Source organism: Salmo trutta, chromosome 14 (genome assembly GCF_901001165.1).
Source record: "Salmo trutta chromosome 14, fSalTru1.1, whole genome shotgun sequence".
Taxonomy (NCBI): domain Eukaryota; kingdom Metazoa; phylum Chordata; class Actinopteri; order Salmoniformes; family Salmonidae; genus Salmo; species Salmo trutta.
The window spans coordinates 20,968,595-21,084,073 of record NC_042970.1 but is presented as its reverse complement, the minus strand read 5'-3'; the positions used below and the strand labels follow the sequence as shown (position 1 = coordinate 21,084,073).

Genomic DNA, 115,479 nt, shown 5'->3' with positions numbered 1-115,479 from the left:
GGGAAGTGAGCTGCAATGGTATCAAACTAAACACCTTCTTTGCCCGCTTAGAGGAAAATACAGTGCCACTGACGCGGCCTGCTACCAAGGACTGTGGGCTCTCCTTCTCGGTGGCCAACGTGAGTAAGACATTTAAACATGTTAACTCTCGCAAGGCTGCCGACCCAGACACATCCCTAGCGCGTCCTCAGGGCATGCGCAGACCAGCTGGCTGGTTTGTTTACAGACATATTCTATCTCTCCCTATCCCAGTCTGCTGTCCCCACATGCTTCAAGATGGCCACCATTGTTCCTGTACCCAATAATGCAAAGGTAACTGAACTTAATGATTATCGCCCCGTAGCACTCACCTGTCATCATAAAGTGCTTTGAGAGACTAGTCAAGGATCATATCACCTCCGCCTTACCTGTCACCCTAGACCCACTTCAATGCAATCGCCATCACACTGCCCTATCCTATCTGGACAAGAGGAATACCTATGTAAGAATGCTGTTCATTGACTATAGCTCAGCATTCAACACCATAGAACCCTCCAAGTTTATCATTAAGGAGGCTGAAAAAATGTTGCTTGTCACCCAAAACCCTCACAAACTTTTACAGATGCACAATTGAGAGCATCATGTCGGGCTGTATCACCGCCTGGTACTGCAACTGCACCACCCACAACCACCAACCACAGGGCTCTCCAGAGGGTGGTGCATACTACCTGCCCTCCAGGACATCTACAGCACGCGATGTCACAGGAAAGCCAAAATATCATCAAGGACAACAACCACCTGAGCCACTGCCTGTTCACCCCGTTACCATCCAGAAGGTGAGGTCAGTACAGGTGCATCAAAGCTGGGACCGAGAGACTGAAAAACAGCTTCTTTCTCAAGGCCATCAGACTGTTAAACAGCCATCACTAACACGGAGAGGCTGCTGCCTACATAGACTTGAAATCATTGGCCACATTAATAAATGGATCACTAGTCACTTTAATAATGCCACTTAAATGTTTACATATCTTGCATTACTCATCTCATACATATACTGTATTTTATACCATCTATTGCATCTTGCCTATGCTGCTCTGTCATTGCCCATCCATATATTTATATATTCTTATTCCATTCCTTTACTTAGATTTGTGTGCATTAAGTAGTTGTGGAATTGTTAGATATTGCTGCACTGTCGGAACTAGAAGCACAAGCATTTCGCTACACTCGCAATAACATCTGCTAACCATGTGTGTGACCAATAACATTTTATTTGACATCTTTCACCCCAACTGCCATAATAAATGGTCAAACAGTTTCAGAACATACTTTATTTATTTACAGAATGTAAACAAACAAGACATTAAATACAACAGTTGATTTAGTCACTTCTCTATACAGGGAGGAATGATTCCATTACAGTAGATTGTAGTAGGAAAATAGTTTGTGAAAATCAAATGACATTTCCTGCTCTCAGATGAGTGAATAAGGTGTAGAACGCTCAAACCTGACACACAAAGACTTGTTCGCTGTAGTTTATAATTTTCAACCAGCTACATTAACATTTTGGAATTATGTGGCAGACACATTGAAAAATGTAACAGCCTTAGATGTAGTGGTATATTCTGTTACCTCAAACACTAGTCCTGTGTTTTCCATAAACATGGTTTATTTCTCAGTGACAACATGCGTATAACACAAATATGAATTCAGGACAAATGGCAGCATTATGATGAACACGAAACCCAAGGGAGGAAAGATAGGCTTTTCCATTTCGGAATGTTTATCTTTAAACCATATCTTAATTCAACAGGCAGTATATTGAACATTATCTCTGCAATAAACTGTATGCAACATTCTGGTATAAATAAATTAACATACATAATTGTAAAAAAAGAAAGACATTTGTGTTAACACTCATCTGAAGCCATGTTCCATTCTTGTCCGTTCACATTGAGTTTGGGCATCTGGATGATCATTGACCAAACTGTCAAGTACCAAAACTTATTATGCACTCCCAATAAATGTTTATTAATATTACAGATAATAATAGATACACTTTCTGATAAACTTTCTATGCATCTTACTCACACACCTACTCCTCAAATTTGGCCATAAAGCTGCTTCTCTATGAGCTTGCAAAGGGAGTGTAATGTACTGCCTGTTGCTGACAGTGATTGCGAGAACAGGTGGTGCCCTCTGGTGGTTACTTGTCCCACAGTACATTGGACATTAATCTCCTGGAAATACAGTAAGTATACTTGAGATGGATAAGGATGATTGTAGATTTTTGGGAAAGATGAAATTCCGGTCATTAACAAAAAAAGAGCCTTTGGATTACTCCAGAGCAGCAGCTTGAAAATATAAAGTGTCGATAGTTTTATGTTACAGGTCCAAGTGCAATAACTCAAAGGTTGGGGCAAGGGCTCAGTGTTAGGAAAGGCTGACAGTGACATTGTCCTTGCTTTTCTCCACGTTAGAGTCTTTGTCTGTGGGGGCGGATGTCGTTCCTCTGGGAGAGGTTTGACCACTTGACTGTCCTGAGGCTTTGTTTGGGCCGTCTGCCGTGGATCCCGACTCAGGCTCTTGCTGTGAGGCTGTCGCTACAAAAGGACAACAGAAATATATAACTATACAATTGTAAGACAATTGATACCTGTAGTCAGATGGATTCAATATTCTTTAACTAATATCAATTCAGCTTTGAATATGGCTGGTGCGTGTGCGTTACCAGATTGTGTGCAGGACTTCATGTGTTCTGGCCAGTGGGCTTGCTGGCAGGGATAGTCACAGTAGCTGGTGTTCCAGCAGCAGTAGAATATGGCCTCCTTCTTGCAGTTGGCACACCACTGCTTCTTCTTGGTCTCATCTACCGCCTGTTGTTTCTCCACCTCCATCTGCTTCTTCACCTCCGCCATCAGTCGCTCCCTCTCCTGCTCCAGACTTTGCCTCATCTCCGCCATGGTTAACTCTGCACATGCACACACATCAGACAATAACATAACCTTTTCTGTAGAATAATGTGATTACTTCTCCTTAGTCAATGACATTCATTGTTATACTGACAGACAGTCCTTGACCCAGATTTGCCAAGGTCATCTGCAGTTTAAGCTAGAGTAATGCAAAGGTCTTTACCTAGATTGTGCTTCATTTCTGACAGCTCCTGTTGATGAAGCCACTGCAGTTTTTCTATTTCAATTCTCAATCGTCTAATCTGTGTGGGAGAGACAAGGATATACACTCAGACTCCCCAGTCATACAGCTAACTATTATAGGCATGGTTGTATTCAGTCCCTTTGAGGGTGACCAGCAGATACCTACCTCTGCTAATGTGTTCCCTGAAGTGTTTTTGGAAAGGTCTGTATACAGCTCAGTCACAGTCCCTTTGATTGTATCCATTATCTGAGGGAAAAAGGAGACCTGAAGCAAAAACTTTCTGGAAGTAAGCTTTATGCAATCTCTTTGAATGTAGACCCATCACACTCTTGAGTACCCAAGAAGCCAATGACTAATCATTCCTTAAATAAAAGACAGATAAAAGAAAATACATATTTAATCTATCTGCCATATGTAAAATTGTCCCCCAAAAGTGTGCATGCTTCAATAAGCCTTGCTCCAAGCACCAAACCATAATACTGATAGTGTAGTGTACAGCCTTCAGCTTGCTTACTCTGGCCATCGATCCAAGCCTCGCATACTTACTTTATTAGTGTACTTCGCAATGTCAGCTGCTACGTCTGCTGATGCGGTGGAGATCTTGAAGTCCCCTGCCATGGAGGATGGGGTGGAGGGGCCACTACCTAATCCAGGGGCTGCCATCATGGCCACATAGGGTGGGGTACTGGTCACCAGGGTAACAGACGACGTGGACGTACTAAGTGGAGGGTCTTTCTGCTGGACAGCTAGAGTAAACAACAAGAACCAAGACTAAATCAGTGACAGGGTTTAGACCCTTTCTTCTTTAATGTTGCTGCCCCTGTCATCGCCAAGCATATCTCTGACCATTTTAACCTGTCTCCCTCTCTGGGGAGGTTCCCGTTGCTTGGAAGGCAGCCACGGGTCGTCCTTTATTTAAAAAGGGGAGATCAAGCTGATCCTAACTGTTATAGGCCTATTTCTATTTTGCCCTGTTCATCAAAAACTTATCAACTGACTGGCTTTCTTGATGTCTACAGTATTCTCCTGGTATGCAATCTGGTTTCTGCTCAGGTTATGGAAGTGTCACTGCAACCTTAAAGGTCCTCAATGATGTCACCATTGCCCTTGATTCCAGTGTTGTGCTGCTATTTCTATTGACTTGCCCAAAGCTTTTGATACGGTAGACCATTCCATTCTTGTGGGTCTGGTTTGCTAACTACCTCAGAGTGCAGTGTATAAAGTCAGAAAATCTGCTGTCTCAGGCATAGCCTGTCACCAAGGGAGTAACCCAAGGCTCAATCCTAGGCCCCACGCTCTTCTCAATTTACATCAACAACATAGCTCAGGCAGTAGGAAGCTCTCTCATCCATTTATATGCAGATGATAGTCTTATACTAAGCTGGCCCCTCCACAGATTTAGTGTTAAACGCACTACAACAAAGCTTTATTAGTGTCCAACAACTTTCTATTTCTTTAATAACCTTGTTCTGAATACCTCCAAAACAAAGGTCATGTGATTTGGTAAGAAGAATGCCCCTCTCCCCATAGGTGTGATTACTACCTCTGAGGGTTTAGAGCTTGAGGTAGTCACCTCATACAAGTACTTGGGGAGTATGGCTAGACGGTGCACTGTCCTTCTCTCAACACATATCAAAGCTGCAGGCTAAAGTTAAATCTAGACTTGGTTTCCTCTATCGTAATGGCTCCTCTTTCACCCCAACTGCCAAACTACCCTGATTCAGATGACCATCCTACATTACGGAGACGTAATTTATAGATCGGCAGGGTGCTCTCGAGCGGCTAGATGTTCTTTACCATTTGGCCATCAGATTTGCCACCAATGTTCCTTATAGGACACATCACTGCACTCTATACTCCTCTGTAAACTGGTCATCTCTGTATACCCGTCGCAAGACCCACTGGTTGATGCTTATTTATAAAATCCTCTTAGGCCTCACTCCCTCCTATCTTAGATATCTACTGCAGACCTCATCCTCCACACTTCAGCAAGCAGGCCTTTCTAATCGACCTGGCCCGGGTATCCTGGAAGGATATTGACCTCATCCCTTCAGTAGAGGATGCCTGGTTATTAAAAAACGCCTTCCTCACCATCTTAAATAAGCATGCTCCATTCAAGAAATTTAGAACCAGGAACAGATATAGCCCTTGGTTCTCTCCAGACCTGACTGCCCTTAACCAACACAAAAACATCCTGTGGCGTTCTGCATTAGCATCGAATAGCCCCCGTGATATGCAACTTTTCAGGGAAGTTAGAAACCAATATACACAGGCTGGTAGAAAAGCCAAGGCTAGGTTTTTCAAGCAGAAATTTACTTCCTGCAACACAAACTCAAAAAAGTTCTGGGACACTAAAGTCCTTGGAGAATAAGAGCACCTCCTCCCAGCTGCCCACTGCACTGAGGATAGGAAACTCTGTCACCACCGATAAATCCACTGTAATTGAGAATCTTAATAAGCATTTTTCTACGGCTGGCCATGCTTTCCACCTGGCTACCCCTACCCCGGTCAACAGCACTGCACCCCCCACAGCAATTCGCTCAAGCCTTCCCCATTTCTCCTTCTCCCAAATCCAGTCAGCTGATGTTCTGAAAGAGCTGCAAAATCTGGACCCCTACAAATCAGCTGGGCTAGACAATCTGGACCCTTTCTTTCTAAAATTATCTGCCGAAATTGTTGCAACCCCTATTACTAGCCTGTTCAACCTCTCGTGTCGTCTGAGATTGCCAAAGATTGGAAAGCAGCTGCGGTCATCCCCCTCTTCAAAGGGAGAGACACTAGACCCAAACTGCTACAGACCTATATCTATCCTACCTTGCCTTTCTAAAGTCTTCGAAAGCCAAGTCAACAAACAGATTACCGACCATTTCGAATCCCACCACACCTTCTCCGCTATGCAATCTGGTTTCAGAGCTGATCATGGGTGCACCTCAGCCACGCTCAAGGTCCCAAACGATCTCTTAACCGCCATCGATAAGAAACAATACTGTGCAGCCGTATTCATTGACCTGGCCAAGGCTTTCGACTCTCAATCACCACATCCTCATCGGCAGACTCAATAGCCTTGGTTTCTCAAGTGATTGCCTCGCCTGGTTCACCAACTACTTCTCTGATAGAGTTCAATGTGTCAAATCGGAGTGCCTGTGGTCCGGGTCTCTAGCAGTCTATGGGGGTGCCACAGGGTTCAATTCTTGGGCCGACCCTTTTCTCTAAATACATCAATGATGTCGCTCTTGCTGCTGGCGAGTCTCTGATCCACCTCTACGCAGATGATACCATTCTGTATACTTCTGGCCCTTCTTTGGACACTGTTTACTACCCTCCAGACGAGCTTCAATGCCATACAATTCTCATTCCGTGGCCTCCAACTGCTCTTAAATACTAGTAGAACTAAATGCATGCTCTTCAACTGATCGCTGCCTGCACCTGCCCGCCCGTCCAGCATCACTACTCTGGACGGTTCTGACTTAGAATATGTGGACAACTACAAATACCTGGGTGTCTGGTTAGACTGTAAACTCTCTTTCCAGACTCACATCAAACATCTCCAATCCAAAGTTAAATCTAGAATTGGCTTCCTATTTCGCAACAAAGCATCCTTCACTCATACTGCCAAACATACCCTCGTAAAACTGACCATTCTACCGATCCTCGACTTCGGCGATGTCATTTACAAAATAGCCTCCAATACCCTACTCAATAAATTGGATGCAGCCTATCACAGTGCCATCCGTTTTGTCACCAAAGCCCCATATACTACCCACCACTGCGACCTGTACGCTCTCGTTGGCTGGCCCTCGCTTCATACTCGTCACCAAACCCACTGGCTCCAGGTCATCTACAAGACCATGCTACGTAAAGTTCCCCCTTATCTCAGCTCGCTGGTCACCATAGCAGCACCCACCTGTAGCACGTGCTCCAGCAGGTATATCTCTCTGGTCACCCCCAAAGCCAATTCCTCCTTCCAGTTCTCTGCTGCCAATGACTTGAACGAACTACAAAAATCTCTAAAACTGGAAACGCTTATCTCCCTCACTAGCTTTAAGCACCAGCTGTCAGAGCAGCTCACAGATTACTGCACCTGTACATAGCCCTTCTATAATTTAGCCCAAACAACTACCTCTTCCCCTACTGTATTTATTTATTTTGCTCCTTTGCACCCCATTATTTCTATTTCTACTTTGCACTTTCTTCCACTGCAAATCTACTATTCCAGTGTTTTACCTGCTATATTGTATTTATTTTGCCACCATGGCCTTTTTTGCCTTTACCTCCCTTATCTCACCTCATCTGCTCACTTTGTATATAGACTTATTTTTCTACTATATTATTGACTGTATGTTTGTGTAACTCTGTGTTGTTGTATGTGTCAAACTGCTTTGCTTTATCTTGGCCAGGTCACAATTGTAAATGAGAACTTGTTCTCAACTTGCCTACCTGGTTAAATAAAAGGTGAAATAAATAAATAAAACATACAACACCCATTCTGCCAGTCACATGCTGGCAGAAAGGTCCCCAAAGCACACACATTCCTGGGTCGCTCGTCTTTTCAGTTTGCTGCAGCTAGAGACTGGAACGAGCGGCAACAAACACTCAAACTGGACAGTTTTATCGCAATCTCTTCATTCAAAGACCCTATCATGGACACTCTGACTGTTGTGGCTGCTTTGCGTGATGTATTGTTGTCTCTACCTTCTTGCCCTTTGTGCTGTTGTCTGTTCCCAATAATGTTTGTACCATGTTGTGCTGCTGCCATGTTGTGTTGCTACCATGTTGTTGGCATGTTCTGTTGCCATGTGTTGCTGCCGTGCTATGGTGTTGTCTTAGTTCTCTCTTTATGTGGTGTTGTGTTGTCTCTCTTGTTGTGTTGTCTCTCTTGTCGTGATGTGTTTTGTCCTATATTTTATTTATTTTAAATTCAAAAAAAAAAATCCCAGCCTCCGTCCCCGCAGGAGGTCTTTTGCCTTTTGGTAGGCAGTCATTGGAAATAGGAGTTTGTTCTTAAATGACTTGCCTAGTTAAAAGGTTAAATAAATTTAAAAAAATCACAGCAATGTTTTTTAGGCCTGCAGTTGAACCTCAGTTTTTTTGCTGTGTCCATTTTCTCTGTAGTGTGCTAATTTAATTTTCAACTAATACTGTGGTGTACCTTTGACAGATTGCCTGGTCTGGTACCGCATGCTTTGGGAAGGTTGCTGTGGCAATGAAGATGTTGCAGATGCTGGCGTTTGCGGCATTGTCTGTGGCTGGCCTGGTGATGCTGCCTGCAGCTGAGGCGTATCTGGCTGCTGATTCTGTTGCTGCCGCTGCACCTTCTGCATGTGCCACTTCTGGGAGGAAGTCTGGAACTTGTTGGTGGGGTTCCACACCACCGCCCGCTGCACCACCGGGACAGTCTCCCTGGGCAGCAGAGGGCGCTGTTTCTTCACTGCTGTGGTGGCAGAGGAGGATGTGATGGGGGCCATCGGTAGTGTGGCATTGGGGAGTGTGGTGGGGTCGATGGTGGTGGAAGAAGCAGTAGTGAAGGACACCATGTTTAGAGGGATGGCTAGTGGAGAATGTGATGAATCTTTTATACTGGGGGTTAAGAAATGGGCTGTGTTGTTTTGAGATGGAGTAAGGGAACTTGACAGGGCTTTACCTACAATGGAAAGAAAATATTAATAACAGCATCTGTTTTGGTTAAACTTTTTTCTTGCTTTCATATTTTATCACCTAGTGATAGAGAACAGGAGGACTCTCACCCTCTGTCTTATTGGCTGGTGGATTTTTGGTGGCGCGTGAATCTTTCCTACTCTTCTTCCTGTCTCTGCCCCTCTGGTCCTCCCCCAGGTCAATCACCAGCTCCCTCTCAGAGTCGGAGTCGTCCACCACAGATGGCTGCCTCGCCTCCTGCTTCACCTGGGGCTTCTCTCTGGATGCCGGGGACACTGGGGCTGCTTTTGCTTCCTCTGGGGGCTCTTTGTCCGAGTGTACACCCTGCTTCTCTTTAGATGAGGATTCAGAGAGGGTAGATGGTGCCCCCGCATCCTCAATGGTTACCGTGGCAGTTGCTGGCCCCTTTGTTTTGACCTCATTTAGGCTGGGGGGCAGGGGGTCTTTGGATCCCCTCTTGGAAGGGTCCTTCTCGCCCTTGTCATTGGCCTTTGTGTGTTTGCCTGCCTTAGGTTTCTGTTCCTCGTCGCTGGCGTCACTGTCACTCGAATCTGATTTATCAGAGTCCTCTGAGTCGCTGTGTTCTACTCCCTTATACACATCCTCAGATATCTCATCTATACCTGTACACAGCAGAGGGGAAATTGTGGTAAATGTATAACGTCAAAGGCTCTTTTGGTTGTTTTCATACAAATGAACAAACTGAAAACAAAGTAGCTGACTGGTGCTGCTATCTTCATAAGTGGTGCTTTACTAGCGGTGTGGCGAGTTCACTCACCTAGCTGGGCCTTGCAGCTCTCAATGGTTTTGTCCAGGTTGAGCTGGAAGCGGCTCCTGATCTGTCTCTTGGGCGAGGTGAGGACTGGTGGGGCCCCCTGCTGTTGCTGCTGTACAGTCTCACTCAACTCCTTTAGGTCCATCTCGGCTTTGCTACGGTCTGACAGGCCAGCACACAAGATCACAAACAATGTTATTGATTGGTTGAAATCCACTCCAATCACTAGACCAAGTAGGAATGTCTCTACATATGGTTAAGGTTTATGGATATGGTTTTGCTGTCATGAAGCCTTTCCTAGGTGTGCTAAATAGGTGAGCTTTGAAGATGATTGTGGTGTGACTGAGGGCAGGTGTGTGGCAGCTCACCCAGGTTGAGGTTAAGGATGCTCCCTGTGAGAGTTGCTTTCTCCTGCTTGGGGACTAGAGCAGGACACTGGGAGTGGAACGGTTTAGGGCTGTTATTGGCACCAGAGGCAGGACCAGGTCGAGTGGAAGCAGGTGATGCTGTGGAGAGTGCGCAGACATATCTATCAATGTCATGCTCTTCTTAGGATCTTAATTTAAGTGGTAGGTATTAAAAAAATAACTTATGACAATTGTACGTTGAAGAAATCAACATGCCCTGTGTTTACAGTTCTTGATTTATACCGAAAACCAGAGTCTAGGTCACTGTTACAGTATATTTCATATTCCCCTAGGACTCCAGACTGTCAGAGAGGCAGTGTGCAGTACCTACCTGTGCAGTCCATGGACTCCTCCCCAGCACTGTAGTGGCTGACTGGGGCTCTAGCCGGGCCCTTGTCTGGTGTATCCTGCTCTCCATCAGAGCCTGTGTGAGCAGAGGAGTTGGTGCTCATGGGCGAGCGGGGCATATCTGTCAGGGAGATCCTCCGGCCTGTACTCCCTCCAACTCCACCCATGCCCCCGTCAGACAGCATGCTCCTGGCCAAGGGCATCTTGGGAGATGCAGTCATGTCAAAGTTGAACTTGATCTTCTCCTGCTTCTCGGGCCGGACCGAGCCGGACGAGGGGTTGGCAGGATCCAGCAGCATTTGGTACTGGTTGTCAGGGGTGTAAGGTGTCCGGAAGGGGGCATAGTTGAACACTCCAAACTTCTTCCTCATGTTCTCTACGTAGACCTCCATCTCCTGCATGGCACTGTTGAAGATGCTCTTAGTCTTCTTCACAGAAAAGGGAATCTCCCTGGACATGAGGTAGCAGTTGTTTAAGGGGACCCATGCCCTGGAAGGTGAAGAATAATAATACAACGCAACAGCTGAATAGACACAGAGGATAGAGACAGAGAGCTGTGAAATACCAAATGTACTGATTAGTATAAGTGACATAGTTAAGTACCAAAAGTACCTGTCGTGCTGCCCGAAGAAACGAGCATCCACCTGCCCGTCTTTGTCCCGCAGTGCTTTGGCAGGCCAGAATGGAAACCCCTTCAGTTTGGCCCACACCAGAGGGTGAGGATTACTCTGAGCAAAGTAAACAGGAAGACTAGTTATCATACTGAGACCATTATGCAGACCACATTCAGTATACAGAAGGTACTACAAATCAAATGTATGACTCGTTTAGCACAAGCTTTGAACTCACACATGGCTCACAGAACCAGTTGTCTCTCTTTTGGCAAGCTGACAGATAGCACTCCGGACAGACCTCAATCTCATTCATCTGAAAGAGAAGAATCATTGTACGTGTAAGAAGAATCTTTTCTGAAGGCCTGAAAGAATCTTTGACCGCATACCCATGCTTACCTCATGTTCACAGATTTTCACTATGACTTTAGCTGTGGCAGTGAGCTTATGATTGCCTAAAATAAAGAAGGTCACAGTGAGTAATCATTACAAACCAGTTATTGATAACCAGTAAAAATCCATTGCAATCAAAACAGGGACACAGACCTCCATTATAAATTATGCAGTTGTGTAAAATCCATTTCACATCTGCCAAGAAAGCTTCAGTGCAGCCATACATTTTCTTTTTTGTATTCTGGAAAAATAAAATAGAAAAGGTCAGTGATCAACCACTGAGGTTTGGGATTGTAGTTCTAACCCCAAAGAAAGAAGAACAGTACATTTTCTAACCTTCTCCAATGTACCGAGATCCATGGCGTGAAATATATACTCTGCATAGTCCGGATGCTGTTCCAGAGATACAGGCTTCTGGAAGGGTTCCGTCTGGAGAAGAGACACAGTGAATTAACCTTCATATTCCAATTCCAAATAGGTCACACTTAGACCAAATCCTAACTTGAGACACACTCATAGCCAAAACTTTAATGTAAATATATAATTGCAATTAATTCAAGATTTAGGTTAAGATTTCAATTGCATCTCAATTTAGGATTAAGCCTCCACTGCATGACCTCCACCACCACAACCCATACAAACACTCTACCACCCCAGGACAGACAACAGCAACTAAAAACAGACACAAAAACACTCCAAACAGGAGGAAAATAACGGGGGAAATATGATTAGGTCTTTTTTTTTGTGTTTGATTACCCAATTAAAAGCCTTTCTCTGCGTGGCGCCTGCATGGGGGGAGTGAGATGACGAGCGTGGTTGGTCCTGAAAAAGAGTAAGAGGGGCAACTGTATCCTCACCACAACACCGCTTTCCAAACTGGACCCTTGGTTCAATGGTTCCTTTGTAGAGGAGAGGACTGGCTAAAAACAGGCTTGGGTGGTTTAGTGTTGTTAGAACACCCTTACTTATGGCTTACCATTTTGTAACCAGAACACCAAAGGATACTTCAGACTTTTGAGTATAGTAACTAAGTTCACAGTGTATTGGGGAAGGGACAATGGACCTCATCACTGATGGAGCACAAAATCAGGAGAAAGCATTGAGCAGTCTTAAAATCAGACCATATAAACAAGCACACAACTATTCTATTGTGTTTGTGTGAGAGTTCTGTTCACTCACATTGGAATTACACTGAGTGTACAAAACATTAGGAACACCTTCCTAATATTGAGTTGCATGCCTCTTTGCCCTCAGAACAGCCTCAATTCATCGGGGCATGGCCTACAAGGTGTCAAGTGTTACACAGGGATGCTGGCCCATGTTGACTTCAATGCTTCCCACAGTTGTGTCAAGTTGGCTGGATGTCCTTTGGGTGGTGGACAATTTTTTATAAACACGGGAATGTGTTGAGCGTGAAAAATCCAGGAGAGCTGCAGTTCATGTCACACTCAAACCGGTGTGCCTGGCACCTACTACCATACCCTGTTCAAAAGCACTTCAATATTTTGTCTTGGCCATTTACCCTCTGAATGGCACACATACAAAATACATGTGTCAGTTGTCTCAAGGCTTAAAAATCCTTCTTTAACCCGTCTCCTCCCCTTCATTTACTCTGAAGTGGATATTATTTAACAGGTGACATCAATAAGGGATCATAACTTTCACCTGGATTTACCTGCTCAGTCTGTCATTGAAAGAGCAGATGTTCCTAAAGTTTTGTACACTCAGTGTATATGAATTTTACTAACGCTGCTCTCTCTATTCTTCAACAGTTCAATATCTACTGTCAAAACAATTAGTCAATAACAACAGTTAGAAAAGGTAGAAATAAGTAGTTCTTCCATGACAATGTGGTGAGGGTAAAAGCAGAAGCACAAGCCTTTGGAATATGTGCCCCACATACAGTTGATTTAGCATGTTACTGTGACTGATCAGTCAGTTGGAGGAGGAGGTCAGTGCACTTACACCTGGCTGTTTCATCTTCTGGAGTGAAAACTTTAGCAGGTAAGACAGCTGGTCTATTGTTAGCATCGTCATTGCTTTACTCTGAGTCTCTATGCACTCTGCAACTGTTATTTTCTGAAAGAAAAGAGAGATCTTTTGTTAGCTTCAAATGTATATTCCCATTTCAAAGGATATTCCCAGTATCAAGCTTCATTTTACTACCTTGACCACATCTTATACCAACATGGTCAGAATTTCTTGTAACTCCAAGATTTTTCTCAACTCTGTAAATTCCATAAAATAGGGATGTCTGTCATCATGGTCCGGCCTCAACCCCCAGCCTCCCATGCATTTTAAAGTTCTAAAGTTGTCTTCCTGGTAGACAACTGGTTTTTGGTCCCACCCACAAGCGAGTACCTCACATTCAGGGCAGAACCAGTCACCCTCGGGCTCTGCGGGTAGTTTGAGGCACTTGGCGTGGTACACCCTCGGGCAGAGCTCACAGCAGAGCACCTGGCCCTCGCGGTGGCACAGCCAGCAGTAGAAGTCATTTCTGCCGTCCTGCGGCACAACATCAACAGGGTCTGTGGTGAGTGCTGGCTGCTTCACATAGTAAAAGGGACCATGTCTTAGTTCTGACTGAAATGCAGGCAAGAGAAAGAGAACGTTTGGGGTTTCAAAATCAGGTGTGAGATTACATGAGCAGCATAGCAGACATGAAAAAAACAATTACAAATGTTTTTCAAAAACGACAATCTACATAGTAACTGTCCAAAATAGACCACTTAGAACCAACCCTGTGTTGCGACATAAGGCATTAAAACATTGATTAATTGACCGTTCCTGGTATCAGACTGGAAGAGAATCATTACTGTAGATTATATTACAAATCCACTTTCAAAGGTCAAGACAGTGAAAAGGATCAGTTTGAGAAACTAGCATGGCTTACTGATTGGATCTCATAAGCAGTCTGTGTTTTTGGGCCACACCGATTACTTTTTTTGCATTGATACAAGCTTTGATCCATGGCTTTTAAGCCCAGGTTGCTATTGTAATTTACCATTTATAAAGATAAAAGTGCTAATCATTAATAGTCTCAGTGTGAGTGAGCAACAGCCGAAGCATCACCAATCACTTGATTTCAGTAGGCAAAATTTGTAAAACAAGCATATAAACACATTAATGAAACAATTATTTAGATAAATCTTATTACATAGTATTAGGTCATATAGGCTTAATGTAACACTATAAGAAAATATAAACCTCAAACATAAAATAGTCCCATGGCATACCAAAAGACAACTGGAACAGAAAATGTTATACACAGGTTTTAGTAGGATATATTTCAGTGTAACAGAAACCCATCAGCCTCTGAAAGCACAACAGTGTGAGCACAGAGAAGCAGGGAGGGGGAGGTCGCACCTGGTCTTTACTGCTGCTGACCGCTCCTGGCTTCTTCTTCTTTTTGACCGGACTGGGGGAGGTCTCAGCCGGGGAGTGACCATTAGACGAGTGAGGGGGGCTGGGCACCTTGCGTTTCTGGGCCGCCCGCTCCACTGTCCCAGGGTCTGAAACTGCAGGGAGGGGGTTAAATGTCAGGCAAGCCAACATGACAGATGTATTATTTCCCAGAAGAAAGTGTATGTACTGGCCATAGAACAGTAAATGTTCATTGTTTTCATACAGTACAGAAGATAAAAACCGGTTACCATAGTGATAAGACATGACAGCGATATGAACAGAAGCAGCACATTAGCCTCCATCTTGTACCGTGTGTGATTCAGCTCTGTACCACACATACATACAGTAGCCTACACTCAACATGGGAGCAATAAAATAAAGCCTTTCACCACCACCACATACTGCCTGCAGGCATAGGCATAAATAGGTGGAAGTACAGCTCAGCTTTCAGTGTTTCTCACCTTTGGATCGTGTAGAGATCTCCATCCCCTCTACTGCATCCGACTCAGTCTTCACCTCCTCCTCAGCCAAACTGGCAGAGAAAGAGAGATGCACTATTAAAGCCCTGTTATGACAATACCTACAGAAAGACTCCCAACATAGATCAATTCATCTAATTCCTTTTTACAGTTTGACTCTGTTTACACCAGACATTGCTTCATCTACAGTATGTTCAGTTTGCACGTGGTTTCGCAACACCATCTACTAAGTAACAATCATAAATTACACTGTATAAAAGCATCTGCTGAAATATGTGTGTGTAAATGTAAAACCAAAGTCTCACAAATTTTATTTGTGTGGATCTAGTATCATTTTCAGAGGAAAGACAATCCCGTCTGGCTGTAAAGGTCTGCTTCAACACTGACTCACTCTCTCGGTCTCACTACAAATGGGGTTATTCTTAGAGTGAGAGTCCATTTGGCCCGGAGGCAAACTCTGTCTAAACCAATCCTGACTGGACACAGACTGTTCGCTTTGGTGCAGAGGTATCATAAATCTACAGGCTATGGCCAGCAAGAGTCCCTCTCTTATTGGGAGAAGGAACATGTCTAGTAAAGCAGTGTTCTAATGTTCAGAGTTCCAGAGTGTGAAACTGACAGAATGTGATTAGGTTGAAGGTCAACAATCATCTGTCAGTGCCTCAGAACAATGTCTCAGGGATTAGATTTGCTTTTCTGGAGCCATGCATTTCATAACATGGGGTTGAATCCTATCTACACATGAACTCAAACCCATAAACCATGCATTGATGTCAAAAGTGGATTTCTCAAATGGACAACTTACACACATCTACTGGAATTGACTGGGCATGGATGTTATGTAACTATTATTAACTAACAGCTAAATGCGTTCTAGTTTCAAACTCAACATGGGGTGGTTCCATATGATTTCAATTACTTTCTGATTGCACCTCTTTTGATTTGAACAAAACCTTCCATACATGTTTTCCCATGGTAGAAAGGGACTTTTTGAACCTGAATACTAAAACATTCAGGAGCTAGAGGTGCTCAAAGTTGACCCATTTTGCATACCCCATTCTACCATGAGACATCCGTGTCTTCCCTAAAAAAGATAAACGGTTGAGTTTGATATAATTTGAAGGCTTACAAACAGGGTTGTGAAACTATTTTATGATTGCATTTTTTTTAAAATGTTTTAAATAACTCATTTTTTCAGCTTTAGCATCAATTACCCAAAAACAAACATATGTGGACACCCCTTCAAATTAGTGGATTTGGCTATTTCAGCGAAACACACTGCTGACACATGTATAAAATCGAGCACAACGCCATGCGATCTCCATAGACAAACATTGTCAGTAGAATGGCCCGTACAGAAGTGACTTTCAACGTGGCACCGTCATAGGTTGCCACCTGTCCAACAAGTCAGTTTGTCAAATTTCTGCCCTAGTCAACTATAAGTGCTGTTACTGTGAAGTGGAAACGTCTAGGAGCAACAACAACTCAGCCGCGAAGTGGTAGGCCACACATGCTCACAGAACAGGACCGCCGTAAAAAACGTCTGTCCTCGGTACTGAGCAACACTTACTACCGAGTTCCAAATTGCCTCTAGAAGCATCAGCATAAGAACTGTTCGTCGGGAGCTTTATGAAATGGGTTTCCATGGCTGAGCAGCCGCACACAAGCCTAAGATCCCCGTGGGCAATGCCAAGCGTCGGCTGGAGTGGTGTAAAGTTCGCCGCCATTGGACTGGAGCAGTGGAAATACGTTCTCTGGAGTGATGAATCATGCTTCACCATCTGGCAGTCCGACGGACAACTCTGGGTTTGGCAGATGCCAGGAGAACGCTACCTGCCCGAATGCATAGTGCCAACTTTAAAGTTTGCTGGAGGAGGAATAATGGTCTGGGGCTGTTTTTCATGGTTCGGGCTAGGCCCCTTAGTTCCAGTGAAGGGAAATCTTAATGCTACAGAATACAATGACATTGTTGACGATTCTGTGCATCCAACTTCTTGGCAACAGTTTGGGGAAGGACCTTTCCTGTTTCAGCATGACAATTCCCGTGCACAAAGCGAGGTCCATACAGAAATGGTTTGTCGAGAATGGTGTGGAAGAACTTGACTGACCTGCAAAGACCACCTAAACCCCATCAAACACCTTTGGGATGAATTGGAACACTGACAGCGAGCCAGGCCTAAACGCCCAACATCAGTGCCCGACCTCACTAATGCTTGTGGCTAAATAGAAGCAAGTCCACACAGCAATGTTCCAACATCTAATGGAAAGCCTTCCCAGAAGAGTGGAGGCTGTTATAGCAGCAAAGGGGGGACCAACTCCATATTAATGGCCATGATTTTGGAATGAGATGTTTGTCCACATACACTACATGACCAAAAGTATGTTGTAGCTTAGACCCTATTTTACATCATCTGAGGTGTTTGTGTTGTGAGATAATAGAATAGACATTTCCATTCAAGTTGACATTCGACAATGGGTGGACCAGAGGCCATCTTTCTGGTAGTGATTGGAAGTTAAAATTTAAATTCCATTTAAATGTCAGTGGCGAACCACCTAGATTGTAGGGGTCTGAAGGGATAGATCCACTTTTTCTAAGATTGAAATAAACACTCACCCTGCATTCAAGAAAATGCCATGTCTCAACCAATGGCGGGCATAACAAACACTTCAGATGATGTAAAATAGGGTTTAAAAATGTGAGGTTATGCCTTTTTAGATAAATTATGTTAAAGCTTAAAAAAAAACAATAATTTCAAGAAATCATAGAATAGATTGACAAACCTGTTGGTAATCTAAAAATGATATTAAACTCAACTGTTCGCATCACCCATGAATCCTGAGCCCACAACCATTGGGCCCCAATACCTACTGAGACAGGTCAAGGCTGAACTGAGGCCAGGGGCAATGGAGAACCATCAGCTCTAAAACTGCATGGTGACTACAATGCCATAGTCGTTTCCCTCTAAAATGGGACTACCCCAGTCTCATGCGTTTTATATCCCTCAAGTCAAGAGAGAAGCAACTCAAACATTACTGTTTCATTGTCTTGAACAAACACAGCCCCAGCCCTATGAACACATCATTTAAATGCACACTTCCTTGAATTTAAAAAGGTACTTTCTTGTGGGAAAGCCACTGCTTCATAAGAAAACTGTCAAACAGGTTTTACGCAGTATCAGCGCAACATGACCATCCTTGTTTTTTCAGACACCAATGTGTCGATCCCCTTGTTTCAGACATTTTTTTCCGCCACGGCACAAGCCACTGTCTCACAGCTCAGATGGGTTCCATTTCACCAGCTTTTTATTTAGCTCTTGGAGAGAGCAGCATAATTAGAATGTGAAAGTGTGGGATACAAAGACAGCAGCTCCCTGTTAGAGAAGCAAATGTAGTCCCTTTTCCACCATTTCTTTATCACCTCTGTCTCCCTCTTCTCCATCTTGGGGGCAGAAAATGACAGAGACAGAGCACTGGCTTTACTGGCCTCCACCTCTGATAAAGGCTTTCAGCACAGACAGAGTCTGCCTCAGCAACATCCCCTCCTCCTCCGGTCAGATACGCAGAGCAAGAGACAGTGAAAACACACTTAACCAATGCCTACAACACCCTTGTAGTTAAAACATTTCCGAAAATACATTATTTTCATTAATATAGTGATATAATCCCTCCCACGCCCTCTCTGACAGAACACCCATGCTTCAATGTAGGAAATTGACAGCATACCTTTTTTTCTCTTTACGCACAGAATACAGATTCTTCAGCCTTTTTTAATTGTTATTCTTTCTTATTTAAATTTTTTTGAGGCCGGTGGGGGATGAGACAAAGATTGGTGCAGAATTTTCCAGAAGGGCCTTGCTCTCCCTGCTGCTCTCTCTGCGATTGTCAATCTTTAACCTCAGCTGTGGACTGCCGATTGGTTTGAGCGCCACACGGAGGTGCCTGATTGGGCGCCTGGCTCAGAGTGCCACACAGGCTCTCTTCTCCCCTATCTCCTCAGACACAGTGCTGCAATGCAGAGAGGATTTCTCCTCACTATCACAAAACCCCTGGAACCAAGTCCCTCACTCCCTCAAAGCCCATATAGTCCTCACTGGTTGTGTGCATTTTCTAAAACATGGCGGATGCAGTTACACAGGCAGAAAGGGAGCGTATCAGATTCCCTCCCATCTCACTCCACAGCTATGAGGCAGTGTGTGTGGCATCCATTTTGAAGACATTCCCTTATTGCCTGCCTGCTGAGAACACTGCACACACGACGCTCCAGTCGAGACGAGCTGCTGTAGAGATCATACACAGCTTACCAGTAGACCGGCTCACAGGAATGCAGGAAGGGCCTTACATTGAGCACAAAGACAGGGCTGAAAATGTCACAGGCCTCAAAATCAAAATGGACGGCTGTGGTTAAGACTGGAGAACATGCTGCCAACACCCTTTTCTTCCCAGTCCAACACTTTCCTACTGGCTTTTCCTCTGGACCTTTACAATGTGTCTCTACTTGTAACCAACAGTGGTACTGCTATTACTTATTTTATTCTGCCAGTACCACTTTGAACCATCATTTCTATTTGTAGTTAAATAAATACTAATGTTGCCATTAAAAAGATTATGATAGACAAAAACAATGATGGTTTAACATGGAGAACAAATCTGAATGACATGAAGGCTGTTAGAAAAGGTCAGACAACACAGGTGTGGTGAATAAAAGCAAAAGTGGCAGCATGAATTGGTTTTCTTGTTTGGACCATTATTACAAAGCCCAGTTGGTGGTGGCTCTAGAAAACCCTTCTCTCCGTAGGGTTTTCTGCAGTTAGCGTCGCCCACTGCTGGCCATGTGAACTACAATTCTGAACTACAATTCATCGCTTGCTAAGCGGTTTCCGAAACATACGGCCCTTATCTTTCATATCAGCGATAAAGAATCTTTCAAATAAAAAAGATACACTTACTGTAACGCTAGCAGATTTTCACTGATCCATACACTGTGTGCCTCCAGTTGACTAACTACACTTCCTCCCCAGTTATGCTTACACACAGGTGCACGGTAGATAACTATTTAGCACAGGTGGTCACCTTTGTTTTCTGTCGGTCTTCCTTAAACAAGCGCTGTAACACGGCGTTATGGCCGTGTGGGAATACTTATAAAAGGTGTGTATTCATTTAACCTTTTGTGTTTAGAAAAGTACTTCTCGCTGATATGAAATATAAGTTTATGTTTCCAAAACAACTTAAACCTGACGCTTGCTGTAAAAGTTTTTTAACAAAAGTCCCCCAAGAAGAAGATACATTGATCAATGGGCGCTAAAGGTAGCTAGCGTCTATCAATGGGTTAAGTCGGTGGCAGCACCTCAAATCCTCACGCCAGACAGAAATGAAGAGATTATGGGCATTACCAAAGACCATTCACAAAAAGGCACTGGATGAAAAGGTTTGCTCTCCATTCAATTCATTAAGAAGATCCATTGTACGGTAAAAAGTCATGGGTTTGACTCCGTGAATTAGAGGCAATTGGCATTACATGCCAGAAATTCAGGAATAATATGATAGTTTGCATGGTTGTTGACAAAACATCTGCCGACATACAGCATTGGTCTATGTGTGTGAATTATATGAGTTCTCCTACAAAATTAAATATTCTTATATCCTTCTTGGGATGATATTTTTCTGGCCGAGGCTGTCTAAAACAGCCCTGCTTCCCTTCGTCAGGCTTCACATGATATCACCCAGAGTGCCTAGAGCCAAGGCACAGAAAGGGGAAGCTCTCTGAAATGGCTGCCACTCCACAGCAAAGAGAAAGCAGTGAACTGAAAAAGACCATTAGGCAGATTTTCTCACAAGATACTAAACCTTTGAGGAATATAATCTAACATTCAGAGAGATTTTAGTTTGGCTAGTTGTTCAATATAAAAATCCTGTTCAATAATTAAACATGCTAAAAGAAGAATGCAAGAACTACCTGTAGGTATAAACAGTAGTCTGGAAAAACAGACTGTACAGCCATGAGAATATGCCTTTTTAATAGTTGCCCTTGTCTGTCCTCAATAAAGATTGCTTTCCTGCTTAAAAGGGCATACGATTAAAAGCAGTGCCCTGCTCTAATACCACTGAGGCCTAAATCATTCTTGCTGTGCTGTCATTGCTGAGCTGTCTCTTTACCATCTGTTAAATCCACTGGGATCCCATCTTGAATGTTACAGCTCTCACCTCCCCACACCTTCCATTTTGAATGTACAGGCCTGTGACACAGTCATAAACCCTTACAACCTGACAGCCAAGCCAAACGGATCAATCCTGTTCCTTATTCCAACAGGGATATATTCCTCTTGCCATGCTATAGTCTGTAAAAAGGTAGTAAAAAAGGCTGACCCGTATGTGATCAGAGACATAACCAGCAGAGGCAGCCTGCTGTGCTGTACTCTGCTCTCCTGCCAGGCTCCACTACTGTGCTGTGGGGACTCTTCCCCCCTCTCTCCCTGAGACAAACCTATATTCCCAAGGCACAGAACATACACAGTAGCTGGTAGCTTATTAAAGTGAAATAATGAAAAGCAAGCTTACCTCTGTGGATGCATGGCTAAAAAACTCAGTGTTTTATGTCAATGCTTATTAAAACATGGAGGACAGCCCTCTGTCCTCACCCTGCTCAGAGCACAGCCACGGCTCTCCAGGCTGGCCGATCGGCTGCTAGGATAGATACCAAGCTGTGAGTGGCCTGCTCTCACTGGCAGGATGTAAGGCTGCAGCTGATTGGCTGGGGCATTTCCTGACTGCTAATCTTTTGTTCCGCACAGTCAGGCAGGAGAAGCGCTGTGGACAGAGGGAGAAACAAGGCCCAAATCACAAAATAAACCATTTCACAGCACAGAACATCCAATAAAACCACATGGTGCTGTAATCCATGCTTGACCCGTCTATATTACAAGGACATTTGGTTGTATTTCACAAAATACAGCAACAGGAGCACGAATACTGGACAGGCCCAAGGCCACGTTTCAGAAAAGGCCTGTTTCATAGATCCCACCCTTCAGTTCAAATCCTACGCAGTGAAAAAGTGTTGCACAAATACATGAGAGCAAACAAACAGTGAGAGACAGTCAGCGAGGTCGATCTGCAAAGTTTCCCCCTCTTGTAACTGAGATGAACTTGTCCAAAAGCCAACTGAACATCAACACATTACATAACAGTGCAAACAGAGAAAAAAATGTAGATGACTTACTATTTTGAAGACAGAAGTTAACACCAAGTTCTTCTGAGCCATAAAATTCTAATGTGGTCACATAAAAATATACTTTTTATGAACAGATAAGTGATGATTTTATCTAATCAAATAAATACATAATTGCAGGAACTTTTTATGTGATGCTCTGGGTATTTAACCAATTATGTTTCTTTGGCAAGTCTGACTAATCAGGGTTTCAAACCTGTACAGTAGGCCAATACTCCAATGTTATTACCCCACTAACACAATACTATAATTGTGATTTGTCTGCTTTCCTAAGGGACATTTTCTTTAAAGAAACAGACTAAACTGTGGCCTATTTTTTTTCTCTTTACCTTTATTTAACAAGGCAAGTCAGTTAAGAACAAATTCTTATTTACAATGACGGCCTACTCCGGCCAAACCCAGACGACGCTGGGCCAATTGTAAACCGCCCTATGGGACTCCCAATCACAGCCAGATGTGATACAGCTGGGATTCAAACCAGGGACTGTAGTAATGCCTCTTGCACTGAGATGCAGTGCCTTAGACCGCTGCGCCACTCGGGAGCCTATAGCAGAAAGGAGAAATTAAATGAAATACGGGGTTAATCAAACATTTTTAAAAGTAGGATATTCCTCTCTGCAGTTTGACAATGTACAGTAGTGCCTAGGTCCCTGTGCCTATGACATTTTATTTTTGCCCTCGTCGGTACACTGAATGGCACATTGCATTTGCTGAAACTACACAGGGCACCAGTTTATTAACCGTGAGACATTTTGCCTCGTCTCTTTTGCCTGAATAGACAGCTCCATTGTTCATTGTTGGCATTTTGTAGATATATACACACACACACACACACACACACGAATAGGTGTAGCCAAGAGCTGCAGTTCTGCCGAACCTGAAATAGAACAGTGACCTCTTGTGGAGCCAAATGTGAAAAGGGATTGCATGATGTCACCCCTCCCTGACCTCTTAGCGAGTTGCAACAGAAAAACGTATTTACATTCAAATAAACACTTCTTCGAAACGACAAAGGCTATTAACAATTTAGTCAGCTGTATATACATTATCAGTCAAAAGTTTGGACACACCTACTACTTCCAAGGGTTTTTCTTAATTTGTACTATTTTCTACGTTGTAGAATAATAGTGAAGACATCAAAACTATTAAATAACACATATGGAATCATGTTGTAACCAAAAAAAAGTGTTCAACAAACCAAAATATATTTCATATTTGAGATTCTTCAAGTCTTGGCATTCTCTCAACAAGGTTAAATGAGGTAATCACCTGGAATACATTTCAATTAACAGGTGTGCCTTGTTCATAGCAAAATAGTGTAATTTATTTCCTTCTTAACGTATTTCAGCCAATCAGTTGTGTTGTGACAAGGTAGGGGTGGTATACAGAAGAAAGCCCTATTTGGTAAAAGACCAAGTCCATATTATTGCAAGAACAGCTCAAATTAGCAAAGAGAAACCACAATCCATCATTACTTAGACATGAAGGTCAGTCAATGCGGAACATTTCAAGAACTTTTAAAGTTTCTTCAAGGGCATTCGCAAAAACCATCAAGCACTATGATGAAACTGGCTCTAATGAGGACCGCCACAGGAAAGGAATACCCAGCGTTACCTCTGCTGCAGAGGATAAGTTCATTAGAGTTAAATGCACCTCAGATTGCAGCCCAAATAAATTCTTCACGGAGTTCAAGAAACAGACACGTCTCAACATTAACTGTTCAGGGGAGAGTGCGTGAATCAGGCCTTCACGGTCTAATTGCCGCAAAGAAACCACTACTTTTTTATTTAACTAGGCAAGTCAACTAAGAACAAATTCTTATTTACTTCAGCGATGCGCCATCCCATCTGGTTTGGGCTTAGTGGGACTGTCATTTGTTTTTCAACAGGACAATGACCCAACACACCTACAGGCTGTGTAAGGGCTATTTGACCAAGAGGAGAGGGATGGAGTGCTACATCAGATGACCTGGCCCCCACAATCACCTGACCTCAACCCAATTGAGATGGTTTGGGATGAGTTGGACCACAGAGTGAAGGGAAAGCAGCCAACAAGTGCTCAGCATATGTGGGAACTCCTTCAAGACTGTTAGAAAAGCATTCCAGGTGAAGCTGGTTGAGAGAATGCCAAGAGTGTGCACAGCTGTCATCAAGGCAAAGGGTGGCTACTTTGAAAAATCTAAAATATATTTTGATTTGTTTACTACCTGATTCCATATGTCTCATTTTATAGTTTTGATGTCTTCACTGTTATTCTACAATGTAGAAAATAGTAAAAATAAATTAAAACCCTTGAATGAGTAGGTGTGTCCAATCTTTTGACTGGGACTGTATATAAACTCAGCAAAAAAAGAAACGTCCCTTTTTTATGTCCCTGTCTTTCAAAGATAATTCGTAAAAATCCAAATAACTTCACAGATCTTCATTGTAAAGGGTTTAAACACTGTTTCCCATGCTTGTTCAATTAACCATAAACAATTAATGAACACGCACCTGTGGAATGGTCGTTAAGACACTAACAGCTTACAGACGGTAGGCAATTAAGGTCACAGTTATGAAAACTTAGGACACTAAAAGATGCCTTTCTACTGACTCTGAAAAACACCAAAAGAAAGATGCCCAGGGTCCCTGCTCATCTGCGTGAACGTGCCTTAGGCATGCTGCAAGGAGGCATGAGGACTGCAGATGTGGCCAGGGCAATACATTTTAATGTCCGTACTGAGACGCCTAAGACAGCACTACAGGGAGACAGCTGATCATCCTCGCAGTGGCAGACCACGTAACAACACCTGCACAGGATCAGTACATCCGAACATCACACCTGCGGGACAGGTACAGGATGGCAACAACAACTGCCCGAGGAACGCACAATCCCTCCATCAGTGCTCAGACTGTCCACAATAGGCTGAGAGAGGCTGGACTGAGGGCTTGTAGGCCTGTTGTAAGGCAGGTCTTCACCAGACATCACCGGCAACAACGTCACCTATGGGCACAAACCCACCATCGCTGGACCAGACAGGACTGGCAAAAAGTGCTCTTCACTGACGAGTCGCGGTTTTGTCTAACCATGGGTGATGGTCGGATTCGCGCTTATAGTCGAAGGAATGAGCGTTACACCGAGGCCTGTACTCTGGAGCGGGATCGATTTAGAGGTGGAGGGTCCGTCATGGTCTGGGGCGGTGTGTCACAGCATCATCAGACTGAGCTTGTTGTCATTGCAGACAACTTCAACGCTGTGTGTTACAGGGAAGACATCCTCCTCCCTCATGTGGTACCCTTCCTGCAGGCTCATCCTGACATGATCCTCCAGCATGACAATGCCACCAGCCATACTGCTCGTTCTGTGCGTGATTTACTGCAAGACAGGAATGTTGTGTTCTGCCATGGCCAGCGAAGAGCCTGGATCTCAATCCCATTGAGCAAGTCTGGGACCTGTTGGATCGGAGGGTGAGGGCCTGGGCCATTCCCCCCAGAAATGTCCGGGAACTTGCTGGTGCCTTAGTGGAAGAGTGGGGTAACATCTCACTGCAAGAACTGGCAAATCTGGTGCAGTCCATGAGGAGGAGATGCACTGCACTACTTAATGCAGCTGGTGGCCACACCAGATACTGATTTTTACTTTTGATTTTGACCCCCCCTTTGTTCAGAGACACATTTTTCCATTTCTGTTAGTCACATGTCTATCACTTTGTCTCTGTTGTTGAATCTTATGTTCATACAAATATTTACACATGTTAAGTTTGCTGAAAATAAACGCAGTTGACAGTGAGAGGTCTTAAAAAAATGTTGCTGAACATATATCTAGCCACACTAGGCCAAGCTAATTAGTTCAACTGTAAGTCGCTCTGGATAAGAGCGTCTGCTAAATGACGTAAATGTAATGGTAACGTTAGCAGTAAGCTAATTGCCAGGTACAAAATAATTAACTGAAATCTTACTAGGCTAGTTTTGAGAATCATTTAATTTGCTGAAAAAGCTTTTCATAAGTATCGCTGGCGATATGAAAAAAATACTCACCAAAAGTCTCACTTGTAATTAGACTGGGCTATGCCTACTAGTCGACCAACATGTTAATTGGATTTGAACTAGCCTAGGCAACCGATAGTGCAGATCTAGCGCCCATGCACTATGCTATGGGCTGTCTGGGCTAGATTTCACATGCACACTAATAATTCGATATTAAACTGTTGATGGCTGTAGGCCGAGTATGGAAATAGTTATGTAAACACCGTAATCTGTTTATCTTAATCGGCCTAAAGTCAAAATCGAAAGAAGCATACGTTGCTTAGAAAACCAGGTGTTTTAATCGATCTTTCGAATTATTAGGGCATGTAAACCGTTTATTGGTGTATTTGATCTGCGCATGTGCTCGCCCCCGAAGCGCAAGCCTTCTTCTTTAAAGAGAGACGACTCGTTTTCATGCACATTTTTTTAATTGATAAATACTGCATCAAACATGTTAGTTCGATATAAAATTGCGCGACTAAGATCTCCTCGGCAAAAACGTAAAAATCAATGTATTATTTATTAGAGTTATCATTGATTAATTCAGACTGTTTTTGGAACGTGTATACTGGCTACTGCGTCTTAAATGGACAAGCAGCACTATTGCCGGTATTTTCATGCGAGCACTCTCGCTCGGTTCGCCAGCCGAAAGTGAAGCATGCTGAAGCTTTTAACCCTACAACTCAGTTACTGATGCCAACATATTAGCCCAATCCTTAACATGTTTCCTAATCATAAAATGACACATATGTGTACACTGAGTCAAACCCATATTTTCAGTTCACATTTGGCAGACTGGGACAGCAGGTTAGAGAAACTGGGACACCATTATAATACAGTACCAGTCAGAAGTTTTAGAACACCTACTCATTCAAGGGTTTTTCTTTATTTGTACTATTTTCTACATTGTAGAATAACAAATGATAGTCCCACTAAGCCCAAACCAGATGGGATGGTGTATCGCTGCAGAATGCTGTAGTAACCATGCTGGTTAAATGTGCCTGGAATTCTAAATAAATCACAGACAGTGTCACCAGCAAAGCATCCCCAAACCATAACACCTCCTCCTCCATGCTTTATGGTGGGAAATACACGCGCGGAGATCATCCGTTCACCCACACCGCGTCTCACAAAGACACGGCGATTGGAACCTAAAATCTCCAATTTAGACTCCAGACCAAAGAACAGATTTCCACCGGTCTAATGTCCATTGCTCGTGTTTCTTGGCCCAAGCAAGTCTCTTCTTCTTATTGGTGTCCTTTAGTAGTGGTTTCTTTGCAGCAAATTGACCATGAAGGCCTGATTCACACAGTCTCCTCTGAACAGTTGATGTTGAGATGTGTCTGTTATTTGAACTCTGTGAAGCATTTATTTGGAATGCAATTTCTGAGGCTGGTAACTGTAATGAACTTATCCTCTGCAGCAAAGGTTGAGTCTTCCATTCCTGTGGCGGTCCTCATGAGAGCCAGTTTCATCGTAGCGCTTGATGGTTTTTGCGACTGCACTTGAAGAAACTTTAAACGTTTTGGAAATTTTTCGTAGTGACTGACCTTCATGTCTTAAAGTAATGATGGACTGTTGTTTCTCTTTGCTTATTTGAGTTGTTCTTGACATAATATGGACTTGGTCTTTTACCAAATAGGGCTATCTTCTGTATACCCCCCAACCTTGTCACAACACAACTGATTGGCTCAAACGCATTAAGAAGGAAAGAAATTCCACAAATTAACTTTTAAGAAGGCACACCTGGTAATTTAAATGTATTCCAGGTGACTACCTCATGAAGCTGGTTGAGAGAATGCCAGGAGTGTGCAAAGGGAGGCTATTTGAAGAATCTCAAATATAATATATATTTTGATTTGTTGCACACATATTTCTGGTTACTACATGATTCCATCTGTGTTATTTCATAGTTTTGATGTCTTCACTATTATTCTACAATGTAGAAAATAGTAAAAATAAAGAAAAACCCTTGAATGAGTAGGTGTTCTAAAACATTTGACCGGTAGTGTAGTTCTACATTTTACATTTTAGTCATTTAGCAGACGCTCTTATCCAGAGCGACTTACAGTAGTGAATGCATACATTTCATACAATTTCATACATGTTTTTTTTTTCTGTGCTGGCCCCCCGTGGGAATCGAACCCACGACCCTGGTGTTGCAAACACCATGCTCTACCAACTGAGCTACAGGGAATTGTACCCTAATGACAATTACATTTTGTGTGATAAGGAAACAGTGAGGATTTCAGACATGTATAATGTGTTGGGCTAATATTTTGGATAGATGTCTGAAGAAGTTACAGAAGACAGCAATGAAAAAAGTGTCCCACTTTTTCTGAATTCACTCAAATATCAGTACTAATAACAGTACTACAAGAAAAAAATGACAGGATATAGTACTTCAAGAACCAGAGCCTTGCCTAACCAACGTACAGGGGGATCTCTTACCTCCATTGGAAAAGCCTATAACACTGTCCCAATTTATCTACTCCATGTTGTTCTACTTTAGCTAGCTATGGTTGGGAAAGCAGGACAACAACAAAAAATGACAGAATTACAAAATGTAAATATAAATTGGCAACTTTTTCATGTATTTTGGAGTAACCAGTGCATAGTATGCACATTTACATCACAATGTGGCACTGTGCATTATTTATTACATGGCTTTATAACCTTAATATTAAAACAGAAAAAAAGCTATGTCACTGATCTTACCGTGTGCTTTGCGGGGTGAGCAACCTGTTGGAATATTGCTCAGCCCACCTCAATGATGTCATACCAATGAAGTGATGTGATTTTGATTATGTGGTTTCTCTGCAAGAGCTTAGTGACAACAGTTTAGATTTTCTCTTGTCAGACCAAGAAATAAATGCATCAGGATTAAGCTGTCCCAGTTTATATGATGTCCCACTCTTTCCGAATTCACCCTGTATAAAAGAACAGCAGCATTGTGTGGGTTGTGGGTTCATTTCCCACAGGGGACCAGTATGTAAAACTACAGAAATGTATACACTCACTTCTGTAAGTTGCTCTGGATAAGAGTACCTGCTAAAATGTAAATGTCAAGTGTGTGTGTGTGTGTGTGATGCAGCCTTGACATGACTTCTCTTCAATAGGTACAGTGCCTTCAGAAAGTATTCACAACCCTTGACCTTTTCCACATTTTGTTGTGTTACAGCCTGCATTTAAAATTGATTAAATTGAGATTGTGTGTCACTGATCTATCTACACACGATACCCCATAATGTCGAAGTGGAATTATGTTTTGATACATTTTTACAAACAAATAAAAAATGTAAAACTGAAATGTCTTGAGTGCATAAGTATTCAACACTTTTGTTATGGCTAGCCTAAATAAGTTGAGGAATAAAACAAGTGCTTAACAAGTCACATAAGTTGCATGGACTCATTCTGTGTGCAATAATAGTGTTTAACATGACTTTTAAATGTCTACTCCATCTCTGTACCACACACATACAACTATTAGTCGAGCAGTGAATTTCAAGCAAAGATTCAACCACAAAGACCAGGGACGTTTGCCAAAGGTTCGCAAAGATGGGCACCAATTGGTAGATGGGTAAAAAAAAAAGCAGCCATTGAATATCCCTTTGAGCATGGAGCAGTTTTTAATTACACTTTGGATGGTGTATCAATACACCCAGTCATTACAAAAATACAGGCACCCTTCCTAACTCAGCTGCCGGTGAGGAAGGGACATACTCAGGGATTTCACCATGAGGCCAATGGTGATTTTAAAACAGTTACAGAGTTTAATGGCTGTGATAGGCGATAACGATTTTCACTCTGTCATTTATGTTAGTATTGCGGAGTAACTACAATCTTGTTGATCCATTCTTATGTAACCGATGTGAAATGGCTAGTTAGTTAGCGGTGGTGCGCGCTAATAGCGTTTCACATCGGTTACATAAGAATGGATCAACAAGATTGTAGTTACTCCGCAATACTAACATAAATGACAGAGTGAAAATAAGGATGCTTGTACAGAATACAAATATTCCAAAACATGCATCCGGTTTGCAATAAGGCACTAAAGTAATACTGCCAAAAATGTGTCAATGAAATTAACTTTTTGTCCTGAATACAAAGCGTTATGTTTGGGGAAAATACAACAAAACACATCACTGAGGACTGTTCTTCACAAACATTTCGCTACACCCGCATTAACATCTGCTAAATATGTGTATGTGACCAATGCAATTTGATTTGATTTATTTTCAAGCATGGTGGTGGCTGCATCATGTTATGAGTATGCTTGTCATCGGGGAGAACTGGGACGAAAGTAACACTTTTTTCCCTAATTACTCAGAGATCGATAGAGCTAGAGACACCGTATTTTATGACAAATAACTTATACATGTCCTCTACTAGTAATTTTATTTCTAGTGTAAATGAGTTTAAATTAAATAGAAGAGATCTTCCGCAACGTTACTTTTGTACCTGCCTACGGGGCGGGCGTAACACAGCCCGCACAATATCTGTCTTGCTGTTTTCAACTCTTTCTCTCTCTCTCTCTACCGCACCGGCTGTCTCGACCTCTGAATGCTTGGCTATGAAACGCCAACTGACATTTACTCTTGAGGTACTGACCTGTTGCACCCTCTACAACCACTGTGATTATTATTTGACCCTGCTGGATGTTTGAACATCTTGAATATCAATCTGGCCTTAAATGACCATGTACTTTTATAATCTCTACCTGGCACAGCCAGAAAAGGACTGGCCACCCCTCAGAGCCTGGTTCCTCTCTAGGTTTCTTCGTAGGTTCCTGCATTTCTAGGCAGTTTTTCCTAGCCACCGTGCTTCTACATCTGCATTGCTTGCTGTTTGGGGTTTAAGGCTGGGTTTCTGTATAGCACTTTATGACATCTGCTTTATAAATAAATTTGACAATGTTATCCTTGTCATGTGCGCTCCTCGTGTCTTGATAGAACAAATGTCTTTATTCTCTTCACAAACGGCAAACTCATCATGCTCATCACATTTCCATGGATTGACATAAGGTAATTGACCACCAGAATCATAAAGATATATATTTTTAACCACTAACCTGTTGATAAAAGTTTGTGAGAAGCTGATCCAAGGCATAATTCTAATGATGTCATATATAATTTTCAAACACTCAGTCACTTGTTGATACTTTTCTAACGTTATAAAAGCAGTATGAACTAGAGGAGACAATGCTTAAAAGTTCATCATTTTACATTTTGTTACTTTCGTCCCAACAATCTCTCCTGTAACTCCTCCCAGGCTAACACCCAAGACTAGCTAGCATGATACTTGAAACGTGTGCTGTCATTTAGTCACTAGATGGGTTAAGAAAATTACATATGTTTGGAACCTTCAACAACTAAACACAACCAAAGATTATGGATATACAGACAAGATACTTGTCTCTCCGCCCTGACAATGGGAGTCGTTGTCCACAAAGTGGCACTACGAGCGATCTAGCTCCTGCCTATCCTTTCTTTGGATTGGTGGATATATCTCATTATTTTAATACTTTTTGGGATATTCGGTGAGGGTTGTTGACAGCAACCGCCTGTATTCAATTGAGAGATGCTATGCTACTAGCCTCAAGCCATGAATATACATAACCATCTCAAGACAACTCCGATATAAAGTGTTTTTTGTTGTTGCAGGATGTCACTATACTCTCCTAACAACCTAAGCATTACGAAACTTCTATTCAATCAAATAAACCTCACGTAGCAAATAAGCCATACATTTTTTTCTTGACCAAAATCGACAATCTCATTGACCTCCATACAAAAACTCTTTGCTTGGTATAGAGGTAAAGAGAGAGTTGGGCCTCTCTTTACCTCTTCCTCTCTAACGCAACTTGACAACCGAAAAACACCCTGTTTTGTTTGACATACATCACTCAAAAACACTTTTTGTTGATAATAACTGTGCGAAACATGGTCAGAGGGGTCTGTTTTCTGCAGGGAGGTCATCCTCCACATTAGGAACATGGTGACTTCACTATGTCATTCTAGCTTTTGTGTTTTCTGAGAAAATGGCCGTGTTACTTTTGCCCCTTGTTCTTTCGTCCCAGCTCTCCCTACATTTTGACTGGGGTACAGGAGTGGAGAAATATTATTTATTTCTTTAGCATCTTGAGAGAATACAAATGCACAGTTAGATACCATCTGTAGGGGTATATTCATCAGCATCATAGGCTATAATCTGAGAGTATTTCAACCACATCAAATATGCATCCAAGGCGAATTGACATTTTATCAGAAACATACTGGGTTGTAAACTTCTTTGCTCCGTGAAAGAAGCAAATATGACAGAATTTGACCGATGGATTGAAGGATTCATTCTATCGGTTTATGACATTATTTTGGTGAGCAAGGGTTCATTTAGTCTTCTATGGCAACATAATGACAGGAGAGAAGCTGCCTGTATCTAATTATAGACAAGTTAAGAAACAAATAGCCTACCAAAATGTCGGAAATTATAACAGAAACATATCTAAAAAATCCTGCATACCTGTTAAAAAATCTTTCCGCAGTCTCTGACTACATTTTCCATATTAACGGGTCGGATGCCGGCCTCAGATTTTCACTTTATCACATAGCCTATAGTCGGGCGGTTGCGGATGGGTTATTAGCAACTGTAGACAGGTGAACAAACAGCTGACCGGCGTACAACTTCTATAATGGTATATGGCACTCCACTAGATGTCACCCTCCAGCTTGCCTCATAATAGATACTGTATCTTGACAGTTTTTCTATAGACCCTTTGCGGCATTAATAAATCACAACAATCGCATAATGCCTGGGAAAAGCTTTCTTGTGTAAAGGACAGAAAAAACATCCAATGCTCTTAAGGAAAAGGAGGAACATTATCAGTTAAGGTATATTATTGATCATTGAAGAGCACTGGTTGACGAGTGCATGTTTCTTTTTCAATCACACTGTATGTAGCCTACTTTACCAATCTACAATCTACATCTCACCAATCCAACCCTATTGGATATCATCCCATAACTACAGAGGAATGGCACACCCTCTAAAAGCAGTTATCAATTTGAGATAAATTGGCCAGGTGACAAGAAGTGCATGTGGAGTTAACTATAAAAGCCGCTTTCTCTGAACTGTCAAGAAAGAAAGCCCAGTGCTATTGCAGCATTCAAATCCCCCTTTCCCCGTGCTAGAAGAAGATCTCACAATATGATGGCCATGATCCACTGTAATATAGACACAGGTCAGGGGTGTAGATACACAGTCATCACCTTTGCTCTATATAAAATATTATACACTGCTTAATCCCATGCAATAGAAGCGCTGTGCAGGACTAGTATAAACCATTTACAGGTCTGAAATGAGAAATATCTGACTTCATCCATATGGATTTCATGGGAAAAGGTTCTATGTGGGGAAATTTGACATGGATGCTTCTCAAACTTTTCTCCAGCGATAATTCAGTTGAAGAGTTGTATTATTTTCTCTATGGAAAATCTTGGCATATATTTAGGGAAATATTGATCATATAGGGATCATTTCCCACTTAATCTACACTGGATGTGTGTCTCCTTGTTTAATTAATATACATCTATTTCAGACTTGTAAGTGTTTTCATTACTTCTGTAGTTTTATTTCATGCAATGATGAAACCTAAAAGCAGACTTACTGTATTCTCGCTGAAGAAAAAGTTTTTTGAAAGAAGGAGAATGAAAAAAAGGAAACCCACACAGTAAAATATCAGGTGAATGTTCTGTTGTTATGTAGGCGACCCATGAAATACGCTCAGCAATCATTAACTTGGCAATGATTAAATACTTGTGTTTGAGTTTCACTGACGAGGGCTTTAGCGCAAACCATCAAACACCTATCATTCTGAAATGTTTATATGACTACCTCTATATCAGGTGGATAAAAAGACACTTCTCAAATTGGTTCTGTCTGTCTCTTGCTCTTGCTCTCTCTCTCTCTCTCTCACTCTCTCTATCGCTCTCTCTTTTTTCTAAGTAAACTCACTCTTCCTCTTGAAAATAACTAATTAATGAAATATTGAACATTCTCTGCCCTTTTCATATGTGCTTGCTTTATCTATGCATTTCACAATTCGTTGTATATTATAATTAATAAATTGTGCCCATGTACTGTAATTAGGGCTGTGACGATACCAGCATTGCAATAGTTTTTCCATGGCAAAAATGAAAACATGAAGCAAACCAAACTCTTTGGTCCTTTAAAAACATGCTGTATGTAACATTTTGTGTGCTATAGCTTGGAAAATAAATAAATGTGACTCTGGATGACAACATAATGATGATTGTTTCCAACATCAGGGCTGTTTTCCTAAAGAAGTTAAATCTGCTTCATGTTTTGTTTCCTCTGCATGATACTAACGAGTATCGTGATACTGGTATCATCTTGGCCCAAACTGGAATATATCTCTGTTTGTCTTCATCATGATCCTAAAGCCTTGAATCTGAGTGGAATTCAAATGAAGTGGGGGAAGTCGAGGGGTGAGGAGCAGAGGCACCAGATTGGTTGTTTGCAGGTAAAGCAATCTGCAAATACATTAATTATTAGGGGCTATATCCTGTCCTTACAAACTGTTATCTCCTGTCCTTTCATACTGGAAAGGCAGAGAGGGAAGGGGGTTGGGATGTAGCGTCTCACACTCACTGACAGAGGGGGAGGTCAGTTTGTGGTGTGTTGTGGGGGAGGGGGCACAAACAGAGGACCATGGGCCCCCCTTAAGGACTCTGTGGAATGTAATTAAGGCTCACTCTTTAACACACAAGCACCCAACCAGGCAAACAGATGATTCATGATAGCAGTGTTAGCTTTATGGCTGTGGTGATCTCTGTTATAAACACATCATCTCAGTTGAATGCTGTTTATCAAATACAAGTGAACTCCAGTAACATAATTTTATAGGAAAGGATCCGTATCAAACTTTCTCTGTCAAGACTAATACATCTGTCGTTCTCAAGTGACAAATAATACTTCCATTTGTGTTTTGAGGTCATGAACTTAAATATGTATATCAACTGCTTGAAGCAGATAGGTATTTTAGAAGTTAAAATCGGTATAAAATTGGCTGGACTGCATAAATCTCTGTGTGCTTGAAACTTGGGACACAGCTGAGGCTATGAACTTCACAGATTTTTTCAACAACACCCCTTTGAAGGCAACATCAAAGATGCATGTAAGTAAAACTTGTAAGAGACATCGCCACAGTATTTTAGGTGGGGTATTTTTTCCAGTATATATTTTTCCTTCTCAATTGTAGACAGATTGAGATAAAATATGCCCAGACCAAGGAAACAGCAAGCAAGGAGCGAAGCAAGCAAGGAGCTAATTACCAAGTGTTACCCAGTCCCCCCCCCTCTCCATCTTTAGCCCTGACTCCCTCCCCAACAGTTGAAATTCTACACTGGTGTGCCTGAGAGATCACCATGGAGACAGATTCGGCACTATCTTCCATGGCTCTTCTCCAGAGGGCAGTTGGGACTCCTTAGTCCCGTCAGTCTCCCATAGGGCGATTGCACTTCATAGTGTTTGCTACACAATTGCAAATTGTACCCTGAACACCGCTGTTCCCCACTCCCCATGTGGCATATGGATATTGGCCTGTTCTTGTGTTAGTGAACAGATGGATAACATGTATGAAAGTCTGAGGGTTGTGTGTGAGTGCATACTTGAGCTTGACTGCCAGTCAGTGTTGTAAGGACTTGTAGTAATACATGCATGGCTGAGGAAGCACACATTTTGTATCATACCTATTTATCCTTCTCCATGTTACTGCTCAATCTGAATTCTGTTGATTTTGTATTTTTGTTAATCTTTTGGAGAGGATTATATAAAAAGGTCAACTAAACCCACTTAGCCTATGACTCTTTGAAAATGCATACTTGGGAACCAGCAATGGTTTGAGTGTAACAGATAATGTTGAAAAATTTACATCATACAATCTCAGAAGAATATGTAGGCTTATGTTACAATTGCAGACCTAAACACTTTATTTGTCAATATCAGTATTTGAGGCATCAGAATTATGTCTATAAACATTTATAAAATAATTAAATTCAAGAGATTCCTTCTAGGGCACATTTTTGCTAATGGAGAATAGCACGTCACAACGTCCACGCTCACATATATCTCCATGGGCTACTTTGGTGAGCTATAAATAAATGCATGTTGATGTATTTCCCCTAATATAATAGCATCGGTATTGCTGCCCGTCTCATCTATATACTTATTTCTAGTCTACGTGTAGTCCATGTTCAGAAAGATCCATACGTCTTAATTCTGAAAGAGGAGGAAGACAACTACTCTACCCAGAAGCCCTATCGCTCTTTTGCAAGCTGGCTTCTTGCGCTTTGGGAGTGTTTCCCATTTAAACAAACACAGTGGTGAAGATGGCGGAGAGTTAATAGGGGCAAGAAAGAAACTGGTGTAGCCTACTCAATGAATGCATTGAAGCGGGTGAGTTTTTCCTGCTAATAGCCGGTGTTTTGTTGGTAACACTGATAGAGTTTTAAAACATGTGGCACATTTTCCAGTTAACCTGATGTAGCTTAACGCGTTTCTTGGAATAGGCAGAGGTTTCACCCGTAGCCTACAACCAACCTACCTTGTAGTTCTGAGCGTGTCCGTTTATTTTGGATTTGTTGGCAACATGAAGAGTGCTCTCTCCCTGATGATGTAAGTCCATATTTGTCTATTGGCTGTTTTAAATATGTGTGCATTCCTCGTGGAGGTTGCATACGGCTTTTATGCTCATCTTTGTTACAAAGTTTATCAGAGGGGCAAATTGATAACATTACATTCAGAAACTATTCCATCTCGACTGAGTTAACTCTTCTATTTGTGTAGGCAAGATACCTGTTTGGCATTGCAACGGTTCTATTGAAGTCTAAGTAAATCTTTTTTTTTAAGTACTAGTTTGCCCAAATATTTAGGTTGCGTTTTCATACTCTTTAAATTAAGAACAAATATACATAGTTTAACATTGGACTACAGCTGAATCTACTGTCGCCAACTAGCCTAGATTCAGAGGTTCAGTGTAGTTTTTATGGTATTAATGGTTACAAGGAATAACTGTTTTCATCAATCTGCTACTTTGTAATGATTGTGACAGTTGACGCATGAAAATGAACATTGGCAACATTGTATCAACCTCAACATGACGTAGCCTAATGGTCAGCTAGTGTTAAAATTACAACTAACTTATGTTGGACAAAACATCGACATGGTGGAGGTAGTAGCCCGGCCATTTAAAAATCCGCACATTTGCTGTTATTTATGGTTCAGCCGTGCTATGTTAAGTAGCTATTTGTGATCATAACGGTGAAGATAATGACCCACCACAACGCGGTAGGATTGGATACGTACGTCAGGCCACCGGCTCAACTCTCTCGTAGGCTACATGCAACATTGCTACAGAATAGGCTATTTATGATACAATATGTCTCAAGTTCACATACATTTAATTTACTGCAGGGCATGGTGAGGAGAATGTTGGTCTTCATTCACGTGTGTGTGCGAGAGAGAGGGCTAATGTTTAAGCGACTCTGGGCAGAACACTCCTCACCGAGTTTTTGGTTAGAAAAAATGGCAACAAAACGAACTACTGATCAGTTTGTATGCTGAACATTTACTTTGAGGCAATAAGGGAGAATTCTTCGACAGCTTGCTCATGTATTCTCGACAGACAATGGAGAGTGAGTAATTTCTCTTGCATTTAAAGGTCTAGGTGTGCAGTCTTCGCTTGGGGGCAAACCACGTGAATCACAAGAAACCTACTCATCCCAACATGCAAGACTCTCAATGCTCCGTCTGGCTTAAGACATTTTTAAGGGTAAATTAATTGAATTTGCCCTAGAAGAATTAGAAAGAACTGTGTGGACATCTACAAATTAGTGGATTCGCCTTTCCAACAAGTCAGTATGTCAAATTTCTACCCTGCTAGAGCTGTCCTGGTCACCTGTAAGTGCTGTTATTGGGAAGTGGAAACGTCTAGGAGCAACAACGTCTCAGCCGCAAAGTGGTAGGCCACAAAACGGGACCGCTGTGTGTTGAAGTGCAGAGAGAGAGAAAAGAAAAAAATACATTTGTCTGTCCTCGGTTGCAACACTCATTACCGAGTTCCAAACTGCCTGTAGATGCAATGTCAGCACTGTTTGTCAGGAGATTCATGAAATGGGTTTTCATGGCCGAGCAGCTGCACACAAGCCTAAGTTAACCATGTGCAAGACCAAGTGTCGGGTGGAATGGCGTAAAGCTTGCCGTCATTGGACTCTGGAGTGGTGGAAACGCGTTCTCTGGTGTGATGAATCACGCTTCACCATCTGGCAGTCAGACAAACATATGGGTTTGGCGGATGCCAGGAGAATGCTACCTGCCCGACTGCATAATGGAAACGGTCAAGTTTGGTGGAGGAGGAATAATGGTCTGGGGCAGTTATTTATGGTTTGGGATAGGCCCCTTAGTTCCAGTGAAGGGAAATCTTAATCCTACAGCATACAATGACGTTCTCGACAATTCAGCACTTCCAACTTTGTGGCAAGTTTGGGGAAGGCCCTTACCTGTTTCAGCAGGACAATTCCTGTGCACAAAGCGAGATCCATACAGAAATGGTTTGTTGAGATCGGTGTGCAAGAACTTGACTAGCCTGCACAGAGCCCTGACCCCAACCCCATCGAACACCTTTGGGATGAATTGGAAAGCAGACTGAGCCAGGCCTAATCGCCCAACACCAGTGCCCAACCATACTAATGCTCTTGTGGCTGAATGAAAGCAAGTCCCCTGTTCCAACATCTACCTGGTCCAACATCTAGCGGAAAGCCTTCCCAGAAGAGTGGAGGCTGTTTAAGCAGCAAAGGGTGTACCAACTCCATACACTACATGGCCAAAAGTATCAGGTGAATGTGTATGGTGTCTGAGCTATGGGCTTGGAGTAAGAGTTAGGCCACTGAGCTATCCTGACTAGCGAATTGTCTTCATGGTCTCATTTTAGGATTAGGCCTATTTTATTTATCATAATACTTTTTAATGCACATCTACATTGTCTCCATCTTCTCTAGCAGTGTATATGTTTGTAGGAAGGGAACAGTGGCTGCTGTGTGAAACTACTCAATGAACTACTGCTGCTACTCTGCTTCTTTGCAAATTGAGCCCCCCTTCTCTATCTCTCCCTTTCTCTCACAGGGTGTCAGGCTGCGTTAACAATGAATCAATCTTCTGGGAGATTCTTTGACTGCAGATGGGTTGAAGAAGTGACTTTGATGCATGGCTTTTTCTTTGTCCATTTACAACTGTGTTCTCAATAAGTCATTAACTTATCGCTTCATCTCATGGGTGTAGGAACATCTCTCTGGTGTCAGCTTCGTAGCAGATGAACCAATCCATTGATTTCCATGACATATTGAGTGGATATTGTTACTGTTTGTGCATTGGCATTTGTCAGCATTAAGACTAGGGTTTGATGATGCATACTTGGCCTAATATTTAACTGTCATATTGTTTTTGCTCAGACAACTGTTGTCCTTGTCACTTCTGAAAGTATTCACTTATTTAAAATCAGGTTGTGGGTATTTTGACTTAAAAGCAGAAAGAATGAGTGGGGAAATATGCAAATGCATCACCTTTTGTGTGGTGGAGAGGTACTTTATGATAACTGCCTCCACTCTCTTTGGCAAGCTGAATTTCTGCTCCATTGATGTTTGAATAGATTGCTTTTTTTGTTTGTCGTCAGGGTTGTGACTAAGGGGGAAATGTTAAAAAAGAAGGTATTTGGTGGTCAACAAGTAAAGGTGAGGGTGTGTGTTCATTCATCTTGTTAGTGGGGAGAGAAGAGCAGTGGGTAGGGGAGGGCTCTTGGAGACCCACTGAGCTGAAAGGAAAGCCTGATTGTTTCCCTAATTGAAATTTGATTCCTTGGCCTTTGTACCTTTTTTGTGGGTGGTAGTGAGGCGCTGGGTTTGAAATGAAAGCATAAGAGAGCTATAAAGTTACATTTCCAAGAAGAGAAGCCCACATGACAACCGCAAAGTCATTAATTTGGTGACAGTAAACTCTGCATGTCAGCTGATATACCTGAGGGGCCTCGCAGTCCCACGCTCCACAAATGCCTTCAACAGGTTAGTTTGTTGAATCAACTAAAGCAAAACTCCTCTCCCTCCCCTGAAAGGAAAGAGCCCAAGATCGAACTGGAGTGGAGACTTGAGTTCCTGCTGATGAAATATTTAGGACTGACTGCTCAGAGGGAGTGTGTTAAAGACCAGAAGAGTAGGAACTGTGGAGCAACTAAAACAGCGGTTTCCCCTTCAATGACACCAAACCCTGGTCTCAATCACTTCATGCAGATTACAGTGTGGCTCCGCTAGTATCAATTCATATTCATGCATTCCCCTCTCGTTCAACTCTGAGGTAATACCCAAATGCAGGGGTAATTCTGCCATATGTGAGCCCGAGCCATGCACACTTATGAAAGCCAAACGTGCAGCCTGAAGTAATCATTGCACCCAATTCCAATTTATAACCACTAAGGCGTTGGAACAGTTGGTACTCTGTAGTCACTGCTGGTTGGACGACAGAAGGAATAGCTTATGAGGAAGAGAGAGGGGGGCACAGCTCTTCTTTCCACCAGTCTTTACTTTCTCTCCCTTGGCTGAAGAATGCTCGTTAAACTGGTTCACCTGAACAAGCCAATGGGAGGGTAGCTCCCTGCCCTGGTTTTGTTACCATTGTAAAATGTTAGTGAGACTATTTGTGTTTTGTTTAGGGCCCCCTTTTTATAAAGTCTGGGGGGGAAAGAAAGAGGAAGAGGGAAAAAAAGTTTTGTTTGTGAGATAAATGTTACCAGATGCTTTCTCCGTCAGGCAGGCAGCGAGGAGAGAGCGTGTCAGTTCTGAACTTCTCAACTGCTACACGGCCACCTTGCTTTGATTCTGCCCCTCCACGGCTCGGAGGAGAGTTAAGTCTTCCACCCTGAAGTGAGAGGCCTCTGCTATTCTGGGTCGATCAGCGAGCAGACTGCAGATTTACTACACTGTTAACACCAAAGCATGATACTACATTTATTGTAATGTTAACATTTTTCTGCAACTAAATAGTCTTAATTGACTTGAGGTTGGGGTGTTATGGTGGGGGGGACTGTAGTGGAATAGATGAACATATTCTCTTAGCTGTCATTTATGCCCATTTGTTACCATGATGTTGCACTTGTTTTTATATGGTTTTTCGTTAAGATAACACCCAATCCAAGGGTTGCTTGCTGATACCTGTCAATCCCTGTTTTAAGAGCAGCGCAGCACTGCTGTCATTTTCAACATACTCAGAACAATGGGGTGACACACGAGTAAACCCATTTTGATTCTGAATATGGTGTTTTGAGTCTTGGCTCTGCATTTATGCACCTCAACTGATGGGCACTACCAGGAGTCAGGATTCTACCACTGCTTTGATAGGTCCCTGTGGTCAGAAGAGGTTAATGTGCAGATGGGAACCCAATTGCAGAAGAATAAGCTCCTATTTGATCTGATTTTATTTTCTCTTCCCCATATTGTTACTAGCCTGGCAAATTAAGCTAGTCTTTCCTTGTGTGTAAAAGAGGCACCCAACATTGAGGCTCCACCCTCATGCTTTATATTACCTAATGAAACGCCATTAACATGTAGAGACAACCTTTGACCTGGGTTGAGGTCAGAGGTTATCTTTTAAAGTGCAAAACAAATGTCGTTTACCGCTTCACTCGTCTAAATGGGTGGTGAAAGCTGAATGTTTCTCTGCTGCCTTTTTGAAGAACATTCGCTCACCCTGTCACAGTTGAATAGGCTTTTATACAGATATTCAGAGTCCAGTGTTTGGGTCGTTCTGTGCTAGAACAGAGAACCACCATGGTAGAATGTATATGTTATACTCTTTCACAGTTATATAATTTGTTGTGTTTTGACCTATGAGAGCTGTGATTAGCTGTAAAGGCTTGACTTATTTATTAACAGATGGAGTAGAGCGTGGTGCCATCGAGTCAAAAACAACCACGTTTGGGTTGTCAGTAGATGACCGCTCTGCTGGGTGGGTTTATGAGTTGATCTTTGAATCTGAGTGTTCCAATCCCCAATGTATGGCCCCCTCCCTCCTTTAAAAAGCTTGGTCCTTCTAACCCCTATATCCACCCTGTCCTCAAGTCATTTAAATACACTTTTAATAGTGTTAATCTGAATCTGTGCAGCGTGTGGTGGGCCCAGTGCTGGACAGAAGGAGGGGAGTGAGAGGGTGAGACCGGCTTGAGTATAAATTGTGGGCTAATTTGCTTTGCGAATTGCGTTCACGTTGACCACTATTATGCTGTACTTTGATTCAGGACTTTGGTGTTTATCTAATACAAGAAATGTAGTAAAAACATCAAATGTCTTACCCAGAATTGCAACTGAAAAATTGACACCCTTACCCAGTTTAGCTCCAATGACAACTATTGCGATGGCTTGACACAAATGGTCCTAGAAATAAATGTTAGAGGTTTTATTCTTTAACCTCCACTTGTGTAGAATTGTGGTTCCCACTTCCAGTGGAGATGTTATGGAGAGAAATTGAACTAATTTGATCAAGTTGACCACTTGCACCTATAAATATGTGGTGGTGTTAATTGTATTAGGGGAGATTCAGTTTAACTCACGAGTAACCTGATCTGAGTAAGACCAATCATCCTCTTATTTCAAAGCTACTGGTGCTTCTTTCTCTCTGCATAGCATTTCTCTCTCTCTGTGTGTGTGTGTGTGTGTGTTTAAAAACAAATAATCAGAAAATGAATGGTGGGGGTAGTGATTAAACTGGCATCAGACCATTTGAGTGGAATTCTTTGCAGGGGTCATAGTTCAGATGAGGAAAGGTGAAATTAAAACTATGCTAAACTTTTGACCCTGCAGGAGCTACGCAGGAACGCCCAGCTCTGGTGTGGAATGGAGACTGTTCTCTTCCTGTGTTTACTCCACGGATTCATAGAGGGAGGAGCGAGTAAGGGGGAAATCGGCTGAGCTGCGGTCTGAAATGAATGTTGACTTTTCAGCTGAGCAACACTGTGAACACCACACTGCTCCTGCCTGGTTGGTGGGGGTATAACGTTAGCACTCCTCTCTGTAAACATTTTTATTGTTCATATCATTTACCCTCAATTCAAGAGTTGAAACTTGGTGGTATAGATTTATGGTTGTCTTTTGAAAATACGGTTAAGGTACCGTGTGCTTTCCTCTGCATAGCCTCTTCAATAGGAGACAGAGGATGCTGATATGTTTATGTTATCTCAAAGGCAGAATGGGGGCATTGCAGGCTTGACTCTGTGCTGTCAGATAAGTCTCTGGCCATTGATTAATGATCTCATTAGCATAATATTAGCCCTGTGTGATCATGTTTAGCCATGGTCGGTGTTCTATTGGTTGCAAGATGGTGTGTGTATGGGGGGATGGGGTAGTAGTTAATAACAACCTAACTAGCACGTTCAAAGACCGTAGTAATGCCCTAAGGTAGTTAATATAGGGGATTATGATAGTACACTTTTATTTGGTGTGCTCGTGTCCAGTCTCCTTGGCGCTCTTTGTCTATTTTAATGATGGATAGCAGTGAAGAGATGTTCCTGCAGGAACTTCTCTTTGTCTCTCCCTCAGGGATATATATATATATTTTTTACACAAACAGTGAGTGAGATGAATCTCTTTGTCTTCACCTTCATTTATATCCCCGTTTTTCCTCCAGTCAAAGTGAAAGCAGGAAAGTGTGTGTGTGTGGTGCTGCTACGGCTCTGGGGATGGAGGGGGAGTGCCTTCTCGAGGAGAAGCTGCTGTGCTTTGAATGTCTGTTCCTTTCAGCTTTGAACTAACTGCTCTGTCTCTGTGTCTGAATGTATTTCTCTGTGTATGAATGTCTCTGTCTCTCTGTGTCTGAATGTCTCTTCCCCTTTACTACAGCACCAATAATTCACTCTTCAATGTTAATGTGCACACTTTCACCTCTTCAGGAAAAAAAACATGCAGAGAAGACACCTTCACTGTTGGGATTAGTTGAATATCCCTTAATCGTTGCAACTCTGAATAAGCTGATGGAGCCCATTGGCGCTTAGTCTACCAATGTTCCCTTTTCTTGCTGTAAACAAGGAAGTACATGTATGGTTTTCTTGTCTAGAATCTCTGCCCTTCCTTTCAGTCCTCCCCCCCTCTGTCTCTCTCACTCTGTCAGTATGAAGAATATGGAAGGCTTGTTTTATTCTAATTTGAGCTGTTTCCCAATGAGGCTGGGACTGTTTGAACTCTACTGTGAACTAATGATGGGGGAAAAATCGATACAGGTACATATTAAGATATTATATCGCAGTATTACTTTTGTATTAGTAAGCTGTACCTGCACCAAAACGTCAATATTTTTCTTTCATATCTTGCACTCTTTTAAATTGTGAGCCAATTTCTTTTCAGCACTGATCAACACTTTTCTCATGACTCTGTGGTTACTCTGCAGCTGACATATGGTGATAGCAATATGTTTGGAAAACCGCAGTATCGAACCACAATATTTAAATATATATTTTACCCCTTTTTTCTCCCCAGTTTTGTGGTATCCAATTGGTAGCTAGTCTTGTCTCATTGCTGCAACTCCCGTACGGACTCGGGAGAGGCGAAGGTCGAGAGTTGTGCGTCCTCCGAAACCCAGCCAAGCTGCACTGCTTCTTGACATAATGTCCACTTAACTCGGAAGCCAACCTCACCAATGTGTCGGAGGAAACACTTACACCTGGCGACTGTCAGCATGCACTGCGCCCGGAGTCGCTAATGTGCGATGGGACAAGAACATCCCTGCCGGCCAAACCCTCCCCTAACCCGGACGACGCTGGGCCAATTGTGCGCCACCTCATGGGTCTCCCTGTCGCTGCCGCCTGCGACAGAGCCAGGTCTCGAACCAGGATCTCTAGTGGCACAGCTAGCACTGCAATGCGTTAGACCACTGCGCCACTCGGGAGGCCCTCGAGCCGCAATACTTATAGAATCGCAATACATATGGTATTGTGAGGTCCCTGGAAAATCCCAGCCCTACTGTAAACCTTAGCTCCTGCTGTTTCCTGTCTGGGGGAGGCGCTGGCATTTAATTTGAGAGTATAGAGCATTTTTGGATGCCTCGTTGAGAGGATATTAAAGCGGGACTTATTTTTCTCTGGCACGGTCTGCAATGGCTGCATTCTTCCTCCCCACTGTCTCCTCCCATCTCACCCATCTGGTTGTGGAGATGGGGAGGAGTATGGCTATCAACAGCGCTATGAGGCTGGTTTTGATCTGAATTTTAAGAAAACGGACTCAACAATTTCAAAGATTTTATTTTAAATCATTTAGGCCCAAATCTATGGATGTCACATGACTGGGAATGCAGATATGCATCTGTTGGTCACAGATCAGTAAACCAGTCAGTATCTGGTGTGACCACCATTTGCCTTATGCAGCGTGACATATGGAGTTGATCAGGCTGTTGATTGTGGCCTGAGGAATGTGCGAAGCTGCTGTATTTTGGCATGATCTTTAACATGCCATCATACACAGTGATCCAGAGCATCCCAAACATGCTCAATGGGTGACATGTCTGAGTATGTAGGCCATGGAAGAACTGGGATATCTTCAGCCTCCAGGAATAGGGTTGTGGCGGTCATGAAATGTTGTCATTTGGTGACTGTCAAGCAAATAACTGCTGATCTCACAGTAATTAACAAACACATTTAACATCCACGCGTAGCCTACAAGCCACTGATGCAGACCTTTTTGGAACCTCTTCAATAAAAAAAAAAAAAAAAAAAAAAAAATAGGCTAAACCCATGTAATATAGCTACACCACAATAAATCCATTTATTGATTACAATACTCTGAGTTGTCCTTATGTTAGGCCTTGATATGGCTGTGGGCTACGCTAGCTCATTTAGTAGTTAAGATTAGCATTCAGTGGCATTATTTTCTAGTATGAAGAATACAATTGAACATATTTTCTCCAAACGATTTGAGGGAGAGTGCACATGCGGCTACTCTGTATTGCCTTTAGCATCCAGTGACCGTTGTGCCCTCAGGCTGAATATAATTATTGTTCCCTTCTCCTGGCTGCATGCGCCGAAGTGCCGCTCACTAACATAGCTCTCTGAGAGCTCAATTATTATTAGCCAATGCCCGTCACGTAATCACACATCGGAGACGCAACTGTGAGCGTCCTTATCCAATTCTGAGGCGCATATTGAAGCTATTGGGACTGTACACATTTCGTTAGCCAACAAGATGTAGGCCTAACGAACAGCAAAAGCACTGGCCTATGTTAACCTACTATTCCCCCGTAGTACAAAAGTTGACCTATTCTGTGTAAGAATAAAATATTCCAAACATAGTCTGGGACCGTTGTGTGACGCGATAGATCCCAAAGTATTACAACCACTAGCCTCAAATGTTTAAGCAATGAGGCTGACGCAACAGACAAGAGAATTTGGCTTAAAATGTTGATAAAGGATATTTCTTCACATAAGCGGAGCAATGTGCACACGGCAGTAGGCTATAAGCACGAATGTTCCAAAATACAATCAATTAGCGGGAAAACACTATTCTCAAGTCACTGCAGATGCGACCATACATTTAATGATTGTATTATAAATCTACATTTTTATGCTAAACCCTTCCCCCAACTTGAAACGCACTGTATATGTATGCCAGTTAAGCTGTTGACCCGTTGTAAAGCGGATGAATTTTAAGTTATTTGGCCACTTGTGATACAAACCTTATCAAAACATATAGGCCTATGGGCTATGCTACATTAGGTGTGTGTGTGACTATGATTTTTAAAGTTGAAAAAAAAGGCATGCACTGTTTCTTGCCTTACTGCACACAAGCTGGGCATGTTTCACAAGTGATGGGCTAATATTGTCACCTATCAGACTTCTGGATTTAATCTTGTATTTACATATACTAAATAATGTGTGAAATTTGTTTTGATTTAAATGGACCCTTATCATGCACCTCGAAACGGGCAGGGGAAAACATGTCATCTTATGCACTTAATTAGCGAATGGAGGATTCCCCCGTGGTTCATTTTCATGGCAGTCAGGTAGGCTATACTTCTGTTGTAAAGAGAAGCAATGTGCTTAACATTAGGGAAGTTGATAAATATAGTAGGAATAGCCTATAGAAAGCTGATGGGATCCTCTTTTTAATAAAGGCCATCACTCTGCTTTCTCATGCAAATGCATTAGCCTATAGAAATGTTGCGCAACATGAGCTCATGAGCTCTCATGGAGTGTTTGATTGGATTTTTGATTACATTTGCATTGATGTCAGAGTGATTATAGAGAGAGTGCTGAGTACCAGGCAGTTAACACGTTTGGTAGGCTACTAACGACCATCAGCCGCATCAGAGCTTGGAGAAGCCTGATTACCGTGACTAAACTGTCACGTGGAATTTGACTGCCGGTGTGAATATGTTCACAGGAACAGCCCTATCCAGGAATTGTGCACAGATCCTTGCGACATGGGGCCGTGCATTATCATTCTGAAACATGAGAAGATGGCAGTGGCTGAATGGTACGTCAGTATCTCGGTGCTTTCAAATTGCCATCAATAAAATGCAATTGTGTATATTGTCTGTAGCTTATGCCTGCCCATTAGGCAGTATACCATATACTGGGGTATTTGTAAAAAGCCACGCGATGGTTTATTTTAAGTACTTTTTTTATACATTTGAACAGTGTCACAATACATTTTTGCAGATGATTCCAGGCGTAGTGTCATGAAACCAGGGTGGAAAACAATAGGTGGCCTAGCATCCTGTTTGCCCCGTCCCTCGGATGCTTGTTCATGTTTTCGAAATGTTCTCCAAAAACCTGTCATTGAAATTCACACTTCTACTCAATACAACATATTGAATTTAGCTTCACACTGTTCTGAGTATAATCGAATACTGCATAGAATGGCTGATTTGCTCATTTGCAGAAGCCTACCTATAATTTGGCTGGAGGAGTGGGAGGAAGGGATGTACATGCATGTCATTGTCAGTAAGGGAAATGGCATGAAACCTTTACTCTTCAGTTAACACACACACTCGCTCTCTCACAAACACATTGCTCCCAACTTTTAAAACGTTAGGAACCAAACAGAATTTAAGGAGCACCAGAAAAAATAGTTTTCATATTTTAGGCCTTTATGAGTCCTACCATTTTTTTTGAAGCACATCTCATGCGTTGCAGACTTTTCCTTTCAGGCAGTGCCAATCAAATTTGCCTAAACCAACTGTCAACTTACCAGGTTGTTAGCTAGCTAGATGACAACATGACTTAACAATGTTTGCTGTCAAACCAATAATTAGCGACATGGTTTGAAATGTGTCTGAAATGCCTGTGTTTAGGCTGGAGACGAGCTGTTTTCTCTGCTATGAAGCTGCATGCCTGTCGCCAAGCTGTGCTCCATTTTCCCTCTGACACTGAGGCTGCATGACCATGAACTTGCAAAGTCTACTCAGACTGGTCTGTGCTCTTGGGTATAACAGGCAATGAAATTATCCAATGCATCAACATTGCCCTCTGCGCGCTGCTCCAATGTAATAAATCTAACAAAAGACTCGTCTGGGTCTGCATCCCTGGTTGCCATCACGGCTAAATGATATATTTTAACTGACAGGAATAGACGCATGAGGAGTGGACGGGGAGAAACAGGTGAGTGATGGCTGGCTGATTACAGCTGCCACACGTCATATGTGGGTGAAGTGGATATTATTGGACATGCCTGTACAAGAGACTAAAGGCTGCTTCAATTCAATTGAGTTTATAAACAAACTTGGTAAACATTTTATAACAAGCGCCAGCAAATTCCTTAGCTCGGTAGGGTTGAAGTCTGTAGTATCATATGAAACAGTACTAGGGTATTCTACAATGTCGGTATCATGTTTTTGTACTGTGATATTACCGTGGTACTGGTATACCGTGCAACACTACAATTTTATGTTCGTAGCTACTTAAGTATATAACTGCAGTCAACTTGTGCAATACGTTAGGAGATAAAGAACATTGCGTTTTTCATTTCACCTGTCACATTATTATGGCGTTTATGGTTGTTCCCAGTCATGTTTGTTTACAAGCACACAATGAGAGACCAGAGCCTTCTGAGTCACTCACTGTTGTGCAGCCTGCTCCAGGGCATCTAATTACAGTATGCAAATCACAACTGGATGTTTGCTATGAAGTTAACTGTCTAAAATGTGATAAATGCTCTGCAATTGTGCATTTTTGGTTTGCTTGTTAGCATGTTAGCATGTTAGCTTCTTCCAAAATCAAGCATTTTACTTGGTAACAGCAAATAATCCCCTCCTGGATCAAGAGATCAATGAGTAGTATTTTTAGTTACTTGTATAGTTTAGGTCAAACTGTACAAAATGTTCTTCATGTGCTCGTTAGCTGAAATTGTTGCATGTTGTGTTAAAATGCTATTTAAATTTTTTTTTACAGTTCATATAAGGAAATCTAATGAATTTATTTAAAATTGACTGATTTCCTTATGAACTGTAAGACCTAATTAATTTCATCTATGGATTTCATCTATGGATTGGGCAGGTGCGCAGCCTTGGATTGGCCTGGGAGGGTGTAGGCCCACCCACTTGGGAGCCAGGCCCAGCCAATCAGAATTAGTTTTCCCCCAGAAAATGACTATTACAGACAGAAATACTCTGTTTCATCAGCTATCTGGGTGGCTAGTCTCAGGTGAAGAAGCTGGATGTGGATGTCCTGGGCTGGCGTGGTTACACGTGGTCTGCGGTTGTGAAGCCGGTTGGACGTATTGCCAAATTCTCGAATGACTTTGGCGGCTTATGTTTGAAATGAACATTCAATTATCTGGCAACAGCTCTGGTGGACATTCCTGCAATTAGCATGCCAATTGCATGCACCCTCAACTTGAGACATCCGTGGCATTGTGTTGTGACGATACTGCACATTTGAATGACTTTTTATTGTCCCCAGCACAATGATCATGCTGTTTAATCAGCTTCTTGATATGCCACACCTGTCAGGTGGATGGATTATCTTGGTTAAGGAGAAATGCTCACTAACAGGGATGCACACAAATTTGAGAGAAATAATCTTTGTGCGTGTGAAACTTCTGGAATCTTTTATTTCGGCTCATTAAACATGGGACAAACTTTACATATGGTGTGTGTGTGTGTGTGTGTGTGAGACACACGGCTCTTGGGATGGACAGAGGAGGAGAGAGCAGCCAGATCCAACTCCAGACTGTCCTGCTCTGAAGTGCAGACGAGGAACAGTTAATGTTTCCCCCCATGTGTTTCTTGCGTCAGGGCTTGGCTGCCAGCGTGCTTCATAATAGAGGCTTTCCTAGATTTTTTTACACAGCTTAACTTTTTAGAAGTCTGCACATGTACACACACTTGGCATTTGTCTGCCTCGCTGCACTTTAGTCCCATTGTGCATCGTATTTCTTTGACTATCTCAAGTCAGTTTTCTGGCTCACTCGCTCTGTTTTCATGAGAATTGTTTGCATTTTCACAAACGGATGAAACAGTTAGGATTCTGTGGTGAACTCTGGCACATTTACAGTGCCTTCAGAGTATTCACACCCATTTGACTTTTTAACACATTTAGTTTTACATCTGGAATTTAAAATGGATTTCATTTTAGATTTTTGGGTCACTAGTGTGACACACGCACGCACACAATGTCAAAGTGGAGTTCTGTTTTTAGACATTTTTACAAATTGAATAAAAAATGGAAAGCCTGCCGGGGCGGCAGGTAGCCTAGTGGTTAGAGCGTTGGACTAGCAACTGAAAGGTTGCAAGATCGAATCCCTGAGCTGACAAGGTAAAAATCTGTCGTTCTGCCCCTGAACAAGGCAGTTAACCCACTGTTCCTAGGCCGTCATTGAAATGTAATAAAAATTAACTGACTTGCCTAGTTTAAATAAAGGTAAAATAAAAAGTCTTCAGTCAACTATTTCAAGTTCAAGAGTTAACATGTGCTTAAGTCACATTTTGCAATACTAGTGTTTAACATTCATTTTAATGACTACCTCATCTCTGTACCCCACACATGCATACAATTATCTGTAAGGTCCCTGAGTCGAGCAGGGAATTTCAAACCGATTCAACCACAAACACCAGGGAGGTTTTCCAATGCCTTGCAAAGAAGGGCACCTATTGGTAAAAAAATAAATAAAAAAAGCAGTCATTGAATATCTAATTGAGCATGGTGAGGTTATTTATTACACTTTGGATAGTGTATCAATACACTGTCCAAAGTGTTGTGCAAGGCTCTTAGACTTACCCAGAGACTCACAGCTGTAATCACTGCCAATGGTGATTGTAACATGAATTGTCTCAGGGATGGGAATATTTGTCATTGTGTATTTCATTTTCATTACATTTGCTGAAATGTCTAAACATGTTTTCACTATGTGATTATGGAGTATTTTGTGTGTTGGTGGGTGAGAATATATTTAAACCGTTCTGAATTTGGGCTGTAACACAGCAAAATGTGGAATAAGTCAATGGGTATGAATACTTTCTGAAGGCACTGTACATGGTTGTGAAAACACATTATTTGTTGATGTGCACAAGTCTGTCAAGTTCAATTGTATAAAATGGATATGACACTGGGTTGACACGAGAAAAGCTCCAGCAGTGTGAGCAGCAGCTATTGTAATGTACCTGTCGTCATCCCAAAGTGTGAGAGCTGTAAGCATGCTCCTGAGGTGGGGCTGGTCTTTGAAGAAAAACAGGAAGTAATTCTGTTTCCTTTTACACTTGTCCTAAAATCCAGTAGATGCCTTTTTTGTTTCTGTAAGACTGTGTGGAAGAGGGTGTGTCTAGTAGGTGGGTGAGGGGGGTAGCTATACATGGTTAAAGAAAGGCTCCAAATGTTTCTGCTACAATTTTTTTATATTTGAAGACAAAAGACGGATCCCTCAAGACAGATCCCACTCAGGATGGTGGCATCAGTGGGTGATGGTTTGTCGGCTTAGTATGTTGTGCGTAGCCTTTCGTGTGAAAGTTGGGGTATGGTAAGTCCGTTTGGTGTTGTCTTTGTTTTGGGTGGGACATGTTTGTTATTTTGCCTGCGTCTCACAGAGCTCAGATTACAGCCTTGATTTCAGGCTCTGCTGGAATGTCCCCGGCTCCTCTCTATTCTGGTCCTGACTGAGGGACACTGCAGCTCTAGAGCTCAGCCCAACGCTCTTCCTCCTCCCCTTACTATACCTCCTTTTCCTCCCTTCTACTGCACCTCCCCCCATCATATTCAGCTGCCTTCAGCTGTACCTTTTTTATCTCAGTTGCTGTGGGAGACCTATTGGATTTGATCTGTGTGGAAGATCCCATAGGCACACAGTTGTTGCCACGCTAGCAGTGCCTACTTTCTCGTGTGTCGGCAGGAAGTTGACCTATGAATAATGCAGGTGACCCCTCCAGGGGGGGCTAGGGGATGATGTGGAAATTAAGTGACTAGGTTACCAAAAAAACGGACGGGATAGCTTACTGTTGCTTGGTATTAAAGATGCAGATGGAGCGAGAAAGGGACAGATGCACAGAATATGTAAATGTTGTGGATGGGTGGCCACATCCAGGAAGTGATGATGCAGGGGACGATGAGAGAGAATGCAAACAGGATGCGATCTTCTGTGGCTTCCTGTTTCTTTTTAGAATGAATGTTCCCATGAAGTTCTACCAAATATTAAACATTTTAACAGGAAGTAGAAGAGTGTGGGTTCTGTTCTAAATAGTATCAGCCAGCCAATGGGATCGCTCATTACTGTAGTGCTTAGAAGGCGGGACATAGTCCACATTAAAACATATCTAATAAAAGCAAGTTGGTGAACAAACTCAAAATAGCCAAATAAACTTGCAGTTTGTTACGTTAGTTTTCAGGAGCCACATTGGGCTTGGTTAATTTTGTTAAACTCTCACCTTTTTATCTTACAGTCCTGTCTGTCAGACTGACTGGTAGCATCCACTGACCCTTTACTGCTCAGTAGCCTTTTTATTAGATTTTTTTCTTGGTCAGAGTACTTGCTTTAGACCTGCCAGTGTACAGTGTGTGAACTGGTCTCTTCACTCATAACAGGCTGTGCTGAGACATTGAGGTCATAGACTCTGAATTGGGATAGGACACAATCAGGTGAACAAGTGCAGTGGTGTCCATGTCATTTACACTGCACCTCATTCTCCAGATCCTCATTCATCTCAATCTAGTTCAACAAACTTTGTAGGCCTATGCTGTCTTATAAAACCGTTAACTGCTTTCAATTCTTATCACTTTAAAACCTGCCCCGTACCTGGAACGAACATCTCCCAATCTCTGGGCAAGTTTCACATTGTCAGGTGGCTGATTCAGGATAATTTGCATAATGCCAGGCTTGTTGTGACTTGTTCATGGTGGGCTTCTGTTCAGACGATGACACTCTGAAATATCTAGCTGGCGTACATTTGTTTCCTTCCTCTTCAGAGTATAAGTCTGTTGAAGTAAAAGCAAACAACAAATGGAATGACCTAGCTTTCACCTGGATTCACCATTTCAGTTTGATTTCTTATTAACGTCACCTGTTAAATCCGCTTCAATCAGTGTAGCTGAAGACAGGTTAAAGGTTGTTTCAGTCGTAAGACAATTGGGACATGGATTGTGTATGTGTGCCATTCAGGGTGAATGTGCAAGACAAAATACTTAAGTGCCTTTTGAATGAGTGTCAAGAACTGCAGCGTTGCTGGGTTTTTCACAACAGTTTCCTGTGTTTCAAGAATGGCCCACCACCCAAAAGACATCCAGCCAAATTGACACAACTGTGCGAAGCATTGGAGTCAACATGGGCCAGCATCCCTGTGGAACGCTTTTGACACGTTGAGTCAATTCCCCAACAAATTGAGTCTGTTCTGAGGGCAAAAAGGGGTGCAACTCAATATTAGGAAGGTGTTCCTAATGTTTTGTATGCAAATATATTCCGTTTGATGCCACTGGGCAGCATGGTTGTCAAAATATTTGAGGTAATCAATGTTCATATGCTTTACCAGCACCACATTGATATTGTGTAATGGAAAGATTTGTACAAGGAAATAAAACTTTTCACTGCAGTCTCCTATACAACCTCTTTCTTGTTCTTTTCCCCCTATATCTTGTATACAGTCAAGCTATATAGCTTGACATTTTTCATTCAGTACTGAGAGCATAGTCCCGCTTGTAAGGTGTGAGGGAAGGGGGGAGAAAATAAAGGAAAGACAGATTTAGAGGGATGGTGAAAATGAGATTGAACAGGGAGCATGCAGTGGAGACGTATGGCTTAGAGACTAGGAGTGTGTCAGCGGTGGCGCTCTACAAGAGACTAGGAGTGTTTCTCAATGAATACTACTGTGCTCCTAGCACGGGAGGGTCGGAGTACGAGTCCATATCAAAGTATGCGAAAAAGGAGCACTAATCAAATGCATACTCCGTTTGTACATATTTGGAAGCTTCAACAGAAAGTATGCACAGAAATGTATGTGTATATGACGCAACCACGTAAAAAATTATGCACATTTTCTTGAAATCAATGGCGGCCATTGTTTGAGCTGAAGGGAGAGAAAATACACTGACTTCGGATTGAAATGTTGCCCAATGACACCGCATACTGTATGTTTCCAGGCAACAATATTTTATCTTGACAAGTTAATAAATACATGTAATTTGGGCACCACTATTTTTTTAACCTTTTATTTAACTAGGCAAGTCAGTTAAGAACAAATTCTTATTTTCAATGATGGCCTAGGAACAGTGGGTTAACTGCCTTGTTCAGGGGCAGAATGACAGATTTGTACCTTGTCAGCTCGGGGATTCAATCTTGCAACCATTCGGTTACAAGTCCAATGCTCTAACCACTAGGCTAGCCACCTGCTGCCCCAATACCCACTGTAATGTGCGTAAGTCGCAAGCCCATAGTCAGTCCGGGTTCCCGATTGGCGCAGTGGTCTAAGGCACTGCATCTGAGGTGTCACTACAGTCTCTGGTTCGATTCCAGGCTGTATGACATGATTGGGTGTCCCATAGGGCGGTGCGCAATTGGCCCGGGTTTGGCTGTGGTAGGCTGTCATTGTAAATAAGAATTTGTTCTTAACCTGTCTGGGAACGTGGGACGCTCCACCCTAGTCAACAGCCAGTGGAATCGCGTTGTGCGAAATACAAATACCTCAAATGCTATAACTTCAATTATAAAAACATATGACTATTTTACACCATTTTATAGATACACCTCTCCTGAATCGAACCACGTTGTCCGATTTTCAAAAACGCTTTACAGCAAAAGCAAAACATTAGATTATGTTAGAGTACCCTGCCCAAAAAAATCACACTGCCATTTTCAAAGCAACTAGCATGCATCACAAATACCCAAAACACAGCTAAATGCAGCACTAACCTTTGACAATCTTCATCAGATGACACTCCTAGGACATCATGTTACACAATACATGCATTTTTTGTTCGATAAACTTCATATATCTAAAAACAGCATTTTACATCGGCGCGTGACGTTCAGAAAATATTTTCCCTCAAATGCTTCCGGTGAATCAGCGCTACAATTTACAAAATTACTATTCGAAACCATTGTTAAAATTTAATATTGTCATTCAAAGAATTATAGATTTAAAATCTCGTGAATGCAACCGCATTGCCAGATTTAAAAATAACTTTACTGGGAAATCACACTTTGCAATAAACAACGTGGTATGCTCAGAAAAATAGGCTAGGCGATACATGTTAGCGCCATCTTGGAACCATTTAAATCAAATATACTATTGTAAATATTCCCATACCTTTTGATTATCTTCATCAGAAGGCACTTCCAGGGATCCCAGGTCCACAACAAATGTAATTTTGTTTGAAAAAGTTAATAATTTGTCCCAATAGTTCCTTCTTGTTAGCGCGTTCCGAAGGCTACTCATAATGTACGAGGCGCGCTGGACTTGTCGTCACGAATGTGCAAAAAAATATATATTTACGTTCGTTCAAACATGTCAAACGTTGTATAACAAATCTTTAGGGCCTTTTTCAACCAGAGCTTCAATAATGTTCAAGGCGGACGATTGCATTGTCTTACTAAACGTTTCGGAACAAAAGGGTTCCCATGGGCACCCGCGTCATAGTAGTAATGGCCCTCCCCCTGTAACCAACTTCCCAAGCCTCTCTTTGGGTCAGTTTCTACCATAAGACTCAAACCACTTTGTAAAGACTGTCGACATCTAGTGGAAGCTTTAGGAAGTGCTAAATGATTAAGTCCCAGTGTGTTTCAATGGCAAAGGCTTTGAAAGTGTTTCCACACATCAGATTTCCACTTCCTGTTAGGATTTGTCTCAGGGTTTTAACTGCCATATGAGTTCTGTTATACTCAGACACCATTCAAACAGTTTTTTTAGAAACTTTAGGGTGTTTTCTATCCAAATCTACTAATTATATGCATATTCTAGTTACTGGGCAGGAGTAGTAACCAGATTAAATCGGGTACGTTTTTTTTATCCGGCCGTGCAAATACAGCCCCTTATCCCCAACAGGTTAACTGACTTGCCTGGTATTTTGATTTATTTTTTAACCTTTGAAGTCAATAGCGCTAGCAACTTCTATTAGCTAGCAAGCCAGATATAGGCACACATAATTTAGCTAGCTACCCACGAAGAATTGACATCTGCCTTAACATTAGTTAGTCATTTTTGCGATCTGGTTAGGGTTGGTTAGTTATGAAGTATGTGAGAATCATAATCTATCAGCTAGCTACTGTAACTATTGTTGCCATTGTCCTGGCTGGAAGAAGGTTCAGTGACTGGGGGCGCAGCATGAGGTAATACAGTAGGGGGGTGTGGGTGCTTCTCAAATGTAATGCTTTCTGTTCTCCACACTATCCCATCTTCACAAAAACGTCCTCGGAGAATGTACTTGGCGCATGAGCATGTGGAGCACGGTAGTATGTACACTGAGAAACCCCCTAGGAGTGTCAGAGGTGCTGCTCTACACGTCCAAGCCTGCAGTTTTGGACTGAGGTTGCATAACAGCTCTCATCCATTCTGCAGTTTTCCACTCAGGAATGATGAGCTCATAGTGTGTGTGTGTGTGTGTGTGTGTGTGTGTGATTGTGAGAAAGACAGTATGTCTGTGCGTGCCAGTGTGCTTGCCTGCCCATTTCAGTTTGTGTGTGTGTCCTAGCCTACCTCTCAAGCGCTGGAACAATGAACTTGAATGTTTTTTTTCTTTGTGGTGCGGGAAAGGGAAAGTAGTGGCTGTCTTCCTCTGGTGTGAACCCTGAGGGGGTCAAGGCCCGTCCAGGGGAGGAAAACAAGGGCAGAGTCTACGAAGAAGGGAACAGCAGATGTAGAGGGAGGATTCGGGGTAAGAGAAGTGGGCATGAAGGGAAGAGGTGTGTAGTGGCGGCAGGGGCTGTTGGAAACATGAATGCAGTATAGTCTAATCTCAGGACCAACATTTCTATTGTTTTCCATGAATAGAATTCAGCTTGTCCCTGTGCTGGTGTTTATTGTACTGCTAGAGGAGGAGTAGCGCAGGCAGCAGCAGGCTGAACGCAGGATGACCCATTTCTCCAGAGGCTTTAAATCACATCAGTCCCTCACACTGGAACAGATGAGATTTTCCTCCTATCAAATGCTATGTAGGGAGACTCGTATAGCTTCTAGCTAACTCCGCTTACTGTCTGAATCGCCTTTGTTAATATGTCAATTCAAAAGAAAAATAGCAGAGGGATTTTGGTAGTTAGTGTATGGAATAATAGTAGTAATGGACAAACCTCTTGGACAAGGTGCACTAAGAAGAGGCCTAATGCAGTTTCAACTTAATCTTAAAAGTTGTAATGGTAGAATGCACAAGTTGGAAATTGGGTATTACATCATCAGTTCCTCTTGTCATATCAGTCATTGCATACCTTAGCTATTTATAACTTTCAGAAATGTCCAGATCAACTAACCCATGTCAGCTAATGTTTTTTAGCCCATAGATTTTGTTGTGATGTTTGAGTCACTCATATCACAGGAATGCACATTAGCCATGGCAAAATGTATAGAATTGCAAGAAAATGACCTTTAAAACCTGCACAATTTTTTTTTTTCTGCAAATGAGGGGCGTGAACAACTTGTCGTTAACCTCTTACATCTAGACGTTCCACTAGCGGAACACCTGCTCCAATATCCAATGATAGGTGTGGCGCGAAATACAAACTCCTCGAAAATCCGAAATCTTCAATTTTTCCAACATATGACTATTTTACACCATTTTAAAGACAAGACTCTCCTTTATCTAACCACACTGTCCGATTTCAAAAAGGCTTTACAGCGAAAGCAAAACATTAGATTATGTCAGGAGAGTACCCAGCCAGAAATAATCACACAGCCATTTTTCAAGCTAGCATATAATGTCACAAAAAACAAAACCACAGCTAAATGCAGCACTAACCTTTGATCTTCATCAGATGACAACCCTAGGACATTATGTTATACAATACATGCATGTTTTGTTCAATCAAGTTCATATTTACATCAAAAACCAGCTTTTTACATTAGCATGTGACGTTCAGAACTAGCATTCCCACCGAACACTTCCGGTGAATTTACTAAATTACTCACGATAAACGTTCACAAAAAACATAACAATTATTTTAAGAATTATAGATACAGAACTCCTTTATGCAATCGAGGTGTCCGATTTTAAAATAGCTTTTCGGTGAAAGCACATTTTGCAATATTCTGAGTAGACAGCCCGGCCATCATGGCTAGCTATTTTGACACCCACCAAGTTTGGTACTCGCCAAACTCAGATTTACTATAAGAAAAATTGGATTTCCTTTGCTGTTCTTCATCAGAATGCACTCCCAGGACTTCTACTTCAATAACAAATGTTGGTTTGGTTCCAAATAATCCATAGTTGTATCCAAATAGCGCCGTTTTGTTCGTGCGTTCAAGACACTATCCGAAGGGTGACGCGCCCGGCGCGTTTCGTGACAAAAAAATTCAATATTCCATTACCGTACTTCGAAGCATGTCAAACGCTGTTTAAAATCAATTTTTATGCGATTTGTCTCGTAAAAAAGCGATAATATTCCGACCGGGAGTCGTTGTTTTCGTTCAAAGACTGAAAATGTAAACATGGAGTCGTCTCGTGCACGCGCACACCTGTCTCATTGTTCTCAGATCGACCACTTACCAAATGCGCTACTGTTTTTCAGCCATGGCCTGCAAAGTCATCATTCAACGTTCTGGCGCCTTCTGAGAGCCTATGGGAGCGTTAGAAAATGTCACGTTACAGCAGAGATCCCTGTTTTGGATAGAGATGATCAAGAAGGCCAAGAAATGGTCAAAGGGCGCTTCCTGTTTGGAATCTTCTCAGGTTTTGGCCTGCCAAATGAGTTCTGTTATACTCAGACACCATTCAAACAGTTTTAGAAACTTTAGTGTGTTTTCTATCCAAAGCTAATATGCATATATTAGCTATATGCATATTCTAGTTTCTGGGCAGGAGTAATAATCAGATTAAATCGGGTACGTTTTTTATCCGGCTGTGAAAATACTGCCCCCTATCCATAACAAGTTAACAGTGCATGTGGTGCGCATGGGATGTTCCCCAATGCTGGAAAGGGGGGCCTGAGTAAAAAAAATGTCTGGGAACCCTTGCTCTAACGCATAAATCGGAGCGGAATGAAGTACAATAAGCCAGTCAGTAGCACTGGTCACATGTCAGTCAGTGTCTGCGTCTCAGATCTGTCTTGTCTCCCCAGGTGCTGATATGTGCTGAGGATGAGTGGCGTGGCAGACAACTCCATGGCGCCCATGTGCTCCGAACGGAAACGCAAGATCTCCACCTGTGATACACCAGGCCTTGGGCGAGTCACTGTTGGGAGCTGTGCCTCCGTCTGCATCTCCTTCCTGTCTGTCTCTCTGTGTGTGCCTGTCTTAGTGTGTTTTATAAGCAAAGAGTTTTCTTTCCTCCCTAGCCTTTGTGAAATGCCCCTTTCCTTGGCTTCAATATCCATTTTTCATTCCCATAGATTTCTGGTCATTATGGAGGATAGGTGTGGTTGTCATGGTGACATATTTGACCGTACCCCCCCCCCTGCAGGTGTGACAAGCGCAGAAGGGAGCAGGAGAGTAAATACATTGAGGAGCTGGCCGAGCTGATCTCTGCCAACCTCAGCAACATGGTCAGATTCAACGTGAAGCCAGACAAATGTGCCATCCTCAAGGAAACCGTCCGGCAGATCAGGCAAATCAAAGAGCAAGGTACCAGCTCCCCAATGCTCTCTACTGATTCCACTAGTGTGCTCTTAATAATTGTTTTTTATTTCACCTTTATTTAACCAGGTATGCAAGTTGAGAACAAGTTCTCATTTACAATTGCGACCTGGCCAAGATAAAGCAAAGCAGTTCGACACATACAACACAGAGTTACACATGGAGTAAAACAAACATACAGTAGAAAAATAAGTCTATTTACAATGAGCAAATGAAGTGAGATAAGGGCGGTAAAGGCAGAAAGGCCATGGTGGCAAAGTAAATGCAATATAGCAAGTAAAACACTGGAATGGTAGATTTGTAGTGGAAGAAAGTGCAAAATAGAAATAATGGGGTGCATAATATCAGCATGTTTTGGATTTTAGCTTAACAAAAGGAGGTAGGAGAACATGGTTAGTCATAAATCATTGCTGTAGTATTTGCTCAGTGCATGGTTTTATGATTAGAAGGATGCTGTGTCTAACTGGGCTGTAGAGACTGTCAGTGATGAAGCTGTTAGGTGGTGGCTGCCTGGCCTCGGTGTTGGTGGGTAATGAACACCTGTAATTGAGTCGTGGTGGCGATGGCTCAAGGCCATGGTGCTCTAGGCTCATGTGTCTGCTTGCACTGGAGTGGCAGGCCCAGCCTAGGAGACGGATGGGACTGGAGATCAGGGTGGAAGGGGAGGGCTCAAGACAAGCGAGGGATTCAAGCACCATAAATTCCCCCCCCCCTGCCCTTTGTGGCTCTTAAGTGGTTGGATTGTGTAAGCAGTATGGTATTAGCTCCACCTAGCCTTCAGGTAAATTATGTGCCGTTTATACCTATGCAATCCACTCGGATTAGACCAGTGAGGAAGGTGAGAAGGAAGGAAAGTTATTGGATTGGTATCCACCCCAGGGCCACAGCTGGCTGCTGCTGCTTGGAGCTTTGTACAGCCAAGTTGCCATAGTTACAGGAAGTGAATGATGAAGGCCGTCTTGTTCTGTTACCTTTTAACCACTGATCTCTTGCCCTTTTTTTCTCCAATTCCTTTACTCCTGTCTAATTTAGTTCTACTCTTTCATCTCATCCCTCAAATTAGTGTTAGCCTTGTGTAACTCAACATAAAGAACCAAAAGCTATTTTTGTTCCATCTCTCCCTTCCAAGTCAATCTCTCTTCGAATCAGAATTGTTGAACACTGAACTATATCATGATTGAATCTAATGGTATTTTTAGAAGTGTATAAACTTTGTTAATGCTGCCTCCTGGTGGTGGGCAGTTGGTCATTTTTACAGTGACATGGTTGGCTGGATAACTGGTGTCTGTAGGCTAATTTTGGTCTCCTGCAAAACTGTTTTGCAGTTCTGTTTCTAATTTATCCTCACAATTCCACAATGGATATCAAGCTGCTTGTTTAGAGTTATATCCTGCAGTATGTGTTGCACTGTAATAACTGGATTTACCTCATCTAATGTGAAGTGTGTCTTCCCTGTGGCTCAGTTGGTAGAGCATGGTGTTTGCAACGCCAGCATGGTGTGTGCAACGCCAGGGTTGTGGGTTCGATTCCCACGGGGAGCCAGCACAATTATTATTATTATTATTATTATTATTATTATTATTATTATTATTTTTTTTTTTTTTAAATGCATGAAATGTATGCATTCACTACTGTAAGTCGCTCTGGATAAGAGTGTCTGCTAAATGACTAAAATGTAAATGTAAGTAACTGTGGATCCTTGTCCCTCTGCAGGGAAGAGTTCATGCAGCGATGACGACGTCCAGAAGGCAGATGTGTCTTCCACTGGTCAAGGGGTCATTGACAAGGACCATCTGGGACCGCTGCTGCTACAGGTTAGCCTCTGGACAGGGTGGGGGTCAAAGGGCAGTGAAATTAGGTTCATCTCCTTATGTTGAATCGGTGACATACAATTATGTGACTAGCTCTTTTATGTGCACCTGGTCACAAACATTAGTATTGGAAGTTGACAAACACAATTGAATTATCTCCCCCTGTTCCCCTCTCCCTTCTCCTCTGGCTCAGGCCCTGGATGGCTTCCTGTTTGTGGTGAACCGGGAGGGCAGCATCGTGTTTGTGTCTGACAACGTGACCCAGTACCTGCAGTACAAACAGGAGGAGCTCATCAACACCTCTGTCTACAACATCCTCCATGAGGACGACCGGGAGCAGCTGCACAAGAACCTGCCCAAGACCAACGGTGCCAGACACACAGTCCCAATAAAACTTGAACATATGCCATTTCACTTTTATTTACTGGCCCTGCAGAATGGCATGTAAGTAATTATTGTGTCCCTTTATCTCATCCAGCACCCAATGGTGGGTCATGGGGAGGAGAGGCACTGCGGCAGAAGAGCCACACCTTTAACTGCCGTATGCTGGTGAAATACGGTCACGGACAGAACCATCAGAACCATGGGCAGTCTGAGGGTCCCAACAGGCAGCGCTACGAGACCATGCAGTGCTTCGCCCTGACCCAGCCCCGTGCCATGATGGAGGAAGGAGAAGGTAGTGAGCTAGGCGCAGGACGTCCTCCTCAATCATGTGTAACAGTTAAATGTGTATTTTCTATTTATGACACAGACCTGTTGTACTTCTCACATTTGACTTTCTGTAAATGTATTATGGGAACTGGGACAGAAATGTTGTAGAGCCTGATCTAGGTTAATTAGAGAATGATTGTGTATACTGACTGGGCTGTGGCTGTGTATGTCCAGACCTGCAGTCGTGTATGATCTGCGTGGCCCGTCGCGTCAATGCAGTGGAGAGGAGCGAGAGGTTCAGCACCCGCCATGAGCTCTCAGGTGAGACGACTGTAAACGCGCTACAGTCATGTGTTCATTCTCTATTCAAATGCTCGCTCCATTCGTTCAATCTGAGTAACCGAACACGCTCTCAAACGGTTGGGATTGTCTATTGATCTGCACCGTTTTAGGACATGAATTTGAGTCTGGGACACAGACATTTGTTGATCAAAATGAAATAAGAATACAGTTGCAATGTATGTGACCCCTGCCCTGTGGTTGTGTTGTCTGATAGGTAAACTGATAGAGATCGAACAGCAGAGTTCTCTCCACACCACCATGCATCCAGGCTGGGAGGACCTGGTGAGGCGCTGCATGCAAATGTTCCTTCATCGCAGCGAGGGCCAGCCCTGGTCCTACAAACGTCACTACCAGGAGGGTACGTCTCTCTCTGCTATACTCTTCTCTTCTGGCTCCCTGCAATATAACCATGTCTTCTCACAATGTCTCCCCTTGATACTGAGCAATAAATACACAAGTACTAAGCATCTCTGCTCCTCATTTATAACAGACTACTATTAGGTGATAAGCATGATGGTTGGTCAGTCTCATTTACTGTCTTCATGGTTCTCTCCAGCCTTCCTGCATGGCTGTGCCGAGACGCCATCTTACCGGTTCTCTCTCTCTGACGGCACCCCGGTCACTGCTCAAACCAGGAGTGAACTGTGTCGTAACCACACCTCCAATGAGCCACCCACCTTCCTTTCTACCCACCTGCTACAGAGGTTAGTATGTCAGCTTGGTGTGCTCAGAACCATGGCATCACCATCACCCACTCAGTGTAGGATTTGACTGTTTTCTTTGTCCAGGTGTAGTAGGTCAGATTGAGGTTTTTACTGTATTGTAGGTAGTTTTCCACTCCTGACCTCTCCTTCTCCCTGCCAGGGAGCAGAATGGCTTCCAAACCAACCACGGGGGTGTGATGAGGCACCAGGGCATGGGCCTCCCCAACACCCAGATGAGCATGGCTCCTGGAGGGGGCATGGGTGGCATGAACAGGGGCTTTGGCATGGGGGCAGAGCAGGGGCACATGGGTCAGAGAGGCGGGCCCCCGTATGCAGCTGGCAACAGGATGAACTCCATTAATCAGACTAACTCAATGAGCCCTTCGATGCATCAAATTAACTCTCAAATGAATTCAATGAACAATAGGAGTCCGATGAATTCCATTAATCAAACAAACTCCATGCATCCAATGAACTCTCAGATGAATTCCATGAACCAGATTAATTCTATGAGTCAGATGAACCAGATAAATCGGATGAACCAGAGGAGTCAGATGAGCCTCCCTGGAATGCATCAGCAGCATCTACAGCATCCTCAGCAGCAGCAGGCCCCGTTCCATGGGGTGGGGTACGGCATGGGGGCCGTGACTAGCCCCCCCCAGGGCAGTCCAGGTATGAATGCCCCCCAGCAGAACATCATGGGCTCCCCTAGAGTAAGGGGGAGCCCCAAAATGTGTGCTAGCCCCTTTTCCCCAGGAGGTATGCACTCTCCCATGAGCTCGGGTCACCCAGGGGGGTCAGGAGTGAGCACTGGCTTCTCCAGCAGCTCCCTAAATGCCCTCCAGGCCATCAGTGAGGGGGTGGGCACCTCTCTACCTGCACTCACCTCTCCCCCCGCACACAAGCCTGACAGCTCCCCAAGCGTCAACTCCACCCAGCAGGGACAAAACCAGGGGCAGGGCGCGGTATGTAAACCAGGCAGTTCAGACTCCAAGAGCCCGGGTAGCTCACTGGCCAGTGGAGGGAAGCAGCAACATACCCCCACCACAGAGGGGACCTCAGACAAGCCAGACAGCCAGGCCAACAGGGAGGGCCCAGCCTGGGGAGAAGCCAACCGACGGGGCCCTGACAACAAGAGGGGCCATAAGAAGCTCCTGCAGCTCCTCAACTCCCCTACAGAGGAGTTGGTGCCCCCTAACCCCCAGGCCGGCCCTGGCACCACCCCCATGGGCTCCGAGGCCAAGGAGAGCTTGGGGGGTATGCCCAGCCCCTCCACGGGTGTGTCGTCCTCCACTGCTGCAGTGGGACAGCAAGGCCTAGGATCAGGGGCTGCAGCAGCACACTTTGTCAACCAGTCCCTGCAGGAGAAGCACAAGATACTCCACAAGCTGCTGCAAAATGGCAACACCCCAGATGAGGTGGCCCGCATCACAGCTGAGGCCACTGGAAAGGTCACTGATGGTGGTCCAGAGGCTGGGCCAGGAGGTCCAGGATTGGGGCCAGGGGCAAGGGGGGCTGAGATGAAGCAAGAGCAGCACAGCCCCAAGAAGGAGAAGACCCACGCCCTCCTCCACTACCTCCTCAACAAGGACGACTCTGAAGGGGCAAGGGGTGATGTCAAGCCAAAGCTGGATGAGCTAGAGGGGAGGGGAGCCTCAGGGGTCACAACCTCTGAACCCAACTCCATGGTGGGGAAGGTCAAGACTGAACCACCTGATGAGGTAGGGAGAGAAGTTGTGCCTATGGTTAATTCATTTATATTTATTCAGCAAAGAGCAGCTTGTTAACAGTAACATTTGTTTGTTTTCCTTCCCAGTTGGAAACCCTGGAGACAATTCTTGGAGGCTGCAGGAACTCCAGCTCTGGGTTTTATCCCGAGCCCGACTCCAGAGCTGGAAAAGAAGGGGGAAACCAGCGGGGAAGTGGCCCAGACAGTTTGCATGGTAAACTACCATGAGTGGCTGCTAATTCTGAATAGATAATTCCGGAAGTGCTTATGTTGCCCATTTTAATTGACTTATGCAGCAAACCACACATCCTTACCATATGTAGAGCGTTTGTCCTTGGCCTGTACTGACACTTCCTCTGTGTGTTCCAGATGAGGGGAGAGGAGCCATGATGTCTGCCCAGCGTGGTCCCCTCCAAAGGGCTCTGTCATTGGACGCTAGGCCCCTGGGTGGTGGTGGAGGCCTGGCAGGGAGGAGGAACGTCCCCTGCCCCACCCTTATCAAACTGGAGAACATGGAGGCCCCTATCCGGCCAGGCATGACCAACGGTTTTCCAGGACCTGGAGGCATGGGTATGTGTCCACCACAGGGTGGTGCCGCCAACAAATAACTTTCTTACTTTACTCACCTACGTTGGGTTGATTGGTTTCAGCATGTGGATTTTGCCCCTTTCCCTCTCAATCTAGTGACCTTTCTGGCCTCTCCTTATTACACTCCAATGACAGCACTGCTGTTCAGTTTTACAGTTAGATATATTTAGTTAATTGACGTTAACAAGACTGTTCTCTAGGAGGCATGAACAGGGCTATGGGAATGCCACAGCGGCCCTCCATGGCAGGGCAAGGTGACTGGGGGATGCCAAAGTCCAGTGGCAGTCCTGTGGGGGCACCAGGATACCCCTCGATGGGCCGGCCAAGGATGGACTTCAACTCCAAGGGCATAATGGGAGGCCCCTTGGTCAACCGATCCAATAGTTTACCTGGCAACACCAGGTCTATGCTGAAGCAGCAACTCATGGAAATGGGTATGTAGTGTGTGGATGGGCGGGGTGAGTGAATATTACAAGTAGTTTGGTTGAGTATTTATGACCAACTGTATGCGTGTTCATGTTTGTGTATGATTTGGTTCTTGCTGAATTCTACTCTCTGTAGCTTCCAATGAGGTGAATATGGGGATGAGTCCCTTCAGTGGGCAGGGTCCTCCACCTCACTCTCCCTCCTGGCCTGACAGTGCCATGGGAATGGACAGACCACCCACTAACACACATAGGTGAAAAACCATCTTAATCATAAACACACATTTATACACACTCGCTGTCTGCCTCATTGTTCCCCCCCTCATTTGTTTGCTCTGTCTTCTGTTAACCCAAACATAATTAGCACTTGGTCTGGAGTGTGTTGGCTCCTCTGTATACAGTACAACTGGTGCCTGTGCTGTACTAACCCCCCTTCCTTGTTGTGTACCAGGCGTAAGTTTGGGAACACCCTGGATGAGCTCCTGGTTCCACCCTCCACCAGCCAGGGGCAGAGTGACGAGCTGGCACTGCTGGACCAGCTGGACTCTCTGCTCAACAACACTGATGTTATCGCCCTTGAGGAAATCGACCGGGCCCTGGGCATCCCCGATCTCGTAGGACAGGTACCTTATGAGGACTTCCAGATAACATGGAGCCGAGTCCTTTATTTACAGTGCCTATAAACCATGTGACAAGAATCATACTGTTATATTGACCATGTCTAACCTCTCTCCTTCCCAGACTCATGGTCCAGAGCAGCAGCCACAGCCAGGTCCGGGGCGGAGGCCCCCATCAGAGCCCTTCGCTGGCCCAGGACCAGACACCTCCATGGGGGTGGAGCAGAAGCCCATGTATGGCCAGGGGTACCCAGGACCCCCCTCTATGGGCATGCAGTCAGCCTATGGGGGTAACCCCATGCAGGGCCAGTCCCCTGCTGGTTTCAACCCCATGATGAACCAGATGGGGGGCCAGCAAGGCTCAGGGGGCTTCCCTGGCATGGGGGAGATGGTCCACCCCCGTGCCAACATGAGACCCCGCATGATGAGCGCCATCAAGCCCCTTAGACAGCAGCTGGTGCAGAGGTTACAGGGCCAGCAGGTATGAGCATATGACACACATCACTTCAAAGTTGCAGAAAAGGCTATATTTGATTGTGATGTCTAGATGTAGAGGCACGTGAACGCAGGCAGGTGGATCACCTAAATGGATGGCAAATGTGACTAACTTTATTCTCTCCCTCTGTAGTTCATGAACCAGACCCGTCAGGGTATGGGCATCAAGATGGAAAATACCCCTACAGGAAACCCTGCGTTGCGGCCTGGGATGCAGCCCAGTATGGGGAGTCAGGTAGGTAGTCACACCCCTCCCATGTCATGTTCCATAAAATCAACATCTGGTAGGGCATACCACCTCTCTCTCTCACACACACTGATTAAACCCATCCTGTTGCCATGTAGGAAATCAAATTTTATTGGTCACATGCAGATGTTATTGCGAGTGTAGCGAAGTGCTTGTAGTCATATTAGTGTGTTCCCCTGTCTGCTTGGGCAGCCTGGATTCCTGAATGCTCAGATGATGGCTCAGCGCAGCAGAGAGATGATGACACTACAGATGAGGAGACAGAGGATGATGATGCTAATGCAGCAGCAACAGGCTGCAGCAGGAGGCTTCAGCCCCTCACCTAACATCACGGCCTCTGCAGGCATGGACAACCCAATGGCAGGACCCCCCATGAACCAGCCAGGACAGCAGCAGTTCAACTACGGCGGGAACTATGGTCTGACCAGGATACATTTCCATTTATTTATTAGCCTTGAAGCATCTCCTCCATAGGCTATTCTCTAAAATAGAAGGCTCTATACTCCTGTCCCTACTCCCTTTTCCATTCATACCCTTCTGACGAGGAGTTTGTCCATTCATAGGGTTTGTAATGTTAACTGTCCTCTGTCTAACTGCTATTTCTAACGCATCATTACAAGTATGCATTGTTCATTCTAAGACCTGGCTGTGCTTACAGGAATGAGCCAGCAGGGGGACCATTCATTTGTAGGTGCAGGCAGCAGCCCGCCCAGCAACATGATGCCAGGTCGTGTGGGAGGGCCTCAGAATCCCATGATGCAACACCACCCCCACAGCGGCCCCATGTACCAGTCAGCAGACATGAAAGGCTGGCCACAGGGTGGAATTCCACGGAACAAGTATGTCTGATACGCTGATTATAATGGGGGAAAACGCATTACTTCCTGTTCTCTCGATCTTCTCTACTCTGTTCTTTCTGTTTCAGCTCATACCCCCAGCATCAGTTCACCCAGCAGGGGAACCCAGGCCAGTTTGGGGGGCCCATGATGATGAATGGCTCCATGGGCGGGCCAGGCCCGGTCAGTGGTGCTGGTGGAGCACAGATGGACATGAACTCCATGGGAATGGGCCGGATTCCAATGGGACCTGAACAGGTAGATGGTTTGAAATTTGTTAATAAATAAAAATGGTTAAAGGTAATAACTTTCCGGTAGTGGTTTGATAGCTCAGCCTGAACAGTGTGGATTTATTGTAACATCTGTCCATCCATTTTGTCATTTACAGAAATATTGCTGAAAACTAAGAGCCCTCACCAGGAGGACAGCAAAGACTGCAGTGCCCCACCTATGTGTCTGCAGTGTGGGTGGGAGAAGGGATGGCTAGGGGTCACCGAACAGAGCCCCAAGATCTCCCTCCACTGTTCTCCGGCTTGCGTGTGGAGGACACTCATAATAAGCCACAGTGAAAACAAACCAACTACACAGTGAGAGACTCTGGAATAAAGATACACCTCATACCTAATGCAGCCTCCCGTTGTAGGCTTGCCCCTTTCTGGGTGGAGTGTGTATGACTTAGTTCAAGAAGAGGCCCTGCTTGTTCTTCCTGTGGGAGTGTGTCTGCTACACCAGAGGAGGCCACATCGTATGTGTGCTGGGAAACAGAATCTATTTGATACAGGATGGGATACGGTACAACTCGCTATGGCTGCACTTTACCAGAGGGCTTCTATGTAAAAGGATTGTTGCAATATTTCTTAGTCATTACAGCCTTACTAGATTCAATGCATTCACAGCATTGGTTTCTTTTTCTTTTATCCTTTGGATATGCCCCTCTAATTTAAATATACATTTGGGGAGCTGTTAGCGCAGGTTATTTCTATATTATGCAGATTCAAGCAATACAACTTTCTTCTATGCTTTAGATGGAAACTGAGTGTCAAACTCATAAGCAAACGGTACTGCAGTATTAATGTCACAATTATTCTATGTGAATACGAATTTATAAATATGTTACAAAAGTATCGTACATGCTTTTTATAGATCACTTTTTTGCACAGAGTATGAGACTTGGTCAAATTCTAACTTGTGTATTTGTCTACAAGGTCAATACCATTTTAGTCTGCAGTTTGTTTTAACGTTTTGGACTGATGAGTGAGGGTTTCCCACTTTCCACTTTGTCATTATCTTCTGAACATGTTTTTTCTAAGTGATAACAGCCATGTGTTTCTTTTTAGAAGCACTGACAGTTTGGATGTGGTGCATTGACAGTTTGGAGCTTTGAAATGATCAAAAGGTTTGGTGGTGATGGAAACAAACACCGAATTGCAGTGAAAGGACAGTATTGGAGTGTGTATGAGTATTATAGAAAAGATGGGGTGGCGTTATTGACTAGGGACTGTTTATAAAGTACTTCCTTTCTTTCCTAGCTCTCACTAGTATTTTATTTCCTTTGACTGTTACTCTTGACTCCAAGAAATGTACCTTAAATCTTGCGCAATCCAAAGATATTTTTCCAGTTCTTTGTATGGTTTTTGACAGTGTACATTTTTATCTATGCATTGTATATGCAGACAGTAACTGGGTACATATTGTCATATTATGATATTGTACTAATAGCATAGGGGACTGAGTACTGTTGTTCAGAAGCCAGTGGGTAGCTAACAGTAGCAGTAATGTGTGGACGGGTGATTCAGTGACTGGCGAAGCCCTTTGCAGTGGAATGCAACAGAATGAAAGGCATATCAACCTTTTACTTTTCATTTTTCTCCCGAAAATAACATTTCTGTTTTGTCGTGTTTAATTACTTAAGTAATTTCATTATGTAGAAATGCAATGAAGTCAAAAACAAAGGATTCACCTGGGTATGTTAATTTTTGTAGTTTTCCTTTGTTTTACAGGATGTATATTCCAACGGTTTTGTCTCGATGTTGATAGGGCCATGCTATCCTGGATCCTTGGGACATCTCTAAGTTGACTTTTTTTTTTTAAATGGTTAAGGTTGGGTAAGGGTTATGGTTAGTGATGTCCCAAAGGAACCTGGCTAGCATTAACTGATGTTGATATTGATGTAAATACAAATTTATATTTAAACACTCATGGCTCCAACAGTTGTCTTTCGTCCACAATTTATTAATCAAGAAGAATTGATGGTTGTCTGAGGCATGGCTCATCTCTGGACCTCTGGACACCAAGAATTTTTCAAAGGGGGGCACAAGCTGCAAAATACTGCCAAGAACCGAGTGCGATGGAGGTTAATCTTGGCCTACTCTACCAATGGATTGATGAGCATATGTAAGTAATGCCTCATTTAGGCTGTGTTTAGATAAGCAGCCAAATCCTGAATTTAAAAAATACATTTAAAATTATCCCAGTATTTGGACTTTTGCTCCTTTAACATCAGATCTTTTTCAGAGCTGATCTGATGGGTGAAAATGTATTTCACCAATTGGTCTTATCATAATCGGGCTGGCGTATTAACACACATACACCAAAGGTTCAAATCAGGGTCAAATTGCTTTGTCCTTCTCGTGGTGCAATAACACCAGAGGGTGGCGCTCTTGACACTGTCCACCTCAAGCCTAATACTATTATTACTTATCTGGGAGCCCATCATAATACACTGCTCAAAAAAATAAAGGGAACACTAAAATAACACATCCTAGATCTGAATGAATGAAATCATCTTATTAAATACTTTTGTCTTTACATAGTTGAATGTGCTGACAACAAAATCACACAAATAATCAATGGAAATCCAATTTATCAACCCATGGAGGTCTGGATTTGGAGTCACACTCTAAATTAAAGTGGAAAACCACACCACAGGCTGATCCAACCTTGATGTAATGTCCTTAAAACAAGTCAAAATGAGGCTCAGTTGTGTGTGTGTGTGTGTGTGTGTGTGTGTGTGTGTGTGTGGCCTCCACGTGCCTGTATGACCTCCCTACAACGCCTGGGCATGCTCCTGATGAGGTGGCGGATGGTCTCCTGAGGGATCTCCTCCCTGACCTGGACTAAAGCATCTGCCAACTCCTGGACAGTCTGTGGTGCAACGTGGCGTTGGTGGATGGAGCGAGACATGATGTCCCAGATGTGCTCAATTGGATTCAGGTCTGGGGAACGGGCGGGCCAGTCCATAGCATCAATGCCTTCCTCTTGCAGGAACCGCTGACACTCCAGCCACATGAGGTCTAGCATTGTCTTGCATTAGGAGGAACCCAGGGCCAACCGCACCAGCATATGGTCTCACAAGGGGTCTGAGGATCTCATCTCGGTACCTAATGGCAGTCAGGCTACCTCTGGCGAGCACATGGAGGGCTGTGTGGCCCCCCAAAGAAATGCCACCCCACACCATGACTGACCCACCGCCAAACCGGTCATGCTGGAGGATGTTGCAGGCAGCAGAACGTTCTCCACGGCGTCTCCAGACTCTGTCACGTGCTCAGTGTGAACCTGCTTTCATCTGTGAAGAGCACAGGGCGCCAGTGGCGAATTTGCCAATCTTGGTGTTCTCTGGCAAATGCCAAATGTCCTGCACGGTGTTGGGCTGTAAGCACAACCCCCACCTGTGGACGTCGGGCCCTCATACCACCCTCATGGAGTCTGTTTCTGACCGTTTGAGCAGACACATGCACATTTGTGGCCTGCTGGAGGTCATTTTGCAGGGCTCTGGCAGTGCTCCTATCCTGCTCCTCCTTGCACAAAGGCGGAGGTAGCGGTCCTGCTGCTGGGTTGTTGCCCTCCTACGGCCTCCTCCACGTCTCCTGATGTACTGGCCTGTCTCCTGGTAGCGCCTCCATGCTCTGGACACTACGCTGACAGACAGCAAACCTTCTTGCCACAGCTCGCATTGATGTCCCATCCTGGATGAGCTGCACTACCTGAGCCACTTGTGTGGGTTGTAGACTCCGTCTCATGCTACCACTAGAGTGAATGCACCGCCAGCATTCAAAAGTGACCAAAACGTCAGCCAGGAAGCATAGGAACTGAGAAGTGGTCTGTGGTCTCCACCTGCAGAACCACTCCTTTATTGGGGGTGTCTTGCTAATTGCCTATAATTTCCACCTGTTGTCTATTCCGTTTGCACAACAGCATGTGAAATTTATTGTCAATCAGTGTTGCTTCCTAAGTGGACAGTTTGATTTCACAGAAGTGTGATTGACTTGGAGTTACATTGTGTTGTTTAAGTGTTCCCTTTATTTTTTTGAGCAGTGTATATACTGCTTCAATTCACATTCACTGGCATATTTCACAGCTGCACCCCAGGTATGGGAGGGGTGTGTGTGTGTGTGTGTGTGTGTGTGTGTGTGCGTGCGTGCGCTGAACAGAAATATATAAACGCAACATGTACAGTGTTGGTTTCATGAGCTGAAATAAAGGTCCCAGAAATGTTCCACACACAAAGCATATTTCTCATGTTGTGCAACAATGTTTACATCTGTTAGTGAGCATTTCTCCTTTGCCAAGATAATCCATCCACCTGCCAAGTATGACATATCAAGAAGCTGATTAAACAGCATGATCATTACACAGGTCACCTTGTGCTGGGGACAATAAAGGGCCACTAAAATTAGCAGTTTTGTTACGCAACACAATGTCACATGTGTCAAGTTTTGAGGGAGTGTGCAATTGGCATGTTGACTGCAGGAATGTCCACCAGAGCAGAGCTATTGACATAAAATATACCATGATGAGATCCTGAGACCCATTGTCGTCTCATTCATCCCCCACCATCACCTGATGTTTCAGCATAATGCATGGCCCCATGTCGCAAGGATCTGTACACAATTCCTGTAAGCTGAAAATGTCCCAGTTCTTCAATGGCCTAAATACTCACCAGAAATGTCACCTGTTAAGCATGTTTGGGATGCTCTGGATCAACGTGTACGACAGTGTTCCAGTTCCCTCCAATTTCCAGCAACTAAGCAAAGCCATTGAAAAGGAGTGGGACAACATTCCACAGGCCACAATCAACTCTATGCGAAAGAGATGTCACGCTGCATGAGGCAATTGGTGGTAACACCAGATACTGACTGGTTTTCTGATCCCCACCCCTACCTTTTTTTAAAGATATTTGTGGCCAACAGATGCATATCTGTATTCCCAGATTAGGACCTGATGATTTTATTTCAATTGACTGATTTCCTTTAAACTGTAACTCAGTAAAATCTTTGAAATTGTTGCATGTTCTGTTTTTACATTTTTGTTCAGTATATTTTACTGCAACAAGAAGGAATTTGGAGTGAAATTTGTTTGAACCATAAAGAGTGTAGCCCACATCCCAATAACATTGCATAGTGGTTGTTTTACACAAATGACAACTGTGGTCCGATTGCTGCCTTCACTTGGTGCCAGTTTATAGCCTGTGAATTAACCATGAACAAGAGTTGTCATTTGGGTGGACTGCAGTCTACCAAGCGGCCACATGGGTGCAGTATATTAAAAGGTATTCCAGAAAAACATAGACAAACAGGCTACAATACGCATGCGTGCCTAAAGTATTCAGGAAAGATACAATATAATGTTGCTGTTTTGTGATTGTTCGGCATTAAGGCAAACAAATGTTAGGCATATATTTTTGTAATATATTACTGTGTAAGCTAGGCCCCAGCTGTAGCCTACAAAACCTTCCCAGTCAGAACCCACTAGGCACACACTGGTTCAATCAACGTTGTTTCCACCTCATTTTAATGAAAGTACGTTGAACTAACGTGGAACAGACGTTGAATTGATGTCTGAAAAAATGTATGATTGAAAGGTCAGTTCAAACGGGAATATATTATTGGAAAAATAACAGAAAACGTGGCATATTTCATCCACAAGTAGGCTAAGCATATATTACGCAGATTTTATTTAAAATAAGTAAATTATTTAGCTTACTTATGTTACAGTATAAACGTGCTATTACTATATACTTTGTCTATGTGTGGGAATAGAATCTATAACAGTGAGAGTCTCTTTCTTGGGAGAGCGCCCCACCCATCTGCGGCCTGGTTCGTGGATTACTGTTTGTTAATGTTTCAATCAGCTGTGTGTTGAGGAATGTGGAGCTATTTAACCTGAACTTCCCCAGGTGTGCCGAGGCGCCGCTCAGTCTGGGCCCCACCGCCCGCCCCTGCCCTTGGCACAAAGCTATCACACAAACACAATCGCACACTGGCCGTGCCTCAGAACGCCGGGGCTGCAGCTGTGCGCAGGGAAATGGGAAAACATTGCACCAGGGAGACAGAATAAATCTTATAACGAATTGCCTTTCCAAAAACAGTTTAACCCCTGCCCTGCCGAAATAGAGAACGCTTATGTAGAGGATCCTCAACTAAAACACAATTTACATCAGTGTTTTAGCATGTTCCAAATTGCTATTATATATTTTTTATGAATAGTTACTTAATTCCTGATTAGACCAAATGCTTTCCTATAATTTTGCTAATCTGTTTGACAATTCAGCACATCTTTTCTGCAGTTATCATTGTCAATATCCGTCACGACCTCTTGACTCAACACTCAAGACTTCACCATATTATTTATACTGTATGCTAACTTGTAATTTGCTGTTGTAGGCCTCATTAACTGTTAACTGCCTCAGCTCCTGAAATTACATAATTCTGATAGTAAAAAAGTATTTTGAATAGTTGGTGAAGGTGAATATTTTAAGACCCCCCACACACACACACACATTTTACACAAACTGATGTTATTCCTGAATTTAGTCCAGGGAATGTTGGTCTCCCTCATCTCTCCAAGCCTGTGCATCTTATGTGCATATATGAACACTATATGAATGTATTATGCCTAACTGAATGTGATATGGAATGGGAATGATCTGTGACACACATACCATGAACACCAAAAGCCATGTTTAAAAATAATTGTCTTGTTTTAATAAAAACACAATTTAAGGTACATTGTATAAAAAAAATAAACATTTTTTTTTCACATAGTGTGACATTGTAATATACAATACAGTTTGTCGCTCAGGAATCTGAGAAAATTAATTACTTTTCTTTATAAAATGTTGAATTTCTACATGTTTCACAAGAAACTTTCTTGAGCAACTACACAACAGGCAAAGCTGTTTGCAGTAACTGCCATGGTCCCCTGGCTAACACAGTCTATTCGGACCCAATCGTCTCTATGAGATCCGAGATCTCGAAATGGATCGAATGCCTTGAGTGACAGTTCCTCGCTTCTTGAGAATGTCCATCGAAAGTATTTTCTAGCATGGGAGTTTGCAACTTCCCTACTTGGCTCAAGGTTTGGTAGTGATAAAATGTCACATAATGTAACCTTGTTCATTCATCGTGGTGGTCGCTCTGGAATGATGGTGCGATACTCCGAGAGCTCTAGCGGCACATGATTCTGTCATCCGAGCATCCATTCTGGAGAGAAAATAAAAACGTTTAGGTCAGTGTTTGCAGTGAAATTACTTGCCTACTGAAACGCATGTGAAACTGAACATAACTTTACGCAGTTATAAACAAACCAATTTACGCACAGTTACAGACTATTCTTACTACTACTTACAGTTAGGTCAGATGGGAGACACTAGGTAGCTCTTGTAAAAACTCATCAAGACGTGTCAGAGTGATATTTACCTCGACAGTGATGCTGGCCAGCTCTGCGTTCAGGGTGGTCAGAGGGGTGCGAGACACGTTGATCTGCTGACGGCTCTTTTCCGGCTCGTCCAGTTCGACCTGCAGGTCCCATATGTAGTCAATGACGTGTTGGAGGATCTCCACCTTGCTGGCCTTCTTGTTGGTAGGCAGAGTGGGGACCAGCTCCTTCAGCTTGCTATAACAGCTGTTCATGTCCTGCAGAAACACGGTCATCTGCTCGTCCAGCAGCGGGATCTTACATTTGGAGATGGAAAGGCTCTGGTCGGATAAGCACCGCACCATGTCCTTGCCTCCAACCTTGCTCTTCAGTGCGCAGGTAGGTCCGACAACCTTCATATTGGCTGATGTTGTAGTTTCCAAGGATAATGAAAAGATGGTGCGTAAAAAGATTAGCGAAGGCTCCAAAAGTATTGTTAGTAGTCTTGTAAATGTTGTCTCAGTGATGTTGACAGTTCTCAACAACGCACGAGTGTACAGCTTTGAATTTATAGTAGACTATTTGGGGGCGCCCCCAAACTGTCCTGTTTGCAGAGCGAGGGCCAATAGCACCGCCGTTTTAGCGCTAGAAGGACGGTTCACAAATGAGTTCTTGGCCAATGGGAGCGCGCGCCTGGTTATCAGGATTTACATTCTGTTTGAGGGATGCCGTCACAAATCGAAACAAATTTCTGTCTTTTTACGGGTGAGATGTGGGAATCCAGCTGTCCATGGTTTAGGGACTCTGCAGGTGTAGAGTTCCTGGGACACTCAAGGGGTGGTGTTGGGTATGTGTGCTGTGTTTGTGAATGTGGGTGAGATGGGATTGATTGGATGGCTGATGGTAATAACCACAGCGTTTGAGATTTTTCTCGCCCAATAACCGTTAGAGAGTGCACCACAGATATGACCATGTCATTAAGGTGCCATAAACTAAGACCTACCCAGACTATGGATCATAACTGGTTTATTACCATTTGGTAGTATATGGTTCAAGTCCATTCAAACAATTTGCTAGATCTATAGGCCTAACACACACATTCACAATATAGTGTAGCATTACTTCTTTATTATAAGGTTATTTACACATCTCTGTCTTTCGTGCACTTTCTCCTGTTAACATAGATGGCAGAGAATCTGTTGTCTCATTATTGGCTACTTACAAACTGCACTTTAACAAACTGCACTTTTAGCACAGACTCTCTTTTTCCACTCGTGAAGGGGTGTTCCTGTGAGCAACTTCACGAATTCCTTCACATGTTCTCCGTGTGTGCTCAGCCTTGTGTGCACATTGAAATTGCATTGCTCTGAATCTTCCCCCAGATTGTCCAAACAAGCCGAGGCAGACTGGCAGGCGCCAGCGCCGTGACGTCACCCATTCATCCGAGCCTTGACGCCTGTCAGCCTGGCGCCGAGCGGGCGGTCGCTATGGAGACCTCAAACAACAGGCTCTCACTCCCGCATTCACCTGCATAGCGCGCAAACCCTGAGAACAATCTGGCTGCGGTGATCATCATTCATTTATCACCTTAAATCACTCTGATGATATTACCGCCCCACGCACCTGCAAACGGCCATTGTTGCCAGTTTACTCGAGAATACTATTTTAGGGAAAGAAAGATAAAGACGGAGAGCTGTAAAGTGAAAGCATGAATTTGTACCGCATTTTTAGTAAATTGTTAGGATAAGTTGTGGCAGCATTCCTTCACATGGAAATATGTCTATATGCAGGAGTCTGTCTCTGTGGATGCCTCATCACATGAACACACTAGCAACCAGCAAAATGTGTTATATGAAATATGCAGCTTTTCTAAAAGCTAGAATGTCAAAGAAAAAGTTATGTATTCATTAACAAAGCTATTGATTGCAAACAGTGCTTTAAAGTGCAATTATACGTTATGTATCATTTTAAGACCATATGCGAAAATAACTATAAATGTAATATTTTCTGTTTTTAATTTGTTTTTTCCCCTAGTTTTTCTGGTGATATCTAGGTTAATTTGCTTATGTATATAATTGCAATTGTTTTTAAATATTACATTTATAAACTAAACCCATTGTTATAAGGATCCAAATAAATTACCCATAGAAGTAGGCAACCAGCCTCACAAGCAAAAATGATGACTTAACTTTGTTATTACCAGTAATAATAGTTAACAAGGAACCTTTTTTTACTTGCTGCAGTAGCCCCTAAAGAAAATAAATATATATATATTGCCCTCTGTCCCAGGTCGCAGATGACATGGCAGAGGGAGAAGGGGGGCGGGGGAGGCAGCCAGAACAATGGGAGTGCGGGGCAGGGATTGTTGGAGAGAATCTAGACTGGAGCCACAGTGTCTGGAGCGCCCCTCCATTCCCCTCATCCAGCTTTTGTTCAGCTGCAAAAGCTATCAGCACTTCCTACTGACACCAACAATAACTCCACACAGCTGGGCCCCTTTCAGCCTGTTTGCAGCACATCAAGGCAATGGAGGAGAGAGGGAAGAGGCAGAGGAGGGAAAAGAAAAGTGAAACATATTAGCTCCTGATTTTAACTGACAGAATGGCAATGCCTCCCACCATCACCCATCCATCCAAAATCCCCTCTTCCATGGCCAGTCATTCATTGTAGTTAATGCTGGAATGCAAACTGACATGTAATTGCACCAATGAATGTTAATGATGTGTGGTAAAAAATTTATCCCACGTTGTATTTCATCTTTGTACATTGTATTCTGTATGTATCAATGTCAACACATGCAATTACAGCATCCATCAAATTACTTGTTGATGACAGAGACACTAGCATCCTTTTACTTCTTTCTGGACAAGACAGCAGCCTTTGACACAGTGAATCATGAGATTCTCATTAGCAGACGTAAGAACTTTTTGGGATTCTCTGGCACAGCACTCCAGTGGTTTTGCTCCTATCTGACTGATAGACAAGAATTTGTGACACTTGGAAATTATGAACCCAACCCTGCCACAGTCACTCAAGGGGTCCCACAGGGCTCTGTTCTGGGGCCACTCCTGTTCTCTATATACATGCTGCCACTTGATATACTAATCCAAAGATTTGGACTAAACTTTCATTTTTATGCTGTTGACCCACAAATATATTTGAGAACAAAAGGGGACACTGAGACTGTAACAACCAAACTGACAGAACTGTCTAGATGCAACCAAAAGATGAATGCAGTTGAACTTCCTAAAACTTAATTGCAGCAAAACAGAGCTTGTGCCCTTTGGCTCTAAGAGTGCACAGAGTAAGATGAGCACTTAATACATTTTCCCACCTGTATAACATTGCTTGAATCAGGTTATTCTTGTCCACTGCGGATGCTGAGAAGCTTGTCCATGCCCTGGTAACATCTCAGCTTGACTATTGTAATGCACAGCTGACAGAAATCGCAGTAAGGCTTCTGTCTCGACTCCAGATGATCCAGAACGAAGCTGCCAGGATGCTCTCATAAACTACACAAAAAACTCACAGCACCCCTGTTTTATTCAACCTCCATTGGCTTCCTGTTCAATACAGGATCACATTTTAAATTCTGCTGCTGACCTTTAAGGCCCTTAAGGGTGATGCAAGTAAATACATATGCAAACTTCTAGAGGACTATTCCCCAGCACGCACGCTACAAACATCAAACTCAAACAGCCTGGTCACACCAGGCACAAACCTTTGCAGCATGGCTGACAGGGCCTTCTGACATGTCGTCCCAATGCTCTACCTACAGAATGGAATGCTCTACCTACAGATGTCAAGGAGTCTGCTTCAATTTCCTTGTTTAAAACACAACTAGCTTTTAATGTTTGATCACTTAATCTATTTTGTATTACTAGGTAATGGTTTGAGGTATCGTTATTGTTTTTTCTACTTTTTGATGTACTGTTGCTGAATTTTGTTTGTGCTTTACAAATACATTTTTATTATTATCAAAAAGGCTGGCATGCAAGCGTTTCAGTCTGTCACTCAGAAGGAACACTGTGTACAGCACAGCAGTGTTTTCAATAGTTTGTGCCAGTACAGAAACTTCCCTCCCACAGCTTTGTCATTATACTGTAAATTGTCCCATTTGTAGAGGGGAAGTGTATTGGCTAATACGCCCTCTTTATCGCTACAGAAAGTAGTTCCACAAAAGCAGAGTACAGGAAGTAGTGAGGGGAGAAGTTGGTGTTCAGAGGGGAAAGGCCATTCCAGTAATGTTTTAACCATGTTTTAGCTGTTATTATTACCATGGAACAATAGCTACTGCTCAAAGGGCTTCCTGAAACATGGACCTTCTAAAACAGTGTTGTCAAACTAATTCCATGGAGGGCCTAGTGCCTGCTGGTTTTTGTTTTTTCCTTTCAAATAAGACCTAGACAACCAGGTGAAGAGAGTTCCTTACTAATTAGCGACCTTAATTCATCAATCAAGTACAAGGGAGGAGCAAAAACCTGCACACACTCGGCCCTCCGTGGAATGAGTTTAACACGTTTTCTAAAACTATGAGTCAACAATAATTATGGATATCATTGTTGATTGTGGACGTCACACTTAGCAATAATCATTCAATCATATAACATGACATAATATAGTAGAGTTTATTTTATAATGTAATTTAACTTGAGCACAAGTACTCACGCACCAGTGCGCGCGCACACACACACACACACACACACACACACACACACACACACACACACACACACACACACACACACACACACACACACACACACACACACACCATCTCCCTACAGCTGTGAGATTCGTTTCCAGTTCCCAGTCTGGCTCTTCCTATTTGGTGGATAATGATCACACCTGTGCAGGTATGTGGAGAAGAGGGCCGTCATTCATATGGGAGTGGTGCGGTGTCACGTATACAGAATGTGTGATGTGATAGTGGAACGCTGTCATGGTTTTCTCATAGCTGCCTCAATGTCAAATGTATAATGTTGATAGTGATTGAGACACCTTAGGAACAGGGACAATAATGATGATAATATGGAGTGGGGGGGGGGGGCTGAGTGTGTCATTTCTGCTTACTCAATGGGTTTGTTATGATTGGTTCCCTCCTGTTCCCTGTGGTGACTGCTCGTCTCTGCCATGGCCTGCTATGCCCTGCCCTGCTCTGGCCTGGTCAGCCATGGCGTCCCCCTGGGGAGACTGGCCTCTAATGAGCGCCTGGCCGTGGGGAGTCAGTCACATCCTGTCCGATGACAGGGCAGCTCCTGTTCACAGATGTGTCATCAGCAGAACAGGCTTGCTGCTGTAAGGTCTGGAGGCGTTTGAACAGTTACTGTGTGTGAGGCTATTTATTTTCCTGAGCTCCACAGGCTTGTCCTGCTCTGAATTGAAATACTCCACGAAACAGGGGCATGTTGCAGGGGGAGGGGGTGTTGCTGACAGCTGAGAGGATGAACAAAGTTAGTTCATGGCTACGTTGCTGTTCATCCTAACAGTCTATTAATTGACATCAATATTGTCAGATCTCTGGATTCTAAATGTAACGTGTTGTATTCACTGATCGTAAGTGCTGCGGCCATAGATGTAGAGATCCAGCCAGTCCCACAGTTGTCTAGGACTGTGTCCTTGGCCCTGGCTGCCCTCACACTCAGGGACAGGCACATCTTGGGCACTCTGCATCCAGCAGCAGCTTGTGCCTACGCGTTCACAGTGGGACCAGCGGACCCCGGCCTAACCCCCTGCCTTCGCCTGGTTCCCACACACACTATCAAAGCCCTTTAATGGCTTCTAATTAGCTCCCCATCTGCTGGTGACGGCGCACTGGTGGCATGCAAAAGCACCCATTGAGAGCATCGGCATTGTGCTCTGGAATACTTTCCACTCCAGTGGTAATTGTCTGGAGAGAGTTTTAGCCAGGGGGGAGTGTTCTACGGTCAGCGGTTTGGGGGAGGGACAGACAATGGGAGACAGTGTTATGGCTTGTTGCAAATCTAATAATGCCAGAGTCCCTTCCATCCCTGGACATCCTCTACACTACCCCCCCCTACCTCTCCTTTCATTCTCACAGTTTGGCCTCTCTAAAGTGTTTTACATGGAGAAGGTGCTGTTCTGTGTTCCGTTTTGAGTATAGGTAATAAACCTGATAAGGTGTTCCGATTCATTATGTTGCATACGACTCTCCAGCTCTACCTCTCCACAGGGGAAACAATGACTCTACTTCTCCACAGGGGAAACAATGACTCTACCTCTCCACAGGGGAAACAATGACTCTACCTCTCCACAGGGGAAACAATGACTCTACCTCTCCACGGGGGAAACAATGACTCTACCTCTCCACGGGGGAAACAGTGACTCTACCTCTCCACGGGGGAAACAATGACTCTACCTCTCCACGGGGGAAACAATGACTCTACCTCTCCACGGGGGATACAATGACTCTACCTCTCCACGGGGGAAACAATGACTCTACCTCTCCACAGGGGAAACAATGACTCTACCTCTCCACGGGGGAAACAATGACTCTACCTCTCCACGGGGGAAACAATGACTCTACCTCTCCACGGGGGAAACAATGACTCTACCTCTCCACGGGGGAAACAATGACTCTACCTCTCCACGGGGGAAACAATGACTCTACCTCTCCACGGGGGAAACAATGACTCTACCTCTCCACGGGGGAAACAATGACTCTACCTCTCCACGGGGGAAACAATGACTCTACCTCTCCACGGGGGAAACAATGACTCTACCTCTCCACGGGGGAAACAATGACTCTACCTCTCCACGGGGGATACAATGACTCTACCTCTCCACGGGGGAAACAATGACTCGGAAATACCTCTCCACGGGGGAAACAATGACTCTACCTCTCCATGGGGGAAACAATGACTCTACCTCTCCACAGGGGAAACAATGACTCTACCTCTCCACGGGGAAACAATGACTCTACCTCTCCACGGGGGAAACATGACTCTACCTCTCCACGGGGGAAACAATGACTCTACCTCTCCACGGGGGGAAACAATGACTCTACCTCTCCACGGGGGGAAACAATGACTCTACCTCTCCACGGGGGAAACAATGACTCTACCTCTCCACGGGGGAAACAATGACTCTACCTCTCCACAGGGGAAACAATGACTCTACCTCTCCACGGGGGAAACAATGACTCTACCTCTCCACGGGGGAAACAATGACTCTACCTCTCCACGGGGGAAACAATGACTCTACCTCTCCACGGGGGAAACAATGACTCTACTCTCCACGGGGGAAACAATGACTCTACCTCTCCACGGGGGAAACAATGACTCTACCTCTCCACGGGGGAAACAATGACTCTACCTCTCCACGGGGGAAACAATGACTCTACCTCTCCACGGGGGAAACAATGACTCTACCTCTCCACGGGGGAAACAATGACTCTACCTCTCCACGGGGGATACAATGACTCTACCTCTCCACGGGGGAAACAATGACTCTACCTCTCCACGGGGGAAACAATGACTCTACCTCTCCACAGGGGAAACAAGGACTCTACCTCTCCACAGGGGAAACAATGACTCTACCTCTCCACAGGGGAAACAATGACTCTACCTCTCCACAGGGGAAACAATGACTCTACCTCTCCACAGGGGAAACAATAACTCTACCTCTTTAGAAACTGCGATGTCTTCTAATGAGGCCTAGTCATTAGAAGCTCCTCTAGTGGCCTGCTATGCTATATGTGAATAGGGCCTGTGTTTGGACTACATGGTCCTCACACAGACAGACACAATGACAGACAGACAAACAAACAGACAGTGGGGCCCAGCCCAGGTTCAGTAGATCCATTAGGGGGAACCAGCTGTTCACAGCGGGGGAGGACTATGGAGGACTATGGGGACCAGGGCCCACTGCTGCTGGGCAGCTGTCACCAGCAGCAGGGAGATGATAGAGGGCAAACTGCTGCTGAAAATCATCAACTCAACCAGCCAGCCAGCCTCCTCTGCCTCCCCAGAGCAGAGCCCATCCTCACCTCAGACTGCCTAGCGCATTGAACTGGACATGGAGAGTTGCAAGTCATCTAGCTTACGATCATACACACTGGGACCTGATCAAATCTGTTTTAAATTATATGGCAGAGATATACACTGTTCATGAGTGTGGAGTGTTGTTCAGGAGCATCAAGATGCTGAATTAATAATAAGATGGAATGCTTTGTGGTGGAGTATAGATATGTACTCATAATTGAGAATATTTAACTTTTAAGATAGAGAGCCTTTATTTCAGATGATGCGTGAGTGCCTGTGTGTAGGCTGTGTGTGTGTGACGAATGGTCAGTCACCTGACCTCTCTCCCTATTACACACACATCCCCACAGCTGCACAGAGGCGTCCAGTCAGCACAGCCAGGGGACATGGGAGCCAAACCCTAAAGATGGAGCCTGGACAGTGGCAGCTGGGGAGCTCACAAAGCCCCATTCAGAGGGCCCAGGGCTGGGGACAATGGCTGGGCCAGGCTGAGCTCTCTCCTCCGCTGTTCCACCCAAAGATTAATACTTCAGATCGGCTTCCCGGTGGCAGGCTCAGCTAAAAGGAGGGCCCTCCTGTTTGTCAGTGGGCATTGTGCAAGTCGCCTGAGAACCAACCTCTTGGATTGGCTTGACAAATGAGCTCCGCCATTGACAGTGAAAAGATTGTCCCACCACTTTTGTTTTGATTGTGGCATGTATATAATCAGGTTATTTGGGTGTTGGTTTTTTGTTTCTCTCCCTTTAGGCACTTGACACTTCTGCACTTTCGAAAGGGCAATGATGAGACTTCCTCTGTTTTTTATTGTTTTGTTTATCTAAGCTATGTTGAATGAACATCACAATCATGATGGTATTGGATGTTGGAATTCATACATCCATTCCATTCATCCTCCATCTTTTTCTGAAGACGCGGTACAGGAGCCACAGGTGTGAGCGTGAGTCTCAGTCAGCAGACTTACATTGTTATTGCTTTGTATTCTATGCAGGCTTCCCCATCTACCTGACCTCAACAAAGTGTTAGAAAGAACACCCTCAGTGCAGGAAGCTCAGTAACATAATACAGTGTTAGGTGAAGTGGTGTGATGTGAGATACCAGGGCACAGTGCCCTATGGGAGGGTCCGCCCTCAGCCTGGGAGTGGAGTGCAGGTGTTTAGCTCCCAGCAAGGCACCATTTCAGGTTTGACTAAAATAACCCCCACCCACCCACCTCCCTCCATATAGGAAACAATAGGTGTCCACTAAACAACGCGCACAGTCAGTCGCACACCTGTGCTCACAGGAAGTTGGCTAATCTGTTTAGATCAGAACAGTTCATTGCACAGTCCTAGAAAATATTTCATCAGGAGAACTTGAAGCAAAGAAATGTTGTCGTTGTTAACTTTAAAGCTATGAGATTTGTCTTTCAGAGTTCAACATCTAAACTATGCTTCTAGTGGCATCTCCTTAAGCTTTCTTAAGATTATTTACAACAATAAAAACCAATGTTATAACAGTTCAACATATGACTCGAGAAGTTTGAACAATTTTTTATATTGAAACAGTTTGTGAACAACTTTGGTCCTCTAATTGATTCCAGTAAAGGATGAGTCGTCTGTCCATCTGTCCCATCTGTCCCTGTGTGTTGGCTGTATTCTCACGATAAAGGAATGTGACCACCACATAAACACAGACCCCCCTACAAGCCTCATTCCCTCAACGTCCAAACTTAAGACACTACTCTGTTTCCCTGTCTCCCCCTCTCCTTCTCCTTTGACTCCCTGGTCTCCCCTACTCTTCCCTCTCTCCTTCCTCTCCCCCTCTTCTAGCTATAGCACCACTCTCATAGTCATGCCGGCAACAGGACCTCAAGGATGCTCTTCTTTCACACGTTGTCTAAGGCACGCTGAGCTAGGACGTCACCCTGCTTCTCACCCAGCTAGGGCCCACTTCCAGGAATCCGCTTGTGTGAAACTTAAAGGCAGCAGAAGGTGCCCTAGTTTTAAAGTTCTTTCCCTGGGATTGTTTCAGGGAGTTAACAAAGGGGGATAGAGTGTGTATCTGAGTTGTACACGCTAGTGTGTGTGTGAGTGTGTGTAACAGTGCGTATGTGTGCACGTGAGGGGAGGTGTGTAGGATTATAAAGAGGAAGTGAATGGGAAGTACACACTCAGTGACAGAATGGGAGGGAGACATTCCTTCGCAGGCCCTTCCCCTCCTCCTCCCTCCTCTCCACTCCTCTGTCGCTCGCAGGCCCTGGGAAAATCAAACAGGTGGTTTGGCTCTGGCAGGAAAGCTGGCTGGGCCCGGGGTAGGCAGGCTACAGGCTGCTGGGGGCTATCAAAAGCTCTTTGGCCCAGCTTTAGGCTGGCGCTCTGAATGGCCCTCCGCTTCATTATCATGTGAATTCTGGGAACTGCCTTGGACCCCCAGTAACACCAGTGAGCTGCCCATATGGAGTTTGCTTGGCAACTAGGGAGCCCCTTGTCTCCTCACCCCTCACTCTGCACCCCTCCCTGCGCTACCCTTCTATTCCACCACTCCTGATATCAAAGGAGGACAAGAAGGAGAGAGACACTGAGGGGCCCAGCAGCTCCCCCTGTAACCCCCTGGTGGGCTGGACCACACAGACTAATATTGGACAGGCCTCCTCATGGTCGTTTGACGCTGCCTGCTGCCCTAGAGGGAACTTTAAGGTAGTGAACCTCTGGGTGGATTTAGCATCCTGACATATTCTAGTTGTAGCTATGATTGACAGAGACACTGTGAGCCTCCTCTCAGTGTGACATGGTGTCCCAAATCAATGGGAATTTATCATTTCCCATATCCTACTCTGCGAGAATAAGAGTGTAGTTTGTAACACAACAGGGTCAGTGGAGTGTGCCAACCCAAACCACACACTTTGACCTGTCTCAGCCAGCCTTCATTGTTTTTGTGTGACACATTTACAAACATTGTGTATCAAACATTAACACAATTTGCCTGACGACTCAAACTGAGAAGAAACCCACTCGGCACAGACGTCAATTCAATGTCTATTCCACGTTGGTTCAACGTAATTTCACTGAAATTACATGGAAACAATGTTGATTCAACAAGTGTGTACACAGTGGGAACATTCGTAGGCGTAGCTGGGCGTTTGTCCGGAGCAATGTGGTTGGGTAGACAGGCAAAACACAATCACAAAGTGATCCAATTGAGCTTGAAACAACATGATAAAGGCTATAATTACTCATGTGACTAATCTAACATTGTGATGAATGTAATTTTCCTAGACCATACGGCCACTTCCATTTTCTATTGTAGTGGAGACATCAGTCATCAGTAACAACATACCAGGGGAATGCTCTACTCTAGAGCCACCTGTGGTTGAAGGGCAGGAAGGAAGTCTCTAAACAGTATGTCACATGTGCCACATGATTTCATAATGATGCAGAGAATGTATCATTTTTTATATGCTGAACCTTGTTTGTGTGTGTGGTTGGGTGTGTGTGTATGTGTGTGTGTGTATGGGTGGCGCACATGTGTGTGTAATCTCTTGGCTTACTTCCCTGCTTGCACCTGTGTAAATGGAGAGAGGCATGGAAAATGCATGGATGGGGTTTGGGAGAGTAGGGGAAAGATTTGAGTCTGATCCTATTCAGAGGAACTCCCATGATGACTCATGTTCTTGCACATGGAGCGATTCACTCCCTCTGCAGCAGTCCAGCCACATGCAGAATATTATTTCACAACATCTTCCCCGTCCTTGGAAATTCCTCCCCCTCTCCCCTTCCACCCTCTCACCATCCTGGCTTCACTGAAACACCCTGAGTAGGAGCAGCTGCAGGTGTTACGCATGTCCTCTTCCCCTCTTCCCTGGATGTGCCTGTGCTGTGAGAGCCTTTAGTCAGCTAATAAGCTTCTCTATACCACAAAAACCTGACAGCCTCAAGTATGTGTTGTAATCACCCTGCCCCGCCCTGTGTGTAAACACACAGCTTATGACATCCTTAAAGGCCTAGTGCAGTCAATAACGTTATTTACCTATGGTTTTTTAAATATATTTCCACACTATAAGGTTGGAATAATACTGTGAAATTGTGAAAATTATGATAATGACCTTTTAGTCTCATCTGACCAGAGTACCTTCTTCCATATGTTTGGGGAGTCTCCCACATGCCTTTTGGCGAACACCAATACATGTTTGCTTATTTTTTTCTTTAAGCAATGGCCACTCTTCCATAAAGCCCAGCTCTGTGGAGTGTACGGCTTCAAGTGGTCCTCTGGAGAGATACTCCAACTTTGCAGCTCCTCCAGGGTTATCTTTGGTCTCTTTGTTGCCTCTCTGATTAATGCCATCCTTGCCTGATCCGTGAGTTTTGGTGGGCGGCCCTCTCTTGGCAGGTTTGTTGTGGTGCCATATTCTTTCCATTTTTTAATAATGGATTTAATGGTGCTCCGTGGGATGTTTAAAGTTTCAGATATTCTTTTATAACCCAACCCTGATCTGTACTTCTCCACAGCTTTGTCCCTGACCTGTTTGGAGAGCTCCTTGATCTTTATGGTGCCGCTTGCTTGGTGGTGCCCCTTGCTTAGTGGTGTTGCAGACTCTGGGGCCTTTCGGAACATGTGTGTATATATATACTGAGGTCATGTGACACATAGATTGCACACAGGTGGACTTTATTTAACTAATTATGTGACTTCTGAAGGTAATTGGTTTCACCAGATCTTATTTAGGGGCTTCATAGCAAAGGGGGTGAATACATATGCAAGTAGCACTTTTCCGTTTTTTTATATTTTATAATTTTTTTAAACAAGTTCTTTTTTCATTCCACTTGTCACGCCCTGACCTGAGAGAGCCGTTTTTCTCTGTTTAGTTAGGTCAGGATGTGATATGGGGTGGGCATTCTATGTCTTGTATTTCTTTGTGTTGGGCCAAGTATGGTTCCTAATCAGAGGCAGCTGTCTATCGTTGTCTCTGATTAGGAATCATACTTAGGCAGCCTTTTCCCACCTGTGTTTTGTGGGTAGTTGTTTTCTGTTTTGTATTATGTGACCTCACAGAACTGTTGGCTTTCGTTTTGTTTCTTTTGTTAAAGTGTTTCGTATTATTAAATAATATAATGAACACTTACCACGCTGCGCTTTGGTCCCCTCTTTACAACAGCCGTGTAATGGACATACACAAAATAGTTTAAAAAATTGTCCAAATTGGTGAAGTAATCCAAATAAAAATACATTTAAATTAAAAGGTCGTAATGCAAGCAAATAGAAAAAAGGCCAAAGGGATGAATACTTTTGCAAGGCACCTCCCATTAGGCTTGTCCAATTAAGCCGCTGACTCAGACCACTTCTAATTGCTAAGAAGCTATTGTTGTTTCTTTTTGACCATTTTAATTGAAAACAATCTCAGTAAGGTACTTAATTGTTACCCAGAAATGATAAAAACAGTTGCATTGTACCTTTAATACAGTTTTTTTCAAAGCTTTGGTGCAATTTTATCAAGTCTGTGGTACATTTTCGCAACTCTTAGTACAAAACTCAAAACAAATATACACAAATAGTACATTATTTGATGAAATTGCTTTAGAAAGGGAAACAAGACAGGGTGTCCCCTCTCACCCCTCTTGTTTGTAATGGCAATTGAACAGCTTGAAAAAAGAATTAGACAGGACCCAAAGGTAACAGGTATCAGTATTGGTAAACATGAATATAAACTAAACTTATTTGCAGATGATCTCCTGATATACCTGACCAATATTGAAAACTGAATGCCCCCTTTGCTATAAATGTTTTCAGAATTCTTCTAGAATCTCAGGATATAAAATTAACGTGGAAAAATCCTGAAATAATGGCAATAGGAAAGAGAAAAACAATAACTAAAAAAAACAACAATAATTTTCAGCAATCCTTTAAGCGTACCACCAAAAATATGAAATACTTAATAGGATGATTAACAAGTGACAACAAATACGTAGTGCATTTGGAAAGTATTCAGACCCCTTCCCTTTTTCCACATTTTATTACGTTACAGCCTTATTTTAAAATGGATGAAATATTTTTTTCTTAATCAATCTACACACAATACCCCAAAATGACAAAGCGAAAAACAGGTTTTTATAAATTAAGAACAGAAATACCTTATTTACGCATGTATTTAGACCTTTTGCTATGAAACTCAAAATTGAGCTCAGGTGCATCCTATTTCCATTGATCATCCTTGAAATGTTTCTACAACTTCATTGGAGTCCACCTGTGGTAAATTAAATTGATTGGACATGATTTGGAAAGACACACAGTTGACAGAGAATGTCAGAGCAAAAACCAAGCCATGAGGTCGAAGGAATTGTCCGTAGAGCTCCGAGACAGGATTGTGTCGGGGCAGAGATCTGGGGAAGGGTACCAAAAAATGTCTGCAGCGTTGAAGGTCCCCAAGAACACAGTGGCCTACATCATTCTTAAATGGAAGAAGTTTGGAACCACCAAGACTCTTCCTAGAGCTGGCCTCCCAGCCAAACTGAGCAAATGGGGGAGAAGATCCTTGGTCATGGAGGTGACCAAGAACCCGATGGTCACACTGACAGAGCTCCAAAGTTCCTCTGTGGAGATGGTTGTCCTTCTGGAAGTTTCTCCCATCTCTGCAGCACTCCACCAAGCAGGCCTTTATGGCAGAGTGGCCAAACAGAAGCCACTCCTCAGTAAAAGGCACATGACAACCCGCTTGGAGTTTGCCAAAACGCACCTAAAGACTCTCAGACCATGAGAAATAAGATTCTCTGGTCTGATGAAACCAAGATTGAACTCTTTGGCCTGAATGTCAAGCGTCACGTCTGGAGAAAAACTGGCACCATCCCTACATTGAAGCGTGGTGGCAGCATCATGCTGTGGGGATGTTTTTCAGCGGCAGGGACTGGGAGACTAGTCAGGATCGAGGGAAAGATGAATGGAGCAAAGAGAGAGTTCCTTGATGAAAACCTGCTCCAGAGCGCTCAGGACCTCAGACTGGGGCGAACCTTTCAACAGGACAATGACCCTAAGCACACAGTCAAGACAACGCAGGAGTGGCTTCGGGATAAGTATCTGAATGTCCTTGAGGGGCCTAGCCAGAGCCCGGACTGAAACCAGATCGAACATCTCTGGAGAGACTTGAAAATAGCTGTGCAGCGACGCTCCCCATCCAGCCTGACAGAGCTGGAGAGGATCTGCAGAGAAGAATGGGAGAAACTCCCCAAATACAGGTGTCCCAAGCTTGTAGTGTCATACCCAAGAAGACTCGAGGCTGTAATCGCTGCCAAAGGTGCTTCAACAATGTAGAGTTAAGGGTCTGAATACTTCAGGGCCTGAATATTTCAGTTTTTATTTTTTATAAATTTGCAAACATTTCGAAAACAGCTTTTGCTTTGTCGTTATGGGTTATTGTGTGTTGATTAATGAGGGGGAAAAAACCCAATTTAAACCATTTTAGAATAATGCTGTAACACAACAAAATGTGGAAAAAGTAAAGGGGTGTGAATACTTTCCGAATGCACTGTATAAAGATAATTTTATTCCATTTCTTAACAATATGAAAGCAGATATAATTAAATGGAACAATGTTAGTGGTAGAATAAACCTCTTCAGAATGGCTCTCAAAGTTGTTGTATTTATTTTATTTATTTATCAATTACCATTCTTTAAAAAGTAAACTTTGTCATAACAGACTTCATATGAGCAAATACAATTCATAGAATAAGAAGGAAAGTTTTACATATTCCTAAATGTGGTTTTAACTTTCCAGACCTGGAATTGTATGAACTTGATACCCAAGGCTTTTACTTTCTTACATTTGAGTCATTTAGCAAATACTCTTATCCAGAGCAATTTGAGTTAAGTGCCTTGCTCAAGGACATAATGACACATTTTAAACTAGCCAGCTCAGGGATTCAAACCAGCGACCTTTCAGTTACTGGCTCAACACTTAACACCTGCCGCCCACTTGCTTCGTATAGTTAAATGCACTAAAGTGGTACATAATGAAGCTGCGCATGCATCATCTCCAGAGTCTTTTTACGTGTCTATTTTCAGAACATGAAAAACTTCATAGTTAAGAACACTATAAAAATATGGAAGAAAATAAAACTTATTCTACAGGAACCAATATCACTCACAAAAAAACACAAAGCCTTGGATAGCTTTTCAGAATTCACTGATAAATTGGTCCACATAGAAACAGAAAGAATAGAAACCGTAAATGACTTGGTAACAGGAAATACATTTATTTCCATGATAGAATTAAAAAGCAATTTACACTGGCCAGTGTAAATATTTTAAAATACATGCAACTTAAAAGTTACATGTCACAAAATGTTAATTTGAAATCTTTTGGACATCAGCGCAACCTTCAGGGAAATTTATTTGAGTCAGAAAAGGATGTTCATATGATATGTAAGATATACAAAACCTTGCAAAGAGCCTATCCAAGTGACAATCTCTTAGAAAAAATGGAAACTATTGGAACCAAGACTTAAAAGGAACTGATGTTGGCACAAAATGGAGGGAATGTTGGAGCATAAGTAACAAAATTACAGTTAACAAAAATGCATGCTTAATCCAGTAACTAATTTATTGAATTTATTATACAAGAGAAAAAATTCACAAATTCTACAGCACAACTCCATGGTCATGTCTTAAGTGTAAAATGAATAATTAAGTGATAATCCCAGAGAAGCCGGTGTTTGGAGGACATATTGGCACGGATGTTGTTAGGCCCGAGACGAAGTCCTCCAAACATCGGCTTCAATGGCATTGTCACTTTATACAACGGGTTACCGTCATATTCTAATGATGATGTACATATTTTCATTAAAAACGTTATTTTGATACATTTATTCATACTATTTAATCCTTCCAGAAGATATAGTCCCGACACAAATCTAGGGTTGCTACCCAAGCCGACTGGTCGTTCGTTCTATCGGTTTGGTTGCCAGAGACGCGACCCAATCTTTTTGTTCTGTATCTATGGACCCGACGCAGCCGTTTGTTGTAAATGTTCCATTGCCATACTGGCTGGCAACGTTGTTTTCCCTTGCTTACTAGCTAGCCATCTACGACTAATTTACAGTCACGTCAAAAACCACCTGCAGCCAGAATAACAGCAAAGTAGACCATTTGCATTTGTTTAAACTGTTTTCTAGTGACATTCATTTGGATAAATCCATAACAATGTGCTAATGAGGCGTTATTTCACCTGGCATAGAAAATGTGCTCACTCATCAGGACACTGTTGTTCAGAGGAGCTAGCCAACAACACAGCTGACACAATCACTTCAAACTGAAGCTGGAAAGACTGCAAACTAGCTGCACTTTGTTTAATTTGACCTTTTTTTATTTACATATTTTTGTATATATCCAGAAAAATTATGCCAGCTGATTCATGATTTCGACTGGCTGAGAAATGCTGCCTGTCTGTCCGTCTCGTCCCGACTCCCTACACGTTCATTACTATGGGACAATGTTGCAAATGTCGGAGAGACAGACATACAAATCTCCGCTGTTGAAAACTAAATGTTAGTCTAAAAGAAATGTGACAATGTTTAGAGGCTTTTTGTAGTGGAGATCAAGTTTATAAATTGCCTGGCTGGGCTGATGAGACAGTGGATTGCGCAGTCAGATGGAACAGAGTAAATAGGTATTTTAAAAATCATAGATTTAACTGCCGGTAACCTGTGGAATAGACACCGGCTGGAATGTGGTTTTAACCAATCAGCATTCAGGATTAGACCCACCCACCCGTTGTATAATGACTCAATAATCCATGCCTTCTGGGAATGCTCAATAATCCATGCCTTCTGGGAATGCTATAAATTCCAAAAGTTATGGGCAGCAGTAGAAAGTTGGCTGTCAGAAGTATTACAATGTAAACTTACTTTTAATCCATCTGTCTGCATATTTCAAGACGTCATATGGGGGTTTAGTGAGATCCAATAGGCTGGATGATTATTTTCTTATCACTCATCTTGAAAAAACGTATACTAAAAACGTGGAAATCAATCAATCCACCATTATTAACACAATGGAAAAATCTAATAATATATCATTGAAATATTTAAATAGCATGGGCAACCAAGACATTTTTGATGGTACAATTGAAGGCCATGTGGCAAACAATAATGCAGGCACTAGAGATGGGGGTGTGAACATGCGTATCTGGGTGGAGGAGATTTTTTATTTCACCTTTATTTAACCAGGTAGGTTAGTTCAGAACAAGTTCTCATATACAACTGCGACCTGGCCAAGATAAAGCACAGCAGTTCGACACATACAACAACACAGAGTTACACATGGAATAAACAAACATACAGTCAATAATACAGTAGAAAAAAGAAAAATCTATATACAGTGAGTGCAAATGAGGAAAGATAAGGGAGGTAAGGCAATAAATAGGCCATGGTGGCGAAGTAATTACAATATAGCAATTAGACACTGGAATGGTAGATGTGCAGAAAATGAATGTGCAAGTAGAGATACTGGGGTGCAATGGAGCAAGATAAATAAATAAATACAATATGGGGATGAGGTAGTTGGATGGGCTGTTTACAGATGGGCTATGTACAGGTGCAGTGATCTGTGAGCTGCTCTGACAGCTGGTGCTTAAAGCTAGTGAGGGAGATATGGGTCTCCAGCTTCAATGATTTTTGCAGTTCGTACTAGTCATTGGTAGCAGAGAACTGGAAGGAAAGGCGGCCAAATGAGGAATTGGCTTTGGGGGTGACCAGTGAGATATACCTGCTGGAGCGCGTGCTATGGGTGGGTGCTGTTATGGTGACCAGTGAGCTGAGATAAGGCGGGGCTTTACCTAGCAAAGACTTGTAGATGACCTGGAGCCAGTGGGTTTGGCGACGAGTATGAAGCTATGGCCAGCCAACGAGAGCGTACAGGTCGCAGTGGTGGGTAATATATGGAGCTTTGGTGACAAAACGGATTGCACTGTGATAGACTGCATCCAATTTGTTGAGTAGAGTGTTGGAGGCTATTTTATAGATGACAGCGCCGAAGTCGAGGATCGGTAGGATGGTCAGTTTTACGAGGGTATGTTTGGCAGCATGAGTGAAGGATGCTTTGTTGTTAAATAGGAAGCCGATTCTAGCCAGACACCTAGGTATTTGTAGTTGTCCACACATTCTAAGTCAGAACCGTCCAGAGTAGTGATGCTGGACGGGCGGGCAGGTGCGGGCAGTGATCGGTTGAAGAGCATGCATTTAGTTTTACTTGCATTTAAGAGCAGTTGGAGGCACGGAAGGGGAGTTGTATGGTATTGAAGCTCGTCTGGAGGTTAGTTAACACAGTGTCCAAAAAAGGGCCAGATGTATACAGAATGATGTCGTCCAGGGTCAACTTTGGAGGGGACAATTACATGAAATTTTCTCAAGAGCAATTCCTGAGGGGGACACCAAAAGTAGTGCTGTAACACATAGCCTACATTGTAATATGGTAAATGTATATTGAGGAACCAAAGAAATAAGGTGTTTGCCGTACTCCTAACTACCGGTACCCAAAACTACACAACTAATCACAACAGCAATACCATTGCCTTTAACAAATCTTAGTTCAGTCACCAGTTTAAGTTGAGAGTGGGGGTATCCATGGCATTTTCCAATTATGTTCCTATTTTACAAGTCAAAAAAATTGAGAACCTTTCATAATGTTGCCAAACAAAGACTCAACAAACTTACCTGAGACTCCCTGTCTCTGCCAGTCTGTCCCTGCATATCTGTCCCCAACTCTGCTGTCTGTGTGCCATCTGTTGCCTGCTCTGCCTAATGACATCATTGTGAAACATTTCCATTAGAATTTCATTTCTTTCTTATGAACATTGTATCAACTAGTCTTTGAGATATTAGGCTACTAGGGTTCTTACTTTGCGTTTTGGTGTACTGAAAAATACTCTGATGTCCGTCTTTTATTTTTCTGCCATTTTTCTACCTGGCTGGCTGGCTACACACACACACAGTGTGTAGGTTATTTACAGTAGGAGATGGGCTTCTATCATCTTATCTTTTATCATTCTATTTGGGCTTCGATCTAAAAGGTAGCTAGCAAATGTGAAACGGATTAAAATGACAAGAGTTGACAGCTGTATGAGTTCACCATTTACACAACATATGCTGCAACCTTTTGTAATTTTAATAGTTTGTTTCATATTGGCTGGCTTCCAACAATAGCTGAATTTGCAAAGCTAGCGAGCACCAATTCCGTTTCAGTGGTGTTTGCTATAATCTTTGCTACTTGGGTTAAATAAAGGTGAAATAAAATAAATAAATAAAAGTTCCCTTGCGACAATTTAGCTTTTGCAACGAGACCATTAAATATATTTAAGACAATGATAGAAGAGTGTGTAGTTCTGTTCAGTTTGGACTTCAGTTTATTGCTAACCTTATCACAGGGACTTTGAAGCACTAACTTACATCATCTGCATGCTGATCTTGGAATAAATTGACGATAGCAAAGATTCCATCTTTGACGAGGCCACATAAATGGAATAAGTACTAGCTAGCTTAATAGTTAATATTTGCGCGCTAGCTCTGCATATTCAGCTAGTGTGTGTGCACGATTGACTGGATTAACCTCACGTCAGTTACGTTCATTGAGTGCCTTTCAGACAGTGGATACGACCCCTCTGTTACCTTGCCAACTAAGGAACTGGCAGTGGATCAAATCATTGTGAGGCAAAGGGTGGGGGGTTGCAATCTTTTGAAACTTAAAAACGCGCTATTAAGTGTCTATAATCAGCACAATTGCTTTCATTGCGTATTATTAATATTATTTAAATTACATAGTTATGTTTCAGTGATATATTGGGGGGGACAAATCATATTTTTCCCAGGATGGGGGGGGTCGTGTCCCCCCCATCCCCCCCGGGATTTCCGCCCTTGGTGTCGTCTGCGTAGAGTTGGATCAAAGAATCACCAGCAGCGAGAGCGACATCATCGATGTATACAGAGAAGAGAGTCGGCCCGAGAATTGAACCCTGTGACACCCCCATAGAGACTGCAAGAGGTCCGGACAACAGGCCCTCCGATTTGACACACTGAACTCTATCAGAGAAGTAGTTGGTGAACCAGGCGAGGCAGTCATTTGAGAAACCAAGGCTGTTGAGTCTGCCAATAAGAATGTGGTGATTGACAGAGTCGAAAGCTTTGGCCAGGTCGATGAATATGGCTGCACAGTGATGTCTCTTATCGATTGCGGTTATGATATCGTTTAGGACCTTGAGCGTGGCTGAGGTGCACCCATGACCAGCTCGGAAACCAGATTGCATAGCGGAGAAGGTATGGTGGGATTCGAAATGGTCGGTAATCTGTTTGTTGACTTGACTTTCGAAGACCTTAGAAAGGCAGTGTAGGATAGATATAGGTCTGTAGCAATTTGGATCTAGAGTGTCTCCCCCTTTGAAGAGGTGGATGACTGCGGCAGCTTTACAATCTTTGGGAATCTCAAACGATATGAAAGAGAGGTTGAACAGACTAGTAATAGGGGTTTCAACAATTTCAGCAGATAATTTTAAAAAGAGAGTGTCCAGATTGTCTAGCCCGGCTGATGTGTAGGGGTCTAGGTTTTGCAGTTCTTTAAGAACATCAGCTATCTGGATTTGGGTGAACGAGAAATAGGGGAGGCTTGGGCGAGTTGCTGTGGGGAGTGCAGGGCTGTTGACCGGGGTAGGGGTAGCCAGGTGGAAAACATGGCTAGCCGTAGAAAAATGCTGATTGAAATTTTCAATTATAGTGGATTTATCAGTGGTGACAGTGTTTCCTAGCCTAAGTGCAGTGGGCAGCTGGGAGGAGGTGCTCTTATTCTCCATGGACTTTACAGTGTCCCAGAACTTCTTTGAGTTTGTGCTACAGGATGCAAATTTCTGCATGAAAAAGCTAGCCTTAGCTTTCCTAACTGCCTGTGTATATTTGTTCCTAACTTCCCTGAAAAGTTGCATATCACAGGGGCTATTTGATGCTAATGCAGAACGCCACAGGATGTTTTTGTGCTGGTCAAGGGCAGTCAGGTCTGGAGTGAACCAAGGGCTATATCTGTTCCTGGTTCTAAATTTTTTGAATGGGGCATGCTTATTTAAGATGGTGAGGAAGGCACTTTTAAAGAATGACCAGGCATCCTCTACTGACGGGATGAGGTCAATATCCTTCCAGGATACCCGGGCCAGGTCGATTAGGAAGGCCTGCTCGCTGAAGTGTTTTAGGGAGCGTTTGATAGTGATGAGGGGTGGTCGTTTAACCGCAGACCCGTTACGGATGCAGTCAATGAGGCAGTGATCGCTGAGATCTTGGTTGAAAACATTTGAGGTATATTTGGAGGGCAAGTTGGTTAGGATGATATCAATGAGGGTGCCCATGTTTACGGATTTGGGGTTGTACCTGGTGGGTTCATTGATTATTTGTGAGAGATTGAGGGCATCAAGCTTAGATTGTAGGATGGCCGAGGTGTTAAGCATGTCCCAGTTTAGGTCACCTAGCAGCACGAGCTCTGAAGATAGATGGGGGGCAATCAGTTCACATATGGTGTCCAGGGCACAGCTGGGGGCAGAGGGTGGTCTATAGCAAGCGGCAACGGTGAGAGACTTGTTTCTGGAAAGGTGGATTTTTAAAGTAGAAGCTCAAATTGTTTGGGCACAGACCTGGATAGTAAGACAGAACTCCGCAGGCTATCTCTGCAGTAGATTGCAACACCGCCCCCTTTGGTAGTTATATCTTGTCTTAAAATGTTATAGTTAGGGATGGAAATTTCAAGGTTTTTGGTGGTCTTCCTGAGCCAAGATTCAGACACGGCTAGGACATCCGGGTTTGCAGAGTGTGCTAGGGCAGTGAATAAAACAAACTTAGGGAGGAGGCTTCTAATGTTAATATGCATGAAACCAAGGCTTTTAGGGTTACAGAAGTCAACAAATGACAGCGCCTGGGGAATGGGAGTGGAGCTAGGCACTGCAGGGCCTGGATTAACCTCCACATCACCAGAGGAACAGAGGAGGAGTAGGATGGGTACGGCTGTAGGTGGACCACAGACCTATGCTTCCTGGCTGATGTTTTGGTCACTTTTGAATGCTGGCGGTGCTTTCACTCTAGTGGTAGCATGAGACGGAGTCTACAACCCACACAAGTGGCTCAGGTAGTGCAGCTCATCCAGGATAGCACATCAATGCGAGCTGTGGCAAGAAGGATTGCTGTGTCTGTCAGCGTAGTGTCCAGAGCATGGAGGTGCTACCAGGAGACAGGCCAGTACATCAGGAGACGTGGAGGAGGCCGTAGGAGGGCAACAACCCAGCAGCAGGACCGCTACCTCCGCCTTTGTGCAAGGAGGAGCAGGAGGAGCACTGCCAGAGCCCTGCAAAATGACCTCCAGCAGGCCACAAATGTGCATGTGTCTGCTCAAACGGCCAGAAACAGACTCCATGAGGGTGGTATGAGGGCCCGACGTCCACAGGTGGGGGTTGTGCTTACAGCCCAACACCGTGCAGGACGTTTGGCATTTGCCAGAGAACACCAAGATTGGCAAATTCGCCACTGGCGCCCTGTGCTCTTCACAGATGAAAGCAGGTTCACACTGAGCACATGTGACAGACGTGACAGAGTCTGGAGACGCCGTGGAGAACGTTCTGCTGCCTGCAACATCCTCCAGCATGACCGGTTTGGCGGTGGGTCAGTCATGGTGTGGGGTGGGGTGGCATTTCTTTGGGGGGCCGCACAGCCCTCCATGTGCTCGCCAGAGGTAGCCTGACTGCCATTAGGTACCGAGATGAGATCCTCAGACCCCTTGTGAGACCATATGCTGATGCGGTTGGCCCTGGGATCCTCCTAATGCAAGACAATGCTAGACCTCATGTGGCTGGAGTGTGTCAGCAGTTCCTGCAAGAGGAAGGCATTGATGCTATGGACTGGCCCGCCCGTTCCCCAGACCTGAATCCAATTAAGCACATCATGTCTCACTCCATCCACCAACGCCATGTTGCACCACAGACTGTCCAGGAGTTGGCGGATGCTTTAGTCCAGGTCTGGGAGGAGATCCTTCAGGAGACCATCCGCCACCTCATCAGGAGCATGCCCAGGCGTTGTAGGGAGGTCATACAGGCACGTGGAGGCCACACACACTACTGAGCCTCATTTTGACTTGTTTTAAGGACATTACATCAATGTTGGATCAGCCTGTAGTGTGGTTTTCCACTTTAATTGAGTGTGACTCCAAATCCAGACCTCCATGGGTTGATAAATTGGATTTCCATTGATTATTTTTGTGTGATTTTGTTGTCAGCACATTCAACTATGTAAAGAAAAAAGTATTTAATAAGATTATTTAATTCATTCAGATCTAGGATATGTTATTTTAGTGTTCCCTTTATTTTTTTGAGCGGTGTATATATATGAGAAAAAAAACAAGGAAAAAGGATGTTTACACGGGTCAGGAAGGGACAAGACAAAAACACACGTCCAACTGCTATGCCATCTTGGAAAACAGTGATTAAGTTAGTTGTTGTTTAGTTGTTAGTTTAGTTGTTGTTTGTGTGTATCTGTAAATTGTTGTTCTGTGTGTTTGTTAATATTTGGTGTGAGAAAAATAAATACATATATTTTTTTAAAGCAGTTCCCACAGGGCGAAAACTGGTTGAATCAACACTGTTTCCAAGCCATTTCAACCCCCCAAAAGCTATGTGAGGACGTTGAATCAACATGGGAAAATTATTGAATTTGCAAAAAGTAATCAGCGGAAGCACATTTTGAATTTTTCTCACTCAATTTTTTACCTAAATCCAATGATATGATGACATTTTTTGTTGATTTCACATTGAATTCACATTAGGTGAAAGCTCAATCAAATGTAAACCAAAACTAGACGTTGAACTGACGTCTGTGCCCAGTGGGTTGTTTAAAACTCTAAGCACATTTTCAATTGACTAAATACAATAAACAAAATCATACAGTCACTTTTTCACCTAACTTAATCAGTGTTTCATCTAGAAATACATGTTTCACATTGCAGTACATGTTCATGTAAAGTAATGACCTTTCACAATGCAATGCTCACATTACTTATAAAATGATTATCTTCTCTTTTGTTAAAATACATTTTACTTTTACTTAATTCAACTGCTCTTAATTGATAATCAACGTTTGGTAAACCTATAGATTTTAAACTGGCTTGTATACAACAGATTTGGAGAACTACATAATGAAAATGGAGGTATGTAAAGTAGAAACATAAAAATGATGATACATACTCGAATGTCCTACTATGATGATGACTGTTAAGATTTTACTTCACAGTAATATCTTTTTTAAATATGATATTGACAAGGTCAGAGGTGTAATATATCAAATCGAGGTTTATCAAATGAAATAAAATTGTATTGGTCACATACGCATGGTTAGCAGATGTTAATGTGAGTGTAGCGAAATGCTTGAGCTTCTAATGCCGACAGTGCAGTAATATCTAACAAGTAATCTAACAAATTCACAATGACTACCTTATACACACAAAAGTAAAGGGATCAATAAGAATATGTACACACAAATATTTGGATGAGCGATGGCCGTGCGCCATAGGCAAGATGCAGTAGATGGTATAGAACACAGTATATACATATGAGATGAGTAATTGTTACGGCTTGGTAATCGTGGAGGAGGAATGAGGCACAGGAAGCAGCGAACACAGGGTAGTGGTGTTTTTAATATACACTCACACAAAAAACAAATGTTCGCACACACAGGGGAGAAAATACATACGGCGTCAAACAACGTCGACACGAACATAAGCCGTCTGTCAAGAAACAATCATTAATCCCGCACGAACAGGAGCGGGCCAGGTAAACTAAATAGCCCCTCTAATGGCTAATTGACCACAGGTGTCACAAAATAAAAAAAGGGAAAAGCAAAAGGGAATCGGTGGCAGCTAATAGGCCGGTGACGACGACCGCCGAGCGCCACCCGAGCAGGAGGGGGCGCCACCGTCGGTGGGAATCGTGACAGTACCCCCCTCCTGACGCGCGGCTCCCGCAGCGCGCCGACACCGGCCTCGAGGTCGACCCGGAGGGCGAGGCGCAGGGCGATCCGGACGGAGGTGGTGGAACTCCCTCAACATAGATGGGTCCAGGACGTCCGCCGCCGGCACCCAGCACCTCTCCTCCGGGCCGTACCCTTCCCAGTCAACGAGGTACTGTAGGCCCCTCGCCCGGTGTCTCGAGTCCAGTATGGCCCGTATGCTGTACGCCGGGGACCCCCCGATGTCCAGAGGGGGCGGAGGGACCTCCGGCACCTCATCTTCGTGAAGGGGACCAGCTACCACCGGCCTGAGGAGAGACACATGAAACGAGGGGTTAATACGGTAATAGGAAGGGAGTTGCAACCGATAACACACCTCGTTTATCCTCCTCAGGACTTTGAAGGGCCCCACACACTGCGGCCCCAGCTTCCTGCAGGGCACGCGGAGGGGCAGGTTCCGGGTCGAGAGCCAGACCCTGTCTCCCGGTCCGAACACGGGCGCCTCACTGTGGTGGCGGTCAGCACTCCTCTTCTGCCGCGCACTGGCCTCCTTTAGTGAGTCCTGGACGGCTCTCCAGGTCTCCTTGGAGTGCTGGACCCAGTCCTCCACCGCAGGAGCCTCGGTCTGACTCCGGTGCCATGGTGCCAGGACCGGCTGGTAACCTAACACACACTGAAAGGGTGATATGTTAGTAGAGGAGTGGCGAAGTGAGTTCTGGGAATATACCTCGCCCACTCCCCTGGCCGGTCCTGGCAATACGACCTCAGGAACCTGCCCACCTCCTGGTTCACCCTCTCCGCCTGCCCATTGCTCTCGGGGTGATAACCGGAGGTCAAACTGACCGAGACCCCCAGCCGCTCCATAAACGCTCTCCAGACCCTGGATGTGAACTGGGAACCTCGATCAGAGACAATGTCCTCCGGCACCCTGTAGTGCCGGAAGACATGGGTAAATAGGGCCTCCGCAGTCTGCAGGGCCGTAGGGAGACCGGGCAATGGGAGGAGACGGCAGGACTTAGAGAACCGATCCACAACCACCAGAATCGTCGTTGTGGAACGGGGAGGGGCTGTAACTTCCCTCTTGGTAGATGCCTAGGAGCCTTACTCTGGGCACACACCGAACAGGAAGAGACATAGGACCTCACGTCCTTAGCTAAGGTGGGCCACCAGTACTTCCCCCTTAGACTCCGCACTGTCCTCGCCTCACCAGAATGACCCGCAGTGGGTAGCATGTGCGCCCACCGAATCAAACGATCACGAACACCGAGCGGCACATACATGCGCCCCACGGGCACCTGCGCAGGCGCAGGTTCCAACACCAATGCCCGCTCGATGTCCGCGTCCACCTCCCATACCACAGGTGCCACCAGCCTAGACGCTGGAATGATGGGAGTTGGATTGATGGGCCGGTCCTCCGTGTCATAGAGACGGGACAGCACGTCGGCCTTAGTATTCAGGGAACCCGGTCTATAGGAGATGGTAAACCTAAACCGGGCGAAGAACATGGCCCACCTCGCCTGACGTGGATTCAGTCTCCTCGCTGCCCGGATGTACTCCAGGTTTCGGTGGTCGGTCCAGATGAGAAAGGGGTGTTTAGCCCCCTCAAGCCAGTGCCGCCACACCCTCAGAGCTTTGACCACTGCTAGCAACTCCCTGTCCCCAACATCGTAGTTACGCTCCGCCGAACTGAGCTTCTTCGAAAAGAAAGCGCAGGGGCGGAGTTTCAATGGCACACCCGAGCGCTGTGATAGCACGGCACCCAGCCTCGGACGCGTCCACCTCCACTACGAACGCTAAAGACGGGTCCGGGTGCGCCAACACGGGTGCGTCGGTGAACAGCGTCTTCAACTTCTTGAAGGCTCCGTCCGCCTCCGTCGACCATCGCAAACGCACCGGCCCCCCCTTCAGCAGTGAGGTAATGGGAGCCGCTACCTGGCCAAAACCCCGGATAAACCTCCGGTAGTAATTGGCAAAGCCTAAAAACCGCTGCACCTCCTTCACCGTGGTTGGATTCGGCCAATTACGCACGGCCTTAACGCGGTCACACTCCATCACCACCCCCGTGGTGGAAATGCGATAACCCAGAAAGGAGACGGCTCGCTTGGAAAACTCACACTTCTCAGCCTTAACGTATAGGTCATGCTCCAGCAGTCTACCAAGCACCTTGCGCACCAGGGACACATGCGCGGAGCGGGTGGCGGAATATATCAGAATGTCATCGATATAGACTATCACGCCCTGCCCGTGCAGGTCCCTGAGAATCTCGTCAACAAATGATTGAAAGACGGCTGGAGCATTTTTCAACCCATACGGCATGACGAGGTACTCATAATGGCCTGATGTGGTATTAAAGGCGGTTTTCCACTCGTCTCCCTTCTTGATACGCACCAGATTATACGCGCTCCTGAGATCCAGTTTTGTGAAGAACTGTGCTCCGTGAAATGATTCCACCGCCGTAGCGATGAGAGGTAGTGGGTAACTAAACCCCACAGTGATGGCGTTTAGACCTCGGTAATCAATGCACGGACGCAGACCTCCCTCCTTTTTCTTCACAAAAAAGAAACTCGAGGAAGCGGGTGAGATGGAGGGCCGAATGTACCCCTGTCCCAGGGATTCCGTGACATATGTCTCCATAGCCGCAGTCTCCTCCTGTGACAAGGGGTACACGTGACTCCTAGGAAGCGAAGCGTCAACCTGGAGATCTATCGCATAATCCCCCAGTCGATGAGGTGGTAATTTAGTCGCCCTCTTTTTACAAAAAGCGATCGCCAAATCGGCGTATTCAGGGGGAATGTGCACGGTGGACACCTGGTCTGGACTTTCCACCGACGTGGCACCTATGGAAACTCCTAGACACCTACCTGAACACTCCTCTGACCACCCCTGGAGAACCCCCTGTTTCCACGAAATACGGGGATTGTGACCAGCCAGCCAGGGGACCCCCAGCACCACCGGAAACGCAGGCGAATCAATCAGGAAAAAACTAATGCGTTCCTTATGATTCCCCTGCGTTACCATGTCCAGTGGCACCGTAGACTCCCTGACTAACCCTGACCCTAATGGTCGGCTATCTAGGGAGTGCACAGGGAAAGGGGAATCTATCGGCACCCGCGGAATGCCCAGCTTAATGGCAAGTCCACGGTCCATAAAATTCCCAGCTGCGCCTGAATCGACTAGCGCCCTATGCTGGGAAGAGGGAAAAAATGTAGTAAACAAAACAGGTAAAAACACGTGACCAACAGGGGGTTCTGGGTGAATCTGGTGCTGACTCACCTGAGGTGACCGAGAAGTGTTCTGCCTGCCATCTCGACTCCCAGACTGGCTCCTCCAGCACCGGTCGGCCGTGTGTCCTCTCCGACCACAGCTGGTGCAGGAGGAGCCACTTCCTCCGGTGCCCCTTTGCACGGCCCCCCTACCTCCATAGGGGTAGGGGCGGGGGTGCACGGGGGTGGAACGGGCAGGACCCTCTCCGAACGCCCGCGGGCAGCCAGCAAATTGTCCAGTCGTATGGACATATCTATGAGCTCGTCCAGGGACAGAGCTGTGTCCCGACAGGCCAGCTCCCTGCGGACATCCGCCCGGAGACTGCAGTGGTAGTGGTCTATGAGGGCCCTGTCGTTCCACCCCGCCCCAGCAGCCAAGGTCCTGAACTCCAGCGCAAAGTCCTGGGCACTCCTCGTCTCCTGCCTGAGGTGGAACAGCCGTTCACCCGCCGCTCTTCCTTCCGGAGGGTGGTCAAACACGGCCCGAAAGTGAACTCTGGGTAGTGGTCCCTCGCCGAGTCTGGACCGTTCCAGACCGCATTAGTCCACTCCAGAGCTCGGCCCGTCAGGCAGGAAACGAGGGCACTCACGCTCTCCTCCCCCGTGGGAGCAGGTCTGACAGTGGCCAGGTACAGCTCAAGCTGGAGCAAAAATCCCTGGCACCCAGCCGCCGCCCCATCGTACTCCCTCGGGAGCGCCAAACGAAGCGCGCCAGAGCCAGACGTCATGGGAGGCGAAGATGGCTGTATCGGGGGAGGTGGAGGTGGAGAGAGGATACCACTTCTCTCCCATCGGTCCATCCTCTCCATCATCTGGTCCATTGCCGATCCGATGCGATGGAGGACTGTCGTGTGGTGGAGTACGCGTTCCTCCGTCGAGGGCAGAGGAGTGGCCGCTGCTCCCGCTGATTCCATGCCTTTTATCGAGGTGCGGGATTCTGTTACGGCTTGGTAATCGTGGAGAAGGAATGAGGCGCAGGAAGCAGCGAACACAGGGTAGTGTTTTTTTTAATATACACTCACACAAAAAAACAAATGTTCCCACACACAGGGGAGAAAATACATACGGCGTCAAACAACGTCGACACGAACATAAGCCGTCTGTCAAGAAACAATCATTAATCCCGCACGAACAGGAGCGGGCCAGGTAAACTAAATAGCCCTTCTAATGGCTAATTGACCACAGGTGTCACAAAATAAAAAAAGGGAAAAGCAAAAGGGAATCGGTGGCAGCTAATAGGCCGGTGACGACGACCGCCGAGCGCCACCCGAGCAGGAGGGGGCGCCACCGTCGGTGGGAATCGTGACAGTAATGTAGGATATGTAGACATTATTAAAGTGCCGTTATTTAAAGTGACTAGTGATACCTTTATTACATCCATTTATTAAATGTATTAAAGTGGCAGCCACTCTATGTTAGTGATGGCTGTTTAACAGTCTGATGGCCTTGAGATAGAAGCTGTTTTTCAGTCTCTCGGTCCTAGCTTTGATGCACCTGTACTGACCTCGCCTTCTGGATGGTAGCGGGGTGAACAGGCAGTGGCTCAGTGGTTGTTGTCCTTGATGATCTTTTTGGCCTTCCTCTGACATCAGGTGCTGTAGGTGTCCTGGAGGGCAGGTAGTTTGCCCGCGGTGATGCGTTGTGCAGTCATACACATACACAGATGTTACAGCAGGTGCAGTGAAATGCTTGTGTTTCTAGCTCCTACAGTGCAGTAATACAATATCAATATCAATACAATGCGATACCAATACTCAGATTATCCAGAAAGTCCAAAACAAGAAAGAAATGCATCCCCTATACAGTAAACATGTATCCAATACAAAGTTGCTGTTGTCTTTTATGGGAGGGGGGGTCACACTGCTTTACTAAAATTGCATTGGCCAATACAGTACTGTAATACTGTAATATATGCCATTTACATAGCATTTACAGCTTTTTCCAACTGCTTACACACAAAATCTTTTCATGTCACACGATTTTTGAAACCTCACACTCAAAGTGCAAAACTACACACCAAATATCCAAAACCATAAGCTATTTCTCAGTCTTTGACTCAGTTGTCAATTGCATAAAACACTTTTTTCAAAACACTACACACAATTCTCTACCTAAAACACAAAATTCTAACAGGAATGCTACACTTACTCACCAGGTCACACATACACTCCTCACATGTGCAAACACTAATTGCTTAACTGATCACTAACCAATCACTGCTTTACTGTAGTATAGGCCTATAAATAGGTCAAAGGTCAGATTACCTGTTTTGAACAATGGATGCCAACAATGGACAGAGAGCAAGAGGAGTAAAACTGGTTTGCCACCCATCCACAATTTGTAGTTTTGTACCTACCCCCATATTCACCTTTTCTAAATCCCATAGAGGAATTCTTCTCAGCCTGGCGCTGGAAAGTGTATGATCACCAACCCTATGCCCGCATGCCGCTTCTCCAGGCAATGGAGGACGCATGTGGGGACATAGAGGTTGCCTCTGTCCAAGGTTGGATACGCCATGCTAGGAGATACTTCCCTTGATGTTTGGCAAGAGAAAACGTATCTTGTGATGTGGACGAAGTATTGTGGCCAGACCCAGCCCGGAGAAGAGATGAAGCATAGCTTAGCACTGGTGACTGCCCCCCCCCCTACCAATTCCTGGACTGCCCCCCCGGGACCCCACACACACAATTGTGTTCTTTACTGTATTCTAAAGAATATATTTTGGTTTGTATATGTTTATGGTTTTGTTGTATGCTACTGTATACAACAGTAATGTTTTCTGTTTCTACATTGCATTGGTGTTTACAGTGTACTTGTTACCCCTCTCAGCAGATTACTTTCACTGTAGAACATTGTATTGAAATGTAGATATAAGCCTATGAAGACCAAAGCGCTTTAGATTTAGAACAACAGTGTTTACATGGTATATCCAAAAATGTACTATTATGAAAGCAGTGTTTGCCATTTGATGCAAATGCTTCATTCTGACATGTGTTTATGGCATTTTGAATGCAGTGTTGCATTTTGAAGGTGATTTGAGGGATTTTGCATTTTGTGTGTGCAGTTTTGGGATTTGTGTGTAGAGTTTTGAAAAAAAAGGAAACAGTTTTGAAAATGTGTGTAAGCAGTTGGGAAAAACTGTAAATAAAAATAAAAAACATAGCAGACACTTTTATCCAGAGTAACAACAGTCCACACATCTTGGTATGTGACACCCAGGTGGAATCAAACCCACTCTGGTGTTGCTAGTGCCATGCTCTCATGAACTGAGCTATGTACAGGACCCCTACAATACATACGTACAATACAATACTGTAATACAATACACAATTACAGTACAATTGGAAGATGTATGAGTGTGTACCACCCTCCTTCAGGGCATGGATAAGGCATGCAATGATTTTAATTCAGACCTATGTCAGGCTTGGATTCACCATGCCAAAAGGTTTTTCCCCAGGTGCATGAACAACGAGGATATTTACTTGGATTTTGATAAGAAACTAACCATTTAACTCTGTTTTGTTTGTAGCTACATCTTGTTTGGCTATCTTTGTGTCAAGTCACTCCGGTTCACACTGACCATGGTGTGTGCAGAAAGTAGGCCATCACTTTTTCCTACTGATCTGTCGATAGCGCCTACTAAATTCAGGGCATCAATGTTGACAAAAGTAGCAAAACTTTTGTAGTTCTCGATGGGTAACGTAATATCTTTCAGAAACGATACGGTAGAAAGGACTGTCAACACATACTGAACAGCTCACGTTATAGACAGAAGTGTGCTACATGGCAGACCAATCCAAATTCTTCTCCTGGTATGTCCGGCCCATATATTATCTCAGCCAATCATGGCAAGTGGAAAGGTTCCTTGCTTTTTCCATGGCTAAACCAACTAGGCTCGTAATTTAAAATGTTATTTGTATTTATGGATGGAATACCGATTTTGTTATTAAGGCAAATGAAAGCTCACATGTTCCAGAAGGCATTTAAACGTATCTTTTTTTATTACTATGTTGAGCAGATTTGATGTTGTGTTTTGGTGATGGTATTTCACAGTCAACTTATATTTTGGATGGTGGTGTGGTGAAAGATGCCTTTAAACAAAATTAATGCACAATAAAAATATTTTAATATGAGACTTGCTGCATTACAAGTGTTACCAGTTTGAAGTTTTGTACTAAGAGTTTTGAAAATTCACCAAATACTTGTGAAAATAGCAACAAAGTGAATGAAAAAAACTGTAACAACAATGATAGTACTGTCATCACAAGATACTAATAATGATGATTCACCTGTGTGTGTGTGTGTGTGTGTGTGTGTGTGTGTGTGTGTGTGTGTGTGTGTGTGTGTGTGTGTGTGTGTGTGTGTGTGTGTGTGTGTGTGTGTGTGTGTGTGTGTGTGTGTGGGCATTGTGTGTGTGTGTGTGTGTGTGTGTGTGAGGGTGTCACGTCCTGACCAGTAAAGGGGTTATTTGTTATTATAGTTTGGTCAGGACGTGGCAGGGGGTATTTGTTTTATGTGGTTCAGGGTGTGTTAGAGTATGTGTTTATGTAGAGGGGTGTTTTATTTATTAGTCCGGGGTTTTTTGGTTAAGTTCTATGTTGTATATTTCTATGTCTTTCTAGGGTGTTTAGATCTATGTTTAGGTATTGGGATTGGGGCCTTCAATTGGAGGCAGCTGTTTATCGTTGCCTCTGATTGAAGGTCCTATAATTAGGAGTGTGTTTGTTATGGGAATTGTGGGAGGTTGTGATTGCATAGCTGTGTTTAGCCTGTAATCTTGTTCGTTCGTACGTTTTTTTTGTTTTCTTAAGTGTTAAAAAATAAATATATAATGAGCACTCAACCCGCTGCGCTTTGGTCCACATACTACGACGGCCGTTACAGAGGGCATTGTGTGTGTGTGTGTGTGTGTGTGTGTGTGTGTGTGTGTGTGTGTGTGTGTGTGAGGGCATGTGGACAGATAGGGGTCTACTTGTGCTCGAGCACTTGCCCCTTTGCCCTCCGATTCGCCAAGAGCCCTTTTTGGCTGCAGTTTTTGTCGTTGTTGTTCATGTCGTCGTGACGTCGTCAAGTTCACCACCGTCCTCTCCCACCCCACCCCATCTGTTGGTTGCTTGCGCCTGTTGGTCTGCCATGTACAGAGCTCGCACGCGCCCGGATGTGGCCACCGGTCGAGTGTGTGTAGCAAGCTACCTCGTTATCAACAGTACTGCCACAGCCGCTGCAGCATAACATTTGATTAACACAATTGATAACGCTTGATTTACTTACATCATCATCAATATTCAGCCTGGTTGGCTGATAGCCTACGCGCAGAAGAGAGGCGGAAAGACATAGAGAGGAGTAGCTGCATCTACGACCCTCCGACCCAACTCCATCCCTTCTTCAGTCGGGAGTCTAGACTCTAGCTTACCACCATATGTACTGTATACACTCAAATATCCACACAAGCCACTAGCCAGACAGCCATATTTGAGTTAGAAGATTATGACTATTCTATTAGGAAGTTATTATTTAAGAGCATTGAGATTAATCACAATCAGGTAAACATCTTTTTTTAACAAGCAGACTAGCAGATGCCGGTGGTGACCCTTTTTTCATTAGCACCTTCCCTCTGAAGTGTGTGTGTGACAGTATCTCTCTAGAGGACTGCCAGCTCTGGTCCAGCTCTGGTCCAGCTCTGGTCCAGCTCTGGTCTAGGGGAGAGTCGCTCTGTTCCTCCCCAGGATGACGTGTGTGTGTGTGTGTGTGTGGCACCCGTAACTCATCTCACAGCTGCCCCTGGACTCCCACCCACCCTGGAGGAGTGGGCTCAGTCAGACCAGGTAACAGGCCAGTGGTGACACCACAGTGTTTACAGCAAAACTAATGATGTCTGAGGAATAATGCACATTCTACTATAGTACTACTCACTGATACCGCTACTATTTCACAGCACATACAATCTGTTGAACATGCACATCATGGATCGATCTCCACTCAGACTCAGACCTGGGTTCAAATACTATTTGAAATATCTCAATTACTTTCACATACATTCAAAGTAAGTATTTTTTTTAAAGTATTTAGATATGTTTCATTTGAAAAGACAAGTAGTTGAATAATTGATTGTATTTGGAAATACACTTGTTAAGTATTTGAAAATACTCAAATACACTGACTCAAATACACTCATATGCATTTAAACAATGTATTTGAAAATAGTATTTGAAATAAGTCTTTGAAAATGCTCTCAAATACAATTTGGTAGACTATTTGGATTTTACAAATTAACATTCAAATACTGAAATAAAAGTACTTTTGGGCTGTGTATTTGAAAATACTTGTATACACAAAAAAAGTGTTTTAAATACCAGATACTCAAATACATATGTATTTAAACTCAGTTCTGCTCATAATAACACATTCTTCAAATGGCTTCACCTTCACTACAACATGGTAATGTCATGTCTCCGTGAGAAGCGTTATTCAAATTGCTTCTATTCACATATAATGATCTCTACTCTAGCGTTTACCAGTGAATGGCATTTTGTTATATGCAAGTCCAAATAGCCTATAGAAATTCATATGGAAAATTTAACTTTTCATTCAAGAGAGTAATTTACCAAACCCAGTCCTCCCGCCAAAACAGAAAGAGAATGAGCCTTGAATAGAGAGAGATTAGAGTTGAGTGAGGAAAGAGTGAGTGAGAGATAGAGAGAATGAGAGGGAGAGAGAGAACGGATCCCTTTCTGAGGGGCCTAAAGACATGTTTCCCTCAGATGTTGGGTCTTCTTTAGATGCTAATGGGAAATGTCTATTCCCAAGCAGACCTTAGCATAACAATGCTATAGAAGTGAAAGAGCTAAACCTCAGCTTTCTTTAGGAAGCCAAAGCTGGTCTTTCTTATGGACTAATGCCCTTCTCTCTTTGTACAGCGAATGAAAGCCCTCTGGAACGCGATGGCAAGGTGATCACAGCGCTAACTGAAAATTAGATTGAAACAACACATTATCCACCCAAAAATACCGCTTTAACTCAAGAAATGACCAAATATAGCACTGTGTAGAAAGGCAATGCCAGATACACTTACTTTTAGACAGAGATTGTTTCAAATATTATCTGTCTATCTGGCTTTTGTTTTTAAAATCTGTGGTGAATTATGTCTATTGGAATGCACAAACCCAAATGTTTTGATTGTATGTCTCATTCAGACGCCAAAATTATATCTGAAATTCAGAGCTTGAAGCATTTTTGGAAGACTGACCTTGAGGATTACAATAGAATACTTTTATCAGCTCTGATATGAAGAGTTCATGGGTTTCCTTTATGTTGCTTAAAACAGGTGAGCCTTCATTCAGGTTGTGTGGTTGAATGGTGGTAGATATCATTTTAGAAATGTTAGTAATCCTGTCTGTCAAATTTCTCAAAATGTTGTTTCAAGTTATTCTCCATGGAATTTTGGGCTATTTATTCATCCTTAAGTTGTTTTTTGAGAGGCGGTTTCATAGGCATCCGTTAATGAGTGTGTTTATGGCATATAACATAGCCTATATATTATAAAACCACGTTCAAGATGTATGGATGTGTTATTCATTGACATTTTACTGGCCCGAGGGAGTGGCTGTTAATGTGATTTTATTTGTTGACATTGAAGAAGGGGACAACAGAAATGGTTTGATTTGAGGGTACGATCCACCAGTAGTGTTGGAAGACTTCATGTCTCAGGAGAATATGATGTAACCTGACATGAGTCACATGGGTAACAGTAACACAATTAGGCTTAATCTCTTTTTCCTGTTGCCTCATGATGACAATTGTTGCTTAAATACCCCACAATGACCAGTCTTTATCTCATTAACACCTCTCCTGTTCCCTCGTCTGTCTCTGAAACTCTCTCTTTATGCAGATCAGATGCAAGTCCAGGACCAGGTGCAGCACGGAGGAAGTTAGCACCTTCTCAACCAGACAGACACACTCTATTTACATGCAAAATGCATGCAGGTTTATTCAGCAAATGTGTGAGCACAGGTGTGAGTGATATATGGGAGGGGGACACACACTGTTGTCACTAGAGCAACATACAGCGCCTACGGAAAGTGTTCAGACCCCTTGACTTTTTCCGCATTTTGTTATGTTACAGCGTTATTCTAAAATTGATAAATAGATTTTTTTTCTCTCAGCAATCTACACACAATACCCCATAATGACAAAGTGAAAACATTTTTTTGTTGCATTTTTGCAAATGTATTAAATATGAAAAACAGAAATACCTTATTTACATAAGTATTCAGACCTTTTGCTATGAGACTCGAAATTGAGCTCAGGTGCATCCTGTTTCCATTGATCATCCTTGATGTTTCTACAAATTGATTGGAGTCCACCTGTGGTCAATTCAATTGATTGGACATGATTTGGAAATGCACACACCTGTCTATATAAGGTCCTACAGTTGACAGTGCCTGTCAGAGCAAAAACCAAGCCATGAGGATGAAGGAATTGTCCGTAGCGCTCCGAGACAGGCTTGTGTCGAGGCACAGATCTGGGGAAGGGTACCAAAACATTTCTGCAGTATTGAAGGTCCCCAAGAACACAATGGCCTCCATCAATTTTTAAATGGAAGAAGTTTGGAACCACCAAGACTGGCCACCCGACCAAACTGAGCAATTAGGGGAGAAGGGCCTTGGTCAGGGAGGTGACCAAGAACCCAATGGTCACACTGACAGAGCTCTGGAGTTCCTCTGTGGAGATGGGAAAACCTTCCAGAAGGGCAACCATCTCTGCAGCACTCCACCAAGCAGGCCTTTATGGCAGAGTGGCCAGACGGAAGCCACTCCTCAGTAAAATGCACATGACAGCCCACTTGGAGTTTGCCAAAAGGCACCTAAAGACTCTCAGACCATGAGAAACAAGATTCTCTGGTCTGATGAAACGGAAATTGAACTCTTTGGCCTGAATGCCAAGTGTCACATCTGGAGGAACCCTGGCACCATCCCTACGGTGAAGCATGGTGGTGGCAGCATCATGCTGTGGGGATGTTTTTCAGCGGCAGGGACTGGGAGACTAGTCAGGATCGAGGGAAAGATGAGCAGATCCTTGATGAAAACCTGCTCCAGAGTCTTCAGGACCTCAGACTGGGCCAAAGGTTCACCTTCTAACAGGACAACAACCCTAAGCACACAGCCAAGACAATACAGGAGTGGCTTCGGGACAAGTCTTAGAATGTCCTTGAGTGGCCCAGCCAGAGCCCGGACATGAACCCGATCAAACATCTTTGGAGAGACCTGAAAATAGCTGTGCAGCAACGTTCCCCATCCATCCTGACAGAGTTTGAGAGGATCTGCAGAGAAGAATGGGAGAAACTCCCCAAGTACAGGTGTGCCAAGCTTGTAGCATCATACCCAAGAAGAGTCGAGGCTGTAATCGCTGCCAAAGGTGCTTCAACAAAG

At 43.9% G+C, this 115,479-nt stretch overlaps 3 protein-coding genes across 9 annotated transcripts; 1 reads left to right on the top strand and 2 right to left on the bottom strand.

Annotated features, from left to right (window-relative positions):
• Window positions 1–1,295: 1,295 nt before the first annotated feature.
• LOC115207609 (protein kinase C-binding protein 1) lies at window positions 1,296–22,673 on the bottom strand. 5 transcript variants are annotated; one of them, XM_029774870.1, is made up of 21 exons: window positions 21,764–22,673; window positions 15,191–15,261; window positions 14,691–14,842; window positions 13,686–13,907; window positions 13,290–13,403; window positions 12,081–12,146; window positions 11,661–11,753; window positions 11,478–11,565; window positions 11,331–11,386; window positions 11,170–11,247; window positions 10,933–11,048; window positions 10,304–10,809; window positions 9,934–10,071; window positions 9,569–9,727; window positions 8,880–9,413; window positions 8,285–8,776; window positions 3,682–3,881; window positions 3,301–3,381; window positions 3,115–3,193; window positions 2,711–2,950; window positions 1,296–2,582 (listed from the first exon to the last, which is right to left on the bottom strand). In XM_029774870.1, exons 1-21 carry the CDS (start codon window positions 21,775–21,777, stop codon window positions 2,413–2,415), a joined length of 3,669 nt encoding a protein of 1,222 aa, XP_029630730.1. In that variant the 5' UTR covers window positions 21,778–22,673; the 3' UTR covers window positions 1,296–2,412. The 5 variants fall into 5 exon arrangements, with proteins under 5 accessions (XP_029630730.1, XP_029630731.1, XP_029630729.1 ...); XM_029774871.1 differs by having other exon boundaries at window positions 21,844–22,673; XM_029774869.1 differs by lacking the exon at window positions 21,764–22,673 and adding an exon at window positions 21,572–21,669.
• A 14,135-nt stretch (window positions 22,674–36,808) lies between these two features.
• Window positions 36,809–71,369, top strand: LOC115207608 (nuclear receptor coactivator 3). 3 transcript variants are annotated; one of them, XM_029774867.1, is made up of 22 exons: window positions 36,814–36,907; window positions 37,021–37,126; window positions 60,214–60,318; window positions 60,555–60,715; window positions 62,441–62,541; window positions 62,732–62,906; window positions 63,017–63,214; window positions 63,424–63,510; window positions 63,746–63,889; window positions 64,088–64,235; window positions 64,396–65,956; window positions 66,052–66,178; window positions 66,334–66,534; window positions 66,753–66,986; window positions 67,114–67,231; window positions 67,429–67,600; window positions 67,719–68,075; window positions 68,223–68,324; window positions 68,529–68,754; window positions 68,995–69,175; window positions 69,262–69,430; window positions 69,561–71,369. In XM_029774867.1, the coding sequence occupies exons 3-22, from the start codon at window positions 60,233–60,235 to the stop codon at window positions 69,570–69,572; spliced, it is 4,560 nt and encodes a 1,519-aa protein (XP_029630727.1). In that variant the 5' UTR covers window positions 36,814–36,907; window positions 37,021–37,126; window positions 60,214–60,232; the 3' UTR covers window positions 69,573–71,369. The 3 variants fall into 3 exon arrangements, with proteins under 3 accessions (XP_029630726.1, XP_029630727.1, XP_029630728.1); XM_029774866.1 differs by lacking the exon at window positions 37,021–37,126 and having other exon boundaries at window positions 36,809–36,907; XM_029774868.1 differs by lacking the exons at window positions 36,814–36,907; window positions 37,021–37,126 and adding an exon at window positions 57,464–57,821.
• A 4,759-nt stretch (window positions 71,370–76,128) lies between these two features.
• LOC115207607 (DNA-binding protein inhibitor ID-1) lies at window positions 76,129–77,368 on the bottom strand. The gene is made up of 2 exons (XM_029774865.1): window positions 76,870–77,368; window positions 76,129–76,653 (listed from the first exon to the last, which is right to left on the bottom strand). Exons 1-2 carry the CDS (start codon window positions 77,224–77,226, stop codon window positions 76,618–76,620), a joined length of 393 nt encoding a protein of 130 aa, XP_029630725.1. The 5' UTR covers window positions 77,227–77,368; the 3' UTR covers window positions 76,129–76,617.
• Between the last annotated feature and the right edge of the window lie 38,111 nt (window positions 77,369–115,479).

Bases quoted from the DNA above. Each gene is read 5' to 3' on its own strand.
- LOC115207608 (XM_029774866.1), top strand. From the start codon at position 60,233: ATGAGTGGCGTGGCAGACAACTCCATGGCGCCCATGTGCTCCGAACGG. The intron at 62,542-62,731 runs GTTAGCCTCTGG...CCTCTGGCTCAG, and splicing joins TGGGACCGCTGCTGCTACAG to GCCCTGGATGGCTTCCTGTT. The intron at 69,176-69,261 runs GTATGTCTGATA...TTTCTGTTTCAG, and splicing joins GGTGGAATTCCACGGAACAA to CTCATACCCCCAGCATCAGT.
- LOC115207607 (XM_029774865.1), bottom strand. From the start codon at position 77,226: ATGAAGGTTGTCGGACCTACCTGCGCACTGAAGAGCAAGGTTGGAGGC. The intron at 76,654-76,869 runs GTAAATATCACT...TTTTCTCTCCAG, and splicing joins TGGCCAGCATCACTGTCGAG to AATGGATGCTCGGATGACAG.
- LOC115207609 (XM_029774869.1), bottom strand. From the start codon at position 21,591: ATGTCTCTGATCACATACGG. The intron at 13,404-13,685 runs GTACTCGCTTGT...CTTTTCTTTCAG, and splicing joins GGTTCTGCCCTGAATGTGAG to AAAATAACAGTTGCAGAGTG. The intron at 10,072-10,303 runs GTAGGTACTGCA...CACTCTCCACAG, and splicing joins GGAGTCCATGGACTGCACAG to CATCACCTGCTTCCACTCGA.